This window comes from Peromyscus californicus, unplaced genomic scaffold, assembly GCF_007827085.1.
Source record: "Peromyscus californicus insignis strain IS unplaced genomic scaffold, ASM782708v3 Scaffold_23__1_contigs__length_62951481, whole genome shotgun sequence".
Taxonomy (NCBI): Eukaryota; Metazoa; Chordata; class Mammalia; order Rodentia; family Cricetidae; genus Peromyscus; species Peromyscus californicus.
In genome coordinates this window covers 6512126-6655527 of record NW_026294534.1, presented here as the reverse complement: position 1 = coordinate 6655527, position 143402 = coordinate 6512126, and the positions used below count along the sequence as shown (strand labels likewise).

General features: G+C 47.6%; 1 protein-coding gene and 2 long non-coding RNA genes across 9 annotated transcripts; 1 reads left to right on the top strand and 2 right to left on the bottom strand.

The window, feature by feature from the left end:
• Positions 1 to 22856: 22856 nt before the first annotated feature.
• LOC128118880 (uncharacterized) lies at positions 22857 to 90479 on the bottom strand. 6 transcript variants are annotated; one of them, XR_008221374.1, is made up of 7 exons: positions 90166 to 90479; positions 76826 to 76987; positions 52210 to 52315; positions 41867 to 41953; positions 41123 to 41213; positions 33444 to 33545; positions 22857 to 26894 (listed from the first exon to the last, which is right to left on the bottom strand). It is a non-coding gene; the product is annotated as an uncharacterized LOC128118880 (long non-coding RNA). The 6 variants fall into 6 exon arrangements; XR_008221373.1 differs by lacking the exon at positions 52210 to 52315 and adding an exon at positions 79452 to 79548 and having other exon boundaries at positions 90166 to 90466; XR_008221372.1 differs by lacking the exon at positions 52210 to 52315 and adding an exon at positions 78997 to 79042 and having other exon boundaries at positions 90166 to 90461.
• On the top strand, positions 89715 to 116755 carry Ankrd10 (ankyrin repeat domain 10). Of its 2 annotated transcripts, XM_052751656.1 has the most exons (7): positions 89715 to 90228; positions 92415 to 92567; positions 96402 to 96493; positions 105602 to 105837; positions 110845 to 110852; positions 112430 to 112517; positions 115468 to 116755. In XM_052751656.1, the coding sequence occupies exons 1-7, from the start codon at positions 89773 to 89775 to the stop codon at positions 115929 to 115931; spliced, it is 1497 nt and encodes a 498-aa protein (XP_052607616.1). In that variant the 5' UTR covers positions 89715 to 89772; the 3' UTR covers positions 115932 to 116755. The 2 variants fall into 2 exon arrangements, with proteins under 2 accessions (XP_052607616.1, XP_052607617.1); XM_052751657.1 differs by lacking the exons at positions 89715 to 90228; positions 92415 to 92567 and having other exon boundaries at positions 96493 to 101042.
• A 1207-nt stretch (positions 116756 to 117962) lies between these two features.
• Positions 117963 to 132774, bottom strand: LOC128118877 (uncharacterized). Its single transcript, XR_008221368.1, has 2 exons — positions 131232 to 132774; positions 117963 to 121743 (listed from the first exon to the last, which is right to left on the bottom strand). It is a non-coding gene; the product is annotated as an uncharacterized LOC128118877 (long non-coding RNA).
• Between the last annotated feature and the right edge of the window lie 10628 nt (positions 132775 to 143402).

Genomic DNA, 143402 nt, shown 5'->3' with positions numbered 1-143402 from the left:
TCACTATGTAGACCAGGCTGGCCTTGTAGAGATCCACCTGCCTCTGCCTCTCTAGTGCTGGGATTAAAGGTGTGGGCCACCATGCCTGGCCGATTTTTTAAGATTTATTATTGTTGTTGTTATTGTTATGTGTGTGCATGTGAGTGCAGAGCCCGCAGAGGCCAGAAAGGGGTATCAGGATCCTGGAGCTGGAATTACAGGCATTGTTAGCCCCCCTGACATCAGTGCTGGGAACTGAACTCTGGTCCTCTACAAGAGCAATCTCTCTTAACCAATGAGCTGTCTCTCCAGCCCCATAAATGAATATTTCTGTCATTTGTCCTAGGCAGCAATAAAATGAGTTATGTTTGAGAAGTTTTCCTTCGTAAACATCTTCGTTTACTTGGATGTGATTTCACAAGGAGAAGCATGTTCGAATGACCTACGTTCCGTCTTTGTGACACATTCTTGAAAGAATATACATCCAATGAGCAAGGGCTTGGAAAATTGGAACCTGGTTTTAGAAGTTACAACTTAAAGAGGATCCAACACTCCCTTAAAAAACACGGCTTCCTGGGCTTGTCCGAGCACTAAATTCAATTTCTAGTCTGCCTAGACGGTGTTAGCAAATGTGTGTGTAGCGGGAGCCCTGCCCTCCGTCCACCACAGAACCGGCCATGGTGACGGATGGAGCTCCGGCTCAGGGGACCCGGGGACAGAGGGAGACAGAGGGTTCAAAGAAGAGACAAGAAGCCTGGGAGTGGATAACCTGGCCATGTGACAGTCACTCGTCAGGATTAAAAAGAAGTGAGAGGGCAGAAAGTGAGGGTGGCCAGGCCGGACCCCGGAGAGGGCTGGATGGAGGTAAACGGCAGTGGTGGAGGTGAGTGTGGATCCTGGGTGCTCTTAGGACGAGGCTGACAATAAGTCAGGAATGAAACACAGGGATTAAGGAGCCGGCGTGTTCCGGCAGCATCGTTGTCTTTTATTTTAATTCACTGCTGAGAATCAAACCCAAGGCCTTGGGATGCTCTACCACTGAGCCTCATGCACCCCAGCCCAGCATTATTGCTCAGCGTGGGAAAACATATTGTTGGGAAAGAGCTTGGAAAATGAAAGCAGTGGTTTTATGGATCGTGGTGAAATCAGTAAAATACAAAGCGTGCTAAATACGTGTGCATCACACCAGGGCAAACCGTCCATACCACAACTGCAGCCACATGCAGAAGAGGGTCAGAAGGGACCATGGCCGCATAGTGAGGTGTCCCATTAAGGATGGAGAATGGGAGGGCTATTCTCTCTCCCCCCCATACTCTGTTTCTCAGTTGTTTATTTAAGATAAGGTCTTGCTACATAGTTAAGACTCCTCCAATGCTGGGTTTGCAGGCATGCACCGCCATCCCAGCTTTATACAGTGCTGGAGCAAGAACCCAGGACTCCACGCATACCAGACAAGCACTGTGCTGACTGGGCTACATCCTCAATGTCTGCTATTATAAAACCTGGTACAAATAGCCAGACAGCCTCTTCAGAAGGTCCGTGTGCCCTCCAGGTCCTCCAGCCTAGGTATGGTGCTGGCAAGTCCACCAGAGAGAGAACACACACACACACACACACACACACACACACACACACACACACACACACACTACCACCACCACCACCACCACATTCCTGTGTCTCATTGAAGCTTCAAGATTTACAAGAAACTTTGTTGCTTCCATGGGCGACGGTGGTGGACAGTCTGTTGGTGGTGTCTGCAAATGCAGAACCCCAGCCCCAAACCTGGCCGGGGCAGTGGGACAAACCTCAGCTGCTTCCCTGTTGCTTCCTGCGTGCTCAGCATCTGCTCCAGGACTACAGTCCTATTAACACCCTGCTGCTTAGGGACCCCCGTCCTAGAACAGGATCTGAGGATGCTACACAATGAGGCTCTGCCAGCCTCACCTGCCAGGCCAAACAGGATCCGGAGAGCCAAGACAGCCCTGATCAAAAGGTCTGCCCATCACTGTGGCTCCCTTCTTCCACATCAATGCTTCACCCTATCCAGCCAGGGGTAGGTGGTGGGACACCCCGCCCCCAAAACTGTATTCCAGTGGGGTACAGGTACCTTGACTGCCTTGGGAACAGCACACACCAAGGAAGGTGATGAGGCTGGGGCGGGAATGCTCACGGACCCAGGGGCTTGACATGACCCTGTAGAGGGTTCACAAGAGTGGCCTCAGGTGGACATCGGGAGAGGTGCAGTGGCTTCTAAGGGGGACTGGGGGCCTCTCTCATGCCCAAGGCTTCCTAACTCAGTGGAATTCATCTCGCTATCACAGGAAGACCCCACCCATGAGGACAGTGAGAAGACTCAAAGGTTCAGCTGGTGGAATGTTCGGATAGGATGAGAAGTCTGAGCAGCAGAAGATGAGGCTCGATGACTTCCATTCCAGGACTGGGGCACAGCCAGGAACACAGGGTTAGCTTCTGGGGACTCGGGTAAGGGACAGTATGTGACACCTGCTGAGAACAGATCTTCAGATACCAACTAGAGCTGCCCCAAGGATAGATCTTCAAATATCTGCTCCAAGAGAAGCCCCTCTCCTGAGGCTACTTCACAGCATCTCCTCCCAAGAGGGCAGCCCGCTGGAAGAAGGCTCCCAGGGCAAGCTCCACATCCACCGAATTCTTTACAGTGATCCGATGATCTGGATGGTACAGAAGTCTCTTGCCGATTCGGTGCACAGAGCCCACCTCTTCCCACACTCTTGTCAAGGTCTAGTTTGCAGCTTGGAAAATGTTTCAATAGTAGATTTTACCACTTGCATTGGTTGGCTAAGGCAGCCATAACAAGGTGCTACAGATGGAGGGATTTAAATAACATGCTTTTATTTCACATAGTTCTAGAGGTCCAGAGTACATAATTAGATGCCAGCATGGAGGTGAGGGGGTCCAGGTAAGACCTTTCCTGGGTGCAGATGGTGCCTTGGCACTCTGTGTGGTGGGCTTCAAGCTGCAGATCTGGGCTGTTGCCCAGCACTTACAGAGACCACCAAGAGACACAGCTCCAGTAGCTGTGGTCTGAAATGGTCCCACCCTCCCTTCCGCTCCATCAACTCCATCACCTTCCTGAACGTACAGAGTGGCCACAAGCTGACCCAGTGCTTCTGTCTGGTGACCAATAATGAGATCAAGATGGATCAGATGTTCCCCTGTGGGGTTTCAGCTGCTTCTGATGTTTCCTCATTGGCCAGTGGACCAGGGACTCAGCCTTGTTCTCAAGTGTCACAGACAGGCATGAGCAGGGCCAGGCAGCAGTACCCAGGTATCTACCTCCAGGCTGGTGACTTTGGAGTGATCACTGGGAAGAGAAAGTATAGCCAGAGACACTGAAAGTTGCGGGCTTGGCATTGCTTATTGTTATGTGTCAAGAGGAAACATTCTCAAACCCCGACTGGCACCTGCCCAGAGGTCAGACATATCCTGGACAGGTGGGTAATATTCCCTTGTGACTGAGATAAAATGCTCACTGTGGAGAATTGTATTCCACAGCAGTAAGGGATCACGGGTGATTCCAGAAATAAAAATCCAAGGAATCAAAAGGCATGACGATGTGAAAGGAAGAAGAGAATGCTATGGTTGTTTGTGTAATAAAACAACAAGGCAACAGGGTGCATACAGGATATCCGTGGAGGGAGGACCATAACAGAGCAATCAACTTTATTTGTAAACACCAATAATAACAACTGAAAACAAACAAAAGATGTTATCACTGTTAAAATAAAAATAAGTGTAGAAGATATGAAGACATCATTAAAAATACAACACAAAACAAGCTGAAATTAATTTGCATTTTTTTTGTGTGTATGAATGTTTCGCCAGTGTGTATAGGACTGCACACCACATGTGTCTCTGGTGTCCTAGGAGGCCAGAAGAGGGTATTGGATCCCTTGAAACTGGAGTCACAGGCAGTTGTGAGCCACCAGGTAGGTGCTGGGGACTGAACCTAGGTCTTCTGAAAGAGCAGGCAGTGTTCTTAAGCGCTGAGCCAATGTTCCAGCCCCACAAGTTGAAATTAAAATGTTCCTCAGGGCAAGCAAAATGACTCAGTCAGTAAAGGCGATTGTCGGCAAGCCTGGTGACCTGAGATCTACTTCCGGGAACCACACAGCGGGAGGAGAAAACTGACTCCAGAAGGGTGCCTGTGTGCCATGTGCACACACATGTGTGTACACACACACATGTACACACACACACACACACACACACACACACACACACACACGAGGAGGGATTGAGACTAAACTTTAAAAAGTAATAAAAAGATGACTCAATTGAGACATTCTGTCATGAAAGTGCCTTGTCCCCAGACTGGCCCACATAATCAGTGCAACTCCAAAAGAATGCCAGTTGGCACATTGATTGTAAGAGTTGTAAGATGAGGGAAGGGCAGAAACAGCCATAGCACTCCCAGGAGACAGTGGTGTGTCAAGACTGACCTAAAGCTGCCAGTTCTAGGGAAGGAGGGCTCAAGGCAAACTTCAATCAATGGGCCTGGGTGGAGAGGTCTCAAAACCACCCCCACGAATGGCCCCTGACTTACCAGAGAGCCACATCCAAGGTCAGTGGAGAAAAGAAGTCATGGGTGATCAGCAATGACATTCTATATGCAATGAAGGCCCCACTTCATTCCTCATACAAAAGTCAAAATTCCTGATGGGTTTAGAGCACACCAGCAACAGGAAGATCCAAAACTCAATGAGAGAAATCCGGCTGGCTCCAGAATTAGAAAACAGCTATTAAAAAAAAAAAAAGACATTTGGGAATAATCCCGGAAAATTGAATATGAAAAATACATTATATAATGTTATTGAATTAAAGCAATGTTCATGACAGATATCCTCAGGAGAGAGTATTCTTAGAAAATGCACCCTTGGGGTGTGGCATGGAGCTATGGGTGCTGGCATCTCCAAGGGGACGGGCATGCGGTGACAACATGGTTTCTGGAATCTAGGTGGTGGGTGCGTGTTGTTCACTGTACAATTCTTTTTAACTTTCCTCTACTTTTGAAAGTTTCCAATTGAAAAAATGCAGAAGTTAAAAATGGATGTCTAAAGAACTGCTCTGCTCCTGTGGTAGAACCCTTACAAAGCAGTAAAACACGAGTGATGCCCAGGCATTATGTGGGTGCTGGCAAGTTTCTTGTCAACTTGGCACCAGCTAGAGTCATTTGGGAAGGGAGAACCTCAACTGAGAAAATGCCCCTACCAGACTGGCCTATGGGCAAGCCTATGGGGTATTCTCTTGATTGATGATGGACGTGGGCGGGCCCAGCTCACTGTGGGCAATGCCACCCCAGGCTGGCAGTCCCTGGTGTGATAAGAAAGCAGGCTGCAGGCCGCGTGGGGCGGCTTGCACCTTTGACCCCAGCACTCGGGAGGCAGAGGCAGGTGGATCTCTGTGAGTTTGAAGCCAGCCTGGTCTACAGAGAAAGTTCCAGGACAGCCAGGGCTGTCACACAGAGAAACCCCGTCTGGGGGATGGGGGGAAGCAGACTGAACAAGCCATAAGGAGCAAGCCAGCAGACAGCACTCCTCCGTGGCCTTTGCTTCAGTTCCTGCCTTGAGTTCCTGCCCTGACCTCCTTAGAAGATGAACTGTCAGCTAAAATAAACCTCTTTGTTCCCAAATTGCTTTTGGTTGCGGTGTTTTTATCACAGTAATAGAAACACCAACTAAGTCATTCGTATACAATACCAGGGGCTGAGTAAATCCCAACAAAAAGCCAAGGATCAACACCTCAGCACACGCAGCATAGTTTAAAGTTCGTGGTGGTTAAGAGGAGGGTTTGGGAAAAGCAAGAGAACAGTAGATGCTAATGGTGGAGTGGGGTCATCCCTAGGTGTGTTACCACTTAGCTCTTATTCACTGGCTTCCTTTTGCATTGGATTCCTACTATGGCGAAAACATGGGCCAAATACCCTCCTGTACTGTTGCTTAGTGACCCCCTAAAATAAAAAGAAGGAATGGGAAATGATGGACCAGGACAGCTGGGTGTGACTCTGGGCAAGGTGCTCAACAGAGAGTGAAAGGACACTGCTCACTATCAGATCTGCTGAGCCAAAATGTGTGCAGCTCACACTGCAGACACTCCTAGCCTCGGGCTGCTCTTGGCCCAGCTGCAGTGACTGTCCTTGCCTGTCCCTTAAAGGAGAACCTTCCAGAGGGACAAGGGCTGTTACCTGCTTTGCGTGCCCCACCAGAAGAGCATTCCGAGTCAAGATGGCCTGGCCGAGGTGTCTGGGACAAGGACGGAGCAACGCTCAAGCCTGCTGTGGCCCTTGGAGCTGACTTCAGGAACCCTAGGGACTAGGCTCTCTGTGAAACCAGCAGGGGCCCAGGAAGAGGGGTCTGTGTTCTTCCCTCTCCATCCATCCTAGTGTTCTGACCAGTCTCCACTCACCACACTCGTGCACGCGCGCGCGCACACACACACACACACACACACACACACACACACACACACACACGCAGAGAAAGAGACAGAGACAGAGAGAGAGGAGGAAGCATTTCCCTTAAGAACAGCCTTACCAAGCCGGGTAATCTTAGCACTCAAGAGGCAGAGGTAGGTAGATTTCCGTGAATTCGAGGCCAGCCTGGTCTACAGAGTGAATCCCAGGACAGCTAGGACTGTTACACAGGAAACATGATCTTGAAAAATGAAAAAAGAAGAAGAAAAGAATGGCCTTGCCAACAGGCCTCAGGGAACATGCCTGCTGCCCCAGTGCCTTGACTGACATTGTAAGTAGGAGCCTGTTCCCTCCAAGACATTCTAGTCACTGAGGGTCGGAGTCAGCCACCTCTGCCACCTTGACCTAGGTTACAACACAGGAAAGCAGGGAAAGCTGGGACCTATACGTGGTCAGGCCTGGTAACACCTTTGAATCCTTGGTTTGAAAGATCCTGTGGATTTTTTTTGATGGCTTTTGAGAGAAACTTAGCTAAAAAAAAAAAAAAAAAAAAAAAAAAAAAAAAACCTTGACCCCAGAATGAAAGTTCTAGGGAAAAGCCTGGAGGCAGGAGGCTGGTGATGGAGCCTGATTGGGAACTGCTTCCTGGTGACTCAAGGACCAGAGACAGATCCTTGCCTTAAGCACACAGGCTGCTGGACCAGATGTAAAATGGGAATGTCTTTATAACCAGGGAGACTTGGCTTTTCTCCAGGCCACACTAGGGACTGGGGGAGAATTTAGAGGCATGTGAGAAGGTTGATTTGAAGTGAAGGGCCTCAAGTTCAGAGCCTGGAGGAGAGCTGAATGTCTTGCTTCCTGTAGTTCTGTCTCAGCAAGTGCTGGCCCTGAGAGCCCCAGGCTCCGGGCAGGTAGGTCACACCTTCCAGATGTGGAAGTGACTCCATCCCTGTCTATCCTGGGTCTCTCTTTCCAGGCCCTGGAGTTTGGTACAGGAGAAAATGTGAATCTGGCAGGGTTTCAACCAGAAAGCAGAAGTCTAGTGAGCTAACAGTAAAGCCTTACAAGAGACACCACGGTATCTGGGCACAACACAAAGCCCATATTAAAAGACTTAGGTTCCTTGGGGCCAGGAGACGATGTGAAAAGTGATTGCCATGCAGGCATGACGGCCGGAGTTCAATCCAGCAGAAAAGGCTTAGCAAGGTGCTGCACACCTGTCATCCCAGCACCAGAGAGGCAGAGACAGGCAGGTCCCTGGGCTCTTTGGCCCATCAGCCTAGCCTACTTAATGAGTTCCAAACCAGTGAGAGACCTTGCCTCACAAACCAAGGTGGATGGTGACCCAAGAAACATATTCAAGGCTGACCTCTGGCTTCTATATGTACATGTGCACACACATGTACACCTACACACATGTGTACACACATACACACCTACAGAGAGTTCCATTTTGATTCAGATGTACAAGAAGACAAAAACCAACTGCTCCAGCATCTACCCCAAAACCCTACTCCATGAATTTAGATGTTATTACTTAACAGTCAATTTATTCATGGTTTGAGCATCTCTTCCAAACTCCAGATAATGGAATTTCACAGACAATGAAAAAAGTGGGAGGCAGAGCCTCTGCGAGGGAGCAGGTCATGAGTGCTTCCAGAGCCTCTGAGAGGGAGCAGATCATGAGTGCTCCCCTTCTAAAGGGATTGAGACTCTTATATGAGACTTTGTGCCAATGCACCCTGCCACTCTTCCTGATGGGATGGGGTGCTCCGTCTTATGAGGATGGGATGGGATGTTCTGTCCTGTGAGGATGGGATGGGGTGCTCTGTCCTGTGAGGGTGGGATGTGGTGCTCTGTCCTGTGAGGATGGGATGGGGTGCTCTGTCCTGTGAGGACACAGTACTCCAAGACTGTCTTGAGCAAGGCTAAGGCTTCACTGGACAGTGGGCCTGCTTGATCTCCAGCTTTCCAGCCTCCAGAGCTGTGGGTAATAACTGCTTGTTCTTTATTGATTATGTGTCTGTCCTATTTTGTCACAGTGGCACAAATAGACTAAAGCAAAGCAGATGCTTGATTTTAGGACAGATGGCAGACTGTCTGCCTCGTGTCCACAAAGCCCTGGGTCCCATCCCCGTCACTGAGTAGAGCACACATGGCAATACATGCAGTCATCCCAGCACTCCGAGGTACAGACAGAAGGACCCACAGTTCAGAGTCATCCTCGGATACAGAACAAGTTGACATCGTTCCTCAAAAACCAGAGAAAACACCGAATAACTCTAGAGAGATTCAACTAGTTAAAAAAAAAAAACAACCCTCTAATACCTGTTTATAAAATAGGTTAGAAAACATTAAACTTCATGAAGTGCACATCATTTCCTAAAATAGTTCTTGCTGATAATCACAACCCCTTGATCAAGTGTCCACCCTAGATAGTCAAGTTAACGGAGAAGCTGGGTCCTCCTCACGACAGCAGATGGAGAAGAGAAGCCTGAGAGGAAACAACAGGCACAGGACGCCACAAGGGGCTGGGGGGGGACTGCATGGCTCCTGACACCCTGAGCTCCCAGAGCCTGGCTGTGTCTCTGCATCCGGCAGCTGGCTGCAGGAGGGGACCCAGCTGCTCACTGGGATGAGCTGGAGAGAGCTATGTCCCAGTTAAAGATGTTTCCCTAATGTTCTGACTATGGACCAAGATCTCCACACAGATCTATCAAGTAAAACGGGGTTGCTACATCTAAAACAGATATGCTTTTAAAAACCTCTTCAGGGGAGGCTGGAGGGATGGCTCAGGGGTGCCGCTCTCGCTGAGGACCGAGTCTGACTCTCAGCACCCATGCCAAGCAGTCCACAACTGTCTGCAACTCCAGCTCCAAGGGACCCAACACTCCTTTCTGTCCTCTGCAGGAACCAACCCCTGTCCCATACACATAAATAAAAATACATCTCTAAAACAAAGCAAATATACAAAAATTCTAAAGTGGGTAAAGGTGCCTGCCACCAAGGCTGATGGCCTGAGTTCAATCCCCAGGACTGACATGGCGGGAGGAAAGAACCAACCCCCACAAGCTGTCGTCTGACCTCCAAACACACCTTGCAGCACACACATACACAAAACAAATAAAAATCTGGAAAGCAACCGCCCTGCCTTTTTTGCAAAGCTGTGGATCTTTCAACCGAACAGGCCTGTGGGTGTTTCCCACAGTCAAACTCAGATGGATTGCATTAGGACAACTTGTGGTTTGTGATGAAATAGATGATCTTTATAAGAACAGTGTAGGACAGTAGTGAGACGCAAAAGGATGTGTGCACTGCGACATTCATATAAGATTCTCTAGGAGAACATGTGCTGGATTGTTAGCAAGGATACAAGGGAGTTCAGAGTATTTTAAAGTTCCGTGGTGCACCAGCTTGCTTTCTGTTGCTGTGACAAACACTGACCAAAAGTAACCTGGAGAAGGAAATCGTTTCTTTGGCTTACAGGTTACGGGCCATCGTTGAGGGAAACCAAGGCAGGAACCTGGAGGCAGGAACTGAAGCAGAAACCATGGAGGAATGCTGCTTACTGGCTGGCTTCCTCTGACTTGCTCAATTACCTACTTCCCACATCCTAGGACTACCTGCCTGTAACGAGGTTTCCCACAGAGACTTATTATTAATTACGAAAGCTTGGCCTATAGCTTTCGCTTGTTCCTAACTAGCTCTTATAACTTAAACTAACCCGTTTATTTTAATCTACATTCTGTTACATGGCTCGTTACCTCATCTATACTGCACAGTCTGCTTCCTCCACATCTGGCTGGCAACCCCGCCTTCTTCTTCCCAGAATTCTCTCTGCCCCCAGAAGTCCCCCCTAACCTCTTCCTGCCTAGCTATTGGCCATTCAGGTCTTTATTAAACCAACCACAGTGACACATCTTCACACAGTGTAAAGGAATATTCTGCAGCACCTGCCTAGGGTTGGGCTGTGCCTCCCCCATCAATTAACAATAAATAAAATGCCCCAGAGACGTGCCCACAGGCCAATCTGATGAAGACAGTTCCTCAACTGAGATGCCCCCCTTCCCTGGCACTTCAAATTGACAGATTAGCAAGCCCACATGGTGAGCCAAGTGTGGTAGCTCAGAAACGTTGTCTCAGCACTTTCAAGGTGGAAGCAGGAAAATGGGAGGTTCAAGGTCATCCTTAGCTACATAGCAAGTGTGAGACCAACCTGGGCTACATGAGACGCTGTCTCAGACAATTTCCACAGTGTGTGTTAGCTCAGCAAATTGGTTCTTCAAACTATTCACACATATTTTAGAGTTCTAACTTAATTGCCAACGTGGATGGAGAGTGTGGCTCATATTTAGTCACTGAAGTCTGTTGAGCCTTGCTTGGTGGCCTAGTGAAGAGCTGTTTTATAAAAACGAGTGTCTGGCTGGGTGGTGGTGATGCACGTCTTTAATCCCAGCACTCGGGAGGCAGAGCCAGGTGGATCTCTGTGAGTTCGAGGTCAGTCTGGTCTACAGAGTGAGTTCCAGGACAGGCATCAAAACTACACGGAGAAACCCAGGCTCGAAAAACAAAAAAACAAAAAACAAAAAAACAAAACATGAGTGTCTGGCAAAGATGAGCATTCCAGAATTTTCAGATTATTAGGTACAGCATTCCAAATATACCTGTTAAAACAAACTTTACCGTGCATGCATGTGTGTGTGTGTGTGTGTGTGTGTGTGTGTGTATTGTGTGTTATCTATATCTTAGATGTCTTTCTTGATTTTCTATAACTGTAGCATCAATGTGCTGGGAACCCCTGCCATGATGAGTGATGGGTAAACTCCTGCACTTCTGTGAATTTTCACTGTGTAATTTGGGGCATTCTGGGCAGGTAATGTGTAGACTAAAGTTTCTCAGTCCTGCCCAGTCCTGCCCAGGCAGCAGCCGTTTTTTATAAAATAATCACTCAGAGGCTTAATATTAATTACAAACTGTTTGTTCTATGGCTCAGGCTTATTGCTAGCTAGCTATTACATCTTAAATTAACCCATTTCTATTAATCTATATACCACCACATGTCTCGTGGCTTTACCTGTGTTCTATTACATCTTGCTACCCTGGTGGTTCACAGTGTCTCTCCTGACTCTGACTTTCTTCTCCCTGTATCTTTGCTTGGATTTCCCGCCTGGCTATAACCTGTCTTGTCATAGGCCAGAGCAGCTTCTTTGTTAACCAATGGTAGCAACACATATTCACAGCGTACAGAAAGACCATTGCACAGCAGTCATGTGTCTCTGCCTTCTTTTCTGCATCTCACTTTGGGTGTTGTATTTCACAGCCTCCGGTCTGTCTTTCCATAGGGTCTCATCGGGCATTAATTACTATAATCTTCATCTCTAGACACTTGATTCTGGTCCTCTTTAATTATGTCGTGCCTCCACACATCCGTCTGTCCATAGCTCCTTGAACAAATAGAGTCTGTTTGTCCATCAGTTCTACCATGAGGGCCATTTATTTTGATTTTAAAACACACACACACACACACACACACACACACACACACACACACACACTGTATGCATGAGGGTATGTGGGTGCCCAAAGACAACAGAAGAGGGCACCTGATCCCTGGCACTAGAGCTGCAAGGTTGTGAGCCTCCTGACAGGTGTGCTGGGGTCTGAATTCAGGTCCCCTGGAAGAACAGCACACTCTTCGCCACTGAACCATCTCTCCAGCAGGACTTGTTAACAGATCACTTTCTACCCGTGGCTTTTCCTTTCTCTGGCTCACACTTCCCTGCTTCTTCTGTCTGGTAGCCTGGTGTTTGGATCTCGGACATGCAATGCTGGGTGTTTCTGAACACCTGCAGTCATTCGATCCTGTGTTCTACAATTTTCCTCCTTTGTTACCCTCCGCAGCCAGAACCGAACCCCAAACCCAGGATGCCTCCATCATCTCACACAGCCAGGTTGCTTCCATCATCTCACACAGCCAGGATCCTCCATCTCACACAGCCATGATGGTGCCTCCATCTCACACAGCCATGATGGTGCCTCCATCTCACACAGCCATGATGGTGCCTCCATCTCACACAGCCATGATGGTGCCTCCATCTCACACAGCCATGATGGTGCCTCCATCTCACACAGCCATGATGGTGCCTCCATCTCACACAGCCATGATGGTGCCTCCATCTCACACAGCCATGATGGTGCCTCCATCTCACACAGCCATGATGGTGCCTCCATCTCACACAGCCATGATGGTGCCTCCATCTCACACAGCCATGATGGTGCCTCCATCTCACACAGCCATGATGGTGCCTCCATCTCACACAGCCATGATGGTGCCTCCATCTCACACAGCCATGATGGTGCCTCCATCTCACACAGCTATGATGGTGCCTCCATCTCACACAGCAGACGTCCACCCTGACAGAACAGAGGTCACTCTGAGGATGAGCAGACTCGTGGCTGCTCTCTCCATCACTGGGGTGGGGGAACATTTCCTCCCAAGCACTCAGTGGCTGCTGCGTGTAGGCCGCACTTCCCATGATGCCGTGTGGCCATGGTCTCCCGGCACTGTTTATCTCCCCATTTCTCTCGCGCCTTGTTCCTTCCAAACATTCTTGGGCATGAACTCTCAAATACTTCCCATGCCCTATTTCCTTTTCTTTTGGAATTCCAATTCCACGAATGCTAACTTTGGTATTTTCCCATAGCTCTTGCATACTCTGGGATGACTGGCTGGGTCAAAGCCCCTGTCATTCCCATGTCCTGCCTGTATTTGTGGTCCTGGTTCTTCTCTGCCTCCTCAAGGCTCTCCTGAGGAGCCTTTAGGGCATGCCTCCACCCCCACCCACTGGTGTTCTGCCCAAACCTGGAGTTTTAATCTCTCTGGGATGGGGAGGTGAGATTGGCCACAGGAGCTAGTGGGGTCTTATTTATACACCAGTGTGCTGCTCCATGTCTGGATGGAAAGGCTATAGCCATGAGATTCGGGTCTTCCTAAGGGACCCCAGCAGCCACTAGAAGATTTTTACATTCCAGGGCCAGCCAAGGGCCCTAGAAACACAAAAGTAATTCTTTACCACTGTGGGAAATGGTATGGCAGCTGCTCAAAAACTCAGCATGGACACATCATGTGCCCAACAGTCCCTATGGTGGGTGAAGACCTGTGTCGCTCCTCCTGTCACTGGGAGAAGCTGCCTAGGAGAGGAGGTGGTTATTCCGGCTCATGGCGGGAGGCTACCGTCCATCGTGACAGGAGTGAGGCTGCTTGTCACGTGGGCAAACCAGGATGTGGAGAAGGGCATGGCAGCACTCAGCTGTGTTCTAGTTGGGATTCTGTTGCTGTGGGCAACATCATGACCAAAAACAACCTGGGGGGGGGGGACAGGTTTTAGTTCATCTTACACCTCCAAGTCCTTCAGAGAGGGAAGTCAAAGCAAGAACTCAAGGCAGGAGCTAGAAGCAGAAATCACAGAGGAAGGACGCTATGGGCTTGCTCCCTGCTCGCCAGTAACCAGCCTTTGTATACATCCCAAGGTCCCCTGCCTAGGGGACGGTACCACACACAGAGAGGGCCTCCTACGTCGACTGGCAATCAAGAAAATGCCCTCCCAGACAGCCCCACAGACCAGTCTGACCGAGGCAACCCCCCAGCTGAGGGTCCCCACTTCCAGTATGTCAAGTTGACACCAGTGTTAGCCATCACGGTTGGCTTTCTCTTTTCCCTTTTCATTCTGTCCAGGACCCCAGGCCATAGGACGGTTCCACCTGCAGTCAGCACAGGTCTTACCCCTCAGTCAGTCCTTTCTAGAAAAGCCCTCACAGACCCACCCAAAGGTATGATTTTGTTTTGTTTTTTGAGACAGGGTCTCTCTATATAGTCCTGGCTTTCTTGGAACTCACTATGTAGACCAAGGGCAGCCTCAACTTTCAGAGATCTGCCTGCCTCTACCTCCCAAGTGCTTGGATTAAAGGTGTGTGTCACCATACCTGGCTAGGTATGATGTTAAAAGTTTAACTTTATGTTTAATTGTATGTGTGTTTGTGTGTATGTGTTCAGTAAGTCAGGTGCCTGTGGAGGCCAGAGGTGTCCCTTGGAACAGGAGTTACAGGCGGCTGTGAGCCACCCAACCTGGGTTCTGGGAATCAAACTCAGATCCTCTGGTAGAGCAGTATATGTTGTTAATGGCTAAGCCATCTCTCTAGTCCAATCTTTTTGTGTTTTCTTTTCTTATCAATTTGCAATCTTAGGATTTGTAATCAATGAGCCGTGCTGCTAACTAGCACCCAGTGTTGGTCACCAGCAGTAAGTGCATGGTTGAGTCAGTAACTGCTTACTCTGACACATCTTTGCTCATGACATCTTTATCCCGGCAGTGAAATTTAGCAGAAAAAGTGGAACTTAGGGGGAAGTTGCCATCTGCTACGCGACACAGGGTTCATCTTTGTTTCAGGACATTTAAGTCCTGGAGTAAGTCACTCCAGCACCCACCCAGGCCCAGGGCAGGAGGGAAACCTCACTCTAGCATGGACAGCTGTGGCTCTGGGCGGCTGCTTCTGTGCATCCACGACAAGCAGACAGGCCCGGGGAGCACAGACCTTTTTCAGCAACGAGTCACTTGATGGGTTCAGGATTTCTGTAGAAGGAATTTGGGTTCTCCCACTCCACATTTTGCTGAAAGTCCAGCGGTCAAGCTTGCTCATTTTCCCAGCATCTAAATTCTGGGTCTTTCTGCTTTGGTAAGCACCCCAGCAGTGTGGAGGGCTGGAGAATGAACTCTCTGCAGCCCTTCCCACATGGGCACAGTGGGTAATCCTGCTGACTGCCATAGAAGAGTGCCTGCCGGGCCGCTGTGGCACATGCCTTTAAACCCATCACTCAGGAGGCAGAGCCAGGTGGATCTCTGTGAGTTCAAGGCCAGCCTGGTCTACAGAGTGAGATCCAGGCCAGGCACCAAAACTACACAGAGAAACCCTATCTCAAAAAAACCAAAAGAAGGAGGAGGAGGAGGAGGAGGAGGAGGAGGAGGAGGAGGAGGAGGAGGAGAGTGCCCACAGCTTTCCTGAAATGACACAAACAGTGGGTCCCTTGATATATGGTGGTTTGCCATCTGGCTGCCTGTGACATCTGAGCAGATAAAGCACATCCCCAGCGCCCAGGTCTCAGGGGTCTCTCCCCAGTTACCGCAGGAAACCAGCCTCTTCCCCAGGGCCTCCACCACATCATTCTTTGCTCCTTGGCACTCGCCGCCTGGGAGAGCTGCCTCCCTTATTAAGTAGCTCCCTAGACACCACATTTCCCCCTCTCCCCTAAATAATGTCTCCCTCTAAGTTGGCTCCAGATGCCCTTTGTTCGGACTGGCTTTTGGATCCATTCCTCTCATCTTAGCACATTCTGGCTGCTATCTCTAGATGCCAGAAACTCCGTAATTTATGAAGAAGAAAGGTTCCTTTCTTACAGTCCTGGAGGCTGGGTGTTCAAGGTCAAGGTGGGACTACATTCCATGTCTACGGTGGCATGATCTCACAGTGCCCCTCAAAGAGCCGAAGACAAAGGGCCAGAGAGGTGTGTACCCAGAGGCACTGTTGAATGTAGTTTTTAACCCAGCCAACCAGTCTGCACAGGGAATATTGCTAGGAGTATATAAAAAGGAAAAAGAAAATAACACGGGGGAAAAGGGAAAGAGAGCCGCTGTCTGGCTTAGAGAGTGAAGGAACTTGTCACTAACCCTGATGGCCTGAGTTCTGTCCTCAGGACCCACACGGTAGAAGGAAAAACATCAACCTCTGCAAATTGCCCCCCACAGAGTGTAAATGTAATATTTAAAAATTTAAGGAAAATAGTGAAAAAAAATGGCATGAAGTGATGGAGCGGCTTCTCTGCAGATTTTCAGGAGTGGGAGACGGTCAGTTCTGTGCAGAGGGGTGGGGAGGATGCTCAGGCTGGGTTGTGTCTCCCCAGTGCCCTGGGGATGTGGGAAGTGATCAGACTCTAACACCCTGCTGTGGATGCGGCTGACATCCGCAGCTGTGAGCATCAGAGCCCTGGCTCTCAGGGTAGACCGGCCCTGGCCTGTCTCAGAGCTTGTCAACTCCGAAGTCACTCCCAATGGACGGGGTCTCCTGGCCAGCTGTGGAGGGCAGGGCTGTCCTTCTCTCTGCACTTCCCAGCTGGAGCGGAACTTCCCGCCGTGCCCTTCAGCTCCTCTACATCTGGTTCTTCCCTTCACTACTTCTCTCTGGGCTTCTCTTCACCTTGGGGCTGTTCCCAGATCTCAGCACCCCTGGGTAGCTCAGTTTCTAAAAATAGGTTTTCTCTCAGGATGGTACCCAGACCCTGCCCTTCACGTCACATAGAGTAGCAAAATGGGATTCCTGTCCACCACTAACCCATCTGCTGGAAGAATCACACTGTCTTAGCAAAACCAACAGCTAGATCTAAGTGAGCTTAATGTGAGGGCTGTGGACCTGTCCCAAGGGTAAGACTGCCCGCTCCCCACATGGGCCCACCAACACTTGATTTGAATGACAGATGCTGATTATTTTTGGAGCCCACTGCCTATGGTGGGACACCTTGCACAGCCTTGATGCAGGGGGAGGGCTTAGACCTGCCTCAACTGAATGTACCAGACTTTGCTGACTCGCCATGGGAGGCCTTACCTTTTCGGACAAGGGAATGGGGAATGGGCTGGAGGGGGAACTGGTGGGGGAGTGGGAGAAGAGAAGAGGGGGGGGATCTGCGGTTGGTATGTAAAATAAATTTTTAAAAAATTTAATAAGGAAAAAAGTAGAAATTAGAAAAAAATAAAAAAAGAAATTAAAACTGACTCCTTCCTGCCCCTCTCCTCCAAAAAAGATACTGGTTAATGGAAGAGAGGAGAGAAAGACAAATTGAAAATACACAGGCTTAGAGAGGGTACACAAGCTAAATTATTCCATCTCACTGGACCTCTGTGTCCTGTGGAGGGAATGGAGGGGTGTCTACACATGACGTTATTGGCGAGTGGGATAAATGCTGTTTATGTGGAAGCGGCTGTATGAGCGGCACTTACTGATCACATAAAGTAGGAAAACACATTTCTCCCTTCACACTTACTTCTACACCCTGCCATCCCGTCACAAACCTGAATCGTGACCTAACCATAGCAGAACCTGCAAGGACAAGGCTGGGCCTGTCCTGTGTCAAGTCCCCTGTGTCTCTGAGGCACCATGGAAGGCCAGGTGGTACAATAAAGATGGTTTCTGTGGTGATGATGTTCTGGGCGGGGGCTCCAATCTATAAGAAGGAACTTCACAGAGAGTTGAGTACTCGAAGCCTGGTGGCATCACGCACTTGGGGGACCGGGGTGGTGGGAGCCAGGATTGTGGCCTGGGGTCTGTAATGAGTTAAGTTCCTCCAGTGTTGACGGCTGCTCTGTTCTCCCAGCCCAGTGCTAGGCATTTGGTACCCAGGAATCAGTTGCTCGTACTTGGTCATTCCAACACCGGGGAAGGCAAGGTGTCTTTTCAGACCCTTAGGCAAGGAGATGATGATGGATGGGGCTTTTACCCTCAGCACAGAGGCTAGACACCAGTGACACCCACAGGCTGCAGCTCACAGGCTAGCCTGGATTACCACTGGAGGGATAGCCCTGCAGTCCGGTCCCAGAGGAGCAGTTTCTCCTTTTAACCCCAGGGCTCCAATTAGTCTAGACCAAGCCCGAAAGTCCGCTTCCATCAGGTCCGTGGGGTGATGCCACATTCCTAGAAGGGTTCCCAGGGCTAGCTCAGAAAGCACCAGGCTGAAATCAGGTCAGCGACTGGGGTGGGTGGTGACAGTGAGCTGATGTTGCTACCTTTGTCTGCCTCTCAGCAGCCCTGCTCTCCGCAGCACTCCCCTGGGCCTGCCCCCGGGACCAGCCACCAAACCCCAGCACACACATGGCAGAACCACAGATGTATTCCCTCCCATCCTGAACTCAGGCATTCCCAGTGAATGTGAACATCACTGGCAGCCCTGCGCAGCACATTCCTACTCCGTGACACTTCCAGGACTCCAGAATTCTCACAGGCTTTCCATAAATAACACAGGCTTTTGCCTGTGTTCCTGGAATATGCACTCAAGTGCCTGCTGACTGACTGATTAAAGCAGTCATGGCTTCTCTTTGCAGTCACTAAGGGCAAAGGGCCTGGAGACAGCGTGACCATCCAAAAATATGTGTCCCAAAAGGATCGTGACTAGTCACTCCCTTGAGTACTCTTACTGTGTCCCTACCAAAAACACTTCCAACATCACAGAAGTTTGTTTTTTCAAGACAGGGCTTCTCTGTGTAGTCCTGGCTGTCCTGGGACTCTCTTTGTAGACCAGGCTGGCCTCGAACTCACAGAGGTCTGCCTGTCTCCGCCTCCCAAGTGCTGGGATTAAAGGTATGCACACTATGTTTGGCTACAGAGGTATATTTTTTAAAGTCCTGCTTTTTATACAGAGATTCCTTTCCTCTTTCCACCCAGGCTCTGGCCCTAAGGATCCACGACATTGTACAGACACTGTCAAAGACACTGTGGACCATTCCAGGTCAGGCAGACAGGGTCCTACATTGCTTTTTTTCTCTCTTGGGTCTCATTATTACGCAAACACGTTTTCAATGTTGAAAAGTACAGAGAATTAAAAAAATCTGTCATTGTCTCCATTTTGCTTTTTCAAGAATATGGTGATATTTTATTTGTATTAAAATGTTATTTGTATGTTAATAAATAAAGTTGCCTGGGGGTCAGAGCTATTAGCAAGCCATAGGAAAGCAGGGCAGTGGTGGCGTACTCTTGTAATCCCAGCACTTGGTAGGCAGAGCTGGGTAAGTCTCTGTGTGTTCAGGGATACAGCCATTATTGGATACACATGCCTTTAATCAATACCAATCATGGAAAACCTGGAGGCCTATACAGACAGGCCGTGAGGAGGTGGTCATGTGGTTGGGTTTACAACCAATGAGAAGGCAGAACAGGAACTCTATATAAAGACTTTAACACAGGGGTAGCTCTGGTTTGGAGAGGTAGGACCACCACAGGAGGAAGGGTAAGGTTTTAGCTCTTAGCTCTGACCTCTTGGCTTTCTTCTTTGCATTGGTTCTGTGTTTCTTATTTAATAAGAAGGTTGGTTACATCTACACACGAAGTTTTGTTTTGTTTTTGAGAGAGTCTCGTGTCTCATGTAGCTCAGGCTGGCCTCAACCTTGCTATGTAGTTGAGAATGACCTTGAATCCCTGGCCCTCTTGTCTCTGTCTCACAAGCGCTGGGATTACAGCTGTGCACGACCAGAACTGGCATATGAAATTTCAGTAACAAAACAGGTTATGTAGCGCAGCTCTGTTTTCCTCCCCTTCCTCTTTCCCCAAGTTTGGGTGCGTGAATAACAAACACGCTTTTATCTTTACATCCTCTGACATAAATACACACAGCACAGATCAGGGGGGAAAAAAAAGAACCAGATGACAAGTACTTCTGGCTCTGTGGGCAGATGGTCTTTGCTGCTGCGTGTGAACAAAGCCACAGACAACACATCAGTGAGCAGACAACACGGGTGTGTTCTAATAAAACTTTACTTAAAAGAACAGGCAGCAGGTTGGGTTTGATCCTCAAGTAGTACTTTGCCAACCACCGATGTGCACAGCTTTATAAATTAAACAAATGATGTCACACTACTCTACAAAAGCTATTCTCCCTATTTCAGCTGCCCTACAGGGAACAGTGAGTGACAGTTCCCTGCTGCAAGCCACAATAATATGAAGTAGGAATTCAGCTGATTATGACAAGCTATAATACCTGGAAGAAGCCAGGGGCCTTCCAGAGGTAAAGCCGAGGCTTAAGGAGTCTTAGTGACATTGGCTTTTGATTATTAGCCGTTTACTGCGATGAGTTTCTCCTGTGCTATTGCAGCTTTTCCATCTTTTATTGGGTACCATTTCCTTTCTACTAGTTGAATATTTAGATAACATTCTGTGCTGACTGCTATACACAGCCAGAACCCCAGTTCAAGCCTCCCTGTAATTATCGTCATTAGCAGCATCTGGCCAGGACCATTCCTGGATGGATGAAAGTATCTTATCAGAGATACCTCTGTACTATCTAAGAATAGACTTAAACATCCAGACTATCTGTTTGAGAAGGCCTGGCAGATGTGCTAATTAAGGTTAACGTTTTCCCTTTCCAAAGTCTTCTCTCTAGTTTTAGATCTACCTTTAACTGTTAACTCAGAACTAAAGGGTTTGTACTTGCAGGTGCATCAGGCTGACTCAGGCTGCCCAGCCACCGAGTACACTCCCCGGCCCTGCCAGAAAGCAGTAGTCAAGATAGCTTGGACAGATAAGGGGACCAAAGGAAAATAATGCAGTTTTATTTTCAATCATTACTGATAGACTCCTAACACTTTAACTAACCACTTCTAAGAATATAGTTGAGCACATAAAACCCCCTTTGCTCAGATATTAACCAAATTTAGCCCTCAGTTGATTCTCTTCCCCATTAGTCACTTCTCTTTTGGGTTGCAGATGATGGCTGGCAATTACTGCTCCTTTGTGTGGATCTTATTGCCCCTCCTTTTGACCCTGAGGGAATTCAAGCCTGGTGACCTTGCCTTAGCCAGAGCATTGCTGTTGCATGGGTATATAACTGTAAACCTCAGAGACCTGAGGAGACAGACGGAGAAGAGAAAAGGGAATGGAGGAATTAGGTGGGTAAGGACTGGAGAGGAATGAACTGAGATGGGGAAGAACTAGGTTGAAGCGCTAAAAGAGAGTACCAGAGGAACGAGATAGAAGATGAGAAGAAGAGCCAGATGAGGAAGAAGAAGATGGGGAAGAAAGAGATGGGAGAGGAGCTGTGGGATGTTCTGTATGCTGTGAATGGGTTGTTCTGATTGGCTGATAAATAAAATGCTGATTGGCCAGTAGCCAGGCTAAGATGGGAAGGAACTAGATGGATGAGAACCTAGATGAGGCAGAACTAAGATGAAGGAATTAAGATAGAACTTAGAGGAGACAGCAGATAAACGCAGAGAGAAATCAGGCAAGAAAGGAGCTAAGAGAGCAGAATAGAAGTTGTGTAGAGAGAGAACTGACTCAGAAGAATAAAGTGTATGGACTAAAGAGTTTCGAGTACGTAGATTCATTTAATATCGTCAAAGGTTAGATGATTATAAGCTGCTTGTAGATTCTTCCTGGACCCTGGGAGAGGACTATTGAGGGGCTGGACCCCAATAGTCCCCATTAGTTCCCAGCTTATTGCTCTATTCTTTCATGGGGAAACCTGGCTTATTCTCAGCAGGAGCACTGCCAATGTACTTCCATTCCCAAGATGCTTTTCACCGTTTCGCTTTTTTTTTTTTTTTTTTTTTTTTTGGTTTTTCGAGACAGGGTTTCTCTGTGTAGCTTTGCGCCTTTCCTGGAACTCACTTGGTAGTCCAAGTTGGCCTTAGAACTCACAGAGATCCGCCTGGTTCTGCCTCCCGAGTGCTGGGACTGAAGGCGTGTGCCACCACACACAGCTATCCTCGTCTGCATCCTTTTTTTTTTTTTTTTTTTTTTTTTTTGGTTTTTCGAGACAGGGTTTCTCTGTGTAGTTTTGGTGCCTGTCCTGGACTAGCTCTGTAGCCCAGGCTGGCCTCGAACTCACAGAGATCCACCTGGCTCTGCCTCCCGAGTGCTGGGATTAAAGGCGTGCGCCACCACTGCCCGGCCTGTTTCGCTTTTTTACCCTTCCCATCTGTAGTTTGGAAGTGGGGCTCAACTTCAGCCCGCTCACTTCCCAGCTCTGTGGTTTGGTTTGGTTTTTCTTTTCCTCCTAACCCAGGAGATACTGCTGATGACTTGAACCCTGTCTGTGATAGTTCATCTCTGTTGTCAACTTACCATGATCTAGAGTCTCCTCTGAGGAAAAGCTCCGGATGTGTCTAAGGATGTTTCCAGAGAGGTATAGTTGAGGGGAGACGTCCCAGAATGTGGGGGGCACCACGCCCGTGGGGTCCTTGACTGAGGAAGGGAGAGGCTGATGGAGCAGCCTCCATGCCTCTCTGGTCCTGTGTATGTGGTGCAGCTAGCTGCTTCACGCTCTCGCTGCCGCGCGCGCCGTCCCACCACGATGGCACTCATCCGTTTCCAAACACCGAGCTGAAACACACCCGTGCTGTAGCTGCTTTTGTCAAGAATTTTGTCAGAGTAAGAAAAGCAACAGGCACATCTTAATTTTTCTTTTCGTCGTTGTTTTGAAGACAGGGTCCAACCCTCCTGCCTCCCCATCTCTGGAATCTTGGGATTACACGCCCAGTTTTTGTGATGTTGGAGACCAAACCCTGCCTCGGACTGGGTCTCAGTAGGGCCACCAGACCGAGGGAGAACGGGGTGAAGGTGCTCAGGATAATTGGGATTCAGCGATGACAGACAGACACAGACACCAGAGTATGCTGTGAAACTGCTGCAAATTTACTGAACATCAGGCTGAGATTTTGTGCAATCTTAACAAGGAACTAAGTCCAGGGGCAAAAGGAAAACAATAGATGCAATCTTTTGTGGTCACACAATGTGGTTTTCAGAATGATTAATCCTTTCAGGCAGAGACATGCTGTGGCCTGAACCCTAAGAGCCAGATCATGTACTCAATAACTAGTGATCCATTTCTAGTAATTTATTAAAGACAGTTACAAAGTCCTCGCCAAGAGCCTTAGCCCACCTCTTTAGCACAGGTGCTATACCCCTCAATATAGCTGACCTTGTCTGCCTATCATATGTACACTATACCTTTCTGCTTCTAATCAGCCTTCCCATAAAAGGCAACTGATTCCACATTCTTTTCCCCCATGATTTATCCAACCGATTCCCTTTATAGTCATAAGCCCCTGTAAAAGGGGGTGGATCTAAGTAATTTCGACTTCTGAGACAAACCTTGGGGAAAACTGAGGCGTATGTGCATGAAGGAAGAGAATTGGAGGAGAGCTCTGCTCTCCCTCTTCCCTCAAGGCATAGCTCTTTGGAGAGACCTTCTTTTTGTTTGTATGTTGATTTGGTTTGGTTTTTCAAGACAGGGTTTCTCTGTGTAGCTTTGGTGCCTGTCCTGGATCTCACTCTGTAGACCAGGCTGGCCTCGAACTCACAGAGATCCACCTGGCTCTGTCTCCTGAGTGCTGGGATTAAAGGCATGTGCCACCACCGCCCGGCTGGAGAGACCTTCTTTAGGACAGGACAGAGGGCAGCCTGGCCTTTGGCCTTTATGTAGCCAATGAGAGACCTCATTCCAGGGCAGCGCCAAATGCCCCCAAGTGTTGAGATTTCTCAAAGCAGGAAGGAGCCCAGAGGGAGAAAGCCAGACATTTCTAAAAGTGAGAGCCGTCCCTGCCTCAGGGCCACAGTTTCCTGAACAGCAACTATAGAAATGTGACCTGGGCAGGCTGGGAATGATAGGGAACTGAGCTTACACAGGGCTCCCCAAGTTCTACTGTTCGTTGATACAGAAGTCCTCTTTCTCACTAACACTTACCTCCCTCCAAACACCAGTTTTCTCAGTTGGGTGAATTTCCTATCCCTGGGGCTGGGGGTGTAAGATGCCAAGTCAGCCAGCAGAGGGTGCCCGCGGCACAGCGGCTCTCCTGGTCTGTCCTCCCATGGGTTCCTCTGAGACAGCAGGTGTCCTGATGAAAAGCACCCAGGCCACCCTCTCTGTCCAACTCTGGACATTCCCGCCTCCGAGAGTCCCTGTATCCTCTCCACACCCCAGCAGCCACACAGGCACACACAAGGCACACGCGTGCAGTCCCACATGCACATCGCATGTGATTCTGTCCTTCTTCCTCCATCCTGGGGTGTGTGGAGCAGGCAGCTCCTCTCCAGCAGGCAGTCTGTCCCTTCTGCAGGGCTCTCTGCATCTTGATGCCACAAGGAGGTACAGGGGACCCTGCTGCAGCCTCGGCAGAGCAGACACAGCTGTGTTGGCAGTGAGGTGACTGCAGGAGAGCCTGACTAGGTTTGCGTCCACGTGTCCTGCAGAGTTCAAGCTGAGGGTGAATCAGGGCTGTGGCTGCTGACAGCCCTGCTGGCTCAGGCTCCTGTGTGGTTCCGGCCCCAACTCACGGCCATCCTCTGCCCACACTGTAACAGACTCAAAGACCTCAGCATAACTGACGCCATGTTAGAGGCATCTGACCAAGAGACCCCATGGACTCTCAACTCCTGCTAAAACAGCATCAAAGACCTAATCCATCAAAGACCTGGTCCATAGTTCCAGGAAAGGCCCAAATATATGAACCTTGCTTTATGGCTTCGTGTAGTTCTGTTTTTGTGCTAATGGAAGTGTGACAACAAGGATGTGACTTTTGTGCATAAAAGACAAAGGGATATATGGCTCGAGGCTGCATGGTTTGGGCAAGTCCCCCATGCAGTCACCAACCAGCATTTAAGCATGTTCGTGTGGTGGTCTCTTGTGGACATACCTCACAACAGCATGCCCAGAATCCAGATGTTTCTGCTTGAACCCTTGTACCCTGAATATCTGTGCTGTAGGCACAGCAGGGACCATGGCCAGATCCCTCCCCCACCGCACTTGTCCCCAGACTTCTGCCTCAACCAGAAGATGACCTTCCACCCTGGGGGGGAGCTGGTTCTGCTGGGCTGCAATCAAGTTACAGGTATAGAACAAAGCCAAGCCACTGGTGGGCTCTGAAGGGAACTCAGCACTCCCTGGGAGGCAGTGGCCTCAAGGAAGGTCAGGCTGTGTTGGTGGGCAAAGGCAGCTGGGAGGGATCTCTAGTTCCACATTCACAGCGCCGCCGTCAAGATCTGGATCCTGCTTTCTCTCATTTTTCAGGATTCCCTCCGTGGATTGCTTTGGTGCAGTGTGGAAGGGGCCACCGCCATCCCTGGAGCAACCGTCACTTCCCTGCTCAGTTCTTGCTGTGGATAAAGGGCTGCTAAGAGATGAGTTCAAGGATGTGGGAGATATGCTGGGGACAGGAGCAGAGGCAGTGTGTGTGTGTGTGTGTGTGTGTGTGTGTGTGTGTGTGTGTGTGTGTCTATTTGTGTTTACAGGTGTGTGTGTGTGTGTGTACATGTGTGGTGCATGTATATGGATGTGGATGTGTGAAGGTGTTTGTGTGGCAGTATATGCATATGTGGAATGTATAAACGCGTGTATATGCATGTACATGCTTATGTACTGGGACAAACACGTGTAAATTGTGAGGCATGAAACCATAAGCACCGGCCTCGGCTCACTACTGAGCACACTGTGAGCTGTTACACCCATGTGACACGTGCTTATCACTCACAGAACTCTGAGGTGTTAGTACTGCATGGTTCTTGTCACTGTTTGTTAGACAGATGAGAAAACAGAGACAGCTGAGAGGTGTCACCTGCTTGTCCCTTCCGGCTCTGCTCAAGGGCTTCCACAGCAGAAGTGTCACAGGACAAGCTGGACCAGGAGGAGACACCACGTCACTGGCCTTGAGGGACTATGCTGGACCCGGACCTCATGCTGAGATGGTCCCGGATAGAAGCTTCCAGACAGGGCTGAGTGCACAGTGTGGAGACCAGGCCTTGTCTGCTGGGAAAGCCCGTGCTTCCGGGACTCGGTAGCCAGCTAAAGGAGAGGGAGATGGATGAGTCCTCTTCGTGGCTCAGTGGTTTAGCAAATGATCGACACAACCACCATCACAGAGAGTGAGCACGGAAGATTTAACTCGTCTGGTTGAATTTAGTGTCTGTTCCCAGCCACTGAGGTTATTTTCACTTCCTTAATGATGCTAATGAGAAGCAGCACATCCACTTCTATTCACTTTATTCATGTTTGTGAACACAGGCATGTGCATGAATACCTATGTATACATATATACGTATTTATGGGGGTGAGGCTTGCTGACATGTCACTCACACCCCTAAGCCTATTGTCAGTGCACAATCGAGTTCCACAGGCGTGCACAGCCAGCTAACCTCAGCTGTGATCACTCACAGATTTACACTACCCCTGTGTCCTTGGACGCCCATTCATTCGCCCTAGCTTTTCTGCTAAAAGTTCTAGAACGTGGACATAACGGGACTATTTTCCGGAGGTGTTGCTGGGTTGCATCACTCAGCCATCTTTTGCACGGGCATTCACAGGTTCTCTTCTCAAGGAAGCGGCTTTCAGTTGGGACAGAGGGATTACTGATGGAGGACCCCATCCTCAGGGGCCAAGATGTGACCGTGCGGAAGAGGAGAGAGCACACCCCACTTTAATGTCGGTGGCGAAGGCAGGTGAGGTTAGATGCGATGGAGTGTGTACCTTTCAGATCACACTCAACGATGAGACAGAAAACAGAGCCTAGCTCACTCTCTGAGCCTAGGTCACTCATCTGTGGCTTTGGCTAAAAACAAGCACAGTGCAGTGGGAAGAAGGGGAGTCACTTTCTGTCTGAGGTGTCCTGAGGTCCTGTGAGGTGGAGTGACATGAAGCCCAGTTCCTGTTCTTGAACTATTTATGAGGAAAAGAGTGAAATAAGAATTCTATGCTCCAAAATGATAATGACCTTTACTCTCAAACCACAGTGTAGAGAACCCATGGGAGGGAGCTCTGGGTCTGCGTTCCATGCCTGCTCTCCGCTGAGATGTCTACTCTGGGCTCTTTCAACCCAGCTCTGCGTAGTGTTTTGGGCACTGAGTTGGCCTGACAGTGAGGAAAAGGGTTTGTTTCATTTTGTTTTCCTATTACTTTGTCTGTCTTTAGAAGCAAGCTACAGAAAATCCTGACTGAGAAGAATTTTTAAAAATATTTTAGTTGGGCGGTGGTGGTGCACGTCTTTAATCCCAGCACTTGGGAGGCAGAGGCAGGCGATCTCTGTGAGTTCAAGGCCAGCCTGGTCTACAGAGCGAGTTCCAGGATAGCCAGAGATGCATAGTGAGACCCTATTTCAAACACGTGCACGCACGCACGCACACACACACACACACACACACACACACACACATACACGTACTGGCTTTTATGTTTACTCCACTCTGTGTCTGGAACTGTACTAAGAGATGCAGCAAGGCTGTGTGGTCCCTGTTTTCCACAGACACCCAGGAGCCTCTCTCTCCTCTGGAGGAACGGAGGCAGGGAGCGCAGCTGTCCGCTCCCATCCCATCTCCCCCACCAGCCAGCAGACGGAAGCGGCCAACATCTCTGTGTTTCACTCCCACACACTGCCTCTGGTATCCACCGAGTCCTGAGTTGTTGCTTTACATTCTAGACCTGTTCCTGACACCGCACTGTCCCAATGCTAACTGACTCTGGTGTCCTCCCTCAGGCACCTGCTGCAGCTGGAGCGCTTGTCCTTTACTCCGGCACTGTGGCCAGAATCTCACTTCTTCCTGGGTCTGGGAAGGGTTAGGGATGGGACAGGCACTCGAGAAGCTTCCAGAAAGTAAGTTGTTCTGAGTTTTTCTCTTTTCCCTTCCTCTCTGGTGTCCCTCATGTGTCAGAGCTGGAGTCTTACGTTAGACAAAGGTAGACTCGCCCCAAGGGTGCATTCACAGACTTTCAAACACTCTGAAGTCAACTGCAACTTTAACATTTTGGCTTCAACAATTGTGATTGCAGTTCTGTGACTTACTTCTCGAGGGACAGACTATTTGAAGGCCTTCAGAGAATGGGGAGGAGCCCTGCCTGGCGTGTGGAGGGGTCAGCATGTGGGGAGCCCCAGCTCTCAGCCCATCTCTGTGCCCTACCTCAAGCCCATGCACCAGGCCTGTGGGTGCCCCTCATTGGAATTCCTGGTGAAGCCTGAGCATAGTCACAGCCCCAAGGGGCATTGGAGAGGTAAAAAGTCTGCACCAGACCCAACCTCCCACAGATGTTATGTGCTGTGCGTGTGCGTGTGTGTTTGTTTTGTTTTGTTTTTTGTTTTTTGTTTTTTGTTTTTCGAGACAGGGTTTCTCTGTGTAGCTTTGCGCCTTTCCTGGATCTCGCTCTGTAGCCCAGGCTGGCCTCGAACTCACAGAGATCCGCCTGCCTCTGCCTCCCGAGTGCTGGGATTAAAGGCGTGCGCCACCACCGCCCGGTTTGTGTGTGTGTTTGAACATGAGCTATGGAAGTTCAGCCAGACAAACAAGGCCAGGTCTTTAACAGGGGAAACAACTCCAACTAAAACTAACTCCTCCCTCCCTCCCTCCTCTTGCTATCTTTCACACACACTAAGGATGGACCTCAGCAAGCACTCTAGTAACTTGTGTTTGTTTGTTTCAGACAAGGTCTCATTATGTAGCTCTGGCTTGTGCAGGACAGATGGCTGCTTGCTTGTGCAAACAAGGTACAGAGTCATGCCTCAGCATTGGCGCTCCAAGTGGAACAAACCACCACTTTATAAAGTGGAGTCCCGGAGCTGGAGAGATGGCTCAGCAGTTAAGCACTGGCTGCTCTTCCAGAGGTCCTGAGTTCAATTCCCAGCAACCACATGGTGGCTCACAACCATCTGTAATGAGATCTGGTGCCCTCCTCTGGCCTGCAGGCATACATGCAGACAGAACACTGTACACATAATAAATAAAATAAATTAAAAAAGAAAGAAAGAAATCTTTTTTTAAAAAAAAGAAAGAAAAGAAAAAGAAAAAAATGTTTAAAAAAATAAAATAAAATAAAGTGGAGTCCCAGCCTGGGAGCCACTGTCCTATGGGCACAGCCAGGAGCAGGTCCCAGCCTGAGCTCAGCAACCACCTCTCCCTCCAGGACTGTTTTCCCATGACTGGGGATTTGCATTGGGGGGAGGGGGGCTGGAGGACTCAGGTTGAACGTGTTATAAATAAATCAGATAGTTCACTTTCATAAGTGCCTTGAGCCTTAGGTCCAGCAACAGACGGACAAAGAACACCAGACTCGCAAACGCCTGCTGGCCTGGCTATCCCTCTCTCCCCTGCAACCAAGATCCGCTTAGTTACCCACCCACCTCCCAAATGGAAATTTACAGTAGAAAACTGCTCATAGCTAAGCTTGCCTGCAAGGCCCTGCACCTGATAAGCCTTGAATAAACGGGATGTTGCGGAGGCCCAAATTACTCAGGGTCAGAGAATCTGAGCTTGCTTTACCCAGCAGGGCTGCATAAGGGGATGATCTGACCACGGCCGTGGTTACCAGGTGTTTAAGAGTCTACGCTGGGCTGTATCTAGCAAGGGGGAGGTCTTTTGCCTAGCCCCTTGGCATTGTTATAAAAAGCCCTTTTGAATAAAGTCCTGGGCTGTTGGGTACTGACCCAGGCCCTCCCGAAGCCGTCCTGTGTTTTTCCTCTTGTCCACTAGGTCTCTCTTTCTACCTGATATTTTTTTATCCCTCTCTCCTCAAGAGTACCCAGGGTAAAGTGGGGGACCCCCCCCCCACAGGATGTAAAGTGTAGGGATGAACCCACACATCCCTGTGTGGAAAGGTAAGACCTGGATGACAAGGAAGGTTGTTCCCTCCGGACACCTCAGGAGAGGGAGGCAGAGCCATGTTAGGGTCATAACCCGTTCTCTGCATAGTCAGCGCACCAGCCAGGCTAGGCAGAGGCCCGGCCTACACAGTGCTCTTATGAAGTGGGAATTGTTTCCCACAAGTTCTGTTCTCAAGCTGGACTCACTAGGGACGATTCCTGCCTACGTTTATCAGACTCTTGTGTGCATCTAGGGTTGGACTTGGAAGGAGGCAGTGGAGACGCCCAGGAACCCCAATAGCCACCTGTTCGCTCGGTCCTGGGTTGGACTAATGAACAGGATATGCCGGCAAGGGGAAGCTGGCAATGGTCCCCAGCCCAAGACAACAGGGTCTGGGCTACTCCCAACACCCACTCTGAGGGAAGGCCTAGGGATCCAGTGAGGGTCAAAGCCAGGGCTGCAGAGCAGGCGTGTGTGTCTGTGGGCGAGGGGGAGGGTGTGCACTGGGAGACGGACCCTCAGACATCACTAGAAGGGAAGCAGAGAGAGACCAACCCAGAGACCCCAGTGCTTCCCTGGCTGTGCCTGGACTGTTCTCCGTCTCAGCAAAGCAGGCCACGGGTGAAGTGGGGTTGCTGGGATGAACTTGGGGTGCCCCTGATTCTCTGCAGCACCAATGCCTAGGAGTTGCCCCGGCCTCAGTGAGGCCTGTAAGGCCTGGTTTCATTGGTTTACCCAAGGGGGAGAGCTGCCACGAGGGAGGGGAAATAAGAACAGAGTATGGGGTGCATATATAGAAATGTCATACACACAGCGGAGCCCAGTGCCATGTATAGTAACTTAAAAATAACATTAAAAAATGCAAGAAAATGAACGGGCCAGGCCTCTGGGCGCCCAGTGTTCTCCAACCGATTGAAGTGCCGGGCACTGTCTCATCTCCAGGCACAGCCAGAGCTTTAAAATGAAACAACAGGTGTCAGGATGTCTCCGTGGGTTCAGATCAGGACTAGGGACAGCTGGGCCCTCTGCCTGCCAGAGGGCCTGCGTTCACATCCGAGAGTCAGATCAGGGGGTGTTTGCCAGTCTCCTGTGGGCAGGTGTTTCCATCACCATAGTCCCTACGGAAAGGCCAGAATGGGGGCTGCACATGGAAGTGTCACCGGTGATCCCAAGATTTGGGAGGGAGAAGCAGAAGAATCGGAAATTCAAAACCAGCCTCGGCTATATAGCAAGTTTGGGACCAGTCTGGGTTACATAAGTCCCTGACTTTAGAAAAACAACAAAAAAGAAAGGGAGGGAGGGAGGGAGGGAGGGAGGGAAGGAGGGAGGGAATGTCAGAACTAGCAGGGACTAGGGCAGAGGGAGCTTTGTCACCCTATCACGAGGCCAGCCAAGGCTTCACTCTGCACAAAGCCACATGGATGCAGGGCTAGTCATTCAGCGAAGGGACACGCGGATGGGACAGCTGCAGGTGTGGTACAGAGAGTCTGAGTGAGTAGGACTGAGTCAGAGATGACAAATCCAATTGGAGCAACAGTAGATCTCTCTGTTAACAGAGCCCAAGTCTGAAATATTCGTTCAGCCTCTCCTAGAGAGACCTGAGGCTTGCTCAGGGCATAGCCTTCTGAGAGAAGGTTGAGGCTTGCTCACATGGGCATAGCCTTCTAAGAGAAGGCTGAGGCTTGCTCAGGGCATAGCCTTCTAAGAGAAGGCTGAGGCTTGCTCAGGGCATAGCCTTCTGAGAGAAGGTTGAGGCTTGCTCAGGGCATAGCCTTCTGAGAGAAGGTTGAGGCTTGCTCAGGGCATAGCCTTCTGAGAGAAGGTTGAGGCTTGCTCGGGGCATAGCCTTCTGAGAGGCATGCTAGGTGGAGACTGAAAGGGAAAAATCAGTAGCCATCTTGAAAGACGCTTCCCCCTCCCCTCCTCCAAAGGTATTTGCTGACCAGCAGTTTTAGAAGTGATCAGAAGTTGAACTTACAAGGCTGGGACAATAAATCTATGTATCCTGGACTTGGCAAAACAAGATATGGGCAGTAATGGGCTCAACTGACCAGAAGTTGACCTCAGGGGAGAGTAGGACTGGAACAATAAATCTGAATGTGTCAACAAAAGCAGGACATAGGGAACAAAAATTTATGTCTCTATAGATATCCTGAATCCTGTTAGCCATCAGTAACCTCACGCTTATAGTTCAGCCAGTAACTTCAAAGAACTGCCTCACCCCTAGCCCCTTGTCTAATCCCAAGCTGCATGTAAACCTTTCCTATATAAACCCCTTAAAGCAAATGCTCAGGGCCGTTCTCCTCTACCCACTGTGTCGGATGTTGGACGTGGACCAAGCTTGCTTATTTTGTTATTAAAAACCTCTGTGTGCTTGCATTGGATACTGGCTCTGTGGTAGTATTGTTTGGGGATCTTGCGACCTGGGCACAGCAGAGACAATGGACATGCTTAGCCCTCAGCAACAGTGTCTAGGAGCCTGGTGATTTCCATGTGTGCAGATATTTTCACAGCAGGCCACATCCAAAAGTTTGCCTGCACCATCAAAGCTTGCATTGGTCATGTCTGGGGGACTCCAGGAGCAGTGTGTGTTCATCATCTGATTAAAAATTTCATACATAGGGCTGGAGAGATGGCTCAGAGGTTAAGAGTACTGCTTGCTCTTCCAAAGGTCCTAAGTTCAATTCCCAGCAACCACATGGTGGCTCACAACTATCTGTAATGAGATCTGGTGCCCTCTTCTGGCCTGCAGAGATATGTGCAGGCAGAACACTGTATACATAATAAATAAATAAATCTAAAAAAAAAATTTCATACATAGAACTAAAATTTGAATAGTCAAGAAATTAGTTGAGATAAACTTCTTAAAAGTCAATTTTCCATCTGGGCTGGAGAGATGGCTCAGCAGTCAAGAACACTGGCTGCTCTTCCTGAGGACTGGGTTGAATTCCCAGCACCCACACTGTGGCTCACAACCATCTGTCCCTCCTGTCCCAGAGGAGCCAACGCCCTCTTCTGGCCTCCAAGGTCACTGCACACACGCACACACAGTGCACTGGTACACATGCAGACAAAACACCTGTAGAAAGGAGGGCGGTGTGTGTGTGTGTGTGTGTGTGTGTGTGTGTGTGTAAGATGATCGATTTAAACTCCCTTGTGTAGCGGATAACTGTTCTATGACCTTGAAGCACAGCCCCTAGAGATGTAGCAGGTAACTGTCCTACCTACCTATGACCTTGAAATACCTGCCCCTGGGGTGTGGGTCCAGGCTACCTGTAAGACCTGAGACGTGCACTACACCACTCCCTTCTCTCCCTCATGGGCTTGGATGCTGAGACGGACCAGGCGGAAGAACAGCGTGAGACTGTTCTTCCAGGACCCTATAATAAATCTCCCATGCTGTAGTGAGTTTTCCTCCCAAGTAAATTCCTTTACCCTTTAAGCAGACTCCGTGGACTTCTTGTAATACACTTGGTTTAGTTAATGATTTGTTCTAGAGCCTTTGACAGCAGTAGCTCTCAGATATCAGAATCGATGACTTTATTCAGGGGAGCTGGGCTTTCCAGTGAAGCCGGAGAGGTCATGTGTGTTCATGGGGAGAAAGCGGGAGCAGGACTCTATGGCAAGGAGCAATACATACCCAACATCTGCAGAAGCCACGTCAAGGATGCTTTAGAACTCTTCAGAGGCTGGGGTTAAGATCTGACGGAGTCCAATCGGGGGTTGAATCGGCTGGTTTTTCCTGTGGCAAGGACAAAGGAGAAGTGGTTAAAACCTCCTTGATAACTATCCAGAAACATCTATCCCAACACCCCAGGCTCAGCTGAGGACCCCACCAAACACTGTCAGCACAAGACTGTTTCTCAGCAACAAAAGGTGGAAACGGGGGCTTTTCAGTGCAGGCAGGTGAGATCTAAAGCCCAAGCTCAGACGACAACGACATGATTCAGGAGGAGTGTGAAGAAGACCTAGGAGCCCAGGGGACTGCTCATAGGCTTTCCTACACAGAAGTATTTTCAAGGTTTATTTATTTACTTTTTTACTATTTGTGTGTGTGTGTGTGTGTGTGTATGTGCGTGTGTGTGTGTGCGTGTATGTGTGTGTGTGTGTATGTGTGTGTGTGTGTGTGTGTGTGTGTGTGTGTGTGTGTGTGTGTGTGTGTGTATGCGTGTGCCCGAGCACCAGTACAGGGCATCAGACCCCCTGGAGCTGGAGTTATAGGCCTAGAGTTAGGTGTCAAGGAAAATTACCATGTCTTAGCCACAGAAGAACTTTTCAAAGAACAGTTTATGAGAATGCCTTTAATCCCAGCTTTAGGGAGGCAGAGGCAGGCAGATATCTGTGGATTCAAGGCCAGCATGTCTACAGAGTGAGTTCTAGAACAGTCAGGGCTGTTACACAGAGAAACCCTGTCTGGGGGGTCGAGGGGTGACGAGAAAAAAACGCCTTCCCAATTCTGTGACTGTGAATATAAAAATGGACAGTGAGCAATGAGTTCCCGGAGTGCTAATCCTGGCCAGCCTTCCCTCCCCCACCTGCTCAGGGCCACCAGTCGGGTGGGGACAGCAGCACAGTGCGGCCAGCCCCGCCTTCCACCTTCCAGGCAGCTGCCTGAGGGGAAATCTCTAAATGGGGACAGCTGCTGCTTTCTCAAGGCCATTTCTGGGCATGTCTGCTTAGTTCAGGTAAAACACTATGAAATATCAAACAGGAATCTCACGAATCAGCTTAGCCACATGGACGTGCTCCCAAAACCACATGGAGAAACCACATACAGGCAACGACGGCCAGACCGTACATTCAAATGAACTTTGACATAAATCTGTGGCCATGTGTGTAGGCGACCAGTGTCCTAGCCACAGCAACCAACCCGGAAGCCATGCTCTCAAGAACAACTTCTACACCAATGCACCCGGAGCTGCCCGGATTTCACAGCCCACAGCTTCCATCCCCAGGCCAGCCAGAGCCAATGGACTCCCTGCCAACTGCATGAGAGCAGTGTTGGCACTGACCCACCCCCAACATGCCTCGCCAACAGCTCTACCCGTGGTCCCTCTCCCTACCCCGATTTCCCCCACTCCTCTGCCTGCCTTGAGTCTCTGCCAGTCTCAAGCCATGATATCTGACACTTCAGTCATGGCAAGTGCTAAAGAAACCTCTTGTTTTCATTTGGATGGACATCTTTACTTCTACAATACTGCTAGCAGATCCTCACACAACCCTGGGTCAAGGCAGGAAGCCATCTATGTTCCCAAAGGCACAGACCTCCAACAGCTTGCCTGAGGCTGCTGTTGGGACAGGAAGTTGTTCAGGGACTCTAGTTCAATATGGTGAGCTAGGGAGGGGACTTTCAACCCAGGTCACCACCATCACAGGGTCTTTAGGAGAGAGAGACCGAACCCAACTGTGAACACAGATGGGCAAGCGGGCATTCAGAGCCTAAAAGAAGGTGGGGTTCAGAGGACAGGAAGAGGAGGCCTGGGTGGGGGGGGGGGAGGATTGCAGTAAAATGAAGGAGACAGATCTTGAAGGCAGGGCGTAGCAGACACCACCTGGGAGAGGAAGCTAGGACTGAGGTAAGATTGTAAAGCTCAGCAAGGTTCTTGAGGGAAGAACACAGTGCCGACAAGCACTGAAATCCAACCTTTTGTCTTCTCTGGACCGCTATTAAATCTGGGTGTCCAATAATCTAGAGATTATTTTTGTGACATTGTGATCTACAGACTTTATGTTTGAAAACAATGAAGTTACGAAAACAGTCATAAAGAAACTTCATAATGCTTTAAGCACGTACATGCCTTTGCAATGGGCTATGTTCATAGCTGTCCTGGCCCCACTGGGCTCTCAGGTTTGAACTGGACACTCTGGGTTCCATCCTGGGTTACAGATTCCTGTGCTCTTGTCCCTGGAGTCACTGTGAAAACTAAGATCCTAAACACAATGGTGGTGAAACCATTCACATAGGAGACAGCACTTCAAAGTGTGTAGAGAGCCAAGCCAAGATTCTCACATAGTTCCTAGCACATCCCATGATTCAGATACTATAAAACCAGGTAAGTAAAAGTCACTCTACAGAATTGGTCCTTCATCATCCTTAATACTCAGGCCCCAGAAGATCATGAGATCAAAATGAATTTCACAATAACCCAAGGTCTGTTAATGGGCAATGCTTGTCATTGCTATATTCCATGAAATAAATGTCCATTCTCAAGATGTTTCAATTTCAGTCAATATAAAAAACATGAATATTTATAATCCAAAGTTTATGCATTTAACAAAGGTTAAGAATTAAGAATTGTGGGTTTTAGCCGGGCACACCTTTAATTCCAGCACTCAGGAGGCAGAGGCAGGGATCTCTGTGAGTTCAAGGTCAGCCTGGTCTACAGAGTAAGTTTCAGGACAGCCAGGGCTACACAGAGAAACCCTGTCTCAAAACAACAATAACAAAAAGAATTGTGTGTTTTTTGTTTTGTTTTTGAGATAGGGTCTCACTATGTATACCAGGCTGGCCTCCAACTCACAGAGGTCTGCCTGCCTCTGCCCCAAGGGTTTGGAGTTTTTATTGGTGAAATTATTAAGGCCACTCCACGTAGTTAAAAAGGAGGTTTATTAGTGGCGTAACTTACAAATGACGGGATAGGTAGGTCGCAGGTTCTGGGGAAGGTGTGTCGCAGCCCAGCGGTGTTCTCTGGAGAACTCTGCTCGGTCAACCTCCACCACCGTCGAGGGTCCAGGAACAGAGCGAAGGTGGCGCATCCGAATCTCGGGTCTTCAGCATCCTCTCTTGGCCCCGCCTTGTAGGCGTGATAGTTACAGAAGCCTCAATGGGGGTTGGAACTTCCAGACCAAAGCTGGAATGGCTACCCACTACAAGTTTTGAAAGGGTCCAGAAACCAAAACCACCTGAAGTCACTGTTTGGGGACAGAGATATCTGCTGCCTTTCGCCACTCTTCCTGCCTCAGGTGCTCTCCGTCCCCCTAGCTGGGGGAGAAAGCAAAGCTAGGGCCATGATGGTTGATGCTATGTGCAGACTCGCCCTGCCGCAGACCGCCCAGGGGCCTGGCTGCACATCACGCCGTGTCAAGGGGTGCTCTCCTGGGGCAGACGCACATGTGAATCATCAGAGAGGAGGAGGGAAAGGAGGGAGAAACGGAAAGCAAAACCATGAAAACATTGTCGTCTGGGCTGAAGATCTAGCTCAGTGGGCAGGGTGCTCTCAGAGCATGTACAACGCCCTGGGTCCAACCCCAGCACTACATAATCCACGCATGGTGATGCACGCCTGTAATCTCAGCCAGTTCGTAGGTGGAGGTTGTCCTCAGCTACAGAGTTCAAGGCCAGCCTGGGCCTTAAGAAAAGGAAGGGGGGTTGGGGATTTAGCTCAGTGGTGGAGTGCTTGCCTAGCAAGCGCAAGGTCCTGGTTTTGGTCCCCAGCTCTGAAAAAAAAAAAAAAAAAAAAAGGAAGGAAGGAAGGGAGGGAAAATACCATAACCTGGGGGCATAAACAGACACTTTTTCTCACTTTGGAGGAATCCAAGCCTATAGTCCCTAGGGTCAGCTCCTGCCTTGCAGACAGTTGTGGACCTGCTGTATGTGCTCCAGGCCCCTTGCTAGGGTGGGAGTATGGAGGAACAGCTGAGAAAAGGCTTTCTCTTCATCTGAAACAGTGGTTCTCAACCTGTGGGTCATAACCCCCACAGGGTCACCTGTCAGATAATTCATTACAGTTCAGAAGTAGCAACGAAAATAATCTTATGGTTGGGGGGTCATAACAACACGAGGAACAGTATTAAAGGGTCACAGCATTGGGAAGGTTGAGAACCAGCTCTTAAGAGTCTAAAACTCCAATCCTGTGGATTAGGACCCCCTCAGCCTTAACTGCCTCCTGAAAGTCCTATTTCCAAAAACTGCTGCCTGGGAGTGTTTGGGGGATGAAGATACAACACACGAGTTTGATGACTGGGCACACATTCGACCCACAGAAGCAGGAATGCCCACCATTTTACAGGCAGGAACCTGAAGGCTAGTCATACAGTTAAGCTACAGAACTCAGAGAAGAGCCACATCCAGCTGGCTAAACTGTAGAGCTGCCTCCCCTCTCCAGCCCTGTCCACCTTTCTCGTGTTGGCTTCTGAATCCCTGCTGGGTCTCACTCCGGAAATGACAAACAGGTCAGGAGCAGGACCCGGTGACGCACAAACAGTACACCGGACAGCAGCTCCTCCGTGAGCTCAGCATCTGTCTCAGTTAGGGTTACCATTGCTATGACCAAAGCACTTGGGGCGGAGAGAGTTCATTTCAGCTTATACTTCCAGGTCACAGGTCATCACTGAGGGAAGTCAGGGCAGGAACCTGGAGGCAGGAGCTGAGGCAGAGGCCATGGAAGGGTGCTGCTTACCAGCTTGCTCCCCATGGCTTACTCAGTCTGCTTTCTTATAGAACCCAGGACACCAGCCCAGGGATGGCACCACCCACATTGGACTGGGCCCTCCCCCATTAGTCACTAATAAAGAAAATGCCCTGCAGCTGGATCTTACGGAGGCATTGCCTCATTTCAGACGCCTTATGTTCAAATGACTCTAGTGTATGTCAGGTGGACATAAAACTAGGCAGAACGACTGGCCCCTTGTCAGCTCGACACACACACATATCACTGTGAAGCCCCAATCTTCCCCTCTCCCTTTCTCGTTTATCCCCAAGATGACCCGCCAACATAAAACATTTTTACAAACTTAAAAAAAAAGTCTTTACAAATTGAAACATGTTAAAAATTCAGTCATTTTTAAAATCCAATGTCTCTTTTAAAAGTTAAAAAAATCTCTTTAAAAATTCAGTCTCCCAAATGTGGGCTCCTGTAAAATAAAAAATAAATTACATTCTCATTTCAAGAAGGAAGAACCAGGGCACAGTCACAATTTGAACAAAGAAAAGCCCAACTCCGAAAGCATAAAAACCTCAATGTTCAATGTCTGGGATTCACTCACAATCTCCTGGGCTCCTCCAATGGGCCTGGGTCACTTCTCCGGCCCCGCCCCCTGCAGCACACACAGCTTGTCTCCTAGGCCCCAGCTGACTCCATTCCACCAATGCTGTTCTTGGTGGTTACCCCATGGTCCTGGCATCTCCAAAATGCTGTTGTCTTCTGCTGCAACTGGGCTGCACTTTCACCAATAGCCTCTCCTGGGCTCTCTTCAGGGACACCAATCCTGCCATACAGTGACAAGCCTCAGCTTCTCTCCATGACCCCTTCACGCCTTCAAAACCAGGACCACCTGGGTGACTCTTATACTACCAAGTTCAGCTGCTAGAACAAGGTACAACCTTGGCCTTGTCTAGAACACAGCTTCTGTGTGTGGACTCTCAGGAAACATTCCAGAAGATTTCACCTCAGTGATGCTGGTTTCTTCTTAGTCACAGCTGATTCTTCAGCCCCAGCTGACCAAACACTATAGATTATCCACACAAATGGCCTGGTAGTCTTTGCTTCCCTCTGAAACTTCACAAGCCAGGCCTCCATAGTCTGCACCGCTCTCAACCTTCTTATTTTCCAAGCTCCTACAAAACAGCCCATTGAGCTCTCAATAGTCAATGCCTTTCTTGCCCAAAGTCCTTCCACAGTCCTCCCCAAAACAGCATGGTCAGGTCTGTCACAGCAATACCCCACTGTCCTGGTACAAACTTGTCATAGCTAGGGTTCCCTCTTTGCCAATGACTCCAGCTTGTGTGAAGTTGACTTAAGATGAGCCAGGACCAAGGAGGGTCAAGATCACGATGGGGAAATCTACAGAGACAACTGTACCAAGCTCATAGGAACTCACGAACTTTAGACCGACAGTTGTGGAACCTGCATGGGACCACACTAGGCGCTCTGCGTATGAGAGACAATTGTGTAGCTGGGTCTGTTTGAGGGGCCTCTGGCAGTAGGATCAGGATCTATCCCTGGTGCATGTGCTAGCTTTTTGGAACCCATTACCTATGATGGGACACCTTGCTCAGCCTTGATGCAAGGGGGAGGGGCTTGGACCCACCTCAACTGAATGTACCAGTCTTTGCTGACTCTCCATGGGAAGAGGGGATAGGGGGTGAGTCGGAGGGGGGGATGGGAGGAACAGGAAGAGGAATGAGAGAGGGATCTGTGGTTGGTATGTAAAATGAATAAAAAAATTTTCTTAAAAAAAATTAAGGGTTGGGGATTTAGCTCAGTGGTAGAGTGCTTGCCTAGCAAGCGCAAGGCCCTGGGTTCGATCCTCAGCTCCAATAAAGAAAGAAAGAAAGAAAGAAAGAAAGAAAGAAAGAAAGAAAGAAAGAAAGACAGCCAGCCAGGAGGTGGTGGCACACACCTTTAATCCCAGCACTTGGGAGGCAGAGCCAGGCAGATCTCTGTGAGTTCGAGGCCAGCCTGGGCTACAGAGTGAGTTCCAGGAAAGGCGCAAAGCTACACAGAGAAACCCTGTCTCAAAAAAAAAAAAAAAAAAAAAAAAAGACTAGGCAGGACAGCACCCATGGTTGAGAGGGCAGAGAGCAGCAGAAGCAGACATGTGGAACGGAAGTTCTCAGAGGGCTGCGACACTTGTTGACTAATTACCGACAACGTCACCAGAGCATTCCCTTTCCTAGGGTTTGAAGTCAGGTGGAGGGCAGACAGTTCATGAGCAAACAGATTTAGCTGTTGACTGACGCCAGAGCAACAATGTCTTGTGGAAAACCAAGTGGAACCAGGTGGAACTGAAGCCGGAGGGGAGGAGGACCCAGCAATAAAATCCAAACAGCGGAGCAGGCTTGCAGTCACTTCAGTAGTACGTCATCCTCAAGTGGAATGTGTAGATACTCTAACCCGAGTGTGGATACTCTAACCCCAGTGGCAAGACGAGAAACTGAGGATCACACACACACACTCATTCGCACTCGCGAATGGATGATTTCAAAAAGGAAAAGAAAAAAGTTTTTTATTAAATTTATATTGAACTTCTTCTTTAACAACAACAAAAAGAGATGAATTAAAAAGCAGAACCTGCAGCCAGGTGGTGGTGGTGCACACTTTTAATCCCAGCACTTGGGAGGTAGAGGCAGGCAGATCTCTGAGTTTAAGGCCAGCCTGGTCTACAGAGCAAGATCCAGGAGAGCCAGGGCTACACAGAGAAACCCTGTCTCGAAAAACAAAAACAAACAAACAAACCCCCCCCCCCAAAAAAAACAAAAGGTGGCCGAGTCAAACTGAATTCCTAAAACACCAGCACATTTTGGTCTGGGTGAACCTGCACTGTCTTAAGGAGTTGCAGCTCACGTAGTCAAGTTCGTAACTGAGCTTGAACACTTACTAGCTGTTAAAGGGAGATGTCGGTCCCTTGGACTTCATTACGTGGACATTCACAGCCAACAGGGAGCTCCGAGCCTCTCAGGAAACTCCATCTAAAAGAAATGAAGGCCCATGAATGAGCGCATGTCCGCATGCAGAAAGGTGTCAGGGGACATCCTTCTACAGCAGCCAGACCTTGCGCTGTCCCTTCCCCTGAAAAGTAAGCACCCTTGATATTCCTGTCGCTGACCCTTGGCCCCTCCCACTGGTTCAAACATCCCATTTTTCCTTTCCAGGCTTTCTGGGTGCCAAGGTCTGTCCTTGGGATTGAGAGGCCTAAGTGTGAGCCCGCTGTGGCTCCCCCTGTTCTACTTTCTTTCTCAATTTCATTTTCTTACAGGAAAAGATGAGTCTTTGGGTATTGCTCCAAACTGCACGGGACATCGAGAGGAATCAAGTAAAATTAAAGGACACCAGAGGTGCACTGTGTGGTTGCTTATGCTCTGAGAGGCCTTCCAAAGAGCGAAGGAGATGGAAAAGAACACGTCGCAGAAACATCCTGACACCGTGTGCTGATTGGCTTTACTTGTTTCGGTGAGGAGCTGTCTGCACTGGGTTGGCCTGTGGACATGTCTGTGCCGTTGTCTAAAGTTAACTGATGTGGGAAGTCTCTGCCCACTGCGGGCAGCACCATCCCCTAGGCACGGAATCCTGAACTACATCAGAGTGGGGAACCTGAGCAGCACAAAAGCAAACAGACGCTTACGTATTCATTACTCTCTGCTCCAGACTGTGTATGTGACATGACCGGCTGTTTTTAGGTCCTGCTGCCTTGACTTCCCCACGTGAGAACCTGGAAATATGAGCCGAAATTAACACCTTCCTCCCCCATGTAGCTTTTGGCATGATGTTTTATCACATCAACAGAAATCAAACTAGGAAACACGATGACAGAGAAAACAATTAGGAAAAGGCAAATGCTAGGCGAAGAAAAAGAATGCCAGACAACCTACATAGAGTTCATAGGCCAGTCAGGGCCACCCAGGGAGACCCTGTCTCCATACATGCATACATACATACTACATACATACATACATACAGTATAGAATTGTACACAGAGTAACTGCTAGTGGCTGTGCTTGAAGCTGGTTTATATGATGGTGTGCTGACACAGTGGGAAACCTTCAGAGGAGGGACCTGGGGGAACCCCTTGGATCATGGGGTAGGTGTTTCCTGGGAAACTCTGGCTAGCCATCCTCCGAGGATGGTTAGAAAAACCTTTACTCCCTGTTCTGAGGTGTGGCCTTGCACTCCTGCATCTGCCATGGGTCCCCCACCAAAGCCTGCACATTGCTGATTGGGCTTACAGCATCTAAAACTGGAAGCCGAACCTCATCTCTTTGTAAAGGTGTCCTGCCTCAAGTATTTCATTATAGTAATGAAAAATGGACTGACACAATGATTAAGACAAAACAAGGGCCTTAAGATGTTATTACAAAGCAAGAGAAAACATCAGACAAACTAGCTGTTCCTGGAAACTGAGTGGCTTGCCGCAATGATTATTCATCAGAGAAAGTTGATAAACAATGAAGACCAAGACCCTCCAGCCCAAGGAGCACTGGTGTCCCTGGGTCAAGAACCAAGCAGACACCACTGACAGTCCCTACGAAGACACGGGTAAGAAAAGCTTCTGGAGCTACAGTGTGCTCTGACTTCTTGGGTCATACGCATGTCGTTCATAGGAAAACTTATGAGGAAAAATGCCAAGTTAAAACCCAATGAAACCACTGAACTTCAAGATAAAGAACACCAGGTGGAGAGCAATCCCACCACACGGCATCAGCCCTCTTCAGCAACATTCCAGTTTTCCTAACGATCATGAAGAGGTAACAGAAGCTGCCAATTTAAGTAACCTAAAGCTCCTCTACAAACAAAACATTTTTAATTTAAAGGAAAGCCTGGTCCAAGAGTATCGTTCCCAAACAACCGTCTGTTAGATTATGGAGCAACCAACCTACACACTCACATGTGAAGAATTCCTGGATGACAACGTCCATGAGGCCAAACTACAGCAAACTGACACTGAATTAAAAGACATTTTGGAGAGGAAGAATACTGAAACAGGAAAGTGCTTTCAGGTCCCCATATAAGCAATAAAGAACAAAGCGCCCAAGAACCCTGGGGGGCACACCACAATGGGTCCTCTGGGTCACGGAGGTATGGTTGGCCCTGCATCCAAGATTACTTCACGTCCCACTAGGTCTGAAGCTATCGTTAAGGTCCATCAACTGATGCCGGGGACCTGATGCATTCTGTATGCCCTGGCCGGGTGCTGGATTTGTCCAGGGAAAGTATGGAGCACAGACGAGCCAACCAGAAGGGCCACTTGGGGGATTTTGCAGTCCTGATGGACAAGAGGAAGAACTGGAGGAAGATGACAGAGAATGTGGCCAGATACTCTGTTTTGTGAGGACCTTTCAGGGAGTGAGACAGGAACCAATGCAAAGAAAGATGAGAGACGGGGAGGGGCCCGAGCTCCTGGAACCTTTAGTCCCTGAGCTCCATGCTTCAGGACCCTGGAACTGCAGAGCCATAGGCCATGCTCTTCAAGGAGCATCTGGATCTGCTCGTCCTGGCACACACCCTGTAATTCATCCAGTCCTCCAGCATCCTTCCAGCCCATCCATTCATGGAAGAAGATATGCTGCACTTTGAGGCTTCACATTAAGAGTCTTGATGGATGCCTTGCCTCTCTGGTCCTCTTGGGACTGAGGTAGACGCAATACAGGCAGTGGAAAAAGAGGAGAGAAGCTCATGGTTGCGTGCAGTTGACTCCCATCAGCCTCTTCTCCTGAAGAGCAGCCAACAAGCACACAGTCCTACTCACGAGGAAAAGGAACTCAGATCACTTCCTGGTGGTGATGTCACAGGTCCCGGACATTCCAGGTATCCAGGAGACCAAGGCTGGGGAAGCTGAAGACCTTCCAGGGACGGGCCTCCTCCTTCTGCTGGAGGGACCATGGCAACGAACGGAGGAGCGGGGACCTTCTTATCTGTCTTCCTGCTGTGCTGCTGGCCAGATGTGCAGCCCTGGCCGAATAGAGAGTTTTCAGGTAGAGTCCCCAGGAGACTGGCAGATAGAAAACCATAGGCATGAACCAGGCAGGTAATGTGCCTCTGCTATTGTTTGATGGGGTTCCCTTCTAAATTCCAGGTGTTGAAATGATAACCGTAGGTGCTAGCTGGGATCTTCATGGTAACTGGGCCATGAGGGCCCTCCCTAGGGACCTGATTAAGGCCTCTGTCAAAAAGGTCTTTGTAGCACTTCACTTCCTGCCATGATCATGTAGCAGTGAGCATTGTTCTGGAGCCAGGAGTAACCCTCCATAGACACAACACCTGCCTGAGTGTGAGGAATACATTTATGTTCTTTGTAACGACACGGCCTCAGGTCTTTTGTTATACCAGCAGGAATGGACTAAGGTGTTCTCCTTCCTGCCTGTGTAAATTTACCATTGAACCAATTCCAGTTTCTGTCTTGAAGTCCTTTGGAATTCTGCAAGTCTCTGGGAGAGTTGTTCTGTCCCATGTTTTAACTTTAATTAACTGCAAAAATATTCTAACTTACCTAAAAGGAAAGGAAGGATGACAGGAACCTCAGGATGGGTTGATGTTCTTGAATTTAAATGACTGTGAACATTTTGCTAGTTTATTTTAGCTTGTTCTTTGGTACTTTAAAAAAAAATGGCACATACATCCATGTGTGCATCCATGTGCACAGGAGACTAGAGGGTGACATTGAGTGTCCTCTATTGATCTCCACTATATTTTCAAGACAGGGTGTCTCACTGAACTCAGAGCTCAATGATTGGTTAAACTATCTGGGCAGCTACCTCTGGGCATCCACCTATCTCTGTCTTCCCCGGTCCTGGGGTTACAGACATGCACCACCATGCCCAGATGTTATGTGGATGCTAGGGGTACGAGTTCACATCCTCATGACTGCACAGTAGGCCCTTTACTGAGAGTCATATCCTCGGCCCCTTGCACTTTTTAACTAGTAACTTTAAAGTTACTTTTTACTAACATTTTCATTGTGTACATTCATTGTACATAACTCCATACCATGTATCAACATTTTCATAGAAGTATGTAATATGTGCCAAGCACGTCCCTTCCCGTATCTTTCTACCCTGATGTCTTAGTTACTTTTCTAAAGCCGTGACAAAACACCATGACCAAGGCAACTTATAAAAGGAAGCGTTTAATTTGGGGCTCACAGTTCCAAATGGTTAAGAGTCTATGATCATTATGTTGGGGGGCATGGCAGCAGTCATGGCGCTGGAGTAGTAGCTGAGAGTATATATCCTTACACTCAAGTAGGAGGCACAGAGAGCTAACTGGGGATAGCCTGGGCTTTTTAAACCACAGAGCCCACCCCCAGTGACACAACTTCAACAAAGCCACACCTCCTAATCCTTCCCAAACAGTTCTACCCACTGGGGACCAAGTATTCAAACACATGAGCCTATGAGGCCATTTTCGTTCAAACCACACCTGCCTTCCCTTCAGCCCCCTTCATTCCTCCAGAGAGTTTTGCCTTACCTTCATATTATACACACATACAGGACATTTACCTTTCAGAAGCTGGAGTAATTTCCTTAACACGGTCATCTCCACTTGCATCTCTCTCCTACAAATGGCATTAACTTTGCTGTTCACTGTGGCTGAAGAAGATTCAATCACGTACAGACAGCACATTTTTATTATCCATCCATCCCTGTTGTTAGGAACCTAAGTTGGTTCCATAACTTGGCTACTGTAAACTGGGTTGCAATAAACATCAGTGTTGAAACAGCTCCATGATGTGTTGAAGTCCTCTGCATAAATATCCAGGAACTGGCTCATGATGCCACTTCCTTTAGTTTTTCTGAGGAACCTTCATACTGAGTTCCATAGTAGGTAGACTAGTTTCCATTCCCCCAGCAGTGAGCACGTTCCCTGGTGTCCCACTAGACTTCCTGTTTTCTTAATGGATACCATTCTGACTGGAATCTCAATGCAGTTTTAATTTGCATCAGTCTCTGTAGTAGAATATTATTTTATTTGCTTATGTTGCATTGGTTTAACTCCGTGAAGCTGGGTTACTGTGCCTGTCTAAAACACCTGATGGTCTAATCAAGATCTGAATGGCCAATAACAAGGCAGGAGAAAGGATAGGCAGGGCTGGCAGGCAGAGAGAATATATAGAAGGGGAAACTTGGAAGGAGAGACCCAGGAGCCAGAGAAGAAGGACATCAGGGACCAGCCACCCAGCTACACAGCCAGCCATTGAGTAAGAGTAAGAGAACCGGAAAAGCCCAGAGGCAAAAGGCAGACGGGCTAATGTAAGTTAAGAAAAGCTGGCAAGCAAGCTGAGGCTGGGCATTCATAACTAAGAATAAACCTCTGTGTGTGATTTATTTGGGAGCTGGTGGAGGGCCCCTCAAAAGATCAAAAACAAACACCAGGCTGATTGTGGAGAGAGACATCCCCAAGTGTTATTTTCCAGTAATAGACCCCTCCTCTGCATCCTCAGTTAAGGCTGTCTCCTCTCAAATGAATTAGCACTTCACAATCTGGAGCCTTTGATCGGCAGGTCTTGCCTTTGGGGCATCTTTTCTAGTGTCCCAGTGCAGAGCTGGAGTTTTCTTTTTAAGAATCGGAGCTTCTGGGGCTGGGGATTTAGCTCAGCTCAGTGGTAGAGTGCTTGCATAGGAAGCACAAGGCCCTTGGTTCGGTCCTCAGCTCTGAAAAAAAAAAAAAAAATCAGAGCTTCTAGCCGGTTGGCAGTGGTGCAAGGCTTTAATCCCAGCATGCGGGAGGCAGAGGCAGGTGGATCTCTGTGAGTTCGAGGCCAGCCTGGGCTACAGAGTTGAGTTCCAGGAAAGGTGCCAAAGCTACACGGAGAAACCCTGTCTTGAAAAACAAAACAAGCTGGGCGGTGGTGGTGCACGCCTTTAATCCCAGCACTTGGGAGGCAGAGGCAGGCGGATCTCTGTGAGTTTGAGGCCAGCCTGGTCTAAAGAGTGAGCTCCAGGACAAGGCACCGAAACTACACAGAGAAAGCCTGTCTCAAAAAACCAAACCAAACCAAAACAAGAAAGAATCAGAGCTTCTTTTTAACACCCACTTCAATCACATTTTTGAGCTTGCTACACTCCTTTTCTTGCTAAATTCCACAGTTTTCAATCTTTTTTTTTTTTTTTTTTTTTTTTGGGTTTTTTTGAGACAGGGTTTCTCTGTGTAGTTTTGCATCTTTCCTGGAACTCACTTGGTAGCCCAGGCTGGCCTCGAACTCACAGAGATCCGCCTGCCTCTGCCTCCCCAGTGCTGGGATTAAAGGCATGCGCCACCACCGCCCGGCAGTTTTTTATCCTTTAAAAGACTATTTTTTATTTTTATTTCATGTGCACTGGTGTTTTGCCTGCATGTATGTCTGTGAAGGTGTCAGATCCCCTAGAACAGGAGTTACAGACAGTTGTGAGCTGCCATGTGGGTGCTGGGAATTGAAGCTGGATCCTCTGGAAGAGCAGTCAGTGCTCTTAACCGCTGAGCCATCTCTCCAGCCCCCGCCCCCCCCCCTTTTTTTTTTTATCTTTCTGCTCAGCTTTTTGAATACTTTCACAGGACAAACATATATATGTGTGTGTATATGTATGCATACTCTAAATATCTATCTATATCTATCTATCTATCTATCTATCTATCTATCTATCTATCTATCTATCTATGCACACACACACTAAATAAACACATTTAAGGTTTGGTAGAATTCAGCAGCAAATCAACCCCGGCTGGGGGTTTTCCTAATTGGGAATTTTTACTGTTATTATCACTTCTTCAATCTCATTGCTTTTTTCCACTATTAAATTCTTTCTCTGACTTTCTGAATTTCATTGTTATCTGTTACAATGCCTGCTTTTTAATCCCTAGTTTTATGTACTTTAGTAAATTTGGCTAAGGGTTTGCTAATCTTACTTTTCAAAGAGCTAACTCTTTGGTTTATATTGTTTCTTCATTTCTATTTCTTTAATTTCTTCTACCTTGATCTTGATTATTTTTGCCTGCTGATTTTGGATCTGGCTTGTTCCTGTTTTTCCAAGGCCTGCAGCTAATCACTGAATTATTTATCTGAGCTCTAATTTTTTTTTAACGTAGGCAACTACATAAAGTTCCTTCTTTTTAAAATAAAATAGCATGCGTTATTACTAGTGTGTATGTGCATGCACACACCACAGTGTGTATACAGAGGTCAGAGGAGAGCTTGCCAGGACCCAGTTCTCTCCTCTCATCATATGAATCCCAGGGACTGAACTCAGACATCAGGTTTGGCAGCAAGTGTCTTTACCGGCACAGCCATCTAACTGGCCGCAATGTTTCCTCTTAGAACTGCTTCTGTTATAGCCCACAGGTTCTGTAGATTCTTACTCACACTTGACTCTAGGGTTTATTTTCCCTTCTGGATTTTGATGATGATCCAGTCATCATCCAGTCGGGTGCTGCTCACTCTTTAAGGATGTATACATAACCTGCAGTTTCTCTTACTGTTGTTGGTTTCTAGATTTATTCCATTGTCAGAGAGAATACAATAAATTTGACTTCCTTTGTAATCTATTGTATGATCTATTTTAGAGAAAGATCCATGAGCTGCTGAGAAGTATGTGTACTCTGCTGTGTTTGGGTGGAATGTTCTGAAGAGATCAGCTAAATCCATTGGATCTGTTTACCTCAGCTACTTATTTTTATTACCAAATGACCTAAGTAGCATCTAGTGAAAGCAGGTTACTGATGTCACTCACCCGTGAATGACATCACTGTATTGTGCTGGAGTCAATCTGTGTGTGTCTTTACATCTACCAGTATTGTTTTATAAAATTGGATGGCCCTGTGGTCAGTGTTCATGTGTTTAAATTGTAATGTTCTCTTGACACACTGATTCCTTTATCAGTATGAGGTAACAGATGTCTCTTCTAATATTTGAACTCTATTTTTTGTCAGATACTAAGATCTTCTAATAATTGTATCTTCTAATAATTAAATATTCTAATAATTAGAAGGCCCAACCCTGCTTGTTTCTGAGCTCCAGTTGCTTGGAATACCTTTTTCTATCCTTTTATACTAAGGTTGTTTCTGTCTTTGACAGACGTGCCTCTTGGAGGCACTACCTAAGATGAATCCTGCTTTTAATCCAGACTGCTAATCTGTGTCTTTCGCTTGGAGAATGGAGACCATTCCTATTCAGTCATTACTGGAGGTGTTGTGATGGTTACTACCATTGATGGTCAACCTGATAGGCTCTGGAGTCACCTAGGAGACAAGTTCCTGGGCTGTTACTGAGAGCACTTCGCTGATTTCTGAGACTCTGTCTTACACCGTGGCTCAGGTCACTTGCACTGGGAAGGGAGAGATCCCAGAGTTCATCAGTCCCTCCGGCCAACAAACTTTGCTCCCCATATTATTTTCTTTGCTCTTTACTTATGGCGGTCTACCTGTGATGGGTGGTAGACAGTTCTATTTTGATCAAATTATTTAGGGTTCTAAATGCCTGGACGTCCATATTTTCACCAGGACTTTGTGTGGAGGGGAGAGTATTTGTTATGTTATTACTGAATAAGTTTTCAGCCAGTCACTTTGTACCTCTTTCTGCCATCATTTCATTTTTTTTAATGGTTGATTCTGCTTTTGGATTTTTTTTTTTGTGGTTTGAATAAGAATGGCCTCTATAGGCTCATATATTTGAATGCTTAGTCATCAGGGAGTGGCAATACTTGAGAAGGATTACTGTGGCCCTGGAGTAGGTGTGGCCTTGTTAGAGGAAGTATGTCACAAGGAGTGGTCTGCGAGGTTTCGAAAGCCCAAGCCAGGCCCAGTGTTGTCCTTTCTCTCTGCCTGCAGACCAGGATGTAGCTCTCAACTCCTTCTCCAGCACCGTGCCTGCCTGCCTGCATGCCAAGATGATAACCAACTAAACCTCTGGAGCTGGAAACAAGCACCCAATTCAACGCTTTCTTTTGTAAGGGTCATCTTAGTCATGGTGTCTCTTCATGGCAATAGAACAGTGACTAAGACATTTTTGTTTGTTTGTTTTGTTGAGTGAGACAAGGTCTCACCATGTAGCCCTGGCTGGCCTGAAGCTTGCTGTGTAAACCAGGCAGGCCACTAACATACAGATATCAGCCTACCTCTGCCTCCCAAATGCTGAGAAATAACTGCAAATGCCACTATACCTAGCTTAATTATTGATTTTGTATGTTGTTTACTCTGCCTTTCTTTCTTTACTACTTTCTGAGTGTGGTTACACACCAGCCTGGGCTTCAAGACCCTGATAGTCTCTCTTTCACTTGATCTGGTATATCTGTGAGGTTTTCTACCATGTTCTTGTATGATTTACTGGGTATTTCTTTTCCAGGAATCCAGCTGTGTTTTTCAGAATCTCCATCTCCTTACTGAAGATACTTTTATGTCCAATGTTATCTTCTGTAATTTGTTCAGCCATTTATTTTGGCCTCTTTGAATTTACAGATCACTTTAAAAATCATTCCTTGTCATTTTATCACTTAGATACCTTTAGAGTTGGTCACTGGAGACTCATAGACTTTGGAAGAGCCACGTTATCCTGTGTTCTCGAGTAACTGCTTCTGTGTTGACATTTGTATAGCTGTTGGCATGGATGCTGTTCCACTGTTACACACAGGCGTTCTTAGTGAGCAGCCTGCGTTTTGGGGGTTTTTTGTAGTATTTTTAAATCTTTGAAAGTTCCATACATACTTTACAGAGTAAATTGATCATATACATCTACCACTGCTTCCTTCCAGAGTGCCTGCATGCATAACCCCAAGTCCAGCTGGTGTTGCTTACATACACATGATGTGTAGTTGTCTACTGGCCTGAGTAACCTACTCGTGGCCACGTCCTCAAGAGCGGCTCTCCCTCCTCAGCAGCCCTCTCCTCTGGGACTCAGGACTCATATCCACGCTGGAATTTTGACTAGCTTACTCTTGTGCAGGTCACCACGGTGAGCCTGTGCTTGATGTATGTGGAATATTGGTTTGTTGTGCGCCTTTCACTTCAACCCCAAATGAACTTCAGTCTCATTTCCACGTGGCCTGTCTGGCTATGCTGAGTGGGTTTTGACACAGTACGTACTTCCCTCTTGGTTAGTCTCACAATAGCACTGTCCCTCTAGTAGTTCAGGAAGGTACAATGCCAGCTGCTGGAAATATGGGATAGACCGTCTGTGGTGGTTACCCCTCTGGACTTGCCTACAGTATATGAGCTAACAGGATCTGAGATCTAGCTACAGTGAGGTCTTTTAGAGGTTCAGGCTCAAAGTCTGTGCTGTTAATCCCTGCTACTGCTATGATGTGAGTGTAGAGGAGTGGACTTTCAACCCTCCTACAGTTACACACACTTGGGTTATGTTTAGTGGGGATTTTATCTCCCCTACTCTTTTTTTTAATAATAATTGATTTTTATTTCATGTACATTGGTGTTTTGCCTACATGTCTGTATGAGGGTGTCAGGTCCCCTGGAACTGGAATTACAGACAGTTGTGAGCTGTCATGTAGATGCTGGGAATAGAACCCAGGTCCCCTGGAAAAGCAATCAGTGATCTTAACCGCTGAGCCATCTCTCTAGCCCCTTATCTCCCCTATTCTTTAAGTTAAAGAATCCACCAATGTATTAGTATGGCTGGCCTCCCTTTTTCTTAAAGAAACATAGTCTGGGTCATTTATATAGCAAACTGTTATATGGCAGTGGGTGTCGGAAGGATCCAGAATAGGTACAGGGTGCTGGTCCTCACGAGTCTCTGTCAGCCTCACTTGTCTACTGCCGTGCATGACTCTTGCCTGTGCTTGAGAATTCCTCAACTGATGTTTGTTAAGGGATTTAATCTCAATGCTATCCAGTCATTTTCTCCTAAGACCTGGTCAACACTGGGATAGCGTTCACGGGCTTCTCTTGTTGAAACTGCATTGACCTCCTGGGTGACCCTCAAGATCTCCATCAGTTTCGAAATGAAAGAATGGTTACCACAAGGTCTAGGTTGGGCATGGTGACACACACCTTTAATTCCAACCCTCCAGAAACCAGGGCAGGCAGAGCTCGGAATTTAAGACCAACCTGGTTTACAAAGCAAGTTCCAGGGCAGCCAGAGTTTTGTAGAGAGACCCTGTATAAAAAGGAATAAACAAACAAACAACTAAATAAATAAACAAAACAAACCTCACAAAAGATCTAGCCATAACCATGTATCACCGCCAAGGACTCCCTAGCTTGAGACCTGGACATAGTTCTATGTGATCCCCAAGGTCTTTCTTGGCTTGAGATCTGACCATAGCCCTGTGTGACATACACACACACACACACACACACACACACACACACACACACACACCACAAAGTCTTGCTCAGCTTGAGGGGCCAGTGAAAGGAAAATTTCTCCATTGCCCTGAGGGTAACACAAGTATCCTCACCCCATCCTGGGGTGCTCCCACAGCTTGCCAGGAGACGAGTTATGACTGCAAGTGTGTGTGATTTCCTCACGGGAAGGTGCTATCCACTTAGAAGAAGGATAGCAGTTAGTGTGAGCCTTATGATGGATAAGGGCTCTGACTTGTGTTCACTAAACTAACTGGAGTGAACTCAGAACTCAACAGTGAATTTCATGAAGCCAGAATGTGCTGATGTGGACAATGATAAGACATCGGAGTGTCCTGACCTTGTGGGTGTGTGCTGTCTGGAAGCTGTGACTCTCTGGAGGAGGGGGCAACAGGAAAACCATGGCAGAGCAGCTACATTTGACAATGCACGTTAACAGGCAGGACACCATGAGCATACACACCACGCGTGTGCACACGGCTGACTTGCACAATGCTTCCATTGTGATTATGGGACACACAAGATGAAAAGAATATTTTTAACAAAGTGCTGGCGCTGCGCAGCTGTACCCATTTGTAACGATCCATTAATGTCTCCTGCAAAGAGAACTGTACTGTTTGTTTGGTTTACCGAGGTCAGCACACTGGGAAGCAATTGTCATCACCGTCACAGACCTCCTTACATACTTCCCTTTGTTCTGAGCCGTGCAGATGAACACATTGGGATGCAGATTGCCCATCATTAAAGCCTTTGAGAACAGCTTTGTCATTTGTTTAGAGGCAACTTTACTTCTCCCAGACAGAGCTCTGTGTCTCAGAAAGGGAAGGGAAGGTGGCCCTGCTTGCCATCTTCGGGGGTCCCAGGACCTGAGAGCTGGAGGAAGAGGCTAACCCTGAGCTCAGACTAAGGGATGCACCAGATCAAGAGACACCACAGCCCTTGAGATAAACAAAGCTCATGTCAGAAGGAGGACGTGTGTGCTGGATGCTGCAGAGGAGAAACTGGTCCTCACAATTCCCATAGTGTCTACATACGGCTAGACCCTATATGCCCAGCACAGCTCCTCCTGTCCATCAGAAAGCAGACATCACAGATAAGACTGCCCTGGACTCTGGAGACAACTGCCATCCAGAACTCTACAGCTCACTCATCAGAGACTCCACTTCTTAACTGCAGACAGAGCACCCTGGAGCGCTCTGCTCACGTGGGAAGAACGAGGTGACCAGCCTCTGGCCTCCCCCTCCCCCTGAGAGAACCTCAGGTAGTATAAGTGAATGTGGAGGGTCACCCGGGGCTCAGAGAAACACACTTAGGAGGTGTTTTCTCATCACAGGACAAAGTGAGTATTTGGCTGGCGACATGGAAAGCCTCAGTCAGAGGCTGGGCAAATGCTTCTTCCCGCTGTGTGCCAAGCTGGGCTCTGTGTTCTCAGACGGGATCCCAGGCCGGAGTTTCCCAGTCTGGTGGCCACCCAGATGGTGTCACCAGCCATGCAGGAGGCAAAGCGCAGCTTCCTACAAAACAGCGCATGTGACCCTCTTCCTTCTTTGCCCCTGTGATAGAGCTGAGTTGTCCCTGAGCGTGGACACTGTCTTACCATCCACACGGATGACTCCAGTGACCAGGAGGGCAGGTTCTACTCAGGGCACCTGGGGAGATCATGGGTTCTACCCACACAGCTGTCCCATGGGTAATGTCTTTCCCATCCTCCATATGAGAAACTCAAGTACCAGAGGGCTTCCCTCAGCACATGGGAAAGAGCAGCACTCCACACAGGATCCTTCCTCTAGACCGGGCTGGGGCCATCCCTCACAACTATCTGTTCACAGAGAAGTAGACGAAAAATAAATAAATGCTGTAAAACTACTGTGTTGGGGAATATTATTTTAAAGTGTATTACTTTTGTTGCATTTGTTTAACTCTATGTGTTACTGTGCCTGTCTAAAACACCTGATGGTCTAATAAAGAACCGAACGGCCAATAGCAAGGCAGGAGAGAGGATAGGTGGGGCTGGCAGGCAGAGAGAATATATAGAAAGAGAAATCTGGAAGAAGGAAGAAGTATCCTGAGAAGGAGGAGGACATCAGAGGCCAGCTACCCAGGTACACAACAAGCCACAAAGTAAGAGTAAAATACGGATGTAAGAAAAGAAAAAGCCTAGAGGCAAAAGGTAGACGGGTTAAGTTAAGGAAAGCTGGCAAGAAACAAGCCAAGCTAAGGCCAGGTGTTGATAATTAAGAGTAAGCCTCTCTGTGTGATTTATTTGGGAGCTGGGTGGAGGGTCCCCAAAAGAGCCAAAACAACAACAACAACAACATTTTAGTGTCCAATGTGGGGCATCTGGACCACGAGCACCGCCACTTAACCAACAGCATCGAAATGTTTTTTCACTCTTTTATATCTTCTCTCTGCCTGCCAGCCCCACCAATCCTTTCTCCTACCTTGCTATTGGCTGTTCAGTTCTTCAATAGACTATCAGGTGTTTTAGACAGGCACAGTAACACAGTTTCACAGAGTTTAACAAATGCAACATAAACAAAAGTAACACACCTTAAAATCATATTCCACAACTACTATAGGTTTTGTTTTGTTTTTATTTCCCTATCAGGTTCACGTTCTAAACAACAACTGCCAAGCTTTAAAACTCTGGATGAAGACATAGCTACAGTATTTGGTAAGGACTCTCCAGGTGTAACACCTGGTCCATGGTGAGGGAGGGGGTGGCACTCACCAAGGCCTTTCCCAGACAACCTGGTATCAGTCCCAGGCACTGTAGGAACTGATCTGGTTTGAGGTCAGAACCACATTCTTCTGGCCCAGAGTGCTAGTGACTAAATTACTGAAGTCAGAGTGACTGTCAGAACAAAAACACATGTGGAGCCATCCAGAGAGCAGTAGTCTGTCACCGTGGACCCTTTTCAAACACCCTGCACCAAGTCCTACTCAAGCCTTCCACATCAGAATCCATATTTAGCTGGATACACTGATGCAATGTGCATGCAACTGTTGAGGTCTGAGGCCAAGGAACAGCTCCTCGGCCTCCTCGATCCAGAGCAGGCAGGGCAGTCCCTAGGGAGGTGGTGAGAACCTGCCCTCTACCCAGGGCTTTACCCTCGGTGGCTTTGACTGAACATGGTACCTCAGGGTTTCCTATAGCTCTCCAGTAAGGGTTCAGAGCGCAGCAGAGTGAGGACCATTGGTCCGACCCACACTGTCCCTCAGAGGCAGAGTACAAACTGCAGGTGTAGCATGATCCATCTGGTGTAGCCCATCAGCATGTAAACAACGCCAAGTGACTGATGCGGTAGTCAGTCTTCAGTACTGTCTACAAAGTCCAGCATGTACATCACACCCAGAAGCCAATTCTGTCTGGACCAGCTACATCCCCTTCTGTGTCCACAGGCCCGGGTCTGTCCTGTGCTCATCACCCAGTACCACCTCTCATTTTACACTTGGTAAAGTGAGGAGGCCTGGAGAAGCCATCTGAGCAGACTTGTGACTTGCAGCTAACACCCTGGGGCACTGTGGGAAAGGGGTCACCTCCTGGGCTTCTGTCTGCCCATGGTCACCTGTCAGATGGGGTCAGGAGTAGACCACAGGAGCACAGGATATGGCTATGAAGCTGCTCTCAGCTGAGCCTCATCAGGAAGGTTCAGATGTAGATGCCGCCAGGTGACAGGGGCCCTTCCCAGGAAGGACCTCTTCCAGGAAGGTTGGCTCTGCTCGTTCTGAGTCTGGGCTGGGGAACCATCATGGACTCCTCGACTGATGGACTGATCATATGAACAACTGAATGCATGTTCACAGCTCATCTATGCTACCCTGTCTACCCTCCTAAGCTACTCCTGGGTCACATACAGGAGACCTGGTTCCCACCCAGCAGGAGGCCTCATCTTCTGACTCCAAGGTCAGGAGACAGAGACAGGCAGATCTCTGAAATTAAGGCCAGACTGGTCTACAGAGTGAGTTCCAGAGTTACACTACACACAAAAAATGGCTGGACATGTGCAGAAAACACAGCTGTTCTGTCAGCACTTGAAAACAGAGTCAGAACAAAATGACCACAGGACAGAAAGTAAGTCATGAGCAGGGCCTGGGCTAGGTTTTGGCAGGGGCTAGGTTTTGGCATTGTGTCTATGAAGAGTGTATTAGATTTCTCTCACTATGACAAAATGCCAGAAATAACCACTTATAAATATAAAATATTTATTTGGGGTCAGTTTGGAGTTTCTAGTCCTTGTTTGGTTGGCTCTGGTGCTTTGAGCAACCGGTCATACATCATGGCACAAGTGTGTGGTGGTAAAAACATTTACTTCATGGCCAAGGAGCAAAAGGGAGAAAGGGGACCAGGGCCCCACCACCTCCCCGTCGATACCCCCAATGACCTAAAGACCTCCCTCTAGGCCCACCTTTAAAGAGGTCCCATCAGTCCCAGCAGTGTCACTGAGGAAGCAAGCCTTTGAAGACATAGGCATTGGGAGACCTTCAACATCTACATTATGGGGGTGCTCAGGAGATACCCAGAGAATCTCGATCTTTCTGAATTTAGGGAGGTGGCAGCATGGACAGCCTCCCTAGATGAATTCTGCAGAGTAAAGGCCACTGTCCAAAAGTTCCTTGGGTTTTCTATTCACAGTATTGACAGGCTGCCTGGAGTTCAATTCTTCACAGAACATCTGCCCTCAATCATTGCCTCTATAACACATTCTTGTGTGCTTTTCCTAAGATGAAATTCTAGTCCAGGAGATTTTGGAGCCAAGGAAACTATCATATTTGGAAAATCCAAGCCCATCAACAACCTCACGATCAAAAACAACGAAGGATAAAAGCAAGTATATCCTTTTTATCCCACAACTGCAAGTATTTTTAGATACGTGGTGTTGAACATAGGACCCTATTTCAGGAGCACTCACTAGATTCGGTCACATCTGGGCAAGAGCAAGTGGACACGTGAAAGAAGCCATGGTCCAAGGTCACTGTTAAGGTGCTTGTGAGATGGAGGGAGTCACCACCAAGGCAGAGGCAGCTTGCTTCACTCTGGGGTGATCTCTGGGTCACATTCATGCATGTTCTAAGATCCTGGATGTGAATAGGGTTCAGCCACTGCAGGAACACAGGCTTACAGATGAGCCAGATCAGTAGTTTAACACACACCATCTCCTTGTGTTCACCTATGGCTTCTAAGGGAAGCCCTTCTGTTACACCATATGACCAAAGTAAAACCAAGGTCCAGCAGATGACATGCCCAAGGCCACTGTGAGACTGTGCGAGCAGATGGGGCATTACAGGGCATGAAGGAAGAAGTGACCAGGCAGTGGCAAGGAGAGGCTTTGGGGAAACGCACTTAGAGGTAGGAGCGCTCAACACTTCCTGGGAGGTTTTAGTTCAGAGTTAACTAGATTCTAAGGGTTTGTTCACCCTAGTCCCAAACCACCAGGCTCGAGGTGGTTGTATAACTCCTGACTATTTAAAGATTAACTTTCTAACACACAATTTAACTATAACTTGGACACTGTGCCATCCTTCTAGCTCAGTGTTGTAGAATAGGGCTCGGGCCAAAAATGTTCACAAGCATGTAACAGAAAAACACTTCCCCGTTTTTTTTCCTATGTTTTTCATCAAAGAAGCCCACAAGAAAGAATCCAGCACTCCTAAGAAACATCAAGAGAAGCAATTATCTTCTGGGATCATAGATACCCTTTCCTTTGATGGTAAATATAAACCCACAACCCTTTACTGGGCTCAGAACCTAACTGGGGAGCCCCAGCCAGGTACAGATGGATGCTTCTGCTTGGGTGAGAGCAGAGATTCTTCTGTTGGGGTTGGTGGCTGCTGCACCTGGTTAGGTAGGATTCCTACTGTGTCCCAAGCCTTAGGATGCCCCAGGTGTCTAGTCCTGCTCGGGGACTCAGGATCCCACAACTCCCTAGCTCTGCCCTAGGCCTGCCCGTGCGGAACCCAGACCAGGCTAGCCCAGAGGAAACATCTTCTTGTGAGTGGGCAGTTACCAGGAAGGAACACAAGCCGAGTCCTCTCTCAGACTTCCAACTTAAGTCACTTCTCCCTGAATAGAAAGGGTAGAAGAGCAGACAGAGTGCCCTCATGGCAGGGCAGGAATTGGGGGTTGGGGGAAGGCCTCTTTCTCTCCATCAGATGAGTCTGCCACCACTAACACCCACAGGAGACACAGCTCTTTGATGTAAAGAATAGACACAATGAAGGATATGTGTAGCATGGGATGTACATGTACATTGCTTGCAGAGTAACCCCATGTGGGACCTGACCGTGGCTTCAGGTATAGAAGAGGAAATATACTAATACATTAATAATGGTAATACAGCCGGGCGGTGGTGGCTCACGCCTTTAATCCCAGCACTCGGGAGGCAGAGGCAGGTGGATCTCTGTGAGTTCGAGGCCAGCCTGGACTGCCAAGTGAGTTCCAGGAAAGGCGCAAAGCTACACAGAGAAACCCTGTCTCCAAAAACCAAAAAAAAAAAAAAATAATAATAATAATAATGGTAATACAATATGGGCATGGGAACCTGCATTTCAATCCTTCACGTCTTCTCCAGCTGCTGAAGCTTGGGGTATATCAGAATGATGTCTCCATGGCATAAAGAAGAACACAGATCTATTTAAAATGATTGTTCTAACACCCTTGAGTTTGTCCTACTCATGAGTCTGATGACATTAGCTGGTGGTTCTAGATCAACAGTTTGATGACATTAGCTGATGGTTCTAGATCAATAATTTGATGACATTAGCTGATGGTTCTAGATCAATAGGTAAGGATTCTTCTGGTAGCTGCCTACAGACAGAGAGGGTACAGGTGAATCCAAAGCACATAGTCCTATGCATAGTGGCAAGCAAAAGTAGACTGAGAGACAGAGAACAGCCTTGTGGGTAAGGAGATCTGAGGCTCTAACAAAGGAGGGAGAGGGGACCCTGAGGTACCACCAGGGTCCTGGAGCTGGCCACACCCTTAGGAACAGTGCGCTTGCTTACTGGAGGTCAGCAAACATCCTGAACCAGTCCAGTCTGAGGTTTGCACTGCTGCCCTCGGCCTGAGGACTGGCCTATGGCTGCCATATGGAGTCCCTCCCTCCCCATGTAGTTCCTGAGCTGCTGGGTCCTGCAGGAGACTCATTCTGGACCCTGGGTACACATCAGCCATTAGTACAAATGAATCCCTCACTGCAATGGTTTGATTCCCAGCAACCAAGCCAAGACAAGCCTCTTCGGGGGACTGAGTGAAAATGCATATGAGTTATGCCTTGGTGATGGAGAGGGTGAGGACCAGGTTGGAGGGGACTTAGAGATCAGCAGAGGCTGGTGTGAGACCCGGATAATATGAAGAAGGTCCAGAAAAAGAAGGTGGCAAGTGTAGGGAGGAGGCCCTTGGGCTGCCTGGGATCCCCCATGCAGAACAGAGCTAACCAGCCAGCATTCAAGAAAGGAAGCCTGGGTCTCGGCAGCAGCCACAAGGACAGCCCTCCGTTCTCTGGACACCCCTGCCAGACTCCCTGGCAGGTATCTGTTGCCGAATGACGCTGCCAGTGAAGAAGGTTAGGCAGATCTCAGAGTCAGAAAGCAGGCAGAGATCCCCAGCCATTGTTTTCCACGTTCTTGTCTCAGACAGAGGAAGAATTCAAATAGACAAAATATGAACTGGAAGGAGATTTTATTAGCAAACATATCACCCATGGGGCTGGAGAAATGGCTCAGCCATTGAGAGTATCTGCTGCTCTTGCAGAGGCCCCAAGTTTGGTTCCCAATGCCCATATCAAGCAACTCACAACTGGAGATCTAATGACTTCTCTAGGACTTCACAGACACCTGTATGATTCATATATTCATACATACATTCACACACAAACATAAATAATTTTTAAACAGATCTTCAAAACAAAAGCATACATTCAGGAGTGATGGCTGGCTTCATACGAGAGTTGTACTTCCCAGGCTTTGTAGTAAATCTGGGGCATGAGACACAGGGTGACACAGATCGTTCTGACCTGGAGATTCGACAAGAACTACTTTGGGGCTGTATCTTGTCAGGGTGCAGGTCTTTCAGCACAAGGCTCATTCTGATGGTTGGGAATCCCACGTCCTGATTTTTGCTCCTCTTCCTGCTCTCTGGTCAGTCCCTACTTCAGGTCTCTAGGGCACAGAGGGATGGGCTGTAGCCGGGCAACTTCTTTCCATGGTCACATCATGGACTGCCCACAAAGCCCAAGTCCAGGCCCCAGTGAACTAGAGCAGAAGTGGGAGTCAGTGTGCCAAGGCAAAGTGTAGTGGGCCATCTTCATCCTGGGCACACAGGTCCTCTGCTGGAGCCCCTCCTGGGGAAAGGAGAGTTCCAGGAAAAGACATTCGACCAGGTGAGTGAGCAAGGCTGTGAGCACTACTGGACCTGGAGGCTGCCCTGAGCTCTTAGTCTCTGGAACAGACAGGCCCGCCTGCTGTCTGGGTACCTTTGCTTGGATGGAGAGCTCATGGCCTCTTTATGTCTGGGAGATATCAAAGCTGCAGCCCCTGCCCAGAGCTGCCTTGGGCACAGCAGTTGTGCTGTGCTGTGCTGAGTAAAAGAATCCACCCCCTTTCCACATACGGTCACGTGTGTCAGAAAATGGCTGTACTTGTAGGTCTCTAGCACACAGCAGAGCACCCCCCTCCTCCAGTGTTTCCTCATCTTTGGAGTGATGCCAAAGTTGAGGACATGGAGAAAGGGGACAGGAGGTGAGACGCAGGCCCTGGGACCCAGATGTCAAACTCAGCCCTAGCACACTGTTCCGTGCCACCTTCATCTTCACACGGACCTTTCTGGGTGTGCATCATCCAGCCAAGAGTGTTGTGGGGGCAACAACACAGGGTGCCGAGTGTGTGTCAGCCCGCTAGACAGTGCATGCTTTCCAGCCCAACTCCAGTGGAAATGCTGACGGCTGCACGCAGCTGCATGCTTGGGGCTCCAGGTAGAGCAGATAGTGGGAGGTGGGGAACCAGCCCCCTGACTGGCTGCTGCAGAGGTACATGGGTGGCAGAGGGCAGGAGAGGAAGCACATCTGGAGCATTTCAACTTTGTAACCGAGGGCCCAAAGGCAAAGTGGAGGCATGTGGCCTGTGGGCTAACCTGCCCCTCAGTGTCTCCCAGGTTCAGGACAAGGCAGTGTGTCTCTCTCTAGGAAGGGGCTAAGAAGCTCCTGGAGCTCTCACGTCAGAGCTGAGGCCTTGCAGCTGTGGAGACAGCAGGAAGGAAGCTGAAGAAAACACACTGTGGCCTCCACTACAAACCAGGGTGGTCAATGTAAACAAAGGTGCTTGTCTGCCAAGTGCTATGGAGGGAGACTAGAGGTCTATGTCCGCCTGCCTGCAAGTGGAAATGGGCTACTGTATGGTCGTGTGCCTGCCTGCAAGTAGAAATGTGCTACTGTATGGTCGTGTGCATGCGGGTGTCGCCTAGGGAACAAGGATCAGGAAAAAACCCAGGACAGGTTAAAAAAGGCAAGCAAGGCACTTAAAATAGCACCCATTGTGACAGTATTTTAAGCTTACACAAGAACCTTCAGAAGCGTCACAAAGAGCTTGCAAACTCATTTCCCAGCACTTCAAGGTCGATGGCTGGTAATCAGGGTGGGGTCACTCATCCCTGCAAAGCTCTTAAATAGCCCACCAACACCAGCTACAGCAGAGACAAGTGAACAGTGGCACACTCCCAGGTCTCGCTCACTTCAGAGGGCATAGGAGAGTTTATGCTGGAACCAAATATGAGTGACCGCAGCCCAGGAACATAGGTCCCGTGTTCACACAAGGTCACAGTTTCACTAAGTTTTCATAGTAATAGAACAGAGGAAGGTATAAATCAAGAAACTGTTAAAATACATCAGTGGAAATCAGGCAGGCAGTTACAGACAAGCAAGAAGTCTCTGTTACAGGCCTCGACACTATCTGAGGACATTCTTAGCTTTTGGGTCTGTGGAAGCTAAGGGTCTGTTTGTACACTCCAGAAGGTTTTCGCTAATAGTCTCAGAGATGTCAGTCAGACACAGTGGTGGGCAAGAAATGGCTAGTAAGGGGCAAAAGGCTTCGCATATAGACTATAATCTGACTTGCAACATCCCAACCTCTCCAAATTCACTGTAGTTCTATCAGTCAGTCAATCAGCCTTGCAGAGGGTTCACACAAGGCACAGCTTCTTCCTGGGAACTTCAGTTCACATGCACACAGCATATGCTAACATCAGCACCCTCTACTGTGTTTCTGGGTCCAGAGCCCGTAAAGATGCCACCTGTCCACTGTCTCAGTGTCCCCAACACAGCTGCTTCCTCTTCCACTGTGTCTTTGATGACCTTGGAGAACACTGGCCAGCCCCTCTGTGGAATGGCTTTCAGTTTGGGTTTCTGAGAAATTTCCTGCCTCCAGGAATTTAAAACATTTCATCTGGCCTCCGGCTTCATTTATTTTATGGTGAATGACTGACTATTTGAAGTTTTTTGTTTCTTCACGAATTTGGACTGAATAGGCTCTCCTGGTGGCCATGGAGCAGCAGGCTACAAACACGTACACACAGCATATGCTCACTCTGTATTTTGAGATCCCAGTGGCCTGGTGTCAAAAAGTTTGTGACTAAACAATAATTGTGGAGTCTAGTCATTGTTCTTACCTGTTCCCACAGATGGAGAGAAAGAAACACTTTTTCAGATGAAAAGCCTCGAAGCTCTGGAGAAAATCATTGACACTATTCGAAGAGCTATTGGTAAGCAAAGCTATGGGGTCAGCCTGTGGGCGGCGCCTGGACTGGACAAGGAGGAGAGGCCAATGGAACTGCTCAGCAGGTTACGGTGCGTGCTGTGCTGCCCGGCCTGCAGCCTGACTTCCATCCCTGGGACCCACATGCTGAAAGGGAATAACTGATACTCAAGTTGTGTACACGCTCTCCCTCTCCTTCTCTCTCTAGCACACACACACACACACACACACACACACACACACACACACACACACACACACACAATTTTTTAAAAAGGAGAAAGTGGGCTGAATACAGCATGCATGTCTCTCTGCTTCCCGGCTGTGAATGCAGTCTGACCAATGCCCCATGCTCCTGCCGCCATGATTTCCAGCCATGACTGTCCACCTGTTTGTACCTGAAGGGCACCTGATGTCACAGATGCCTCCTGAATACCATCCAGGAAAGAGAGGAGTCAGTGATACTGACATGAGAGACTACAAGGGTCTGACACAGGTTTGGTGACAATCAGCGGGACAGTCATAATTACTCAAGAAAATCTCTTCCCTAACAGGAACTCATCTCAAGAATAACCGGAAGTTTCGGAAAAGCAGGAGAACCAGACAACTCCTGGGGAAACTAATCTAGCCCTAAGTACCAAGACTGGCAGAGGGGCAAGCCACTGCCCAACCCCGGGAACAGAACAGAGTGGGGGCAGCCACCACCCGTGTGAAGAACTGCACTCAAGGAGCACCAAATAAAATTCACATATTTAAATATTAAGATATCAGAAGTGGCTTTTTAATTTTTTATTGTATTTTTTAATTATTCAAAACGGGAGAGATGACAAGTCGGAGGGCGTGGAGTGGGGGGTGGAAACCTAGTGCGGTGGACACTGGGACCTTGTGTGAACACGGGATTTGGGGGTGACCAGGATCTATGTTCCTGGGCTGCGGTCACTCATATTTGGTTCCAGCATAAACTCTCCTATGCCCTCTGAAGTGAGCGAGGACCTGGGAGTGTGCCACTGTTCACTTGTCTCTGCTGTAGCTGGTGTTGGTGGGCTATTTAAGAGCTTTGCAGGGATGAGTGGCCCCACCCTGATTACCAGCCATCGACCTTGAAGTGCTGGGAAATGAGTTTGCAAGCTCTTTGTGACGCTTCTGAAGGTTCTTGTGTAAGTCCCTGGAATCTATAGGGTGACCCTAGTGAGGAGTCCGAGTCATGGAAGATAGGGAGCCGGAACCTGTCCATCTTCTGTGAGCAGCTGTGCTGGCCGGTCTCACGTCAATTTGACACACACACTAGTGTTATCTGAAGGAGGGAACCTCAACTGAGAAAATGCCTCCATAAGGTCCAGCTGTAGGGCATTTTCTTTGTTGATGAGGAGGAGGGGCCCAGTTCACTGTGGGTGGGGGCCATCTCTGGGCCAGTGGTCCAGGTTTCTATAAGAAAGCAGGCTGCTCTTTTCTGAATGGAAATGGAAGAGCAGTGGATGGCGGGGGGGGGGGGGGGGGGGGGGGGGGGGCAGTGGAGGGAGGGGAGGCTGCAGTTAGATTATATTGTATGAGAGAAGAATAAAAAGAAAGGGGGAGGGAGGAAGGGAGGGAAGGAGGCTGAGCAAGCCAATAAGCAGCACCCTCCATGGACTCTGCATCAGTTCCTGTCTCCAGGATCCTGCCCTATTTGAGTTCCTGTCCTGACTTCCTTCCATGATGAACAGTGATATTGAAGTGTAAGCCAAATAAACAATTTCCTCCCCAACTTGCTTTTTAGTCATGGTGTTTCATTACAGCAATAGAAACTCCAACTAAACACCAGGCAAGATTTTCAGTGGAGGGACTAGGACACCAACCCAGCCTCAAAACCTTTGACCTACAATCTGTCCTGCCTTCAAGACATGCTGGGGCAACGGTGGCATAGAACTTGTGGGAGCAGATAATCAGTGGGTAGTCTGATTTTAGGGCCCACACCAGAGAGGGACCCCATGACCCACACTGCCTGGATGACCAGGGACAAGAGGCTGGATAGCCCAGAGATCTAGGGTAGAACCAAACAAGAGTGGCCAAAACAAAAGAAAACATCAATGAAGTGATTCCCAATGATGTTCTGCTATACTCACAGATTTCTGCCTAGTCCAGTCATTATCAGAGGGGCTGCATCTGGCAGCTGATGGGAGCATATGCAGAGACCCACAGCCAAACATTAGCTGGAGAGAGAGCCCAGGTTGGGGGTCTCCACTGAGCACACAGAGCTTAGAGGGAAGAGGAATTGTGGGAGCCAGAAGGGTTGAGGACACCAGGTGAGCACAGTGTGGAATCAACTCAAAGGGGCTCACAGAGACTGAAGCAGGCAATCACGGAGCCTTGCAGGTCTACACTAGGTCCTCTGCATATGTTATGTTGTTGGCTTGGTGTTTTGGGGGGACTCCTCACAGTGGGAGTGGGGTGTCTCTGACTCTTTTGCCTGCTCTTGGGGACCCTGTTTCCTCCTACTGGGTTGCCTCACCCAACCTTGACACGAGGTTTTGTGCCTGATCTTACTGTATCTTGTGTGTGCCGTGTTTGGGTAGATGTCTCTGGGGGGCCTATTCTTTTCTGGGGAGATGGGAGAGGGTAGGTGTGGGGGGGGAAGGGAGGTGAGGGGGAAACTGGGAGGAGTGGAGGGGAAGGGAAGCTTCAGTCTGAAGAATAAATTTAAATATACATTTTAAATTTAATGGCTAGGGTGGCAGTGGCGCATGCCTTTAATCCCAGCACTCTGGAGGCAGAGGCAGGCAGATCTCTGTGAGTTCAAGGCCAGCCTGGTTTACAAAGCGAGTTCCAGGACAGCCAGGTCTGTTACACAGAGAAGAAACCTTGTCACATTCCCCCTGCCACCCCATCCTTCCATACCTTCTTCTCCTTCACCCTACCCTCAACTTTAAGTCCTCAAACAAAAGCCCCAGAAACTAAATACAACAAAACCCCAAAACCTAGAAATCAAAATACAACACCCAAAAATGTCTGCCTGTGGGTCTCCTGATTTGTTCCCATCTGCTGCAGGAGGAGGCTTCTCTGATGAGGCTGCATAAGGCCCTGATCTGCGAGTGTAGCAGAATGTCATTAGGAGTTATTTTATCACTACATTTTTCCCCTCTTTTTTCTTTTAGGGCCAGTATTATTTGGTTCGTACTAGAACGCTGGGTAATCCAGTCTCAGGTTCTTGGTCACCCCAAGTGGTGTTGGGTATGGATTCCGTCTCAAGGAGTGGGCCCTGAGTCAGGTCAGTTATTGGTTAGTCACTCCCATAAGCTTTGTGCCATATCTACCCTAGCATATCTTGCAGGTAGTAGACCCACTGTAGACAAAGTGTTTGTGGCCAGCTTGGTGTTTACATTCTTTTTTGATAGTGTGTAGATGTAACCAACCATCTTAAATAAGAAACACAGAACCAATGCAAAGAAGAAAGCCAAGAGATCAGAGCTAAGAGCCTTACCCGTCTGCTGCAGCTAGCCTCTTCAGCCAAGAGAGCTACTTCCTGAGTGTCTTTATATAGACTTTCTGTTCTGCCTTCTCATTGGTTGTAAACCCAACCCACATGACCGCCTCATCACTGCCTGTTTGTACAGACCTCCAGGTCTTCTATGGTTGGTATTGAGATTAAAGGCATGTGTCTCCAATGCTGGCTGTATCCTTGACCACACAGAGATCTACCTAGCTCTGCCTACCAAGTGCTGGGATTAAAGGCATGCACCAGGAACACCCAGCTCTGCTATGGCTTGCTATTAGCTCTGACCCCCAGGCAACTTTATTTATTAACATACAAATAAAATCACATTTCAGTACAAATAGAAATATCATCATAATAGTGTGCAGAGTATCTTCCTGTAGCAAAGATGCTGGGATGTAGGGGTGAAGACTCTATGTAGGCAGCAGCATCTGGACATCTCCATCTTCAATGAGTTGTGTAAGTGTTGTCTTCAGCAATGGGGCTTTGCCGTCAGACCTTGGAGAGCAAACTATTGATTTGGCAACAGCCTGGGTTGTGTGGGGATAATTGACAACAACTCAATTAGATGTAACCCAATACGGTACTGAAAGCTTCATTTGGTGATGAGAGATGACCAATCAGGACTCTGTCTCCCCCACTGTTTGGAGATCTCATTTAGATCACCTTCATATATGAATGTATTTTAAGAGGTTTCTACTGTATCAGCTTCCCACACTACCCCACAAACACCCTGTAATTTTAGCTCTATCTCCCTATATTCCCTCCCACTACCCCCTCCCCTCCCCACTTGACCCTTCCCATGCCTCAACCTCCTAATTCATATATATATTATATACATGTATGTATATGAATTACATGATATGGATTGTTGCCTGGTTATCAATGACTTAGCAGCTAATATCTACATATAAGCAAATATGTATCATACTTGTCTTTTAGGGTCTGGGTTACCTCGCTCAGGATGATTTTTCTCCTAGTCCCACCCATTTGTCTACAATTGCATGATGTCATTTTTTTTAACAGCTAATACTCCATTGTGTAAATGTGTCAAACTTTCTTTACCCATTCTTCTGTTGAAGAACATCTAGGTTGTTTCCAGCTTCTGGCTATTATGAATACAGTAGAAATGAACATGGTTGAGCAAGTGTGTTTGTTTGTGGTATGATGAAGCGTCCTTTGAATGTATGCCCAAGAGTGGTATAGCTGGCTGGACATTGAGATGGGTAATTCCCACCTTCCTGAGGAAACCACCACACTGATTTCCATAGTGGCTGTACAAGTTTTGAATTCCCATCAGCAATGTATGAGTGTTCTCCTTACTCCACATCTTCACCAGCATGAGCTGTCACTTGTGTTATTGATCTTGGACATTTTGACAAGTATAAGATGAAATCTCAAAGTAGTTTTGATTTGCATTTTTGTGGTGTATGAGGATGTTGAACATTTTTAAGTGTCTCTCAGCAATCTGAATTTCTTCTTGAGAATTCTGTTTAGATCTGTACCCCATTTTTCAATGGGGTTATTAGTTTCTTGATATCTAATTCTCCAGTTCTTTATATATTTTGGGATAATAGCCCTCTATAAGATGTGTAGTTGGTAAAAATCTTTTTTCCATTCTGTGCACTGTCAATTTGCCTGAATGATGGTGTCCTTTGCTGTGCAGATTTTTTGGTTTCATGAGGTCCTATTTATTAATTGTTGATCTTAGTACATGTGCTAACAGTGTTCTGTTCAGAAAGTCTTTTCCTGTGCCGATGAGTCCAAGGCTATGCTCCACTTTCTCATCTATCAGAATCAGTGTATCTGGTTTTATGCTGAGGTCTTTGATCCATTTGGAGTTGAGTTTTGTGCAGGGTAATAAGTACGGATCTATTTGGATTCTTCATGTAGACATCAAGTTGGCCAGCAACATTTGTTGAAGATGCTGGGTTTTTTTTTTTTTTCCAGTGTGAATTTCTGGCCTCTTTATCAAAACACAGGTATCCATAGGTATGTGGACTTCAATCTGGGTCTTCAACTCAATTCATTGGATAAACACGTCTGGTTTTGTACCTATACCATGCTGTTTTGCTGAAAGTCTGGTAGAATTCTGCACTAAACCATCTGGCCCTCGACTTGCTTTGCTTGACAATCTTTTAATGACTGCTTCTATTTCACTAGCAGCTACAGGTCTGTTTAAATTGCTTGTCTGATCTTGATTTAACTTTAGTAAGTGGTATGTATCAAGAAAATTATCCATTGCTTTTAGATTTTCCATTTTGGTGGAGTACAGGTTTTTAAAGTTTGTCCTTATGATTCTCTGGATTTCCTCTGGTATCTGTTCTTATGTTCCCCTTTTCCTTTCTAATTTTGTTAATTTGGATAGTCTCTATCTGTCTTTTAGGCTTTGTCAATCTTATTAATTTTAAAAAAGAATAAACTTGCCGGGCAGTGATGGCGCACGCCTTTAATCCCAGACTTGGGAGGCAGAGGCAGGCGGATCTTTGTGAGTTCGAGACCAGCCTGGTCTACAGAGCAAGATCCAGGAAAGGTGCAAAGCTACACAGAGAAACCCTGTCTTGGGGGGAAAAAAAGGGATAAACTCTTGTTTCACTGATCCTTTTTATTGTTTTGTTGTTGTTGTTTCTGTTTTGATTCCAGCCTGAGTTGGATTATTTCTTGTTGTCTACTCCTTTCGGTTGTTATTTCTTCATTTTGTTGTAGATAATTCAGGTATGCCTGTTAAATTACTAGTATAAGATCTCTCCAATTTTTTTATGTAGACCCTTAATACTATGAGTTTGCCTCTTAGACTTGCCTTCATTGTGTCCCATAAGTTTGAGTATGTTGTGTATTCATTTTCACTCGATTTTAGAAAGTTTTTGATTTCTTTCTTAATTTCTGTCGACCCATTTTTCATTAAGTAGAGAGTTGCTCAGTTTCCACAAGTTTTTTATGCTTTCTATTGTTTCAGTTGTTGTTGATATGAAGATTTAATCCATGGTGGTCAGATAGGATGCAGGGTGTTATTTCAGTTTTCTTGTATACATTGAGACTGGCTTGTGTATAAGTATATGACCAATTTTGGAGAAAATTTCATGAGGAGCTGAGAAGGTATATTCTTCTGTGTTTGGCTGAAATGTTACAACTTCAGTTAGTTCCCACATTTCTGTTTCATCGTTGTCAGGATGACCTATCTATTGGCAAGAGTGAGGTAGTGAAAACTCCCACTATCAGTGAATGAGGGTCAGTATATAATTTAAGCTGTAGTGGTGTTTCCTGTGTTTGGGGCATAGATGTTAAGAATTAAACCATAGTCTTGGCAGATTTTTTTCTTTGAGTATGCAGTGTCCTTCCTTGTATCTTCTGATGAGTTTTGTTTTGAAGTCTATTTTGTCAGGTATTAAAATGGCAACACCAGCTTGTTTTCTTAGGTCCATTTGCTTGGAGTATCTTTTTCCACAATTTACTTTGAGGTGATGTCTATCCTTGATGTTAAGGTGTTTCTTGGATTTAGCAGAAGGATGGATCCTATTTTTGCCTCCATTCTGTTAGTCTGTCTTTATTGGAGAAATGAGACCATTGATGTTGAGAGGTATCAATGACCAACGATTTGATTCCTGTTATTACGTTGTTGCTATTGGTGGTGGTGGTCTGAATACGAATGGCCCCCATAGACTCATGTGTTTGAGTGCTTGGGCCCATCGGGAGTGGCACTATTAGGAGTGCTGGCCTTGTTGGAGTAGGAGTGGGTGTCGGAGGAAGTGTGTCACTGTGGAGGTGGGCTTTGAGGTCTTACATGCTAAAGCCAGGCCTAGTGTGTCACAGATTCTCCTTCTGCTGCCTCTGGTTCAAGATGTAGAACTCTCAGCTTCTTCTCCAGCACCATATCTGCCAGCATGTCACCATGCTTCTTTCCATGATGATAATGGACTAAACCTTTGAAACTGTAAGCCAGCCCCAATTATATGTTTTCCTTTATAGGAGTTGCAGTGGTTATGGCAATAGAAATCCTAAGACGGTGGTGGTGGTGATAGTGGTGGTATGTATCCCATTTGATTTTGCTCATCTGGTATGATTTGTTCCCTGTGTTTTCTAGGATGTAGTTAACCTCTTTAGGTTGGAGTTCACCTTCTAGTATCTTCTATAGAGCCAGAGTTGTAGATAGATACTGCTTAAATTTAGTTTTATTGTGGAATGTTTTTATTTTTCCCATGTATGGTGATGGAAAGTTTTGCTTGGTATAGTAGTCTCAGCTGGCATCTCTGGTCTCTTAGGAGTCTGCAGACATCTGGTCCAGGCCCTTCTGGCTTTTAGACTCTCTTTTGAGAAGTCAGGTGTAATTCTAATAGGCTGGGCCTTTATATATTACTTGGTTTTTTCCTCTTGCAGCTTTTAATATTCTTTAATCCTCCTTCTTTAGGTTATAAGGAAATTTTCTTCTATGATTTTGTTGAATATATTTTCTGTGCCTTTTGAGCTGGTATTCTCGTTCTTCTATTTCTATTATTCTTAGATGTGGTCTTTTCATACTGTCCCCAGATTTCCTGGATATTCTGTGCCACAAGCTTTTGAGATTTAACATTTTCTTTGACCTAGGTATCCATTTCTTCTATCATGTCTTCACTGTCTGAGATGCTGTCTTCCATCCCTTGTATTCTGTCGGTGAAGCTTGCCTCTGTGGTTCCTGTTTGAGTTCCTAAATTTTTCATTTCCAGATTTCCCTCAGTTTGGATTTCTTTATTGATTCTATTTCCACTTTCAGGTCTTGAATGGTGTTATTCATTTCTTTCCACTGTTCACTTGTGTTTTCACAAACTTCTTATGAAACAAGAATTTCTGTCATATTCTTCCTATTGTATTCTATCATAATGTCTATCATATTCATAAAGACTGTTTTAAGGTCTTTCATTTGTGCTTCAGCTATGCTGCAACACTTAGGGCGCTGCTGTGGTAGGGTTGCTGGGTTCTGGTGGAGACATACTGGTTATTTGGGGTTTTTACACAGGAATCTAGGCATGTAGAATTGGGAAAATTGTAATTCTAGGTGCTGATGTATGGTCTTATCTTTGTTGGGTGACTGTTTTATGGTTCTGTTCCTCTCTGGTTCTTAGAAGAGTGTGGGGGGCTGTATGTTGGCTGTAGGGAAATCTTCCAGGGGTCCTGACAAGTATGGGCACTGGGGATTCCAGGTAAAATGTGTTTCTGGGCACTGGGATCTGAGACTTAGGAATAGAGATGAGCTGGAGGGCGTGAGGGAGGAGTGGGGAGGCTTGCCAAAGGGGAGGAGATCTGAGTGTTCCACCAGGATCTGCTTAGTCTCCTGGGAATGAGGCCAGCAAGTGAGGAAAGGCCACAGCAGAGGTCTGCTACAAAACTGGGGATGACGCTAGGGGGCTAGACTTGGAGCAATGGAGAGATAGGAAATAACCTGCAGTTAGCCTACCTGCTTCCATGGCAGGGGTAGTCTGTGGGTTCCTAGGGAGTGTCTGCTGGAGCTGAGTGCTGGCATAAACTAACACATGGGGGAGTTAGGAAGGGAAGATCTGTGGGATCCACTGGTGAGGGGGTGAAGGGAAGGGAGGCTGCAGCAGTTGTTCTGTTGCAGAAGCTTAGGATGAGACTGAGGGACTGGACTTGGAAGACTGGATTGAGAGGTGAAGATCTGCAGTCATCATCATACTTGCTTCCCTGGCAGGAGGGGCCTGTGGGTTTCCCAGGGAGTGCCTCCTGCAGATGGAGGTAGGATAATGGAAAGAGTAGAGGGAGGGAAGGTATTCAGGAGAAGTACTGTGGGATCCAGTGACGGGACAGGGAGGGAGAACACTGCAGCAAGCATTCTGTTGCAGAGCTGGGGAGGAGACTGGGGCACTGGACTTGGGAGAATGGAGGGAGAGGTGAAGATCTGCAGTTAGCCTACCTGCTTCCCAGGCTGGAGATGCCTGTGTGTCTGCAGGAAGTGCTGCAGTTAGCCTACCTGCTTCCCAGGCTGGAGATGCCTGTGTGTCTGCAGGAAGTGCTGCAGTTAGGCCTACCTGCTTCCCAGGCTGGAGATGCCTGTGTGTCTGCAGGAAGTGCGTGCAGTTAGCCTACCTGCTTCCCAGGCTGGAGATGCCTGTGTGTCTGCAGGAAGTGCCTGCTGGAGTTGGGGGTGATGATGATAGGATACCTTTTCCTTTTTTTCTTTTTTTTTTTAAGATTTATTTATTTATTGTGTATACCAGTGTTCTGTTTGCATGTATCCCTGCAGGCCAGAAGAGGGCGCCAGATCTCATTACAGATGGTTGTGAGCCACCATGTGGTTGCTGGGAATTGAACTCAGGACCTCTGGAAGAACAGCCAGTTCTCTTAACCTCTGAGCCATCTCTCCAGCCCCTACCTTTTTCTTTTTTTAAAAATGATAAAATAAATAAATAAATAAATACATACATACATACATACATACATACATACATAAAATGATTTTGTTTGTAGCTCCAGCTAAGCAATCTTTGATGGTCTAATGCCAAGAGGATGTTCTCAGTTTCCGGATTTGTTTGTTTGTGGTTCTTGTTACTGCTACAAACACTGGTCTTGTCTTCAATTTTTTTCTTTCCTCCTCGCTCCTCTTTTTCCTCCCTTCTCCTCCTCCTCCTCCTTCTTCTCTCTCTCTTATATATATATATATATATATCTATACACACACACACATATAAAATCTTGCTTTGTAGCCCAGACTGGCCTCAACTTCAGGATCCTCCTAGCTCAGGCTCCAGAGAGCTGGCTTTTCAGGCATATGCCATCAGGCTTGGGGTTGCTGTTTTCTTCTCAATCTTTATCAAAGTCACTTTACATAGTTGTAAACAAGTGTTGAGATCAGGTCTGCTCTAAGTTACTCCACGGTATAAAAAACAGTGTTCTTTTTTTTCTTTCAGGCAATAACTTACCCTGAGACTCTATTTTATAAGCATCTTTTGACTCCATTATGAGGATGGAGGATGACTGTGAACCTGGATGGACACAAACACCACCTTCTGTCTCAGCACCATCCATACAGTGCATATTGACAAATGACTTATTCCTAAACCTGGCCTACAGTGGTGCAGACCTTTATTCCCAGCACTTGGGAGGCAGAGGAAGGAGGCTTTCTGTGAATTTAAGGCCCACCTTGGTCTATGCATTGAGTTCCAGGACAGCCAGGACTACTTAGTGAGACCCTGTCTCAAACATAACAATAAATGACTTATTCCTTAGAGTAAGAAAGTGCCCTGGCAGTCATAATTCACACTGATAATTTATAGGTACATGGGTATATTAAAATCATAACAGGGGAAAACCAGGCCAAAGAATGTACTGGACATACCAGACCAGGTCAAGGAAAGGGTATAACTCCCTTACACGTTCTCTATAAAGAGGGAGACACCCTGCCTGGGCTGGGTGGTGGCGCACGCCCTTTAATCCCAGCACTCGGGAGGCAGAGCCAGGCGGATCTCTGTGAGTTCGAGGCCGGCCTGGGCTACCAAGTGAGTCCCAGGAAAGGTGCAAAGCTACACAGAGAAACCCTGTCTCGAAAAAACCGAAAAAAAAAAAAAAAAAAAAAAAAGAGGGAGACACCCACCACTGGTTGGGCGGCACAGTACGATTCCTTAACTGTCATCTGATACCAAGGTGTGTGTGTGTGTGTGCTGTGTGTGTGTGTGTGTGTGTGTGTGTAAACAGGCAAAGAACCCACAACTGTCCCTGGGGCCTAACTCAGATCAATCCATGCTATCGATGTGACCCAATGACCTGCCTTCTGCTGTCCTGCGGTTTGCCCATCCGGACCTGGTCCTCCCTGTTCACCTCTGTAGCCAGACTCAACTCCAAAGCTGAGCTCTCAAGCTTGTGACCCACAGCAGCAGCTTCTCCCCCTAAAGCTGTCAGAATTACTGAATGTCAAGATCCCCAAGCTACAAAAATCACATTTATTGTGTGTGCACATGCTTGAGCAGCCTCCTTCTACCACGTGGGTTCTTGGGCTCTGTGACGTGTGCCTTTGCCTGCTGAGCCATCTTGCAGGCTTCTGCACACCAATCTTAACCAGCGGTGTCTATAACCTTCAAACTATTGTAAGTGCAACACAGTTGCACTTATGAGGTAGAGAAGGCTGAAATGAGGAAAGACAATGCATCATGTCACTGCTGCTGGCTGGGTATTAGTTTAACAAGCCAATTACAGAGATGTCTGGACGGCTGCCAAGTGGCAGCACAGGGGAATTCAACTGAGCTGTGCCTAGGATCAATGAGGAATTTGTTTCCTGGAGATCTCCTGGGCAGAGACTGTGATGAGTCCCCCAGAGTAGACTCTGAAAAAAGTAACACCTGAGCATGCTGTGTGTCTCTTTATATTTGTCTGTGTCTCTATATGTGACTGTATGTCTCTTTATATGTGTCTGTCTTTATGTGTCTGTGTTTGTGTGTCTCTCTTTATATGTGTCTGTGTGTCACTCTTTATATGTGTCTGTGTGTCTCTCTTTATGTGTCTGTGTGTCTCTTTATATGTATCTGTGTATCTCTCTTTATATGTGTCTGTATGTCTCCTCTCTTTATATATGTCTGTGTGTCTCCTCTCTTTATATGTTTGTGTCTCTCTATGTGTCTGTGTGTCTTTCTTTATATGTGTCTGTGTGTCTCTGGTCTGGTCTCACAGGCCCAATTATGTTCAGTGTGTTGTCAATATAGAAAAGAGAGTTCTGACCTCAAAGGGCATAAGAGATCATTTTATTCCAGAGCCAGTTATGAGTAACCACGGTCCAGGAACTCAGATTCAAGGTACACTAAACACTATGTTTCAATGTGGTAGAAGTTTCATTAAGTTTTATAGTAACAGAACAATGTGACAGTCAATTTTCTAATATACTGAAGGAAAACATCAGGTAGGAGGGGCAAAATCGGTCCAGTCTCTGCTACAGGCCTCAAGCGCTATCCAATGACATTCTCATCCCGTAGGTTGGGGAAGCTGGAGACCTATTGGCACAGTTAAAAAGAATTTTAGCTGATTGTTGTTACAAGGATGTTAAGCCAATGCTCGCAGAGGTGGGTCTTACCCCCGCAACATTCCAGCTTCCCACAGCCACTGAAGTCCTAATCAGTCAACCAGCCCCATGAGGTAGCCCAATGGTAGCACAAGTGCTGTCTTTTCTGAAAACCCTCAGTTCACAATGTCCCACGTCCAGTGTGACTTCAACTGTGTCCTGCTCAGTTCACCAAGTCCAGTGTGTTGTTACTCCCAGCAACTGATGGTGGCTCACTCACACAAGCAAAGTGCTGACTCACTCCCCGACACCGGTCCCTTCAAATGGTGACCAGGTGCTGCTCTATTCACAAATTCATTCACGCCACAGTTAGCAGACATTTGAGCAGGGCATGCAGTGGAACCCTCCTTTTGCCTGTGTTCTCTCTCACTGCCCCAGGGATGCATGCTGGGAGAAAAGTTGGAGGAGTGAAGGGTGGCCAACCAAAAGACACCAGCAACAGTCTTGGGTGTCTGGGTCAAACAACACCGTTTCTAGTGATTCTAGTTTCTGTAGAGTTGCACGTCCCTGGCTAGTAAACTCAAACCCTGTCTGTGGAAGGCACTGAGCAAGGTTACAGGCTGCTCTCTGCCGCATTGAAACAAACTAAGAAGAAAGGGCTTGTCTTAGAGCCGTTGCTGTGTGGAACACCATGACCAGAAGCAACTTGGGGAGGAAAGGGTTTACTTCAGCTTACAACTCGGGAGGTCACACTCGATCACTGAGGGAAGTCAGGGTAGGAACTCAACGCAGAAGCATGGAGGCAGGAAATACAGCAGAGGCCATGGAGAAATGTTGCTTACTGGCTTGCTCCCCATGACTTGCTTAGGCCTGTTTTCTTATAAAACTCAGAACCACCTGCTCACAGGTGGCTCTGTCCCCTGGAGGCTAGACCCACCCACATTAATCATTAGTCAAGAAGATGAATGCCCCACAGACTTGTATACAGACAATTTCTTGGAGGTATTTCTCAAGTGAGGTTCCGCTTCCCTAATAACTCTAGGTTGTGTCCAGTTGACAAAACAAACAAACAAAACCAACAACAAAAACCACACAGGACAGGGCTGTCTTACATCCTGGACGAAGGGCCAGAGGAGCAAGATCCCCAGCAGAGGTGACATCCCAGAGACATCCACAGCTATGGAGATGTTCAGCAGAGGTGATCTCCCAGGGTCACCAGGCCAAGGAACAGAGAAGAGGTACCGAGAGGCGCCAGGGACATACTCAGGAGCAAACTGAAAACAGAAAGCCCCAGAGACCTCTACTTTTATACTGAGCCTTCAAGGAAAGAAAGAAATAACATCGAAGAGGAAGAGGCAGCATCAGAACCACCAGTGACTGAGATGTCTATGAACTGCAGCCAACTGTCACTCAGCAAGGGCACTATATACCAACCCTTCTCAGAGCCAGTCTCATTAGACCTTGACAATGACCCTTGTTCCTGGACAGAGTAACTATTGTCTTCAATGAGTAAGGAAATTAAACTAGAGAAGCTGAGGAACTTTCTCCAGCAAAGCAGACTTCAGCACACTCTACCCTCCCAACAGAGAGGGAAAGGCTGACAACAGAGAAATTAGCCCCGCGGTGGAAAGCCCCTGGGCACCTGCCCCTGGAGCTGTTGTTTTCTTCTGCCTCTGTTCCATTTCGGGGGCCTCCCGAGACGCCCTATGATTGCTTAAAGAGATTGCTTTCAAGTTTAAAATAACCAGGAAGAGTAGTGCAAGGTTCTATGGTGTCTTCCCTCTAGAGACCATACTGGGATACAAGCATTCACTGGCTTGGTGTCTACACTCTGTGCAGGTTAGGAGTCATATTGACTCAGTTCTTGTCAAGGTAGCTAAGACGGTCTTCTTTGTAATCAAGAGTCCTAGCAAATCAAATGTTGTTTGTGCATCTTTTTTCTTTTAAATACAGGGTCTCATGTAGCTCAGGCTAGCCGTGAACTACTGACCAGAGGATGGCCTTGAAGTCCTGTCCCAAGTACTGAAATTACACCAGCTTCCCTTGGGTGTTCTTTTAGAGTAAATGTGATAGTTTCAGTTAAGCTGAGAAAGTGACAGATCACTTCAGTGGCATCAGGTACAAGGGCCTGCTAGCTAGGGGCTACGCAATAGCCTCTGCCTGGGCTGACATGCCCTGGGTAGTAAGGAGACTTCCTAGCCTGCCCTTCAGAAGGCAGGGAAAGCCAGCACCCTCCGCAGGCACTGAAGCACCTTTCAATAACAGCAGTGATTGCCGTGGGACTTTCTCTATGGTGACATAAGCAAATCAGTTGAAAACATTTTAAGTGACTATGTGGCTGGGAAACTGAAATCTACCTGAGCATCGTCTTACCCCAGGAGCTGTTTCCCAGGATGAGGTACTCTTTTCCTAGGTAACAGTACCTGCTGTGCCTACAGCTATCTCCGAAGCTTGCCTCCACATAGTGATGGTATGGTTTGAAGTGCCTCTGAGTTCAAGGATAGATCCCCAAAGTGGAACTGCTACAGGGGTAGGAGGACCTAGTAGAAAGGACCCCAGGTAACAGGGTGGAAGAGATTTTTCAAAGGAAACTGTGATATGAGAGAGACCTTCCTCTCAATTTCTGCCTCACAGAACGGCATGTTCTACCACACAAGCCTGCCATGAATTGCTGCCTGGCAATTGACAACTGACTTCACATGGTTGTTGCTGGATCCTAACAGCTCTCTCTGGGAAGGGGGTGAGAAGGCATGGAGTCAACGGCACAGACACCAAAAGTCAGGTAAAAGGCAAACAATGGGGAGAGCCTTATATATATACCCCTCCTCCCAACACCCAGGATGCGTCCTGATCCAGTGACATTGCCAGTGACATTGCATGGCCGCCCATCATTGACTAGGTACTATCAGAACCTCTGACAGCACCTGTTGCTAGGCCCTCAGGCAGCCTCCAGGTTGGATCATCTCCTGGCTTACGTATCTTCCTATATATCCACCCTTTTTTATTTGTTACTTGGGCACTTAGCGGGAGCCAGATTTCTTTGCTCAGGCCTTGTTGATCCTGCCTCAGGATGGCTCATCAACTAGACTGTGCCTGCCTGTCTTAGGTTGGCCTGCCAAACACGCTTTTACCTGTCACTGACTATCAGCCCTCAAAAAGCATCCATTCCTGGAGAGTTACCAGGGTGGGAGGACTAGGCGGTAGCCTTTTGAATTTCAGACAACCAGGCATGCATAACCTCCTGCGGATGACTGCCAGAAGGATGCCTATGAGCCATTAATACCTGAAGAGTCAGTCGCCTTAGTTGCTGCTGGCTGCTGTGGAATATGCTGCAGGAGACATTTAAAGAGAATAAGGATTAACAATACCACCCCACCAATTAAGGCATATGTGAGCATCCAGGAAGGATCAAATAGCCTTTTTATATTATGCCAAACCTTTTAAAAAAAATGAAGAGTCAAGGGCCATAATCTCTTCCCTTGTCTGATTTAATTGGAAAAGTTCGTGTATTAGCTGTAATGAATAATATAGAAACTTAGTTGACCATGGGCCCTTAATATATTTAGCCAGCTCCTGGTATGCTAAACTAACATTCTTCACCTCAAAAGGCATCATACAAAATGAGGAAAATTGAGGGTCGCAATTGAGTCTCATCAAGGTATTTAAAGTGCCAATTTCTTCCTCTAATAAATCAATTTGTCTAGAGGGGCAATAAGACCAAGAAAGGGGAGTACATACGTTACCCATCCTGGGTTATTCCCTCCTTGATAGAAGCAGGCTGATCCATGGCCGGGCACACATCTCTTACCGGGACCCATATTGGCATGGTGGCAGTCTGAGGAAAATACAAGCATATCCTCGCCCACGGGTCAGCAGGGGAACTGGAAGCTGCCATTGGCGGGAGATAGGATCTCTCCATCTCACCAGGGGCAGGGACATGTTCCTTGGCAGAGACACCCAGTACTTGTAGGCTGGGCTGAGCCCCTTGTCATTAAAACAGAAAGTTCACATGAAAAAGGACCTCTGTTAAGGTCAGATGAGGATCTCTCCTAGCCTCTGGCAAGATAGTCCTAACCAACAGCTTCTTAAGAGCTCTGTTGGGCTGAGCAGTGGTGGCACACACCTTTAATCTCAGCACTCAGGAGGCAGAAACAGGCGGATCTCTGTAAGTTTGAGGCCAGCCTGGTCTACAGAGTGACATCCAGGACAGGCACCAAAACTCCACAGAGAAACCCTGTCTCAAAAAAACTAGAGAGAGAGAGAGAGAGAGTGCTCTGTTGGTCTTCTCCATAATGGCTTGTCCCTGTGGATTGTAGAGGATGTCAGTGGTATGGGAAATCTTCCAGGACCACAGAAAGTCATTGAATTGTTGAGAGGAATAGGTAGGGCCATTGTCAGTCTTAAGTGCCCAAGGTACCCCCATAACTACCATGGCCAACTTAAGGGCCTTGATAGCATTGATGGCCTTCTCCTCAGAAAGGGCAAGGGCATAAACAAAGGAAGAACAGGTATCTATTATCACATGAACATATTTAAGATTGCTAAAGGGGACATACTGCATGACATTCATCTGCCAGATGTCATTAGGCAACAAGCCCTGGGGAATAACCACTGCATGTTGAAGCAGTCCTAAGGGGGCAAGAGGGGTGCAAGTGGCACATGCCCAGGACAAATGTTTACATAGGGAAATGGTAATTCTGGAAGAAGTCTATGCAAATTCTATGGAGATAGATGGAATTGCTGGTGAAGAGCCCTGGCTTGCTCTAGGAGATCCATACTGGCTGTTAATATGATAGTGTCTGTGACCTCATTTCCTCGAGCCAATATTCTGGGTAATTTGGAGTGAGATCTAATATGTGACAGGTACCAGGGCTCAGTCCTCTGATTTGGGACATCTTGTATGAGCAGCATAGTGCTGGCAATGGGAGTCAGTGAGTCTTTGACTCGAGAAAAGGCCATCACATGAACTGCCTGTACAGCACACTGGCTGTCAGAAAAAAATATTAATGGGCTCAGTCTGGCACTCCACTAGAACCTTGAGGAGGGCCAATGGCTCACCCAATTGAACAGAACCAGGGTTAGGGATAACATGTGTAACATCTTTGGAGCCAGGACGCTGGATAAGAACACCATATCTGTTTTTAGTGGAATCTAAAAAGGCCAGGGTGGCGTGAGGGTTGGCAGTGGAATAGGGGACTGCATGGGGCTGTATCTTTATTGGAAGTGGGGGGGGGGGAGCTCTGCTAAGATCTTGCTTTTTAGCAAACGATTGTCAATAGTTCCTGTGAATCCTGCATCCATTTCCTGAAATGAGATAGAATCCTCCTAGAGGGACTGGGTATTCTTTATAGAAAAGGGGAAGACAAGCTTGTTTGGCTCTTGTCCATATGTTCTCCTTCCCAGCATTTGTGCCTTAAGGCCAAGTTGGAAGGATTAATCAAACTTAGAGGTGATTTTGAGCAGATCAGAATGTGCCTGATGTATCCGTAGAAGGGGCCCAAATTGCCATAACACTCCCCCAAACCCCCTGGGTGTCCAGAGGATCATTGCCAACAAGGGCTTTTGAGGGTCGTGGTGTTGCAGGCTAGAGGAAGCTAGACTGGCCAAAACCTTTTGTAGATCTCTGTCCTCATGAGCAAGCCTAACCTTGATGGACAGGCAGGTGGGGCCCTCCAACAATGAAAAGAGGTATCTTATCTCTTGATTAGGGATGGGCAGAAAGGGTTTAAGTCAAAACCATGCCACATAATTGTTGTAATTTTGAGAGTGAGTACAAGTCCTTCATTTCCAATTTAAAGGAAAGGAGGCAGACCTGCTTAGCAATGGAAAAGCCTAAAAAGGCAAACGGGCGTACAATTTGAACTTCATCATCTGATGTAATGACGAGAGATCTTTTAACTCTCTTCCAGCAGTCCTTTGTAGACAGACTGCATCCAGATGTGCCAGAAGGAGATCATCCATGTAATGGATTAAGAGGACATCCTTGGGAATATTTACCAAGGCCTAAGAAACATATAACTGGCAGATCGTGGGGGCTATTCTTCATTCCTTGGGGTAAAATAGTCCATTGATATCTCTTAGCTGGTTTATGCATATTAGGTTCCCATACTGTAAAGGCAAAGTGGTCTTGCTCCTGTGGTACCTGGGGAATTTGGAAAAAAAAAAAAAAGCAATCCTTAATATCTAAAACTAATATATAGTAAGATGGGAGGAATAGCGCTAGGGTAGGGGAGGCCTAGCTGTGTAGACCCCATTTTTTTTTCAATTTGATCATTAACTGCCCAAAGATCCTGTAGAAGGCAGTCGTGTCCTGAACTCTTGGGGATAACAAGTATGGGGGGATTATGTTTACCTGTAGTTGGTTCTATGTGCCTCATCTTTAGTTGTTCTGCAACTAATTCCTTTAGGATTGACAACTTGGATTCAATCATACGCCACTGTTCCACCCACACATCTTGATCTGAGAGCCATGTCAATGGATTAGGGATAGGAGGCTCAATTGTGGTGGATTTCTGAGGGACAGTGGCCCTTAGAATTGAGGGTACAACTCATGTATAGGATTGTGATTTGTCAGACCTGTCTTTTCATGGGCCTGAAGGTCATCAAAGAAAGCTCTATCATCAGTAGTTAGGACAGCACCCATATCCTCCAGGATATGGCTCCGGGGTGTGAATGGCTCCCTTGTTGCCATCAAGGTCTTTCCAATGGACCAGATGGGTGGTACTTTTTGAATCTTGTTGGCCTCCTACTCCACTGATGGGAGGGCCAGGTCTAAATTTCCAATGGGGGAAGCGGAGCGCCTCTATTTCTGTTAATATGGTGATGTCTACACCCATGTCCACCAAGCCTTTAACAGCTTGTCCATCAAAATAGACAGTCAGCATTGGGGAGTGTGGAAAAATGGGCAGTGTCCAATAGATTTTTTTATTACCAGAGCCTCCTTTTACTAGCAGGGCTGAGGAGTGCCCCAACTAGAGTTTAAAGGGGCTGCTGCTTTGGCAGGTTGTGATCTTCAATCCTTTGCCCAGTGAAATCCCTTATTGCATCTGGGGCATTGGGTCCTAGGTTTTGCCTAGGCGCAGTCATCCTGCAGGTCTGCTGCATCCCCAGCAAGATTTGTCTACTTGTGGGCCCTTGGGTGTGTTGTTGGCAGGCTGCCTGTCCGAAAGGAGGGCATCCAGGGAACAGTGAGGGCAGTGATGGGACAGTTACTGGAGTCAAGATCTCTTGTAGCCAGTACCCACTTGTGAATGTCCTCGTTTCGGACCACTGCAACCACATTGTGAGTAGGGGCATTAAGCCGTTCCCAAACCAAGTGTTTGATTAACATTTCCCTAGTGGGGCCTGGGTCTATTCTCAACTCCACTGCCTCATTGACAGGTGCGAGAAAATCAGTAGAAGGTTCCCCTGGCTGTTGAGTAAGATTGTGGAAGTAAGCTGAAGGGTCCCTCGGGGTGCATGCCTTAAGAGCCTTGGAGGCCAGCTCAGAAACCTTTTGATAGTAGGCTTGATAGTCAATCTATGCTTGATGGATGGGATGGACAAAGTTATCTCATCTAGTGAGCATGTCAGGGGTCACTGGAATGTTAATTAAGAGGTTCGTTTATGCTTGAGCTTCTGCTTGATCACTGTAAGCCAATTTCCAGCTAAGAAAGGCAGCTGCTCCAGCACAGCTTTGAGCAGACTATACCAATCAAAGTACGTCTGTAGTTGCAATGCCCACTGAGTGAGGACCTGTTCAAAGGTGGAACCAGGCCTGACTCATTAGTCGCCTTTTGGATAAGGGAAGAGTTCAGGTATGGGGATGGGAATCTAGGGCTGGCTAGCAGCATTTTTGGAAAGGCCTCTGCCAGCCTTTGAGACCTGGGGGGTGGGTGGTTCTGTGGTGGCTGGTGGACACACCTCAGCATGAGAGAATTTCCACCTTCAGGGGCAGGTGGACACTGAGGCACTTCACTCCTGGGGTACTGAGAGGGAGGTGTAGCCTCCCATGGCAGGAGTGGGGCTGACGGGAAAGCAGCACATGTGATTTTAAGTGTGGCCGTGCTCTCCTCAGCAGGTTTCAGGGCCTGAACTGTCCGCCTCCTCCTCATGAGATGCCATAGAGAGATCAGACATGGAAGGGGTGGAGGTGATGGAGAGGTCACCCACTTGTAGAGGAAGACAGCAGGCGAGCGACAGTCAGAGAGACGGCAGTCAACAGGGGTGGAAAACTGCGTCGGACCTTTATATTTTATGCTTAGTGGGGGTCTTCCATGGTTTTTTAGGCCACGGCCATAGGCCCACACAGTGTCTCCAGACGAGGGACAGCATTCGGGAGCTGAGCCTTGGTTCTGCCTCCTGGGGGGTCAGCCCTTATGTGGAGGAAAAAATGTGCCTTCCTAACCAGACTGGCAGACAAACGTGACCAACAACACAAAAGAAGGAAAGAAAGGGGGGTCCCAAGGCTTACCTGCTGAAGGGACCAAAAACACACAACATTGAGGGGTCTTCTCACCAAAACACACCATTTTGGGGGCGGTTCAGCGCCATGAGTGAAGGGAAGGAGATGACTAGAACCAGCACCAGGAAAGTGAAAGTAACTACTCATGCCATAAACAGTGACGGCAAAAACAGACAAAAATCAAAACCCCAAAATTACAGCTCCCAGGGGAGCTCAAAATCCATGCCAGAAGTCCTGTTCAGGTGTCAGATGTTGCTGGGTCCTAAAGGTTCCCTCGGGAGAGGGGGTGAGAAGGTGCGGAGTCAACAGCACAGACACCAGGAGTTAGGTAAAAGGCAAACAACAGACTCGTTTATTCAGCAATGGGGAGAGCCTTACATGTCCTTCTCCCAGCACCCAGGCTATGTTCCCATCCAATGACATCGCATGGTCACCCCTCATTGGTGATGCTGCTAGGCCCTCAGGCAGACTCTCAGCCTCCCAGGCCTTATTTTCCTACATATGGTACCCTTCACCTTCTGTCCCTAACAATTCTGTTCCTATCAGTTTGGTAACAAATAGAGTATGATTTTGCATCTAAGTAGAACACCTCCCCTTGTTAAGAGTTGTGCTCAGTACTTTTTTTAACAACATACAAGCAAGACACTGGTAAATTCTAGGTGTGTGTGTGTGTGTGTGTGTGTGTGTGTGTGTGTGTGTGTGTGTGTGTTGTTTTTGGTGTGTTTTATTCGTTTGTTTGTTTGAGACAGGGTCTCTCCATTTATTTCTGTAACTAGCTATGTAGACCAGGCTGGCCTCAAACTCACAGAAATCCTTCTGCCTCTGCCTTCCAAGTGATTAAAGGCAAGAATCACTATGTCCCATAAGTTCTAGAATCTTGACGTTCTCTTTAATCAGGATGTCTGGCCACCCTCTTTCTGAAAATAAGCTATCAACTGATTGAATCTCAGTCTTCAATTTTGTGTCACTCGGCAAATGCTGAGTAGGAATTAAGCATGGGCTGAGGTCTGTCCTGGGATTTGGGGATAGAGTAATGAGGTGGGGGGTTATCACAGAGTTCATGCTCCAAAACAGAGAAGGGCAGCCAGGAAGACCAAAGTCCACCTCCACTTTGAGGCACAGGGTGGCATCTGGCAGTTTCCTAATCAGCAAGAGTCTGTGAAGATGGGGCTGGGGATAAGGCTCAGTTGGTAGAACATTTGCCCAGCATACACAAACTCTTGAGTTCCAGCCACAGCACCACATAGAACCATCATCCCAGGATTTGGGAGGTCGAATGAGGGTCAAGAGTTCAAGGCCATCCTCAGCAGCATAGCAAATCCCAGGTCAGCTTTAGTCACATGAAACTGTCTTACAAAATGAAAAAGTAATGAAAGCCTGTAAAGGCAGAGGTGCAGTCTCAAGCACACTTGTAAGGTAAAATCTGAAAGGTATTTGGTACTTCTGGGTATCAAAGCCATAGCCTCAAGCCAGCTAAGTGAACACTCTATTTCTGAGCTAGACAGCCAATATGAAACAAAACCAGATTTCTTTGATGGTTTAAAATGAGTAATATTAGGGGCTGGAGAATGGCTCAGTGGTTAAAAGCACATACTGCTCTTAAAATAAACCTGAGTTTGGTTCATAGCATCCACACTTTGAGGCTTACAACCACCTTAATTTCAGTTCCAGGGGATATGACACCTTCTGTTCTCCATGGGCACCTTCACTCACATGACATTAACATTCACACACACATACAATACATCTTTTAAAAATGAATAATAGTAACTTATCTAGTTTTCATATTTATTTCATTTGAGAGTGTCAGGAAACAAAACTGATAAATATATGCCTGCCTGGAGCATAGGAAGCCTACTGTGACAACGGACAACCTCCAGGGACAGGGGCATCTGGGACATTGAGTTCTACCTTGCAGCTCTGGAGGCTGAGACAAAGGAAGTGACAGACAGGTTACTGCTGAGGTAGCAAGGATGATTCCACAGCCTTCCTTGTTGTCTGTGGTTAGCCTCCCACCTTTCATGTTGGATGAGAGTTCCCTGCCCTCAGAGCCAAGCCCCAAGTCTCATGGGGTGCCCCCGCATTGTATCCTCTTCTATCACTCTTAAGCAGCACAATAAAACCTCTTACAAGTTCCACCTTGGTCCACTTAGTCTGGAATACAATCTGGCTTCTGCCTTTCGTCTCTATCCCTTCCTCCCTCGAGACAGGTTCTGGTGGATAGCAGCCACTCAAAGATGGCTCAGCAGCACCTGCCGCCTAGCACTCTACATTGACTGAGCCTCACCCCACTAAGTGACTCCTTTCATGATACCATCTTTGGTTGGAAAAACACAGTTCCAATTTTAAAAGCAGGGTGTTTTTGTTTGTATTTTCTTTTATAATAACTGAACAAAAGTGGGCATGGTGGTACATACCTACAATCCCCAAAGTCTTGAAGCTTAGGTAGGAGGATGGCGAGTTCCAGGCCAGCATGGACTACACAGACTAAAATAAACAAAACAAACAAACAAAAATTGAGCAAACTGTGTGTTACCAACCAACTGGAATACTGACACTTGATATACCCAATCCACAAATCCCATGAGCAGACACTGGGGACCCATTCATTAGTGAGCACATCAGTCTATTTATGCACAGCTACAGAAATATGCACTATATGGGGCTGCAGAGATGGCTCAGCAGATAAGAGCAATGGCTGCTCAGAGGACCCAGGTTCAATTCTCAGCGCCCACATGGTGGATCACAAAAACTGTCTGTAACTCCAGGATCCAACACCCTTATACACACATACATGCAGGCAAAACACCAATGCACGTAAAACAAAAATAGATGAATCATTAGAAATATTCATTATTGTGTAAGTAATTGTAAAAGCTAGAAAGTGATCTTGAGGAAAGATGTACTCTAAGAATCCTAACATTATGCTTTATTTTACTAGCCCTTGATACTGTATGCAAAATAAAATCCCAGGTAAATAAGGCAAAACTCAGGCCAGTGAGACAGCTTAGCAGGTAAAGGACCTTGCTGCCAAGGCTGATGACCTGAGTTCAATCCCACAAACACAAGTGGTAGAAAGAGGAAGATTCCCAAAAGTTGTCCTCTGATTTCCACATGAGCCATGCTGCACACACACACTAAAGAAGTAAATGCAAAGAACATTTTTTTTAAGGCAAACTAACATGGGTTTGACATATGATCCAGATCTGATTCTATACCCAAGGGAGTTCCTTTAAGAATCTGTGTCAGGAGGTTGGAGAGATGGCTCAGCAGTTAAGAGTGCTGACTGCTTTTCCAGAGGACACTGGTTCAATTCCCAGCACCCACATGGCAGCTCACAGTTGTCTATATCTTCAAGATCTGACACCCTCACCACAGACATACACACAGGTAGAATACCAATGCATATTTAAAAAAAAAAAAAAAACTGCCTCAGGTTCACAGCTCCCAGAAGACAGGGGAAAGTGCAATACCTCTCTCTTTTTTTGCAAAAGCTGACAAAGTACACTTGTCATTTTGCAAAATGAGACTCTCTTTCCCAAGTGCATCCAAAAGGATGCACTCAGATTAAGATGGATGGCATGCAAAACCAGGCTACCATTTCGTCTAAGCAACTAAGTAATAACATAACTATTAAAATATATTCTTGCCTCATCGATTATGAACTTGAGACAGATTCTGTGTCATATTTCCCATTCATTAGTCACTGCTCAGTGAATCAAAACATCACAGTTTTCTATCTAGATTGGAACATTTCCCAACATCCTTCATCATGTTCACAAGGAGTGTTTGTTGTCTGAAGAGATGGCTATGTGGTGTGTTAACATAGGTTAACAATTTCCCTTTGTCAATTGTCTGTTTTCTAATTACTTGCTTTTTACTACTTAATGTTGCAATGTTAGGTATGTGGCCTGATGGCATGTTTATAATCCCAGCAGCTGGGAGGCTGATGCAGGAGGATGATGCGTTCTAGGCCAGTCTCCGCTACACAGTAATTTAAATCTCTACTATGTAGCCTCCTTAAGGAAAAACATACACATGGAACAAATATATATTGCTGTGGGATGTTCTGTATGGCAAATGTGTTGCTAACTAGTCAATAAATAAAACACTGATTGGCCATTGGCTAGGCAGGAAGTGTAGGCGGGACAAGGAGGAGAATAAAGCTAGGAAGTGGAAGGCTGAGTCAGAGAGACACTGCCAGCCGCCAGGATGACAAACAGCATGTGAAGATGCCAGTAAGCCACGAGCCATGTGGCAAGGTATAGATTAATGGAAATGGATTAATTTAAGCTGTAAGAACAGTTAGCAAGAAGCCTGCCAGGGCCATACAGTTTGCAACCAATATAAGTCTCTGTTTACTTGGTTGGGTCTAAGTGGCTGTGGGACTGGCGGGTGAGAGAGATTTGTCCTGACTGTGGGCCAGGCAGGAAAACTCTAGCTACAATATATAGGCTGGAAAATATTTTTGGTTTTTCGAGACAGGGTTTCTCTGTAGCTTTGGAGCCTGTCCTGGACTAGCTTTGTAGACCAGGCTGGACTGGAACTCACAGAGATCCACCTGCCTCTGCCTCCCGATTGCTGGGATTCAAGGCATGCGCCACCACTGCCCGGCTCCACTGTCCATTCCTTAATGTCTCAGTGTAATTTAAAAAAAAAAAAAAACCCTATTTTTAATCACAGCATTGTGCCACTTGAAAGAGACTTCCATAGCGTATTTTTTTTTCGATAAATAAAATTTCTTTCACCGTGTGCCCAGCCTGCTTGCGTGACTCATGTTTGATAGTTACAGACGCCAAGGCCCCTCGATCCTCCCCTGCTCGGTCTCCGGGCAGCCATCCCTATTAAAGGATAGCGGTGTAACTAGCTGCACCCTTGTTTTCGGGTTTTTAATGAGGAGCTGCGCTCCGCAGGCACCCAATAAACACTAATTGGAGGAACTCAGGCAACCGCGGGAGCAGCCCCAGGGCCGACTGCCAGCCAACACTCGCGCCCAGGGTCCTGGGTCCCCACTCGCGAGCGTGTCTGACGAGAAACAGCTTTCCTAGCTGCGCCTCCAGCATCCCCGCTCAGCCGGAACCTGCGCAGCTGCATTTGCTCCAGGCCACACCCACCTGCGCGAAGCCACGCCCAGTCGCCCCAGGCGTGGACCACCACCAGGCCGGGCTCTAACCCCCAGACCCCACCCCTGAGTTCCAGGCGCGGCTTTCAGGTGCCAATCACAGATAGGCGGGATCTTGGCCATCCCAGGCAAGGTTTTCATTCGGGGGGTTTGCCTCCGGTGTCCGTGTCAGCCAGGCTTCAGGGGAGCGGGGTGTCAGGCGCGGCCGCCTGGGGCGTCCATCACAGCCAAGCCTCGCTAATGTGTAAGCCCTTCCTCACCTACACCCCCGGCGCCCGCATCAGCAGCGGCCTCCCCAAGCCTCGATCACCTCCCGGCCCCGCCCATCCCTGGCCAGCTCAGGTACCACCAACCTCAGCAGCAGCAGCCTAAGGCGGTGTTCCCGGCCGGTCAGGCCCCGCCCCGGGGCTCAGGCTCCGCCCACTCCTGGCGGGCTCCAGAGGCAGCGGGCCTGTCCAGGCGCAGGCCCCGCCCCGGAACCCAGGCCCCGCCCCATGCCGGGCGCCAGCCTCAGCACCAGCCGCCAGAGGCAACGGTCTCAAGTCCGGCCCCACCGTGTCCAGGCGCAGGCTCCGCCCCGCCGCCCAGGTCCCGCCCTCAGTGCTCGCCGCGCTCGGCAGCGGGTGGGAGAGCGGCCGCGGCTCGCCGGTCCTTTGTGCTTGGAGTGGCGGCGGACTCGAGCAGGCCTTGGCCGGCACGTCCCTCTCGCCGGCCCGAGTCGCGCGCTTCCCAGCGGCCCCATCATGTCGGCGGGAGCGGGCGCGGGCGTGGAGGCAGGCTTCTCCAGCGAGGAGCTGCTGTCGCTCCGCTTCCCGCTGCACCGCGCCTGCCGCGACGGGGACCTGGTCGCCCTCTGCTCGCTGCTGCCGCACACGCCGCGCGCTCACCTGGCCGCCGAGGACTCCTTCTACGGCTGGACGCCCGTGCACTGGGCCGCGCACTTCGGAAAGGTGGGCGCGGGCACTTTAAGGCGCCATTTTCCGCGTGGTTTTTCTCTTGAGGGTCGGAGTGCGCCCCACCGTGCCTGGAGAGCGCGGCCAAAGCTCGGTCGGCCGCGCCAGCCCCCCCCCCCCCAGCCCACCCCCGGGCCCTCCCCAGGGTTCCAGGGCGCATGTGCGGCAGAACGCGGTCTGAGACCCAAGGGGTGGGGGCGCGGAAGCGGCGCGGGCCCGACCGGAGCCTCGAGGGGTCCACGGCGCATGTGCGGCGCCGCGCGCGCGCGCGCGCGCGCGACCCAGGACCTCGGGGGGCGCGGGGAGTGCTGGGAGGGCGGGGAGGAAGTGGGGTCGGCCTAGCCGGCGCCCCGAGGGACCCAAGGCGCATGTGCAGCGCTTAGTGTCTGTGGTTCGAGAGAGGGGGGTGATGCAGGCCGCAGTTGGGGCGATTTGCGCGGAGTCCGCCCCCTCTCCGGGGAATGGTGTAGAAGGTTCCTGCTCACGGGGAGGGAACGGGGAGCTACGCGTCCCGGTGTAATGGAAACCCGGCGCCGAGCGCCTTTAAGACGGGAAGGGACGGGCGCTGTCCTCGCCGTCGGGGGTGTCAAGTCTGCACCTGACGTGACCGCAGGCGGGGTCGCGCCCGGGCCTACCGGCCCCCTCCTCCGACTGGGGCCGCCCTGTGTAAGCCTCGCTGTTGGTTCCATCCTCCCGGGCTTGGACGGATGGCGGACTGTCATGAGCGGGCCTCCGTGCAGGGGGTCGCTGGGAAGCCACCGTCTCGACGTCTCCCTGGTTACCCGCGGACAAACTTCGCCTTGTACTGTTTTGCCACAATGTAAGATAAAGCTAAAAGAGCTTTTTCGCTTCTCCGGAGGACGGAGTTGTAGACTTGGCTTTGGAGATCAGTGATGTCGCTGAGGCCAGGACTCTGTTTTTGAGCTGTCTTACAAACCTGGATAATCTTAAGATGTGGAACCATCTTGGAAACCCGTTCTGACTGGTAGGGAAAGCTCTTAGATCGCAAAGGCAGCGCCTCTTTCCCCAGCCTGGCTGTCTGTTGTTGCTCTCCCTTTCTGTAGGTTTCCAGCATGTTTTCCTCAAGATGTACCAGTGATGCTAAGTTACCCAGTCGTTTATGAGGGTTATTTATTCCCGGAAGATTGGTCATCATTAAGGCTAATTATAGCTTGCTTTTACAAAATGCCCCCATTTAAAAGTACTCTGCATAAGTCCAAACCCAGTTTCCTCGGTTGAATATGGCCTAGCTAACAGGTTCATGTCCTGGGGACTCTCCATGTTAAAGGTTAATTAAAAGCTTTTCATCCGACACCTATTCATCTTACCACTGGTTTGTACTTTTATTTTCCCCTTGGGAAATTAAAGGAACTCTTCACCAGCCATTGCTTTCGACCTCTAACACTGTTTTGTTTAAATCTGTTCACTGCCTGCTGTGCAAGTTTTGTAGCCTGCCAGTCAGTAAACTCAGTTTATATTGAGGTGATCTTAGTGAGGACAAGCTTAAACTGTTCAGAGAGACAGATAAGGAGACTCAGCGGCTGTTTGTTCTTGGAATTGCTTGTAACCGGGCACAGTTTCTTCACTGCCTTGTAGTCAGTTGAGGAGAAACAGGCAGTTCAAAATTGGAGAACAAGTAAGTTCCAAAAATTTCCTGGCCACATGGTAGGCACTTGGTGCACATGTTGACCTGTGATGGACTGGTAACCAGCAGCCAGCACAGCAGGACCTGGCTATATCTTGTCTCTGCTTGCCAGTCTTTCAGTTAGTCACCTGCTGGGTGAGCTCAGCTGTGCTGTTACCTTTTTTTTCCCCATAGTTTTCTTTCTGTTCTGTTTTTAAAGACTGAGAGAGTGAAGGGGAATGAGCTTTGGGGACATTCAGTGTAGACAGGTTGTGCACACTATGAGTCTTTGACTATGAAGAGTTTACAGTACTTAGACATTTTTTTGTAGCCTGCCAGTCATTAACAATTTTATCATGTGTGTGAAAGTCTTGATTAGAAGTTTAGAATAATGCACTCTTAGTGTAAATGTTTTTGAAATTTTTTCATAGTGTTGGGAAGAGATTAAATTATTGTTAGAAGAAAAATGGTAACAAAAATGCCACTGGTGACCATTGTGGAATTGAGATTGTGTTGGTGTACTGACATGTCCTGTTTTTGTCCTTCTGCCTGTTTGAAGCTGGAGTGCTTAATCCAGTTGGTAAGAGCAGGCGCCTCACTGAATGTCTCCACCACCCGCTATGCCCAGACCCCAGCCCACATTGCTGCTTTTGGAGGACATCCTCAGTGTCTGGTCTGGCTGATTCAAGCTGGGGCCAACATTAACAAACCGGTAAGAAGGCCTGATTGATGCTGATTTGTTTGTGTTTCTAGTTACAGTTATTCACATGATACTGTTTTAAACTGAGTCCTTAATTAGAGTTTGATGTCTTTACCTGAGGCCAACTGGAATTTGTTACTTGTGGATAATAAGCCCTTTCCTCCTGAGGCATACATTCGGTTTGTAGAGTGCTTTTACCTATGTGACTCACCCAGATCTGATTCAGTGATTTGCCCAAGGTCACAGCTGATAATTGAAGGCTGTTGGCCCACAGCCCAGATTTCCTGGCTCCTGCTCGCTGCTGCCTTAACTTCATAGGTACTGTAGAAACACATCCAGATCAGAAGGATGAATGGCTTTTATTGGCCTAGGAGTGGGTTTGCCCTTCAGACACCGGTTGAGGGTGGTGACTGGGTGTAGAACCGTCACTAAGTGTCATTTACTTAGTGGAAAGAAGTTTGTGTTTAAGTGTACAGACTAGAGGATATATGAACCAGATTTTTTTATGGTGTATTTTTTATGGATGTTTATATTATTAGCCTATAGTAGAGAAGCATACAGTAGATAGTCTGAAATGGAGCAGACAGAACTTACTGCCCAGCTCAAAGGGTGGATTACATGCTGGCAGCTCTGGTGGCTATGATATATGCCTTTTCCCTCCCTTTCATTTTCTTTTTTTTGGTTTTTTTTTTTTTTTTTTTTTTTTTTTTTGGTTTTTTCGAGACAAGGTTTCTCTGTGTCGCTTTGCACCTTTCCTGGAACTCACACTGTAGCCCAGGCTAGCCTTGAACTCACAGAGATCCGCCTGCCTCTGCCTCCCAAGTGCTGGGATTAAAGGCGTGTGCCACCACTGCCCGGCCCCCCTTTCATTTTCTATATACTTGATTTTTTTTTAAAAAAAGTATTACATGTCTGTATGTGGGTGTGTGCACCTGTTTGCTGAGACCAGCGTTGGATCCTCTTAGAGCTAGAGTTACAGGTGGTTGTGAGCCACCTGATAAGGTGCTGGGAATGGGACTTGGGTCCTCTGGGTAAGCAGTACATGCTCTTCACTGACAGGTCGTCTCTCCAGTCCCTTACATACTGCCTTACTCTGACCAGCATCTTGTGTGCAAAGGATCCTGAGCTGCTCCTTCCCGCTGCTTTCTCGCTTGAGGTTTGGTTCTGGGTTACGACAGGTGTAAAACAGTTGTGGGTCCTCCTTCCTGAGGACAGGTTAGCTACCCACGTGAAAAGGCCATGGGTGGGAACGAGGACTGCAGGAAAGGGTACAAGCGGATCGTGCAGGTTTTTTCTCCTTGAGACTTACAGTAAAAAGGAGAGGGCCCTTTTTGTCACTGAGACTTGACTAGAGACAGCTTTAGATCCTTACATATTTCCTTTTCTTCTTTTGCACCCTCACCTTGCAGGGCAGAGGCATGTTTGTCTATCTGCCTGACATCCATACTGTTGCCTTCTGGTCTCAGCAGAATGGGCACTGGATTTGAGTCTGGGTTCTGCTGTTTGGCAGTCTGGCTTTGGACAAGTCACTTACTTATTAGACTGTGGTTTCAGTACCATCAATAAAATATGAGTAATAAGTTTGTGAATGAAAATAGTTCATATTTGCTGTTAATATGGACTTTAAGTGTGGAATTTTCTATATGTTAACTTTAAATAGTTAACAAAGCATGTAATTTAGAGAGGTATAAAGAAATTGGTACCTTTCGGGGGAGGGCTTTGTAAAAGCTAGATGCTCCTTTTGACTAGCATTTCATTTTAGTTCCTTGTTTGGGCAGATGCTGAGAGGACAGGCTCACAGGTGTACCTGTGTCCCCACTGCTCTGTGGGGTGCCTTCAGATAGCACCTCCATATCCGCCCCATCCTGGCTTCCCGGCAGGTCTTCCTAGCCTTGCTTGTAGCCTCCCTGGGGCACTTGTGGAATGTAAATAGAGAAGTGAGAAGTGTGGTGTCTTGTTACAGATAGCTTCAGCATCCACCTCTCCTTTAGAGGTGTGGACCACAAAACAAGGGCGAAGTTAGTCCTGCTTGTTCTCTGACCACTGTTAGTATCCCTCCATCTTGTGGGGGAATTTTTTCTCCTGTTCCAAAATTAACTGTAAAATTTTTTTTTTCTTTTGAACATATTTTGCAAAACTGCATCTAAATCTGTTAGCTTTCCCGCAGTGTGTGTCTGTGTGTGGTATTTGTATGTGCTCAGGTGGGTCTGTGCAGGTGGGTGTGTGGATATGCATATGTATGTGGGGGCTGGAGGTCAGTGTTGAGTGTTTTCCACAGTTGCTCTCAATCTGTTGGCGATGGTTTCTCACTGAACCTGACGCTCCATCAGTTTTGACTAGGTTAGCTGCAATGAACTTCAAAGACCTTCTAGTCTCCTGTTTCCGGTTCCAGGGTTACAAACACACACCGCCATGCCTGGCTTTCATATGGGGACTGGGGATCCGAACTCAGGTCCTCTTGCTTGCACAGCAGGTACTTCACAGACAGAACCATCTTCCCAGCCAATTTTTGTGTAGTTTTTGTTTCCTCTACCCTTTAAAAAGGTAGTTTGGGTGGACTTTAATCCTAGTGTTAGGGAGGCAGAGGGAGATGGATCTGTGTGAGTTCAAGGCCCTCCAGTCTGTGTAGCAGGTTCCAGTACAGCCAGAGTTGCACAGTTGAGAGACCCTGTCTCCAGTAAAGGGGGGAAAATGAAAGTAGTTTGCTTTTTTAAGCATCTGAGTTCACTGTATAGTTTTTGGATAGTCACATGACTTTCTTCAGAAAACCTAACTTTTTCCTGAAGACCCTTGTATCACTTTAAGTCCATCTAGAACCTTGTTTAAATAAGTGCGTGCTCTTCACCGTCCTGAGCCATCAGCGCTCAGTCTTGAACTGTTGCTGTGAAGCAGTAACGGCACTCTTACCCTTATGGGGCACTGGGAAGGAGCTTGGGCATTTGCTAAATTTATGAATGACCCTTTCCCACACACTATACAATTGCACTCCTGCCTTTTTTCTTTATCCCTTAATTATGTGGTATGCAGGTACTGCCAACTGCTGCTCCTGGGAACTTTGAAGTGGGATCCATTCAAGTACTGGCAAAGCTCTCCCTCAGGGTTTCCTAGACAGCACTCAATGCGTGTCTGACAGAAATCCTCCTCTTGCTTTGGTTCTTACAGCCTAGAGACATTGTGTTGGAGGGATTTTCCCGTGAAAGCCATATAAGCAAATTAATCTTCCTTTTTTTTTTTTTTTTTTTTTAAATGACCATTACACTCTGGAGTGGCTTCCCTTAGTGCTCACTCCATCTGTTGCCCTTTTGTGCCTCCAGTGTTTTCACCACGCCAAAGGTCTGTTAGCACTACAAAGCTTCCCATCTGGCTTAGGTTTTTCTGTGTCTTTACCCCATCCTCCGACTGACTTTACTGGTGTCCTGCAGAAGCTATAGAGGGACAGACAGGAGGTGGACTTTCAGTTGCCTTGTGAGCGTTTCTTGGCCTGGGGAGCTGTTTTAATGTGAATTTGTTTCTATTAGTCATAAGATAATTATTTTGAGTTTCTATACAACACATTTGTGCCAAGCTCCAAGATAAAATGATTGGTAATTCAGCATTACTGGCCTCACACCATCAGTTATGAGATACCTCCCAGGTCTTCATCAGCATCCTGTAGCTAAGTGTTATGGAGAGCATGCCCTGCAAGCCTGGCTGGCAGCAGCCTTACATAGGTGCACGGCCTTCTGCCCCACTTCAGATTTTGCTCATATTACTTTATTTCAAAGATAAGGGAGGCTCTGCATTGATTACCTGCTTCTCACTGTGAACAGTTTTGGTAAATCTCAGCGTGTGCATTTTGTGTTTCAGGACTGTGAGGGGGAAACTCCCATTCACAAGGCGGCCCGCTCTGGGAGCCTGGAGTGCATCATTGCCCTGGTAGGGAACGGGGCTCATACCGAGTAAGTGTCTTCAATTATTCCCCTCACTTAGAGACATGGTCACGGTGTTACATCCAGAAATAGCATTTAGAGCAGCAAAAGCCTTAAACATCTTTGTTTCTAAAGTTAGCAATACAGCTGTGCCTTTTTGATCTGGTGTTAGTGAGGAAGGTTGGGTTGGGTTGACCACTAGTGGGCGGGTGGAGGCTTCATCCCCCAGCTCAGAGTGAGACAGCAAGTGGAATGAAAAGAACAGTTGGTCCATGAGACATCGGCACGCAGTGCCATTGACTTTGGCACTAAGTAGCCACGTCACTGTGGCAGGCCTTCCTCACACTTGTTTGCAGGCTCTAATTTCAGACGGGGGGCTTGGATTAGAGTCCAATGTTTTTTCAGGTCCCTCTGGCTCACAGTCCTGAAGACTTTCTAAGTCTGGATTTCCTTATCGATGTGAGGCCCCATTTAAAGCCTCAGACCTAATGACTTATAGCTTCATGTAAACTGGAGCTGCATACGGAGACTTCACTTGCTTGGAGTCTTTGATGCTGAGGGTTAGTTTAGAATGTCCTTAATTTAGTGCCATTTGCATGAGCTGTGGTCTATTACCTGCTAGAACAGTGCTAATGTATGAGTGTGTTAGTTCAGAAATGTGTCTTGTATGTAAATCATTAGCTAGCCATAGCATTATACATTATCTAGGTATATTCATTTGTTTAACTTTTTTTACATTGTAAAAATTTTCTTCTACAGTTCACAGCATTAACAAATGGATGCGGTTTTTCACCCTTAAAACACTGAGTGTAAGCTGTAGAGAGCAGTAGTAACCAAAATAACTGATAATACCAGCTTTTAAAATTTTACTGTAACTTAATGAGTAATTCATTAAAAATTAATTAGAAACCACTTTATTTTAACAGGAAATGTGAAAATTGAGACTTTTGGATGCAGTGAGACCCACAAAACTTAGTTTAACCCTTTGGTTTCCATTTCATTGTTCTGACTGTATTACAGTACATTCAGAACATAGGTCCTGAGTAGCAAAACGATGTGTGTTGGCTCCTGTAGGCATGTCTGTCTCCAGAGCTCAGCTTAGTTACTGTCCTAGCTTCCGTCTTCTTCTTTATTGGCAAATGTTGCCTTTAGTTTGGGCTTGGAGATTTAATGTTATAGAGATGGCCTGTGTGCCTAAGCACAGCAGCACCTGGCAGTAATCCAAGCACCCAGGAGGCTGAGACAGGAGTGGACTTTGAGGCCACCTGAGTTACATTGTGAGACCCTGTCTCAAAACAAAAAAAAGATAGGGCATGTATTAACTGCTACATTTTAAGGACCCTTGTAACTATAGTTGTGATGTGAGGTAACGTAAAAACAGTTTGATAATGTGAATATGTATTATATAATCTTAAAACAGTTAAGATGATTCTCAATTGCTTTAAAGTTACAGAGTCAGTTTTATTCACTGTATTTATATTAAAAACTTAGACCTTTAATACCAAGCTTTGATTATAAATATAGTCATATATAACAATTGATTAAATTACTTAATTATCATTTATGGAAATAATGGGCAATTAAAGTTGGCGTTTTTTTTAATAGCTTATTTTTTTCTAAATTATACTTTTATTGGTCCTGAACATTTTATTACAAAGATGTTAGCTTTAATTTTAATGAATAACTTAATCCTATGAGCCAGTAAATATCTGTCAGTATGTCCTTTTTTTTTTTTCTTTCTTTCTTTCTTTTAAGTAGGTATCTTAAAATATGAGTATCTTTTATTTACAATTCTGTCCTTGGTTACAGGACCCTCAAGTGTCTCTTTTCTACCAGGTGTGGCTGAGCATGGCCTCAAGTGCCAGTCTGTCCCCCATCTCAGTACAGGAGCCACCCCCTCGAGACCCTGCAGTATGGTGACTGCCCTGGAAATGAGCTTTCACATTTTTTTGGAAGGAACATTTAGCTTGAACTACCTAGGCAAAAGCAATTTTTAAAATCAGAAGTCTTTGGCCTGGAGTTAAACTACAAGTAGTCATTATTTATTGCTATTGTGTATGTGGTTATTCAGTTTATCATCTAATGAAAATGTCGGTTTTACCAGTAAGCTAAATTGAAAACTGCTTCTTACTGTCTGTTCTGCACATTTTTATAACTTACCTTGTTAGTCTGTCTACGTAAGCAGTTTGACTCCCCCAAATAGCAGTGCCTAGGTCTGTGTTCCCCTGTAATGCTACTTACATGGCCAGATGTCGTCCCAGCACATAAGTCTTCCCCTAAGACCAAAGGTTTAGCGGTAGTTTCCTTATATTAAAATTACTTAATACATTGTTTCATTTCATAATGAGCCAGATTGTTAATTCATTTTATAATCTATAATACTTAGGAGATTAAAAACTTTCCTTCTCCTGTGACTAGGTTAAAAGCTGCCTCATACTGCTATTTTTAAATTAATGATTTTGCTCTTAATTCCTACTCTGCCTTTTATATGTCTGCTACCTTAAAGTGGCCAAAGACTAAAGTTGTGCTTTTTTTGATCATCAGGTAGATGGTGAGGGTAACTGCTAAGTGTCTGTGGCTAGAGTGGTTTGTTATATGACTGACTTGTTAATGTAGGTTGCAACTGTAAGATAACACATTTCAGCAGCTGTGCATCGTATTAAATTTTCTAGCACCACACGTGAGTATGTTGATGGACTTTTGTTTTCTTCTCTTAATGTAAAGCTTGAGTTTTGGTGCCAAGTTATCTTTTCCATATGAGCTTCTGCTTCTGGCTTATGTGGTAGTCCTTGGTAATTGCCATTTTCACACCTCAAAGTCGAAATACACAGTCTCAAATCCCAGTTCTGTGAGCACACTAAATGTTTGTGTACCTTAAAGGACCTCGAGCTGTATCTAAGCATGTTGAACTCTATTGAACTTCTGAATCAGTCTCACATGATGTGGAAGGCAGGGCAGATACCAGTCTCCCCACTATAGAACATGGCTTCATTAGAAGTTGTGTGTTTTATGGCAACCAGATCTAGTGGGGTACTTGAAATAATTACTGTGTTCACCCCAGAGCAGCCTCCCTGCTCAGGAGACGGCTGAAGCAGCAGCAATGGGCTGAGATAAGAGCTCCTTCCCCGTATGTAGAGACAGGCTCAGTTGTCTGTGATGGTAGGTAGGCCAGCCACAGTTGCGGCTGTGCCCTGTGGATCTGCTAGGCTTTCATGGTCACTGAAGCGGGTGCATGTGCTTCACCTGGAGCCTGCCTACAGGCAGGGTTAGCACCAGGCCAAACACATATGGGCACACTTAGATGTGTGAGTTCTCTTGTAACTTTTTATGGGCAAAGTGTAACCAAGGGTTAGCCATTCACTTCTGAAGTTGATGGTTAATTCACCTCCACACATCTGTCCTTGAACATCAGTCCTGCTGGGAGATGTCTCAGACTCATTGGGACAGTCGGTCTGATGCCTCAGTGCTTGGAGTCCTTTCCATCCTCACAGGCTTGCCACTTGCCTGACTGAAGGGTCTCTGGTCTTGCCGCTGCTTTTTCTGGGTCTGCCCACAGGCAGGAGCAGTCAGTGATGACAGGGCTCAGAATTATTTTATTAATATCTTAAATGACATAGATTTCCGTATTTCTTTAACTGTTGCTTTTATATTAAATTGGTGTTTTAAAAACAGACAATTTATACTCATTTTTCTTTCTGCTAAATCATTGTGGAACATGCTAAGTATTTTAACGTATGCAAACAATAATTGTGGTTCACTTGCAATGCTAATCATCCTCAGTAATGTTGAACTTGAAATGAAAACTTGGCACCAAACTTATTCAGGTAGAAACTTTTTAAAAAATAGTTTCTTCCTATTGTTAACTGAAGAGTGCATTTATGAAAAGTCTTCATGATTATGTGTTTGGATACCAAAGGGTTAAAAATACACCTGTATTTCTTTGACTGCAATAACAGATGTTTGCTAATGTTTTGACTGTATAAATAGACATTTAGTAAATGTTTTTATTTTTTTATCTTTTTTTAATGATTCCATTTATTTGCTTATTTCCATCTAGGAATAGTTACTAATGTATTTGCGATACAGCATACCAAATTTTAAAGTAACCAGAATCGTGAGTTGATGGTTTTTAGTCCATACTGTTAAACTTTTGTTGAAATATTGACATAAATTGGCTTCATGCTGAAGTTACTAGAGGTACCTCTTAAAGACAGCACTAAAGCAGTGGAGGTGGTCACACACCAGTGGCCTGGCTCTGTGACTGCCCTGCACCTCATGTGTGTATGTATTTTTAATCCAGTGTTGCCTGCAAATGTGATCCCTTATGATTGACGTTTCCTGTGTATGAACCATGCCCGTTTTAAGTCACTCAGAAGATTCTGAATCTGTCAAAACTACACATGTCAATGTTTTACAGCTACGTAATTCGAATTGACTTGGTTTTTTCAAGTAATCCTAGAAAGGGGGAGCATTCACATAGAAACTGCTGAAACTGCCACAGGTGCCTCTCCGAAACCTTACGGTTGTGGCATTGAATGTTCAGTATGGCTTCCCTTCTGCACACAAGCATACTGTTGAGGTATTTGTTGCGGTGATTGGTTTTAATGCTAATCTAGGAATTCAGATATAGATTCTTTAGATTTGCATGCTTTGCTTACCCTAATTTATGATATCTACCTTTTTATTTGTAAACTAACAATAGCTAAATTCAGATCAGAATTTTAACAGAAATATTATTTACATTAAAAATTGTGGTTATTTTTTTATTGTCACATGGCATTAACATAAAGAAAGTATCACAAGGGTGATGTGACACCTTGAGTTATGAAAATGACGTCAGGTGTTTCCTGACCTGTCATTATTACGTTAATTAAAACACCACTCATTGGAATGGCTTCTCTATTCTGGTATTGTGGCACTATAAGTGGAAAATCAGAGGGGCAGCCGGCAGTTCTGAAGCTCCTTGGGAGGAATTCTTGAGCAAACTAAATTTAATGCTCCATTCAAAATACTTGTACAGGAAATTGCGTTGGGTAACAGTTTGATTCACTTTTGCCACTTTGGCAAATTATTTGAATTTGTAGATGAGATTACTTTCTTCTCATGTGCTAGTTTTCTGATTCTGAAAGATTAGCAAGAGGGCTGGGGGTGTGGCTCGGTGGTGGAGAGCTTGTCTAACATGTGTAAGGCCTAGGTTTGATCCTCAGCACTGCTGAGAGTCACCTGCCTGGGAACTGTCTGCCTCCCTCTTGGAGGGGATTACAGAGCTGGGATTGACAGGCAGGAGCATCATATGGAGCTCAGCCCCATGAAAGTCTGATCCCACCAGCCTCCTTCTCAACTCCACTTCAGAGCCTCAACAAGACTAGGCTTCTTAATAGACTCCCCATTTTAGTATTTTGTGTGTGGATGTTAGGATCAGAGAGAGTGGATAAGGGCTGAGGATCATTCTTAAACAGTTGTACCATTTCTCCCAGGTAATTTATCTTCATTGGTACTTCATTAGTGTCTGTCTGCAGGACCCAGTTAGTTCTGTGTGGTGAATGTTGGTGAATCACAGGCTGAAAGGGTGGACTGTTAACAAGCACTTGACCCAAAGTAAATAGTTAACAGTCACGGCTAAACATAGAAGTCGTGAATGAGTTGTGTCCTTCATTCATGTGCCCACCTCCTTTAGAAGACAAGGGCAGGAGAAGCTGAAATACCTCCTTAAACTGGGAGCACTGCATAGAGGTCAGAGGTGCAGTGAACCTCTAGAGTCTAACCAAGATCACTGTGCAAGCCTCGAATGAATTAAAATTAGGAAAGGTAGTTGGAAGCCCTCGAAAGCAGTTCTCACTCTTCATACTCCTGCCTACGGATTCCACTGGGAGGCTTTCAGATGGAGACATAGCAGGTTGGGAGACGGGAGTGCTTGGTCTGATAGTTTCCTTGGTGTCTAATGTTTTGTGATAGATTGGCAATTTGTAGAAAGTTATCTTTTTTTGTTTGACTCTATAATGAATCCAATAGTATGTAAGACAATGAGGAGGAGGACCTTGAGGGTGCTGGTTGATGGGAGGTGAGCAGCCTCATGCTTGTCAGCAGCTCTGACTTTGGCCTGCTGCTGGAGGGCCCATGAGCTAAGGATGGCTTTTAATTTCTAGATGCCAATTTAACAGGAACCAAAATGAGAAATAATGGACATTATATGTAAAGGTCCATGTGACTCAAATTTCATTGTCCATAAGGGATGATAGAACATAGACACACTGACTGTGTGGCACTGCTTTCAGGCTGCAAGAGCTGAATGTTTGGGAGTGAGAGTGTATGTTCTGTTCAAAGGAAAAGCACTATATCCTGAATTAGATGTTCCCTGCGAGTCAGTTCAGGCCAGCTGCCCTGTGGAGGTCTTTGATTTGATTGGACAAGACTGAGGGTCTGTCACTCAGGAATAGAGACTACAAGTGGTGAGTGGAGGTGAGCAAGAGAGGAAGTGGTCGGACATTGAAATAGACGGCAAGTGGAGGGTGGTGGCTGGTGTTTGATGTACCAGCATCACGGAACAGATCTGCAGCTTGTGAAGGCAAATGTTAAACTACTGTATGGTCAGTCCTGAGCAACACAAGACACCATTCTATTTTCTGATAATGCTACACGGTAGTGCCACTTCAAATTGAACACAATTATTGTCTCTGCAAGCGTTGTGTAGCACAGATTCTGATGTGTCCAGTTCACTTTCTGGAATTTGTTGTTTCCGTCCGTGTTTACTCCTGGTCCTTCAGAATTACATGAGCTCAGCTTGACCTTTGGCTCTGCCTGCTGCTGCACCCGTGGGTGGGCTCTCTCGTCTTTTGAGCTTTTCTCTTCGATTGGAAAGTTGGGCCCTGTGAACATCTAGCAATTGGTTGTCTCTGGTGTAAGCAGGAAAGCACCAGCGGTGATGGCTCCCTGGGCGATCGGGGTAAGCTGTTAGCCCACTGTGGTTTATGTTGCAGGTTTCCTAGTGCATCACTTACCCTACTGTTGAATGTTGGCTTCTCATGTCTGTGTTCTTTCATTTTGGTGAACAAGACCATACTTACCCATAGAAATGATCATTTGGGGCTAGTGAGACAGTGAGTTCAGTCCCCAGAACCCATATGGTAGAAGAAGACAGTCTAACAAGTTGTCTTCTGACCTCCACACATAGGCCATAGTACACATGTACACACACGCATGCACACACACACAAACGTAACAATAAAGAGATCGTTACAGATTTTGTCTATAGTGTTGCTCATCTTCAAATTCTGAAGATGTTTAAATTTTTCACATAATTTGTTCCTTGACAAGTAGATGTGTCTAGACCATCTTTACTCTGCCGTCTGATAAGCTCCACACTTTTATAAGAATCATAAGCCTTGTGGCTCTGTGGGGCAATTACTATCTGTTTGTGTCGTGTTGTGATGACAGGTGGGCTTTGTTTTGGCCACGTATTAAATCATGTTTTCTTTTTATTCACGTGTCAGTAAAGATGCTGGAATGAATGTACATCACAGTTACTGTGCTGAAGTCTTAACCACGTCAGCTTTAGTTCTTACTGGTCCTGGGTATAATTGCATTTTATTTTTAAGGAAGTGCTACTGATTTCCGGGATTCTCAAGTCTTGCCTCTTTGTATCTCATTAAACTGGACTTGAGGCCTGGTAAGATCACTCAGTAAAGTGTTTGTTATGCAGGCGTCAGGACCTCTGGTATTGGGGAGACTGGCAGATCCTTTGAGCTCCTGGCCAGCCAATCTAGCCACATCAGTCAACTCCTGGTTCAGTGGGAGACCCTGTCTCCAAACACAAGATGGAGAACGGTTGAAAAAGTCGGTCAACCTCTAGTCTCCACACACACACACCACACCTACCACAGACTGGGCTTGAGTCTGCCTTCCAGATAGGTATTACAATGAGTGTCCAAAACACTTTCTGCAGCTGGAGCCTTGTGCATGTGACCACTGGAAATAAAGTATAAGGCTGTGATTATCCTTGTAAACTAAGAACCGTTATTTGTCCCTGAGCCTTTAGATGTTGTGCTCCAATTTTTTAAGTTTGTTTGTTTGTTTGTTTGTTGCCTTAACAGTAACCCTAACAAGCGCAAGCGTCAGGGTTTGGATTGGTCATCTCTCTGATACAAAGCGAGGCCTTCATTTCATCACGTCTTGGTTGGGCGTGAAGAATAGCTGACTGAATAGGTATGGAAGCTCTCCTCACCGTTGTTGTACCCGGTCGGTACCAGTTGATGAGCCTGAAATGAAGAACCGTTGCTTCCCTGCAGTTCTGCTCTCAGAGCAGCGCACGTTCCTGCCTTCTGAGGGAGCTTTAACAGCATTGCTTTTGTTCCCTCGGCTTTCATTGGTTTTTCACCTTTACAAATTAAGCTGTTCCTTTCCTGTTCAGCTCTTCAACTTAAGTTCTGCCAGTATTTCTTCCTCGGTCTATGACATGTTTAGTGTTATCACCAGGTGACACAGTAGTTCCTTTTGGAGAGTAGGACTGAGCCTGTGGCAGTACTGCAGGGTACTGTACATTTTCAACACGATATGCTTCTGCAAATTCTCCTACGGAGGGCAAATCGGTCAAAACGTACTTCGCCTTGTCTCAGTGTAGGGCCAACGGCAGGTTACTTTGTCAGGACACCTTCTGAACTTCCACTTAGAGTGTCACATATCAGCCAAAACCTGGCTCATTTCTGCACTGTGACTTTGCGGTCAGGGAGCCACTTAATATGAATGCCATGGACAGTGTCGTCAGTACATGCTTGTTATAATTGTACTCAAGCTAAAGGATGGGCTCATTTTAAAATGAGGTACAGCTAATACAGTCTGTTTCAGGTGAGGTCTGAAGTAGAGTAAGTTCAGATTCTTCAGACTAACAGAAAACACAGCTTTGAGAAGTCAAGTAGGAAGATACCTTTTAATTTAGTATATTGATTTTTGTTTTTGTTTTTACTGTCTCCCAAATCAAATGTGTGTAGGAAAAGTTAGTTACAGACCAGGCTGATTAACTGCTCCCTTAATGAAGATTTGCTGTAGATCTGTTGTCAGCTTCAGATAGTTTAGTCAGTGTGGCAGGAGCAGACACCAGGGTCGAGTGCTGTGGGTGTAATTCATTGTTTTTGTGTTGTGCAGCCTGAGAAATGCCAGTGGCCTGACCGCAGCAGACATTGCACAAACCCAGGGTTTCCAAGAGTGCACCCAGTTTCTCTTGAGCCTCCAGAGCCATCACATGAGCCGTTTCTGTCAGAATGGCACCTTGAGTGGAGGTCATGAGAACGTGCTTCCCAATCACATTAGCCTGGGAACAAATCGAAAGAGATGCTTGGAAGACTCAGAATCTTTGGGAGTAAAGAAAGCTAGAACCGGAGGTAAGACCCTGTGGGCGTGGTTTACTTGTACAATGTTCCAGTTTACTTGTTAATGTATTTTTAAGACCTTTGCTTCTTTCATATAGTGCCTGGTTGGTGTACTGAAATTGTAGTGTTCATCTGAAATAAATTGTACATGTCTGTTAAAATTGATAGGTCCAATTGATACTTTAAAGATAAGTCCTTTGCTTTTCCTTGTTGCTATTAAATTTTAAATTCTACTTCATTTTAAACAATTAGATTTAGCTGGAGAGATGGCTCAGAGGTTAAGAGCACTGACTACTCTTCCAGTGGATTCAGGTTCAGTTCCCAGCACCCACATGGCACCTCACAGCTGTCTGTAACTCCAGTTCCAAGGGACGCAACACCCATGGCAAAGCACCAATGCACATAAAATTTTTTAAAAAATTAAATTAAAAAAAAAAAAGACTAGGCGGTGGTGGCATGTGACTTTAATTTAAGCACTCAGAAGACAGAGGCAGGCAGATCTCTGAGTTCCAGAACAGCCAGAAAAACAAACAAACAAAAAAGGTTTATTTATTTTACACATGAATGTTTTGCCTGCATGTATGTCTGTGTACCGTATGCTTGCCTGGTGTCTGCAGATGTCAGAAGAAGGCAGACATTGGATCCCCTGGAACTGGGGTTAAAGACAGTTGTGAGCCTCATATGGGTAAAGCAAGCTCAGATCTCACTAGGAAACCTCTGTGGGCCTCCACAGTGCATGAAAGCCAAAGCACTCTTCCAAACACTCAAAGTAGCAGGTCCTCCTCTGGACACCATAGTTGGTTCTGTTAGGGCCGTGGTGCGTGTGGCTCAAAGCTGCTCTTTATTTGTTTGCTCTCCATGACTTGAGCAACCCAGAGTCTCTGCATGGTTTAGAGTTTATGTGGCTGGAAGCCTGCGAGTCTGTATGTGGACAGTTGGGCACAGAGACATGTTGCTTCCCTTCCCGGCCCTGCTGCCCAGTTTGCTTCTCCGTCCACTGTCGGGTCCTGTGAAACGCAGAGCGTGGACCACTGTGACGGCTTTCCCACAGTCAGAGTGTGCTGAGTGTTCTAGGGAGCCTCTCTTCAGTCTCTGTGTGATGACCTGCATGCTTGCAGGCTTTGTTTTTAGCTGGCAGTCCAGAATATTTTCTGACTTGTTTTCACTGTCATTTCTGGCATGTTTTGATGGCTGTTTAAATGTATAGAAGTTTGCTCAGTCTGAAATTCTTACTTTGTTAGAGGAAATAGAAGTACTTTCTAATGTAACACAGGCATGAGGTTTTTCAAAAGTAATTCTCCGCTGTTACGAGTGCATGTTGATTTTGCTGAGGAACTGAGTTTGATTCCCAACAGCATCCACTCTAGGGGAATCGGACACCTTCTTGTGGCCTCTTGGAGTACATGTACATACTCACACACAGACACAAACGTGCACAAAAACAATAAAGTCGTTTTAAAAACTTAGATATAAAAATAATTTTAAAGTTGAAGCCACTCTTCCACTTGTGTAAAAAAACTGTAAGCACATAGACTATTTGGGTATATATAAATAAGTAGATCAGACTTTCATATTGAACTTGTCCCATTCTGTCTTAGCATTCTAGAATTATATATGATGATCTCAATATGGAATTCTGTTCCTGAAACCAAAGCTCCAGCAGATTTTCTAAGCTCCCTTCTCAAGATTTCATATCAGCTGGAACAATGATGAAAGTAACTGATTCCCAGGAAGTGTGGTCTGGCTTCAGTGTCCCGCTTTGAACAGTTGGTGGTGGGCACAGTGGTGATGAAATGCCTAGATGTACACACTTGAAAGGATGTCTCATAGCAGTGTTCTAGTCAGTCAGTCAGACAGAATATAGACGTGTAAGCTGGGGGCAGGACGTGAGAGCTGAAGTTCCTTGGGCAGTTGGTGTTGATGAAACATATTGGCGTGGTACTTCCCCCAGTACCTGGTTTCCAGAAAGAATTGTTGTGTGTCTGTTTTTCCATTTACCAGCCATTTGCTCAAGGCAGCATGATGACCAGTGAACCTGGGGATGGCCCTGCACCGGCTGTGTCTTAAGTCAGTTGAGGTTTGTTAGTGCTCTCAGTTCATCTGCAGAAGAACTCAATGCTCTGTCTGTGGAAGTCCAGACTGACTGGACAAGGATTGGGAAAGCAGCTGCCCTGAGAAACAGTCTGAGTGTGACGTGGATGTTGCAGCCCTGAAACACTGCGGCCTTTCCTGACCGTAGTTGGCACTGAGGTTTCTGGGCACACCTGTGTCCTGGAGTGAATTTGGCATAGAGTTTTGTTTGTTTGTTTGTTTTTCTTTTAATTTTTCAAGACAGGGTTTCTCTGTGTAGTTTTGGTGTCTGTCCTGGATCTCGCTCTGTAGCCCAGGCTGGCCTGGCTCTGCCTCCGGAGTGCTGGGATTAAAGGTGTGTGCCACTGCCACCCAGCTTAGGGTTTTATCTTTGTGTCAGTCAGTCATCCTTGACAGGGGTCCTGAAGGAAAACGACATGCCTAACAAGGTTGGGAAATAATAGATAATTTGCTAATTGCCTTAAATATGAAATTCACAAGAACTTCTCCCAGAAATAAAATTTCCACTTAGTTCCTTTCATTTGTAATGTCCTCAGTATCCTCAGATGTGCAGCAGTTGTCTGTTTATATTTGTTTTTAAGTTTCTAGGGGGTCAAAACTTCCCTCAACTTTTCCACACAGATGGTCGTCCTGATCCCTGGAGGCATCATTTCTGTGTGTGCACTTAGTGTTGTTCCAGGGGACCACGTGGTGCCTGTGGCTTTCCTGTCACTACCGTGGTCCGATCTTTTCCACAGTTGTGAGCAGCCTGGTTCACACACGGTCCTTTGCACTCTTGAAATCCAGCCTCCGTCCTCCTGGGTCTCTGCAGAGCTCTGCCGAAGTCTGTGCCTTGCCACCTTTCTGTCTTGTGTCGTCCCCCAGGCAGGCTGCCTTAGAGAAAGGCCTTGGTGTAGACCTTGAACTGTGTTGCAAGAGATAGTTGATGGACAGATGAGGTAGGTAGGTGACAAAGATATTTGAGCAAATAACTCTTGTACATCACAGTTGGCTGCTAGAAGCCAAGATGCAAATATTTCTGCACCTGGTCCTTTTGTTGGAGTTGAGGCCTTTCTTCCTCTAGCTTAGCATTCCCTGATAATGAGTGTACTTGAAACTATAAGGGCTGCAGGGCATGAAGGGGTGGGCAGCACAGACTTGTGCCCACCTCTCAGAGGTGAGTGGGCCAATGCCAAAGGCCCTTTTCTAGTGTGCTGGAAGTGTTCTGAACCTTGTGGGTTCATAGTCTGAAAGTCCTTGGCAGTTTAGGCCTGTGTGCTTAGCATCTGCTGCTTTGGTCATATGTAACTTAGCAGGGTGAGTCTTGGAAGCATTTCTCTTGGGTGACTAGAGCACAGGAAGCTTGGCTGTGCGTCTTTAAGAGCGGTTTGTTACTGGGTGGTGGTGCTGCACACTTTTAATACCAGCACTCAGGAGGCAGAGGCAGCTGGATCTCTGAGTTGAGGCCAACGTGGTCTACAGAGCTAGTTCCAGGGCTACACAGAAATCCTGTCTCAAAAAAAAGAGGACGTGCTTTCTGCTTCCTTTCCAAGCCCAAGCAGAATAATCATGGGTCACTCTGAGACATCCACACAAGCTGCCTTCTCAGATGTAGCTTCAATGGCTTCTTTAGTAGTAACTAATAGATTGGGGGTAGAAATGGCACCGGCGTCAAGGTATGATGGGGAGCATATGGAATCCAAACAGTATTCTTAGGAATACTGTGGTATTTCATTCCATGGTTCGTGACATACATTTTTAAAAAGTAGATAATGCTAGTTATGATGCCTGCTTGCAGCCTGCTCTGCTTCTGTCACAGGCAGCAGGAACAGAGTACCTGGGCAAAAGTCACGTAAACCATGATTCTGGGGCGGAGTATTATGAGTGTCTTCCCAGAAACTCAGAAAATGAGATGCTAAGCTGTAGAAGAAAGAATTTCCCTTCCTCCTTACCCTGCTGGATCAGTGACAGACAAAGCCCTGTGTGAAAGAAAACTCACCTCATTGGGCTTCCCTGGGGCACCACACCTTCCTGTGGTGCTGGGTTCCTCTGCCCCTGCTGGTATAACTGCAGCCAGGCCTGACTGAGGTCAACGTCTTTGATGGCTCTGCTACTTGGAAGGGAGTTATTTTCCTGTGTTTTTGTTTTTTCCTGGCTTGTTTGTGGGTTTCATTCCCTGATAAGGGAACTGCCCTAGGGGTTGGGCATCGAGAATAAAAAGATCATCCTGACCGACTGGTGGTGGTGCACAACCTTAATCCCAGCACTCAGGAGGCAGAGGCAGGTGGATCTCTGTGAGTTCCAGACTAGCCTGCCCTACAGAGTGAGTTGCAGGACAGTCAGAGCTCCATAATGAGATGCTGTCTTGAAGAAGGAAAAAAAAACCCACACACCTCTGTTTTCCTGAGGCTTTGTGGAGGAGGACAGAATGGCCTTCACATTTGTTGCATGTTTTTATTTTGGGGACAGTTTCACTGTGTGATCTAGCTGGGCTCAAACTCATGATCCTCCTGTCTCAGCCTTCCAAATGCTGAGAATATAGAGGGCACCCCACATTTATGCTTCAGGCCAGTGGATATGAAGGCATTTAGTCTACTTTTCAGAGATGTGGACTTGCACAAAAACAAGCACCGGTAGTTACCACTTTATACGAGGCCTGTTGAGACACTGAGGTTCTGGCATGACTGTTTAAAGAGTACTTGGGTTTGGTTGAGCAGACACAGCAGAATGGGGACCAACACTGATGCCTGGCCTCACTGTCCTCAGGGTCCCAGTGGAAGGAAGCATTGTTACCTGCTCAGCTGGATAATTGGCCCCTCCAGATCCCGACTTGTGTGGTTGCTGCTGGTGGCACTGACCTTGTAGAGTAGAGCCAGTTTGGTGCTGAACTAACTTGAGACTTTCAGATTTTAAAAGAGCTTTGTGTGAGGACAGCTTAATGGCTTGTAGTTCCAGAAGTCCTGTTTAAGATGCTTCTGGTCTCTCCTGGGTGCAGACTTGCCTTCCCCCAACCATGCAGGTCTCGGTTTAGGTCCACCCTGGAGTGCTCATTCACTTGGGTTCTCAGTGTCTCTGGCACATTAGCATCTTTAGGGAGGAATGGATGTTGGTACAAATAATTGAAGACCCTCATGCCTCTAAAATGAGGACTAGTTAAAGCTATAAAGTTCATTTCTTCTATTTTGAAAACTACTTTGTACCCTGAGTTGTTTATTTGTATCCTTTGACCCAGAGATAATTGTAGGTATTTACTGAAGAAATGTCAACGAAGATGAGCTTATGAGGGTTGAGTGTGCAGTTTGGGAGAGCACAGAAGGGAAGCAGCCCAGGTGCTGTCTGAGGCCATATAGTGAATAAAAGATTCTCTTGAAGTAGTTAGCATGCAAAACAATAACCGCAGTATGATGTTTGCGTACCTGTATTGTACCTTGCTTGTGTTTGACACCCCTACTCTCTTTTTCCCCCTTCCTACTAGTCTCCTCCTCCCCAAAATAGTCCTTTCTGTGCATGCATGTGCAAGTGTGTGTGTGTGTGTGTGTGTGTGTGTGTGTGTGTGTGTGTGTGTAAATCTAGATTTTACTGTGAGAGAAAACAGTGTTTGTTTTTGTATCTAGCTTGTTTTGTTTAGTATGATGTCTGGTTCACAAAATTCCCTGCAGATGACATGCGTGCCGCCCCCCCCCCACCTCCATCTCCCACCCCAGGCTACTCTAGCTCTGGCTAGACTGGAACTTGCTGTGGCTTATCTCAGACTCACAGAGATCGACCTGCTTCTGTTTCTCAAGTGCTCAAACCACACCTGGACTATGATTTCATTCTTCATGCCTGAATGACTGATGTGTGTGTCCGTGAAGAACATGTGTAGCAACTCTTAGCATTATTTTAAAAGAAAAAAGAAGCCCATTCTTACTAAAATTAGAATCCATCTGTCAGAGAAGGGAGGTTTGGGACACAGGTGTCTACAGAGTGTGTACCTGGAAGGAAGTGATGGTGTCTGCACTTCCACCCTCAGACACAGTGGCAGTTCAAACTTTGTAGTGTGTGCCTTTGGTCTGCTGTGTTGGGGACTCAGTGGACATGGCTGCAGTGGGTCCCTGTTGACAGACTGAGCTTGAGTGTCACCCTGTCCGTAACTGTTTGAGTTAACATCAAGATTGTTTTGAACGCTTCATATTGAGAATTGTCTTCACTATTTCATTAAACTCACTGGTGGTGGGGGCAGGGTAAGATGAGCTTAGAATTATCTCAGGTTATACAACTGTTACCAAGGAACAGCTTGGGAATTATAGCTTTTGCCATCAAGAAAATGAGCAAAAATCTGAAATTGACTTTGAGCTGAAATTGCATACTTAAACACTTTTTTATTGTAAAAAGTACTTTCACAATAGTATAAAAGTTCAATAGTGATCTTTGCTTCTTTAAATTGTTTGATAGTTGTTAAGCTTTTAGTGTAGATAAAGGGGTGGAAAGCATGGCTTTGATTTCTTTTTGGACACAGAAATCTAAAATCGCCTGTTTCCGGTGCAGTTCCCAGCTGGATCACACCGTGCCACTAGCAAATGGCGATGCTGAAGAGGACGCCGACAGAATGCACGTTGACAGAGAGTTTGCTGCCGTATCAGGTGGGAGTGGACAGTTTCCTGTTAGCTGCAACAACACCCCAGTGCTCGAAGATACCACACAGCACGAGAGTGGTTCTGTTGGACCCAGAGAAATAGAAATATATACTGTTTCAGCAATGCAAACCCCTTGTCGTTGCAAGAATCAGTATGCTTACTATTTCTAAGTTCTCAGACTTCACACTTTCTTGTCCAGTATCTTTAAAAAATGTTCTATTATAATTTACGTTTTTGGCACTTGTATGGATGCAAGAATTAAGCATTGCATTGAATTCTATTGCTGTGAGAACTAGTGCAATCTCCCAGTTTTGATTTGAAGCTTTTCCGTGATGTGCCTTGCTTCTTTCTCATGAGGTCTGCAGTTGGTTTCCTGACGTGGTCTTCGGGTGACTCTGCACATGCTGTTGCTTAGGCTTCGATGGCTGTGCAGCATGCGGACAGCTCACGGGGAACACTGGGAACGTGGAGGGGGCGGCTGTGGCTGTGACCCACTGGTGACAAGTTTGGGATGTCTGCCCCACGCCCTTGGTTGCTTTGGTGTCTAGCAACCCCTTGAAGACTGTTACGATGCTGACTGTTTTCAACAGTGCTTTACATGTTAAAATGTTCAGCCTATGACAATAATTAGCTCTTAGTTTACAGTTCTAAAGTCAGAGGAGCTCAGTGTGTCCAGGATTTAGGATTTCTGAAATGATGTATTTATTTGGCATGTGCCTTTTCCCCCGTTCTTTAGGGGATGACAGAAGGTCACAGCTGTTCTCCGTGTGTCTGTCTATTTAGAAATACTGATTTTATATATATAGAGAGAGGGGATAAAAAGGTCACCTGTGTGCTTCCAAACCCACAGGGAATGTTTCTGTGCCCATAACACAGTCATGCACAGTCATGGCTGGGGTTACCTTCAGCCAAATACTCAGAGAAAATGGGTGCTCACCTCTGTACAGTTAGCTCAGAGAGTACATTTAAATAAGGTTTTCTCTCAGCAGATGCTGTCTTTACTAACAAAGGAAAAGTGACAGACGCCAGAGCCTGTCCTTGATGAGGACGACCAGTGCTCTCTCCCTAGTCAGCAGGAGGAACTCCTTGTGTTAACAGCCAGCCCCGTGCTAAGCTTGTGGGCAGGCTTTTCCTCCAAGCCAGTTTGTCTTGGGTGTCAGAAGGCCATGTGAGCCTTCTGGTGCTTTCCAGTACTGACTGAAGAAATGTGTTAGGAATCCCTAGACATCCTTGCCAATTCCTTGTGTGAAATAGCACCCATGTGCACAGAAAGCCTGTGGAGACAGCTGCCACTGCCCTGGGATCTTACAGAAGTAAGGCATTTCTCCTTAAACGCATCTCCACTTTTTGAAAAGCTGTCTTAATGATCTCTTCACATTTTTTAATGCCCCTCATTTGAGACTCGAAGGGGCAGGGGGCTCTCCAGTGACTTCTTTGCCGGCTCAGTCTGGCTACCTGTACCAGTGCTTTGGATTGAGTGACTTTGTCCACAGCTGAGCAAGTAGGTGAGAAGGGGGTGGGACAGGTCGTGTCTGTCATAGTCTCGGGCTTCTGCCCTTCAGATGTTGGTGCACTGCCCCTGGTTAGCTGGGCTGCCAGGCTCCTTTGATTTTGAGATGAAATAGTGAAACTGATTTACTTCAGCTGGGTACTAAAGGAGGAAAAATGCCGTCTGTAGGGCATTAATAACTTTGAAATTCACCATCCTATTCATGAGTTAACAAGAAAAGTGACTTTATTTAAAAAAAAAAATACAATTTTCCCCTTGAGAAAAACTTGCTTCATTTTTTTAAAAAGTTTTGTTCCTAGTATTTGAAATATTACTTCTCAAATACTGAGTTGTTTACAGAGAAAAGCTATAATTTTAGGCGGGGAAATTATCCTCTGAATGTGTTCCAGTTACTAAGTTAGGATTACTACTAATCTGAAAAAAAATGTTGATAAGGGATCTTGATGTTTTGTTTACTTAATAACCACAATCCTTGACAGGACACATGCAAACTGTAGGGTACAGGAAAAAATGACTGTGTTCATCCACAAGCCACTAGAACTGAGCTTGTGTAGATTTAGTGTCTGTCTGTCTTTACAGCCCAGAGCACTGAGATAAAATTCAATATTACCAAGCAAGAGCTCCTTCTTTTACTGTGTGTGAATTCCTGTGAACATCAATTGTAATTCTCTGTACTCTAGATCTGTGTGCCCACATGTTTTCTGTATAGCAGCAGCTTGTCTGTGGACTAAACTATCCACACTTTTTCATCATAGATGGTTTCTGAAAATAACCAGATCTGAGACCTTGGCTCTCATGGTCATCTTTGTTGCTGGACTCAGTAGAAACCCTCAGAACTGCCCTTGACCCAGGACTGTGAGAGCCACTGGTGTCGGCAGCTTTTGCTTAGCTACCATCCTGTGCTGCACCAGTGCTGAGCAGCGGTTGTGGGGGTTGGGTGTCGATGGGAGTGTCACTAAGACAAGAGCAGTTCTTGTTGGTCATCAAGTCCCTGGGGTGCACTGGTTCAAGCTTCTTCAACGTATCCACTGTTTGCCTCCCCCTTGACTAGAAGAGTTCCCTGTCGCAAGTAGAGAGTGTTCTGCTGGGTTCTGATGGACCCTGCCAGGGTGATTTACACTGTCCTTCGGGGGTTGTTTTAGTAGATCAGTATCTACTGCTCTGTGTGTTTACTTTTGGTGACAGCTTGCATTTCAGATCTCTCTCCAAGGCTACTGAAATATAAACACTTTTCCTGTCTTACTAGACAAAATACTACAGTTGTGTTTTACCTCTAAATCTGTCTGTATAACCTTGAAAAGGGAACTGGTTTGTTTAGAAGAAAAAAAATAGCAACAGAACACAAACCAAAGTCTTTTTTAATTGTGGCAAGAGTTGAACATACTATGCTAGTTTCTCCTTCCCCGTTGGTCTGCGTTTTGGTGACAGGTATATTTCTTAATGCAGATGTGAAAAACAGTAGCTCCGTGTTGAATACATTGACAAATGGAAGTGTCATCAATGGACATTTGGACTTCCCCTGCGTGACACAACTCAATGGGATGGAGAGCAGGAGTAACCCGTGCTTAACAGGATCTAATGGAATTAGCAATGGACAGCCATTTTCCAGTGGCCAGGGTTCGGTCTGTGCTAATGGGACTGAGGAGCCAGAAAAGACCATGGGCATTAACCCTGAGATGTGTGGGTCTCTGCATCTGAACGGGAGCCCAAGTAGCTGTGTGGCCAGCAGGCCATCCTGGGTTGGGGACGTGGGAGAGAACTTGCACTATGGACACTACCATGGGTTTGGGGACACTGCCGAGAGCATCCCAGAGCTGAGCAGTGTGCTCGAGCACTCGAGCTGTGTGCGGGTGGAGCAGCGTTATGACAGTGCCGTCCTGGGCACCATGCAGCTGCACCACGGCTCCTGAGCCCGGCCTGCCTTGGCTCCACCGCAGAGAGTCCTTGGGTCCTTCACGCAGTTCCCGTGAGTGCTGCTGTAGCAGAGGACTTCCCCGCGTGGGCGGTGTGCTCCTGCAAGAGCACTTGGGGGCTTCACCTTTTTTTGACACCAGCCTCTTGTTGTTTCTTTGTGAATTCTAGTGGATCAGGATGACTCGGGTTAGTAAATGAGGTGCCTGGTAATTGCCAATCCTTTACCAGACAACACAGCTCTTCCTGTGCAGGGTGCAGCCTTACTGCAGTGTTGGCAGCGACCTAGGAAGAGCAGTGTCAGTGGCCAGGGCCCAGTAGTCTCCCTGTTTCCTGTAGACCACTGCCTGTGTTTCCTTAGGAACAGGCTCTGCCTGGGGTGGATTAGGGTGGTTGTGTTTTTACTCCACATTTCTACTTGGTCTCTGGACTTTTTACCACAGATAATGGTTTCCTTTATATTTAGTGGAAGTCGCTGTTTGTAGCAACTGTCAGGTCAGAATATTTTACTATGGTGACCTATTTTTTTGTTACTGTTTTTTGAGGTTTTCTGCTTAAATATATATACTACTATATATCCAGTTAACTGAGAGAATTTTGGATTTCTCTTATTAAAACTGCATTAAATTTATGGTTTTATAGAAATTAGCTTTTGTTTAGGCAACTAGTGGTTACACGGCAAATACCGCAATGACTTCTGATTTTTGTAATAACAATTGGTGCAGATAAACTGTGAGATGAAGAAACCAATGCTTTAAGGATGTACTAGCATTTTGTTTTTAAACTGTTCTTTACAAATTGAATTAAAAAAAAAACCACTGCTGATCTGTTTCTGAGTGTACTTTCTAGGTGGAGTTGGGGTGGGTCGGGAGGTGAAGGGGTGGGAAGAAGGTTGGGGGTTGGGTCGTGTCTTCATGCCCCGTCTGTTGGGTTTGCTAACACTCGACTTTGTGGCCGTCTCACTGCGCCTTGTGGACGGTTGGCAGCATTGTTGCCTCGGATACTTATTTTTATAGGTTAGAGTGACCGCAGTGTTCTCAACCTTGGTTTCAGCAGCTGCTAAAGTGAACTTGGGCCTTTTAAGGATGTAAATTATAGTTAGAAAATTACAGTAAAAAGCCATCTGGCATGCCTGCGATAGGCCACTTCAAACAGCTGTGTGTGTATTCTTGTACAGCTTAGACTCATGGGAAGAACATTCAGTTTTGAAAATGTCCCTCATAGCGATCAAGGTCAGAACCCTTGACTGAGCCTCAGAAACCACTCCCAGGCTCTGAGAAGCTGCCTGCATTGCCGACTTCCCGAGGAGGCCCTGTGAGCTGTGCCCTGAGGTGTCAAAGGCTTGATACAGAAGCAGTTGGTCAACACGTTTATGAGCAACTCTCAAAATGTTCTATAAAGGGGGCTGGAGAGAGAGCCCAGAGGTCCTGAGTTCAATTCCCAGCACCCACATGGTGGCTTCCAACCATCTAAAACAGGATCTGATGCCCTCTTCTGGCCTGCATGCATACATCTGGACAGAGTACCTATATATTAAAAAAAATTCTATGAAGATAGAAATGTTTGACGCATCTTGAAAACTATTTGGTAGAATATGACTGTTAGGCTGGAAATGCTTTCTAGAATCTGCAGTGGCCAACATGGATGCTTTCCACAGTTGTTAGTGGCAGCCATTGTGGTCTCAGCACAGGTGGTCAGTGGCAGCCGCTGTGGTGGCCAGTGTGGTGGGGAGGAGTGAGGATGAGTGCACACTAGGGGGCTGGAGAGATGGCTCAGTGGTTGAGAGCACTAGCTGTTCTTCCAGAGGACCTGGGTTCAGTTCCCAGCACCCACATGCCAGCTCACAACTATCTGTAACTCATGTTCCAGGGGGTCTGACATCCTCACACAGGCAAAACACCAATGCACATTAAAAAAAAAAAAAATTATAAAGGAACTAAAAGGCAACATTTAAAAAAAAAAAAAGAATGAGCCTAGATGAAGCCCACACCATGCCAAGGAGTGCCAGAGAACAAGGCAGGAAGAGGTACCAGGGTTTTCATTTTATTCAAAAGGAAAGGTCTGAAGCCACATACGCTTAACATTCTAAAAGTAGAAAAAGGTCACATCAGAACAGCCCTGCTGGGTTTCCCAGCTTCCTCCTACCACCGCCCTGTACTCGGGGGACCCCTATGGTCCAGAACCACCGCCAAGGACCCCTAGTTAATGTAGTTACCATGTTCTCGGAAGCATTACAGAAATTATAGCTGGGGAGCACCTGTCCTGTTTCCATCGAAGATGTCTTCATGACCATCGTGGGCTGACTTGGCTCTTCTGATAGTTCGAGGTAACTGAAAACCAATTTTGCAAGCATGGTTCATGAATCATGGCGTCAAATAGCACATCACCAGCACATGACAGTGATACCAACTCCTTATTCTAGGGTTTTGAGTTTGTCTCCAGAAGAGGAATGTGAAAGGCATCCTGAAGACTGTGCCAGCAAATCAAGCCCTCAGTCCCCCTGGGGATGGACTATTGAGACGTTTTACACAAACCAGGTGTGGTAGTACAAGCTTAAATCTAGAATTCAGGAGCCTGCGGCAGTTGAATTACTGCAAGTTTAAAGCCAGCCTGGGCTACGAAGTCATTACAGTTAGCTGAAACCGTCTGTATAAGTAGCCAGTCCGACAGCCAAGGCTGTCATTTTGGCAGATGTTTAGCCCATCTGCCAGCAGCTGGCTCTAAACACCAGCCTCCTTGGCTGCTTTTGGCAGAGTAGCTGGAAGTAGCTGCAAGTTGGGGAAAAGCCATTTAGGAAAGCAACCGCCTGGAGTCAGAATGCGGCTCTCCATCGGAGTGTGTAACAGGAGCTTGTCCACCAGACGAGGACAAGCTGGCAGGAACGGACTGAGGCAGGCGAACCTCTGGGTGGACAGACAGGGCTGCAGTCAGGTGCCATCCCTCTCTGTGGGGCCTTTGGGCTCTGCATCATGAGGAAGTCTGCCAGGACTGACAGGAAACGGTGCCCCTGTGCCAAGACAGCTGAGCCTTCAACCATGAACCAGACACAGCCTGCTGGAGCTGCTAATCCATAGGGGACCCCCCCCCCTTAAATGAGTTAGTCAGATTCACTATCAGCAAACTGAAGACTGGAATGGAACATCCAAAACCAGGCCGAGGGTTGCACTGTGACTAATACAAAGCTGGCTTATTCCTAAGACTGAGTTCCAGCCCTGCACCCTCCCACAGTCACCAAAACCAAGGTGACACAGTCTGAGATGAAGGGTCATGGGGGGGAGTGCCTTGCTCCCAGGCCCGTGACCCCTTGGAGATGACCCTCATTCTCATGAAGAATGACTTGGCACAGACCCAGTTGTCCAGCATCACTTGTGGCTTCTGCCAAGTCCCCTCTGAGGGAGAGACGGGCTTCCAGGTCTTTACTGCCCTGAGTAAAGACCATGGGCCTGCCTGGCACAGTCTACCCCATGCTCCAGTTAGGCCATTGGATATCCAGTTGTACTGAATGACAGCTGAGGTCGGGATGTAGCCTCCTGTAGACCCAGGAGATCTGAAGAAAGAAGCCTGGCCTCTGCTCAGGACACCCGGACTGTACCCACCAGAGGGTAGCTTGGGCCCCTCTCTCCTGGGTACATGAGGGGCTGATTCACACTAAGGAAGTGTCACGACTGTGGGTTGGGAGCCTGTGAACACAGGAGGCAAGTCCACGTGTGTGGGAAAACAATATGGTGTCACTCTGTGCTGGTAGGAAGCATGTTCTCGTGGGACTTGGTTGTACAGCTCGCTGTGACCATATGGGTCACGAAAAATCCCTGAGGAGAAAGTACTTGAACTACTCAAGCTCCTAGTTTCTGGTACAAGGCATGTTTCTCTTCCTCCTCCCTCTCCCCACCTTTCCCCATCCTCCCCTTCCTCCTCCTCCTCTTCCTGCTCTACATTTATGTGTGTGCACATGCACACACACACGCCACAGCACATGTGTGGAGATCAGAGGACAACGTAGGGAATTGGTTCTCCTGCCTTCTTGGGGATGGGACTTGGGTTTTCAGGCCCGGTGGCCGGCACCTTCACCTATTAGGCCACCGTGTGACCATTTACCATGACGACGGTGGAGGCAGCCATGGACTGCCCAGACACCCACCGATAGCTCCAGTACCCAGGGGAAGGCATGCGGGGCTGCAGCTGCCTCCCATCCTGCCAAGGCTGGCTTGAGCAGCCTGTGAAACATGGATGCCCCGAAAGCAGTTCCCAGGTGCTGTCACCGTAGAAGGCCTGATGTCCATGCCATGTATGGGGCGGTTGAGGCAATTTTTAGATGTGTGGGAATAGTCTACACTAAAAAACTAAACAGAAATATGCTACACTTATAAACGCTTACTGGCTAAGACATAAACGGCACTGATTCCTGAATGCCTCGCTCTGAATGGAAATAGCCGGGCTTGAAGGGGTTAATGTGGGACACTTTCTCTGAAGTGAAGGGACAGCATGGGTAATCAGAAAATATAATCTGAGCCGTCTCCACAAGTATAAAAATGTCACCCGAAATCCATGGCATGGGTAATTAATATGAGCTGATAATAAAAGGCTAATATGGGAAATATAGAGGCTGTCAAAAGTAAACCATAATATAAAGCAAGTCAGAAATAAGTGTAATTCAAATCGGCACAGCAAACATATCCCTAGAAGCGTTACAGTATATGAAGTAAAATAAAATGGAATGGCTTTCTACAAAGGTGTCCGAAATGCACAGAAATACAAACAGACCAATAAGGATGAACACACAATAGAGCAAATTAATACATCTCAGATCGTTATAAGCCCACGTATCCAATAAAGTATTTCAGTAGATTTAAAATGTGGGCCAGCGCCGGGCGGTGGTGGCGCACGCCTTTCTTTAATCCCAGCACTCGGGAGGCAGAGGCAGGTGGATCTCTGTGAGTTCGAGGCCAGCCTGGACTACCAAGTGAGTTCCAGGAAAGGCGCAAAGCTACACAGAGAAACCCTGTCTCGAAAAACCAAAAAAAAAAAAAAAAAATGTGGGCCAGCAAAATGGCCCGGTAGGTAAAGGTGCATGCTGACGACCTGAGCTTTTTCACTCAGGACCCGTGTAGTAGACAGAACTAACTCCCACAAGTTGTCCTCCAGATTACACACGCACTGTGGTGTGTGCATGTTCACATATACAAAATAAGTGTAAAAAAAAGAAAAAGGAAAGAAAAGAAAAATTTAAAATGGTGAGGGGAAGGGAAAAGCAAATCCTGCCTAGAGCTAGCTTGAAGCATTAACAACATTGTCACTTTAGAGTCACCAGGCTGGGCAGTCTTCCTCAGGACCCAGATGTTAGCAGACAGCCTCTGCACCTAGCCTGCTGTGGGTCCACTGGAAGCTGGTCCTACCCCGGTGAAGCTGGCTGGCGTCTTGGCTCTGGGGTCTGACTATGTCTTCCTCTACCAGTAGAGGGCAGCAGCACCATCCTCGCAGTACAAAGGCAGCTAGTCAGAGCAATTCTGGGATGTGTTTTCAGCAGAATACACATGGCACTTAAGCCTCTGTACTGAACCGGGAATGGTAGTTAGGGGCAGCCAGTGACTGCTCTGTGCCAGACTCTACCACCATCGCAGCCATTCCCCAGTTGCTGGGGATGTGAGGGGTTGTGAGCTCCTCCACTTGTTCTCTGAAGCAGGTGACTCGATGACCACTTCCTCTGCAGCTGGCCTCTGTACAGACCGGGTTGCATTGGACTGACGGGACGAACCATCTGCAGACAATCCACGTGGACTTTGGTGTCGGAGACTCCCTTTGCTTCACATTCAGCTGGGAGGGAAAAGGATGGTTCCCAATTAAACAAGAACACACTGTGTTCCCAACACCTAGCATGCTCAGTTTACACTTGTCAAAAGAGCTATTTTCAACTTATTTAGACACAGCCTTTTGTCAGAATTTCTCCTTCGCATACTTAACTAGGAAAACAAGACAGAAACAATTAGTTCTGACTTCCTTGTTGTTTCTTTTGGAGCACAGCCTGTCACCCGACTCTCTGCTGTGCGCAGGCATACCACAGTCAAGCTCATGTGGCTTCGAGACAGGGTGAGTGGGTCCCATTACTGTCCAGCAGTGGCATTCACCTTGCAGCTTTCAATGCAGCAAGGCTGGACTTAGCCTGCCAGAGGCATAGCTAAACACCCTAACTCCAGAGGGTACGCCGCAGTGTGAAGACTGCCTCCCCCCACCGCACTGGGTCTGCAGCCTAGTGAAGTGTTGTGTGTGTGTGTGTGTGTGTGTGTGTGTAACTGGATGCACACAGGTGCACAGCACTGGGTCTGTAGCCCAGTGAAGGTGTGTGTGTGTGTGTGTGTGTGTGTGTGTGTGTGTGTGTGTGTGTGTGTGTAACGATGCACATGTGCACAGCACTGTGTAGCCTAGTGAAGGGGTGTGTGTGTGTGTGTGTGTGTGTGTGTGTGTGGTTGTGTGGCTGTGTGGCTGTAGACACACATGGGTGCCCTGCCAGTTCTCTGAATCGTGAGGTAGGAAAGTGAACAGGAAGACATTCACTCTTGGCAGCACTCCATCTGCAGGTGGCCCATGTCCCCTGCTTCCTGTGTTTCCTCCTTTTCTATTTGGAATAAGAAAAGGTCAATAAAGACAATCATGGGTAGCTAGAGAGATGGCTCAGCAATTCTGTTTCCAGCGCCCACATGGTAACTCATGAACACCTATGACTCCATTCCAGGGGATCTGATGCCCTCTTCTGGCCTCCATGGGCTCCTACATGCACATGGTACACAAAACACATCCAGGCAAATACACATACATGCAAATAAGCCTTTAAAAAAAAATGAAAAGGGCTGGAGAGATGGCTCAGAGGTTAAGAGCACTGACTGCTCTTCCAGAGGTCCTGAGTTCAATTCCCAGCAACCACATGGTGGCTCACAACCATATGTAATGAGATCTGGTGCCTCTTCTGGCTTGCAGTCACATATGCTATATACATACATACATACATATATACATACATACATACATACATACATACATAAATAATTTTTTTTAAAAAATGAAACAATAACAACACAAAACCACCTGTAGACTCAGTTCCATCTCATCTAAGTCACAATGGGATTTTATTTTATTTTTTTATGAAAACCAAAGCCTGATCCTCATACTTACATGGGGAAGATGAAGGGCCAGTTACAGGTAAGATCTTCTGAAGGAAGATCAAGGGTGGGCAAAGTGTCCCCCAAAGGCTAAAGTGGGAGCAGGGTGTCTGGGTTTATGGATGGAGCTCTTAGTCATTATGGGGGAAACCAGAGCCCAGAGCCACCTGGCTTTATGCCGGTCAGATGTGTTCTGTTTAATAAACCACGTAGGTGTGCATGTAAGGAAATGATGTGCAGGTCCAGGGGCAGTAACTGGAGAAAATAACCTTAGATCCTGTTGTGATTTGAGTCTGGAACATCATCCCCCACAGCTGATGTGTTTGAATACCTGGTTCCCATCTAGGGGTGCTGGTTTAGTGAGACCTGGCTGGCGAAGGCAGGTCACTTGGCCTGGCCTTTGAGGTTATAGCCTGGCTCTGCTCCTGGTTCATTCTCTCAGCGTCCGATCCACCCATGTGAATAATCTCACCAGATACTCCAGTTGCCACGAGTGCCGCCATGCCTTCCCCACCACGGCAGGTTGGGTGGGTCTGAAGACAGGCACGCATCATGGAAGAATTACTATACTTCAATTACGCTAGAACTAAGAGTGTGATCAAGAGACTGACAGGCCGGGAAGCGGGGAGAGGTGCTGGCTGCACACTCGCCTAGAAAAGATTGTTGAGACTATGGGAAGAATTCATGAACATCAACAAGAGAAGCCAAAGGTGCCCAACAATCCCTGTCAGGCAGTTGATGGAAGAGGCAGTGAAACGGTCCTTAAGACATGAAGGTCTCAGCTCGGTTAACAGTCCCAGGACATTGAGGTCCAGTGAGCCGCCATTTCATACCTGAAAGCCAGAAAGCCAAATGGAGCCCAAACGCTGCCGGAATGTAGCACAGAAATCAGGGAGGACGGACACACAAGATTCCATCTGTCAGACACAGGCTCCTCCTCCTCCAGCCCAGAATTTGTACAACCTGGGAAACCCTGGCCTTCAGAAGCAGGACTGTTGATACGAATGTCCACGGCAGAGGACCGATTCCTGGGAAGAGCTGCAGGCTATCCAGGCCCCTCTCCGTAGGCAGCCACATCAGCCACCATGCTGTACTCTGCCCCAGGGTCCAGTCTGTAGCAGTAAAGAATGGAATGAGGCTCCGTCCGTTGACAGGATGTACGATGAGCACAAAGACACGTTGTAAAAGATCACGAGATGCTGTTTGTGCAAGCGTCCAGAACACCAACACCTTAACAAGAAATGTATACACTGACACATGGGAGCCAAAACTCCCAGGAAAGCCCAGGACTGGCTCACATAGCAAAGGGCAACAACTTCTCCTGGGGGTCTCTATAGGGGTGGCCACAGAGCCTTGGGGTGGGCATGCTGCAAATGGAGGTGTTGATCAGTCCTTCTCTTTAGACTGTGATAGATTCTGAATAGTCTTTCATATGCATAACCTCATTTCACAGCCTAAGAAGACAACAAGAAATATGTATTGTCCTTGTCTACTGATCATGGGGACCCTTCACAAACCCTTGATTGACAGAAGAGGAAGTAGGGGAGGCTGTTGCAGGCATGTTCAGGGCTTTGGTTCTGGTGTTGCTGGAATATGCATGTGTGCGCGTATGTGCGTGCGTGCGTGCGTGCGTGCGTGCGTGTGTGTGTGTGTGTGTGTGTGTCTTCCACAAACCTATGGTCTCTACTTGTCGGGATGGACCTTAGCACTGACTCTGGTCTCCTGGGTGTTATACCAATGTGTAGAAGCCAGCAGGGTCAACTAGGGGCATTTAGAGGCAGCTTCAGGCCCCCCGGCAGGGACTTTTGTGAATCCCTGAAGTGTCAGGTGCCTCTTCCCATAGCAACAGGGATGTCCAGATGTCATCTTGACTGTATGACAGAAATCCCCTCTGGCCTTCACCTTGCACAGCATCTAGAACCCCAGCCATTCCTGGCTGAAACAGGTCCACATGCAAACCGGCCTGGAGAGAGCGGAACCCTGGTCTCCTCAAAGTCCCTGTTACACAGTTCCTCTCCAAGTCCTTTACGTTCATTTAATGTCCGCACACAGGTGCTGGGTCGGTCAGCTGACCTGTGCTGATGCTGAATTCCTGAGCCTGCAGGGATGAGGCCCACCTCTGAGTGTGATGCTGACTGCCTTCACATGGATGTCACGTGTGGGAACTGTGTGATCTCACACAGGTCTACCAGGGAACACCTAACTGAATCCACTCCATGGGGGGCAAAGACCACAATATGAAGGCCTATGTATGAAAATGCCATGATGACGCCCATTCCTTTGAATGTTAGATTAAAAGATAATAATAAAAGGAACAACAACCCCCCCCAGAAAAAAAAGTACACTTCTATGAGTAGAAAATAAAAAAAGAATATATTGATATATTCAAACTGTGAGAATATGCATGAAGGAACCCCTGAACTCTTTCACGGTCCACACATCCTGACCTTGGCCTCCGAGTCTCTGGTTTCCTGCCCTGGATCAGGGGAAGCCGAAGGTGCCCGGGTACCCCACAGCCCCTCACTAAGTCTTGTCAGTGACCACAGAGCTAAAAATATGGGTGGAGCTGGACGAGGGGAGGGACAAGAAAGCTGGCCACTGAGTGAGCAGTGCTCCTTGGATACATGAAGCGGTACCTGAGGGTCTCCGTAAACCTCCTCTCCTCAGTTAGAACGCAGCAGGGAAGCTGTGTGGGTGTTGAGCAGAGAAACAAGATGACTGGGAGAAGAACCAGCAACAGATGCCTCCTGCTGTGGCATCAGCTGCCACGGACCTGAGGCACAGACACCACTGCTTAGCAGGCTCTGCAGAAAGAAATATCTGGACCAGGACTGATAGGCCATGGGGTGGGGGAGCAGGCTAGAGACCCACGAAGATCAGATGCCGCAGTCCACGCCACCTGCTCCAAAACCCCCTTGCACAAGAGGGAGGCCATCCTCGATCTATGCAGACCTGGCTGGACAACCACTTATGGTGCTGTGGCTTGAATGAGACGTCTTCCGTAAGTCGTGGGCATTTGAACACCTGGTCTCTGTGGTGCTTTAGAGCATGGCTCCCATAGCTGATGGAACTGTTTGGGAAGAATTTGGAAGTGTGGCCTTGTTGGACCAGATACGTCACTGAGGGTGGGATCAGGGTTTCAAAAGCCCACACCATTCCCAGTTAGTGCCCTGTCTCTGTCTCTCTGTCTTTCTGTCTCTCTGTCTCTCTCTCTCTCTCTGTCTCTCTCTCTCTCTCTGCCTCCTGCTTGTTGCTCAGATGTAAGCTCTCAGGTATTATTGCTCCAGCCCCATGCCTGCCTGTCTGCTGCAATTAAATGCTTTCTTTTCTAAGATGCCCTGGTCAGGGTGCCTCTTCCCAGCAACAGAAAGGTAAATAAAACAGTCCCCAGCATGGCTGTTTGGAGAAGATTAGGAAGTGTGGACTTGCCAGGTGGTGGTGCACGACTTGGGAGGCAGAGGCCAGCCTGGTCTGCAGGAGTTCCGGGATAGCCAAGGCTACACAGAGAAACCCTGTCTCAGAGAGAGAGAGAGAGAGAGAGAGAGAGAGAGAGAGAGAGAGAGAGAGAGAGAGAGAGTTACCTCGCTTTGATTTCCTGAGCTCTCAGCTGCCGCTCCAGCAGCCTGATGCCTGTGGTCCCCACTCCACTGTCATGGACTCTAACCCTCTGAAACTGTGAGTCCAAAATAAACTCTCCCTTCTATAAGTTGCCCTGGTCATGGCGTTTCATCACAACAATAGAAAAGTAACTAAGACACATGGTATGGAGGAAGTCTGCCTTCCTGTCTGTGGACTCTGTGTGTGTGACGTGGGTAGGTGTGTGTACTTGTGTTCCCGTGTGAGAGGCCAGAGGTTGGCACTGGGTACCTTCCTTTATCACTCTTCACCTCTTTTCTCAAGGCAGGGTTTCTCACTTGAACCCAGAGAATGACAGTCTGGCTAGTCTGTGTGTTTTGGGGATCCTGTCTGCACCTCCCGAGCACTGGATTACAGGAGAGCTGCCATGCTGCCTGGCGTATACATGGATGCTGGGGGGAGGGGTCTGAATTCATGCTTCAGTGTCGGAGCAAGTGTGTAGAAATCAGATAATAAGTTTTAGCGGTCAGTTTCTCTCCTTGTGCCTTGTTGGACACAGGTCTGATGTTTCTACTGCACCGTGCACTCCAGCAGCTTTCCCAGTCCCGTCTCCATGGGAGTGCTGGGGTTACAGACGTGCGGCATGGCACCTGACTTCTTATGTGGGTTTGGGGACTCAGGTTGTCAACCTTATGATACGAGGGCCTGGACTTACTGAGCCATCCTCTCACCAGTTCTAGATGAAATACTCTCATGGGGGTGCTGTCCTGTCTTTACTGTCGGCTTCCATACGTGTGCCTGTCCTGTCCGTGTCCTATGACAGAAGCAACAGTCACAGCTCTGACGATCAAGATGCTCTTCCAGAGGACCCAAGATCAGTTTCCAGTGCCATGGGAGTCCCCAAGTCTGTCCCTCCAGTTCAGGGGATCCAATGTCTTCTGGCCTCTTTGGGCTCCTGCACACATGTGGGCCTCATAAACTCAGACCAGCACACACACATACACATAACAATAATTAATTTAAAAACTGTTGCCAGAAACTGCCAGACACCCTCCTGGGTGGCCAGTTGCCCGCCCATGAAAGTCAGGGACATTGTACTGGACGCTGTGAGTGTTTGGTTGTGAAAAGCGGGGATTCTGTTGTAGTCTCCTGAAGAGTACTGGGTTTTTCCAATTTGCATTTTAACCTTGTTGAAATCAAACTGCAGACTCAGTTTCCAGCAGGCCTGTTTAGCCTCCACTCACACTTCTGTTCTCGTCTTATCTTTGTTTTGTTGTTATTGTTGTTGTTTGAGACAGGGTGTCTCTGTGTAGCCCTGGCTGTCCTGGAACTCACTCTGTAGACCAGGCTGGCCTCAAACTCGGAGATCCGCCTGCCTCTGCCTCCAGAGTGATGGGATTAAAGGTGTGCGCCACCACTGCCTGGCTCCTGTTCCTTTCTTTTATTATTCTTATTTTCCGTGTTTTGGCTTCATGTATGTCTGTGTACCATGTGCATGCCTGGTTCCTTCGGAGGCCGGGAGAGAGCGTTGGATCTGCTGGAACTGGAATTCCAGACAGTTGTGAGCCACCATGTGGGTGCTGAGAACTGAAGCTGGGTCCTCTGGGAGAGCAGCCAGCGCTCTTAGCCACTGAGTCTTCTCTCCAGCCCCCAGCGCTCTGTTCCGAGCTGTGTTGTTTGGCACCATCCCCAAGAATGCTCAGTTCAAGATTAGCTGGATTTGGGTTGTTTATGCCCAGAGCCTGGAACTTCCCCAGTACGCTGTCTTCCCTTTTTCCATATTTTTCCTGCCGTGTCCCTGAGGCAGGTCAGACCCCAGGTCTTCATGCTAAAGAAGCTTCCACTTCCTACATTTCTCCAACCCTCTGCTGCCACCACTGCGACGCTAGCCAGGGGCTCCCGCCAGCCTTGCAGACTGGTCTCTGCCACCCCAGCCCCTTCCTGCATCTCTCTCTCTCTCTCTCTCTCTCTCTCTCTCTCTCTCTTTTTGAGACAGGGTTTCTCTGTGTAGTTTTGCACCTTTCCTGGATCTCACTCTGTAGACCAGGCTGGCCTCGAACTCACAGAGATCCGCCTGCCTCTGCCTCCCGAGTGCTGGGATTAAAGGCGTGCGCCACCACCGCCCGGCATAGAGCTCTCTTGATCGGAGCCACAGCATTGGTTACTTCTCCTCGTTACTGAGATCAAATACCAGACAAAGAGCGACTTAAAGAAGGAAGGCGTGTTTCAGCTTGTTTCAGGGACACGGGGGTCCATCCTGGTGGGGAAGGCCTGGTGGGTGGGAGTGAGGCAGGGCAGTGTCTGTGATCAGCAGAGAGAGAGATGAACGCTGGAGTTTCACTGGCTTCCCCTCCCCTTCTCATTCTGTCTGGGATCCCAGCCCATGGGGTGCTGCTGCCCATATTCGGGGTGAAACATCTTTGGGAACGCCCTCACACCGACCAGCTCAGAAGCTTGTCTTCTATGTAATTCTGAAGCCCCTCGGGCTGACAACGAGGATTAACCAAAGCAAGTCGTCGTCAGCTTGATCTACGATTACATTACTTCAAACAGGCAGCCTGATGCGCCTGGCTCCGGCACAGCTCTCCCCGACGTCCCCTCTGCCCTGATGTTTCTTGTTTGTACAACTCTGTGTGCCCTGGAGTGAGCTTAAGGATCAAGAACTCCAGCCCAGGGGTGTGCTCCTACCCTCAACCCTCAGCCCCTCCACGAAGCCATCTGGCAAACCTTCAGCCATTGGAGCAAGTTCATTCCCTGGAAAGGTCTTAAACAGACCTCGAGGTGTGCTTTTGGGTGACTTCCAACAGGAGAGCCCAGGTGCTTTCCTGGACAGCACCGACGGGCACGTAACTTATTTACGGCACGCCATCTCTTGTTTCCCTCAGATCACGTCCCAGTTCACCAGGCGCCACCACTGTCCTGGTCTCCAACAAAGACCTCTCGGCTTGGACAGCACCACACAGTTGTGTCTTGGAAAGAACAGCATGACTTTTGCCTGAAAGTAATTTTTTATGTGGTGAAACTCAAGCATGTGGCTTGTCCTTGGCACGACTTCCCTTGGTCATGGTTTAATACAGAACAGGCTGGAAATCCCCCAAAGTGAGCGACTGATTCTACTTGGTTTTCTAACTCTTGTGTGAGTGTGGAGTGTGTGTGCGTGGTGTGTATGCGGGTGCACGTGTGGAGGTCAGGAGAGGGAGGCACCCTCTTCCCTCATTCTTAACCTCAGTCCGCTGAGGCAAGGTCTCTCCCTAAACCCGGAGCTTGCATTTATTTTGCTAAACTGGCAGCCGGCAATCGGTTCTCCCGACTCTGTCCCCCACAGCACCGGATTTACAGGCGTGCATGAAACCACACCCAGCTTACGTGGATGCTGGGACCCGAACTCAGGTCCTCACAATTGCACAACAAGCGCGCCTAACCACTGAGCCACCTCTCCGGCCTCCGACGAGTGGCTGAGCTTTAAACGCTTGCATGAAGGTTTCTTAGTAACGAACTGTCAAAGGAGGTGCAAGCTGCTCACACATCCCGACCCACACAAGCCTTCTCCCCCAGCCCCACTGTCCTCTTCCAGGTTTCCTGCTTCTTCAGGGAGGCCCTAACATGAGAGTAAGATGGAGACCGGCGGGTCATCGGAGCAGTTCCTAGGTTTGTGGATGGAGCCAAAAAGCTCTTGGCTGCGTAATGCTTGAGGGATCACAGCCTGCCCCACTCAGCCACTTGTACGAAGCCAGTCTGTCCACCCTTGTCTGGGGTTCCTCCAGATGCTGCAGCAAGTCCAGTCTGAATGTGCCACATACCATAAAATTCTTTTGGGGGTATGGGATAGATCTCATGTCACTCAGGCTGGCCTCAAACTTAATATAGTTGAGGATGACCTTTAACTTTTGACCCTCCTCAATGCCGGGGTCACTGGTAGGCCCCACTATGCCTGATTCATATGGTACTGGGGATGGAATTGAAGGCATGTTACCACTGAGTTCCCTGGTCCATGTCCCCAAGATTGATATTGTACCCGTCATGAGGAGAGAGCCATGTGCAGCAGGTAGGAATGGTTCCCCTCTCTCAGGCTACGCTGACAGGGCAGCGTGTTCACTGCTCACGTGAGGAGCATTCTCACCAGGTCTGATATAAAAGTCCCTTCCCTCTGTATCCGGTGGGCATGGAGCACGTGATGCCATTGGCAAACCTTCATGGAAGGATTCAGAGGGCTTTACCGTGCCAGCTCCAGATGGGGGACAGTCCACTTCAGTACAGCCTGTGAAACCCCGAGTCCCAGGGACAGGAGAACAAGGCAGGATCTGATGTGCAGCCTGGTAAATCCTTTGTTTTCAAACCAACACGAGATTTCGTAACTTTTCACATTCTCAGGTTTCCTGAACTAAATGCTAGACCTAACTATGGCTGTACAGATGTGACCTGCCACCCATCGTTGGGAGACAACAGAATCCACCCTGCTCCCTTAGCGGACAGCATTTGGCTCTTCCCTTCGGCACAGGTCTAAACAGCTCTGATCGCGCAGACCCAGAAAGTGCAGTTGCTGACCCTCCTGACGCAGCACACACACGTTACCTGGGCAGTTGGGGGTGTGGCTCTGTTGGTACAGTGCTTGCCTACTAGCCTGGTATTCAGGAGGTAAGGACAGGAGGGACAGAGGCTCAAGGTCATCCTCAGTTGCATTGTGAGTTCAAGGCCAGCTTGAACTACTTGACACCCTTTCTCAAAAGCCAAGCAAAGCAATCCAGGAGCCCGGAGTCCAGATGAAAGCCAACACAGGGCCAGTCTGTTTTCTCTGTCCACATCTGTCCAGTCTGTATAGAGGCCTGGTCAGCCGCACTCTCCTCTTGCCCTATACTGCCTCCTCTCTCTTCTTCCTTAAGAACATGATCTGGCCAGTTTGTGGGGTCTCTGTACTTCAGGCTTGGCAGCAAGCCCCACTTCTCTCCAGCCCTTAGTGCCTTTTTAAAAAAAAAAAATGCAGCCAAGTGCATTTTGATAATAACTTAAGCTATTCTGGGCCACAATAAAATTTTTAGCCCATCTGTCTCTAGAAGTTTCCCATTTGTCTTTCCAAAAGATGCTGATTTTCCTTGTTACTTCAAAAAACAACAAAGCACCTTTCTCTTGAAAGTACAAATTACCAGTGTTTTGTTATTTTTCACTTTCTGCCAAGAAACGTGCATCCGACAGTCATTTGTCTTCCAAATGACAATCTTGAACAAGTATACTTTCTTTTTTCTTAAAGGAAAACACTTGAATTCGCCTTGGGGCACAAGACCCTTTTAACCACCTTGCTGTAAGTTAACCAGGTTAACTTTATGGGTTAAACAGGGTTTGATGTCCTGCCCATTCTGAAGGCTGTAATAGCCTTCTCTCCGTGAAGATTTGTTTTTCTGTCTTCGGGTCAACAGAGCCACCCTGGAAGGCTCTGGCTACAGCTTCACTGTCTCACTCGATGAGGGAATCTGTGTGGCCCCATGCCACGTCACTGTGACCCGCTCTAAACCCTTTCCTTCAGTCTGTGGGGTGCTCGCAGGTTCCCCATCAGATACAGTCCCATTTTAAGAAATAAGCCACGTACTGTCAAGCAAATACGCTTTATGGTACAGCTTTCCTCAGATACATAGAGCTTTTTAAGTTTTAGTTTTGAGCTGAGCACGTCAGTCCATGCCTGCAATCAGCACTTGGAAGACGCAGGCAGAGACTCTGGAACAGGCCAGCCTGAGCCACATATGGAGAACTTGTTTCAACTATCATCATCATCATCATACATAATAATAACAAATATAAGGCATATAGTAAATTTAATTAGCCACGACACATCAACCGTATCATGTATACCTTGATTAGAAATGATCTATTTATAGGCTCATTGTCTACCCATGAGATAATCAGAGCTACAGCAGGAAGCAGCCATTTTATAGGAGAAAGTCCCTTACGGAGTAGATCAAAGTTGCCATCAGATCCAAGACGCACTGGCTTCACTGGCCCTGGTGTGAGGACCTGGGAAGGACACGCATCCTCCATGGGATTCCTGCCAGAGCTGCAGAGCCTCAGTCCATTTCTGCAGAAAAAAGTCATGTGGCCCGAAGTGAGAGGCTCCCTAAAAACCATGGCTCAGAACTCTTCCCAAGTATCAGGTAGTGATGGACAAGAAGACAGAGGGCGCTGTTCCCGACGGGAGAGGCCTAAGGAGATGCCACAGTAAAGGTCGGTCACATGTGGTCCTGAAAGAGAAAGCAAAATTGAAGCTTAGAAGTAAGACTGTCCGGGCCAGTGAGACGGCTCGGGGAGTCAAGGTGCTTGCCGGCAAGCCTGACCACCTGAGTTCAATCCCCAGGACCCGCACGGGGGCAGGAGAGAGCTGACTCTGGGTAGTTATCCTCTATACCCCCCAAATAAATAAGCAAATATGTAAATAAATGCAATTTTAAAAAACAAAGCAAAATTGTCACACTTAAAAGTACTTCTTCACAAAGAAACAAGGTCCAGGTAGAAACTGACCACTGGGGAGTCCTGTCTGCGCTGGCTGATTTTTAACTTTGACTTATGGTTTGAGAGGCTCCATCCATCATGGTGGGCTCTGGCTCTGCTGCTCCTGGGCTTGGGGTGAGGCAATGTGTCTCAGCAGCAGGGTTATGTGGCAGACAGAGGCCGCTTACCTCGGACAGGAGGAGAGAGAGGATGGGGACAGAGGCAGGCACATCACTAAGGAGGCAGGTGTGATGGTGCCTCCTTCAGTCTCAGGAGTCAGAGGCAGGCACATTCCTGGAGGTTTGAGGCCAGCCTGGTCTACATGGCAAGTTCCAGGCAAGCCAGGGCCAGTGAGACTCTCTTTCAAACAAACAACCCCAAGGAACCACTCTCATTTCCTCCAACTCCATCAATGCTCACCTCCTAGAGTTTCTAGAACCTTCCAAAATCTTTTGCACTGTGCAAAAGATTTTTTAATGCCGATACTCTATTTTTCAAGGATTAGTTTTCCTTAAAACCAGATAAATCGGGGCTGGAGAGATGGCTCAGAGGTTAAGAGCACCGACTGCTCTTCCAAAGGTCCTGAGTTCAATTCCCAGCACCCACATGGTGGCTCACAACCATCTGTAATGAGATCTGGCACCCTCTTCTGTATACATAATAAATAAATAAATCTAAAAAAAAAAAAAAAAAAAAAAAAAAAAGAAAAACCAGATAAATCAGGAGTCCGGTCCACCAGACACAGGTGTGGAGGCCTGGTGTTACTGTCAACTCTCCCACTTACACACCCAGGTGCCAGAGACCATCTGAGACTCAAGCTCCACCAGGGCCCTCTGTCACCCTGGATGGTCTACATCAACGGAGTTTAGGTGAGCATATTCACAGAAGTCCAGAATCCCGGCCTCCGTCTCTGAAGCTGCTCTGTCCACGTACCGTGACTTTAACCGTATAGCCATGTAAATACAAGTTAATGGAAAATAAGTGAAACACTGAACTGGACCACTCTACGGAAGTGTCAAGGCTATCTCTTGGGAGCCGGGGGGGGGGGGGGGGGGGAAGCAGAATGTTGGGAAAGCAAGCAGGTTTTATCATGCTTGACAGGGTGGAGTCTCTGAGCTGCTACGTGCTGTTCAGATTAACTAGACACCCTTGCCCTGGGTAGTTGACATTTGGAGGCTGATTAAAGAGAGGTTCCCAGTAAACAGAAACCCACCATTAGGCCTCTGTTTACCCAGCCAAAGGCCTTGTGTTTAGGACATTGTCACCAGAATTACTATTTGGGGGAAGCAGTTTGGATCTAGCAAACGTCGAGTGTGTTTGCACTGGCACATGCCTCTTTTCTTGGAGCTCACACTGGCTCAGCCCCAGATAGCACAGAGCAGGCACTGACAGCTCTACCCCAGCCCTGTGGGAAGGTGACACTCCGCCAGGTAACCACCACAGCGGCCTCGCCTCAAATACCATGCTCCCAGGCACAGATAAGGGAAGGGCAAGGTTTTCGCCTCCATTGTTTGGAAGGTTTTCTTCTTGACCGGGCCTTTCCCAGATGCTGAAGGCCTTCAGCGTGAGGGTGACCCAGGAAGCCCTTGTCAGTTCTGCTGAGGTATGGGGCTGACAGAAGGCAGGCGAGCTTTGGAGCCGGCTTGGAACAACTTCTGCTTCACACATGTGAAAAAAAAAAAAATCCACGTCACCTTGGGTCTAAAGTCCTCTAAATCAGCCCCGGCCTCTAAGAAAGGGCTAGCATGGGTGTTTTATCCTGTGTTTTATCGTGGAGTGGCTTATTAAGATGTCAAGGAAATACAGCCCTCCATAGAAACCACTCAGGAAGGATGGAAGGAAGAGGTGCCAGGCTGCTTGCTGATCCAGAGGAACCAGGGGTGATGGGCCAGGGGAGCCCATGGTCAGATTCCTGGGTGGCTGAGGGTACTGGGCGGGGCGTGGGCTCGTCTGTGCTACCGGCAACAGCTATGTTTTCTAATGGAGAAGCAAATGTCACCTTCCAAAGCTGGGAAAATAGTACCAGTCAACCCATGAGCTGGCTGCCCGAGCCCTGGTTGGCAGGTACCCTGGGAGAGTTTCTGGTTGCCCTGCAAGAGAGCAGTGTTGGAAGGCCTGGCCCTGAAAGGCCAGCTCCAGTGGGAAGAGAGGCCATCCTAAATTACTGTAACACAGGAAGTAGAACCATCCTGCCAATCCCTCTAGGCACAGAGCAGGGCATGACCAAGGCTTGCAAAGTGACCCTGGAGAAGGAGGCACCTGAGTTGCCAGGGCCTGTCAGGAGAGCCAAAGCTCACTGCAGCCACAGGATGTGACATCTGTTTTTACTCCGAAGCCAAGTCATCTTTTTTCCAAGTCTGTCTCAATGCTGGGTTTTCTTTTCCTGGCAGACCAGAATGGCGCCTTGTAAATCTGAAGGCAACACTTTTTCGTAACTTATTCCTTCTGAGGACATAGTGGAAAATGGAGAAAGCTCTATCTCTGCCTCCATGCACGGTATTCTAGTTCCCTAAGGCCTGGACACAGTCCTCATGCTCCAGGAATAGGACTCTAAGATCCTGCAGTTCCTTTCCTTGGATAAAGTCAAGATGCCCAAGTTGGGGAAGAGTCCTGCTCACCTCACAGGGACAAAAAGGGAACCAAGTCCTGCTCCACACAATGCTCCTCCCCCTTAAGTCACCTCCCCATTGCTGTGATACAGCACCAGGACACCAGGACCAATGCAACTTATGGAAGAATGTTGAATTTGGGCTTAAGGTTTCAGGGGAGAGAGTCTATGGCGGCCTGGGAGAAAGGCTGAGGAAGGAGACGCCAGCCTGCTGCTGGCAGCAGAAGAGCTAAGAGCTCACACCTTGATCTGCAAGTGGGAGGCAGAGGGAGCAGAATGGCGAGTCTTTTGAAACCTGAAGCCCATCCCCAGTGACACACTTCCTTCAACAAGGCCACACCTCCCAATCCTTCCCAAACAGTTCCACCAACGAGGGACCAAATATTCAAACATATGAACCTATAGGGGAGGCAGCATTCTCATTCAAACCATAGCACCCTGCTCCCCTCCCTCCATCCCTCCCTTCCTTCTTCCTTCCTTTCCTTCCTCCCTCCCTCCCTCCCCCTCTCCCTCCTTCCTTCTTCCTTCCTCCCTCCCTCCCTCCCTCCCTCTTTCCCTTCATTTCTGTGACAAGGTTTTGCTATATACCCTAGGCTGGCCTCACACTCCCAGCAATCATGATGCTTCACCTCCTGAGTGCCGGAATTATAGGTGTACCACCACAACCAAAGGAGAGGGCTGGGAGCTGAACTTGGGTTCTCTGGGAGAGCAACGGGTGCTCTTAAACCACTGAGCCACCTCATAGCCTGAGCCTCCTCAGCAAGACCCAACGAGCTTTCTCTGTCCTTGGACAAAAGCAAACAGATGCCTGCCTAGTGTCTAAGGGACGTGGCGGATTCGAGGTGACAGCGGTGACACTTGTCTTCTTCCTCAAGGACCACTTTCTTCTTCTTCTAAAGATGCCTGGATGACAAAGGGATAAGATGTCCTTCCAGCTTACCAGCATCCTGGCAGACACATTAGGCTTCACGCACACTCAGTTACAAACACTGCTTTCTACTGCTCCTGCTTTCTAGGCAAAGTCTTCCGCAGTGGTGGACTTGGGTTGTTTTATTATTATTATTATTATTTATTATTATTATTATTATTATTATTATTATTATTATTATTATATTTTACCAACAGTTCGTGGTACTTTTCCACGGGGATGTTTCTGAGTTTTTATTTAGCCAACTTCATCAGTCTCACTGGCTTCAGCTGTCAATTCTTGAAAGGTCAAGCTTGCTTTCTTCTCTCAATAATTTATCTTTTACACTGTTCACACACACTCATAACAAACCGGGGATGTACATTACCTGGTGAACTGTCATGTGCTGTTGGAGCTCACTGGGAAGCTAGTCCTGGAAGCAGGGTTGGTGGACACAGTTCCAACTCAAACATGTTCATGTCAAGTGTCCTCCAAGACCACAGGTCTGAGGATGGTTCCCCCACCCCACAACTGTGAGTGGAAAGAATAGCAAAACAGCCCAAAAGTAAAGCAAATGCCCTTGAGAACAGCTGGAAGGTGATACTTTTCCAATAGAGGGAGAATACAATTGTTCATCCCATGATAGAAAACCCATGGCCACTATGGAAATCAGTGTGGCAGTTCTGCAGGAAGCTGAGAATAGATCTACTTCAAGATACTTCAAGCTATACCACAATCAGGTATATTCCCAAAGGACTCTGCATTCTACTACAGAGATATTTGCTCAACCATGTTCATCGTTGCTCTCTCCATAATAGCTAGAAATTGGAAACAGCCTAGATGTCCATCAACTGATGGATGGGTAAAGAAAGTGCGGGACATTTACACAACAGAATATTACTTAGCAGCTAAGAAAAATGAATTATTAATTTTCAGGTCAATGTAAGAAACTACAATCATTCAGACCCAGAAAAATAAATAGTGCATGTTTTCTCTTATATGTGGATGTTAGCTTTTAATCTTTAGATATGTGTGTTTCAATTAGAATAACCACCGGGGTCAGAGACCAGGGGAGAGGGGGGACTCTTCCAAGGAAGGGGAATTAGAATATGGTGTTATAAAGGAATAAGGGGAACTAGAATAGGATTGAATGGGAAGGGGGTGGGAGAGAGAGCAGGGTAAAGGAGGGATTATGGGGAGAGACAACTAATACTAAAGGGCTTTTGAAAAGTCATGTAGAAAATACTGTAGACGCTTCCTAAAATATGTAAAAAGGAATTTAAATGTAGTTACTATATAATGAGAGAGACAATGCCCCAATTAGACATCAATCCTTTGCTACCAACTGAAACACCCAGTACCAGGAATGGGTTACGTCTGTCGAGTCATTGGGTAAAGGGATCCCATGGGCCCTCCCCCCAAATCAAAGATTATTGCCAAGGCTATTGGCTGCTCTCCACAGCATGGCAGTAAGGCCGTTCCGCTGAAGATAGCACATGTATGTCATCGAACAGGGAGAACTTGAGCTGGTCTCCTCCTAGAAGCTTTGCCCCTGTTGACTAGCCTTCATAGACACTACCAGAGAAAAGAAACCATCAATTTCACCTAGCTGCGAACCCTGCAATCTACCAGTGACCTGCCTGCAGGATCTACTGCTACAATAATGGCACAGATGTTAGGAGAGTCACCAACCACTCTCTGATTGGATTTAAGGCCCGCTCATGAGACTGAACCCATGCCTGACACTGCTAAAGTGGCCAAGAACCCAAGACCAGACAGGCCATGGGCCTGGGTGGGGGAGAGGGGGATGACCTACTGCTATTATTCTGCTAAGGGAACATAGCAATAAACGACTATGAATAACATATCTCTAATACCCATGGATGATTCCAAGGAAACAGCGTCTTCCAGACACAAGAGGACTGGCGCACATACGAACTCAGAGTCTTGTGACAGCGTGCCCAGGACCTGCACAGGTTCAAACCAGGCAAAATCCCAGCTCTGAGAAGGCGAAGCGGACACCAAGTCCCACCCCTCCCGGGACGCTGTTTGCAATCGGTACCCGCTGGGAGAGGGAAATCAGTTTCCTTCAATGGAGAGTCACTGGGTACATGAACCACACTCCAGAGCAGGCCCCACACTCGGGAGTAGTCAGTCGATGCAAAACGGACTCCATGTTTTTGTGTGAGCTTTGTTGTTGTTGTTATGGTTTGGCATTTCTGGCTTTTTGCTTTGTTTTCTTTTTTTTTTTTTTTTTTTTTTTTTTTTTTTTTGGTTTTTCGAGACAGGGTTTCTCTGTGTAGCTTTGCGCCTTTCCTGGGACTCACGTGGTAGCCCAGGCTGGCCTCGAACTCACAGAGATCCACCTGGCTCTGCCTCCCGAGTGCTGGGATTAAAGGCGTGCGCCACCACCGCCCGGCTTGCTTTGTTTTCTTGTGGTTTGTTTTGTTTTGTTTTTTGAGGGAGGAAGAAACAACATGAGTTAGGTGGGAAGGATCTGGGAGGAACTGGGGAGGGGTAAGAATAGGATCAAAATATATTGTATGGAAAAAATTTTAAATATAATAAAAAAAAATAACACAAAGTCAGATGTTCAGCCATGGGAAGTTCATCCAGAGAGAGCTCAAGTGAGAACTCCCGCGTCCGTCCTCTGTTTCTGCCCTGTGTGAGCCTCGACTTGATGATGTCACCTCTGGCTATCATTGCTGCTTGCTCTTTCACTTGGAAGCCTTCCTGAGGGGCCACTGCTCACCCTGCACTCTGCTGGTCAGGAACTCCGGCTGCCCGCCTCAGCATGCTCCCCCAGTCCATTCCGTTTGTAAGCCCTGTAAGGACCTTTTGTTTGTTCTCAACTCTTTAGCTGCTCCTCGCCATTTATTCTTTTACCTTTAGCTTGCTATGTACTTAGCAAACTCATTCAGCTCCCTCTGTACTTCTGTTGTAGGCCATTCTCCGGAATGTGCACAACGGAGTCCACACAATACACGACGACGCAAGGAGCCGGAAAAGGATGGGATGTCTCTGGAAGTTAAGAGTCCCCAAGTCCTCATAAGAACCCCAGAGAGCATCGTGGAAGAGTTCTCCCACCTCAGAAGCCTCTCCTCTCACGCCCTCCAGTGTCCTGCACGGCCTAATGAGTGGTGGTGGCCTCACCTCTGCCTACCTGAACCTCAAGACCTCCTCAACCAGAGGCTCTTAGCCCTGGGCACCACCCCTGTGTCTCCACCATCTTCCAGAGCCCAATGATAAGGGGTTCGGAACAGTCCCAGGCTGAGGAACAGAGTAACAGACAAGCAGGATGACCCCAACACCCTCCAGCCTCAGGGCTGCCCTTTCAGTTACAGGCTCCAGTCCTGAACTCCACACAGCCTTCTTTGTCCCCAACTCACCTGTTTCACGTCACATGGAAAGTTAATGATCCCTTGGGGCTGTCATGGCTTGGGTTTGCTGAGCTGCTTCCCATCTCTCTCAGTGCAGAACTCAGGGACTTAAGCTGACAGCCCATATATATACTGCTCTCCTGATTTTTTTTTTTTTGTCAGCTGCCAGAGATGGAGCCCAAGGCCTTGTACACTCTCAAGTGTTCCGCCATCGAGTTACTGTCAATATACCCCAGACTTGGATCTCCAGATGTTGACAGCTTGCAGCTGACGCTTAGTATTTACTACAAGCTCTCACAAGGAACAAGAAACACACGGTCTCTATAAACAAAATGCAGTTATGCAGCCTGGATGTGTGTTACCTAGAACGCGACCTCCCCCAGAGGAGAAGTTCCTCACTAAAATGAATTAATATCACTTGGAGGCCAAGAGATGATGCAGGGGTATGTAAGATCCACTCCTGCCAGAACACGACCCCCCCAGTTCTTACTGGGCACCCTGGGAACGGTCACTGAATTCCTCCATTACGAATCTCCTTCCCTGTGTTTTGAACCTTCAATGTCTCTTCCTCGCTCATGCTGACAACACACACAAGCTGCTCATTCTTCCTCTTCTCAGCAGAAGTAAGACATGCTTCAGCCCTGCTCTGCTAGGGTCCCCCTGGGCACTCCAACTTGCCCAGGCCCAATCCTGTGTCCGAGTCCTGAGCTCAGGCCTTGTTCCACTCCTCACAGATCAGACTGGGAAGGCTTTGGAAAAGCCTTCACCTTCACTCAGACTGGCTTCCTGCCCCTACTCCCAACCTTTCAGCTTCTTCCTTCTGAGCGTGACCTCCCTTCAGTCCCGGCACAGCCTGCAGCAGAGGGTTTGGCTCAGGCTCCATGCTGGCTTGTGGCATTTTGAACAGGAAACACTTAACAGACCTCCACAGCCTGGGGTCTGACTCTTGAGCAGCATTACTCAGGATAGCCCAAAGGTAGAAGCAACCCAGAGTACATCACCAGACCGAAAACACACACATGATGGCGTCTCAAAGAGGAAGACAGTTCTGATCCATACTACAGCTAAAGGTCACTAAATTCCTCCATTAGGGATCTAATGGAGCCTGAAGGGGAAGCGGCTGCAGTCATGTGAAGTCCCAGCGAAGTCACTGTCACAGACGGTGGGAAGAGGCAGGAGATGGGGACGGAGCCTCAGACTGGAGGAGGAGGATGCCAGGCAGGCACGGTGTTAGGTAACAATACAACTCCATCTGTATGCGGTCAGAACCCCCCTGTGGTCATGCCTCACGCGGTGGTTAGGTTGAGTGTGGAGTGATCAGGTTTGACATTCAGCTCAAAGACTAAGGAAGAATAACCTGCTTTCTCCCACCAGTCTGCTTCCTTGTGCTGACAACCTCGGCTGGCATCATGGACCAAGAGGAAGCAAGAGAAACACACACAGGGGTAAAATCCTGAGACCCCTTTTCTACAGATGTAAAGCCTGCAGTTAAATAAAAGGCCTTGTTGGGGGGAATGGCGGCAAAAACAGTTTTTTGGTTTTTTTTTTTTAATTTATTTTGTTTTTTTCAAGACACTCTTTCTCTGTGTAGCTCTGGCTGAACTGGATTCAATCTGTACACCAAGCTGGTCTTGAACTCAGAGATTTGCCTGCCTCTGCCTCCTGAGTGCTGGGACTAAAGGCATGCGCCACCACCATCTGGCAAGAAAACAAAACAAAAAACAAAAAAAACCCAGCTTCTATGTTAGATATATTTCTCCACATTAAAAATAATTTATAAAATGGAAGCTAAGTTGCTAACTTATGTCTTCCCAGTCTCCAAGCAGTGGCTGCCCTCCGCTCAAGCACCCAGGGGCACCATGGGTCTGAAGAAAACTGTCTGACAAGTAAATACAGATGAAGGACAGACAGACTCATGGAGCGCCACCCTGAGGACACACCGCTCTTATTCACACTTATTAGGCAGGTTCTTCCAAAATCAGAGCTGCTGGGGGGCTTGAGGGGGATCAGTCGACAGACCTGATATTTAACCCCTAGATGACTGGGTCTCTCAAAGGTCAGTCGCTTGAATTGCCCTTGGCTTCTGAGAGATAGCATGATGAATCAAAAGCCTTCTAGATCTCCCCATAGACACTGGTGGGCCAGACGTCACCAGGCCCCTTCCACTAAAATGACCCTGTCAAAGGTCAAAGGTGCAGGGACTCCAGCCAGCTCCTCCCTTATCTTTACACATGGATTCTGCCAGAAACACAAGTGCAGTCCAGCATAAGAAGGATCAGCGACTCCAGCAGAGACATCACTGTGACAGCCGCGGACGCTCTTGTCCTGAAGGCAGTTCTGCTCTTTAGCCCTGAAGAAACAGACCCATGTGCCACCAAGTACCTCCCCTTACATGGACACTGCTGCTGTCTGTCACCTGTCCCCTGTGGGGGTAGAATAAGCCCTCAGAGTTGGAAAACTGCAGCCAGCTGAGCTCAAGACTTTAGCATGCTTCTAGCCCCAGCAGTTCTTAGGCTACCCCTGGAGGTCCATCAGTGTCTCCCCCACCCCCGCCCCACATCTGAGTCAATCTCCTCAAGTCCTTCGCATCCTACAGAGTATGCTTACACTTGTCCCCCAACAGGTTGGATCTGCTCTGCTGGACATCCCACAGAAGCCCCTAGGTTAGCCTTGAGCCAGAGACCTCAACTTCTGGAAACCAACACTGATGTTGAACCAGTTGGCAGGGGCAGATAGATGCTCCACATCACGGCTCAGCAGTGCCCAAGCCTTGGGGTGTCTCCCTCACCTCTTCCTGCACTTCTGTCCCTGGTGAAGGTCAAGATGTCAGGGGTCAATGCCCAAGGATGCTGGGGAAGTCCCCTTTCCACCTCCAGCCCCTCCAGGCTTCCGTCTTTCTTTGGTTTGGAGTTTCTTCCCTGAGTCTCTCTTGCTCCAATCTCCACCATCACACCTGCCATCTGGAAGTTCCTTCTTGGATATTCTTGTGTCCCTCCCAGAAGGACCCCAGTGACATCAGGAGGGTCTTCCTGCCTTTGTCACACCATCAAGACTCCCCTGACATAGAAGGCCTTCAGGTGAAGAGCTCAGAATTGGGAATTCTGGGGAGGTGGCACTGCTTTGCGTATGATCTCCAATCACTAATCCACTGTACAGCTCCAGAAAATATGGAGACCCTGGGGCTGTCTCCAACTCAAAGGAATAGAAGGCTTACTCCCAACAGAAACCCAGGGCAGCAGGGGCCTTCAACTTGGATCCTCAGAGGCCCCCAACAGCAGGTGACAAAGTTAGCTGCTGCCAAGGGACACCAGATGGTGCTGTGGCAGCTGCCACCACAGATACCGAGACAGGGTCTCCGACTGCTGTCTGCCCTC

Bases quoted from the DNA above. Each gene is read 5' to 3' on its own strand.
- Ankrd10 (XM_052751656.1), top strand. From the start codon at position 89,773: ATGCCGGGCGCCAGCCTCAGCACCAGCCGCCAGAGGCAACGGTCTCAA. The intron at 92,568-96,401 runs GTAAGAAGGCCT...TTTGTGTTTCAG, and splicing joins GGGCCAACATTAACAAACCG to GACTGTGAGGGGGAAACTCC. The intron at 96,494-105,601 runs GTAAGTGTCTTC...TGTGTTGTGCAG, and splicing joins GGGAACGGGGCTCATACCGA to CCTGAGAAATGCCAGTGGCC.